Genomic DNA, 128,181 nt, shown 5'->3' with positions numbered 1-128,181 from the left:
GGCTCCGTATAGCTGCAGGTTCTACTCCTCCAGGAGCCCAAACCTGCGCTTCTCTGTGTCTCAAAGTCAACAAGACCCAGATTCCAGGCAGGCGTGAGGGCAGCGGAGGGCCTGGAAACCAGACGGGCGGGGCAGCGAGAAGGCGACCAAGCTGGTGCGCCCACCAGCGCGCATGTGCTAGACCAGGGCTCGGTGCGGGGATCGACTCTCTCTTCTGATCCTGCAAGGGGAGGAGTGGGCGAGCGAATGGTTGAGAGAGGGCAGGGGGGAGCACCCAACGCCCCGGCCGCCTACTCGTTCCCTCGCTGCATTTCAGCCGTGGACGCATCTCCCTCTGCTCGGAGCTTCCCCAGGGGCCGGCCAGGCAGAGGGAAGCCAGCTGCCTCTGCCTGCACGCGCCCTTCTCCCGGCCCCTTTCTAGAAACCGGGGAGCCAGGCCACGCCCCCTGCCCCCTTTTGAGCCTCCTCTGACCTCGGGACTAGCCTTCACCTGCTGAGAGCAGGTGGGCCCTGCGCCCCTCTCCCTGCCCATCTGCCTCTCCCCTGCCTGTCTCCACTCTGGGAGACACAATTAGCCCCTTAGCTGAGTCAGGCTCTGAGTTCTGCATAGTTTTGACTTGCCCACACGCAGTTTAGGATATTTCTTTTTTTAATTAATTTTAATTTTTATTTATTTTTTAAATGGAATCACCGTGAGCGACAGTTACAAAGCTTTCACGTTTGAGTTTCAGTCATGCAATGATCAAACACCCATCCCTCCACCAGTGTGCATTTTCCACCACCAATGTTCCCAGTATCTCTCCCCTCAACTCCGTCCCACCCTTCCCCCTGCCTCTATGGCAGACACTTTCCCTCTTACTCTCTCTACTTATGGGTATTATGGCTTGCAATACAGATAGCGAGGTTTAGGATATTTCCAAATGGTATATAAGGTGAGGGGCAGTTTTGTTTTCTAGAAGCGTCTGCCTGACTTGGTGTGACGTTGACCTTACACACAGTGCCTCTTGAGGCTCTTCCCTTTCCGCTCTTCCCTTTCCCTTCTTTACAAGCTTCGGAAGCGTGGGAAAATAGGCTTGATGTCTCATTTCCTTCGCTACCAGGGAGTGGGTGGCCTCTCTAGAGGGTGCTAGTGTGTGGTAGTGTGTGTGTGGGGGCTCAGCACTTGCCACTGGAGCTTTCTCCCAGGCTCCTCCCTTCCAAAAGCCATCAAGGGGCTGGAGAGGTAGCACAGGGCTCTACACACGTGCCTCGCATCCTGCTGACCCTGGTTCAAATCCCTAGCGCCACGGTTCCCTGAGCCACCAGGGGGCGTTCTTCTTTATTTTTTTTCAAACTGAATCACCATGAGATGTTACAAAGTTGCTCATGGTCCAGTTTCAGTCATACAGTGTTCCAACACCCATCCTTCCACCTGTGCACTTTTCCCACCACTAATGGCCCCAGTTTCCTCTCTGCCACCCCTCCTCCACCCTCCTCTATGGCAGGCACTTTCCTCCTCCTCCTCCTCTCTCTCCTCTCTCTCTCTCTCTCTCTCTCTCTCTCTCTCTCTCTCTCTCTCTCTCGTTTTCCTCTCTCTCTCTCATTTTCCTCTCTCTCCCTCTCTCTCTTCCTTTCTCTACCCTCTTTTGGACATTATGGTTTATAGTAGAGGTATCGAGAGATTAGAATGTTTGCTCCTTTACCTATTTTCAGCAGGCAGTTCTTATCCAGGGTGATCATTTCCAGCTATCTTTGTCCTGGTGGTCCCTTCTCTACCACCAGGGGGCGTTCTTGAGCACAGAGCTAGGAATAGCCCCTGAGCACTGCTGGGTGTGACACTGAAAGGAGCACAAACCTGATGGTTGTGGAAGTCCCCAGGCCCGCTGTGAGCCCCTCCCCCCATACCCAGGAGCACAGGGGAAGGTCTGGGCTTGTGGGGCTGCAGTTTCCACCTCACCTGACGTGGGCTGGGGTCAGAACACTGGTGCGTTCCTCTGTGCAGTCTGTAGTCAAGAGCTTCTTCCTCCGGGAGGGGGAAGGGATGGGGGCCGATGCACAATTCCTCCCCCTCTGCCCCCGGCGCTGCCTGTTGCAGGGTGAACAGTCTATTCTGACAGTCCCATCGAATCCCTAATGTGCTGAGCCCCCAGGAGGGTCTCAGGGCACGTGACCGGAATCCGCAGATGCTAAGCTATGAATTCGAATCTCCTGCAGTCCAGCTTCCTCTTACACTGAGTCTCCCGGAGTCAGGCTGACCCTGCCCCCGACCCCGCCTCTGCACCTATACTGGGGTCCAGGGTCTGCTGTATCCCCAGCCCGTAAGTGTGGGGAGGAAGCTCTTGGGAGCAGAGGGAGACAGCAGTTGGGGTGCATCTGGGTCAGAGCTGTGCTTCCTAATCTCCCTTGCTGAGAGCAGAGGGTTCCCTTAGAATAAACACGGTTTCTTGAGTCATGGGATGTCCCCCCACCCCAAAGTAGCTCTTTCTAAGAGATGACGAGCTTAAAGCTGCTGGTGGTTGATTTTCTCTGTTGAAAAACAAGAGCCTCTTCCTCATAGACAGACCTGCCCAGATCCCCTCCCCCCAAACCAGTGGGGCCCAACCCAGGGGGTTGCTTCGTGCCCAGGGACATGTGGTGATGTCTAAGGTCCTTCCGTTGTCATTGCTGTGTGGGGAGGGGACGGCAGGCACCAGAGTCAGTGAATGGAGGGACCCGGGCTGCTGCTGCTACATCCCCTCCAAGACCGGGGCAGCCCCTCAGGGCAAAGCACGACACTGGGGCTGCGGACCCCCATGGTGCCCACCATGAGACGCCGGGTCTGGTGCCAAGGATGGAGGAAGCCCCCAGGGGAAATGTGATGTGACCCCGATCATACATGTTCAATGTACACAGGACATGGAACAGGCTCTGAGGCTGGGGATCATGTTCCTGAGGTGGACACTGAGTCCGGGGTTCCAGAGCAGGGTCTGGGGGGCTTCCTCCCAGGGCTAGAATAGCAAGCATGACCCAGAGCCTCACGCCTTGGAGAGCTTCTGGTGGGGACCAGAAGTCGGAGGTGCTGAGTCGCAGCTAATGAGAGCTGCAAGAGAATTCAGAGGCCAGAGGTCAGGCTGCCAGGGCCATGGTGGGAGAGACTGTCCAGCGGCCACTGGCAACTCTTGGGCAGGCCCAGTTGATTCCTGTCCACACAGCTCCCTTCTAGCCCTCTACAGCCATGATGAGGGTCCTACGGACCCATGGCCAGGGAGGCCCAATGAGGCAGGGACTAACCAGCAGCTTATGGGGGCAGCATGTGGGACGCCCCACAGGAGGGTCCGGGAAACACCAGTTTCCTCTGCATCTGGGTACAGACAAATACTGGGGTGTCTCTGGGGCCGGCCCCTGATTCTGCTGAGAGACTGAGTGTGCGCAGGAGGGAGCATGTCATCGGGGATGGAGAAGTCGGGTCCCTCCACAGGGTCACGAGAGCAAGAGCAAAGTGCCACATGCAGTGTCCCAGCGGGCGATGGCAGAGGCTCATCAAGGAGCACCTGGGTCATCCACCGCCCATCCACCCACCTACCTGTCTACCCCAGCCTCAGCCATCCATCCATCTATCCTCCCCACCTACCCACCCCACTCACCTGTCCATTCTGTCCATCCATCCACCTACCCATCCATTCCCCACCCACACATGCACCCAGCCACTTGCCCCCCAACTACCCACCCCCACCCATCCACTCACCAACCTGCCAACCCCACCCACTTGTCTGTTGGATATCATTGGTTTGTCCTTTCTCCCCTTGCCACTAGGAGCTTAGGTTTATCAGTCACACCCATCAAAGTGCTCCCGAGTCACTCCCATTCCTTTGTTTATCTGTAACCACTTCTACCAGTTTATCTGCTCTTCCTCTAATCAAACTCTGTTAATTGGTAAGGTCAGAACTTCCTAGGACACTGAATATTATAACATTGCCTTTCTTTCCTCTTTATGCCTTTTGAATAATTTACTTTAAAGCTATGTCTGTTTTGTATAGACACAAGAAGACAATATTATGTTTTTATAACTTGGGAATTAATTGGCCTCGAATATTATTCCCTCCCGGGCATCTGCTTTCTCCACTTAAGACTCAGTTGCCCTCAGTTCCTAGCACCCCAAAGTAGGGTCCCCGACGTGGGACGGGAAGGATCCAGGGCAAGCGGTGAGTTGTGTGCTACCCTGGCATCGAGATGGGCCTGGCCAAAGTGCCTAATGCTTAACTATAAGTTAAGAGCTTGATCATAGACAAATGCTGTCATGATCCAATAGTAATTATGAGACTGGGACCCTGCCAGGGATAGGAAAAACTGATCTGGCCTGAGCACTGTAGTCTGAGATTGAGATGGCCCCAGGAGAGCAATTCTATAAGCTTTAATGCATCTCTTATTGTGTCCATACAAAATAATTAATATTATGAATTCTTATATGTTTGCTGGCTGAGGAGAAGAAAAACACATTCATGGGACTCCGCCCTTGGTGGATCCTCCTGCTGAAAGAGATTTAAGTCCTAGGAGAAGCATCCCCTGAGGGAAAGGAGCCTTACCCTATTGCTGACCACACCTATGTGTATGCCCCAACCCCCTCATGCTGTGGAGATTTAACTAGGCTGTAAGAGTGGGTTGGGGGCCAGATCCACGGGGGCCAGAGCCACAGATCGAGAGAAAGACCGAGAGCCGGTTGAGAGGCAGAGAGAGAGAGAATGAAGTAGGATGGGGGAGGAAGAAGCAGAAGGAGAATCAGAGGAGAATGGAGATGGACATGAAATAAACCGATCGAGCAACCAGTTTGGCCTCCGTCCGTTCCTTCGCCTGCCTCACCGCCCGCACTCTTCTTTTTATTTTTGTGTTTTACACACTTGTCCATCCATCCACCTACTAGTCCACTTAGCCCACACATGCATCCACCCACCTGCCCACCCACCTAGCCCCACCCATCTACCCACCTTCCTGCCCATCTGACCCGCACATCCATCCACCTTCCCACCCGTCCATCCTCCCCACACACCATCCACCTACCTAGCCTCACTGTCCACCCACCTCACCCTGTAAAAAACTAAGGCTCGCCGAGGGCGCGAGCACTCTCGGGCTCTCTGGGCGGCTCTGTCTCACCGCCCCCGTTCGGTGCCCGGGAACCGCTGTGTGTGCCGTTGGTCGAGGGCAGGCGACGGAAGGAAGAAGGCCAGACTGGTTGCTCGATCAGTTTATTTCATTCTCTCTCCCTGCTTCTCTCCCAGCTCTCGGTCTCTCTCTGGATCTGTGGATCTGGCCCTCGTGGATCTGCCCCCGTGGATCTGGCCCCGAGGATCTGGTCCCCCAACCCACTCTTACAGCCTAGTTAAATCTCCACAGCATGAGGGGGTTGGGGCATACACATAGGTGTGGTTACCATCAATAGGGTAAGGTTCCTTTCTCTTAGGGGATGCTTCTCCTAGGACTTAAATCTCTTTCAGCAGGAGGATCCACCCAAGGGTGGAGTCCCATGAATGTGTTTCTCTTCTCCTCAGCCAGCAAACATATAAGAATTCATAATATTAATTATTTTGTATGGACAAAATAAGAGATGCATTAAAGCTTATAGAATTGCTCTCCTGGGGCCATCTCAATCCCAGACTACAGTGCTCAGGCCAGATCAGTTTTTCCTATCCCTGGCAGGGTCCCAGTCTTATAATCACTATTGGATCATGACAGCATTTGTCTATGATCAAGCTCTTAACTTATAGTTAAGCATTAGGCACTTTGGCCAGGCCCATCTCGATGCCAGGGTAGCACACAACTCACAGCTTGCCCTGGGTCCTTCTCGTCCCACATCGGGGACCCTGCTTTGGGGTGCTAGGAACTGAGGGCAACTGAGGCTTAAGTGGAGAAAGTAGATGCCCGGGAGGGAATAATATTCGAGGCCAATTAATTCCCAAGTTATAAAAACATAATATTGTCTTCTTGTGTCTATACAAAACAGACATAGCTTTGAAGTAAATTATTCAAAAGGCACAAGAAGAGGAGAAAGGCAATATTAACTTATATAATATAAATTCAGTATCCTAGGAAGGTCTGGCCTTGCAAATTAGCAGTCAGATTAAGGGAAAGCCGAGGATTAACTGTTTTGGGGAAGAGAGCATGGAGAAGTGATTATAGCTAAACAAAGGGATGGGAGAGATTCAGGAACACCTTGATGGGTGTGCCTGGGGTAAGCCTAAACTCTGGGAAAAACCGGAACAGCTACTTGTGGCAAGCAGGGAAAGGACAAAGTAATGTCATCCTACATCACCCCATCCACCTGCGATTCCACTCAGGGGCTCTCACCATCCACCCGCCCCACCCACTCATCCAACCCAGAGGGAGCTGTCTGTGGGGGGTGAAAAGCAATCACCGTCTCTGCAGCTGGTACCTGGGAACATAAACTTTTAAATTACACCCTGTTTGATCTGAAAGGGAGCAAATTCCATGAAGTAGCTAAAAAAGAAGAGCAACCGTGGGTACATCGGGCATTAATAATATAACAAAGGAGGAACTTTTCATCCGTACTTTTGGATGTTGATTTATTATTCCTCCCCTTGCCAACAGTCGAGCGGGCGGGGAGCAGCCGTCACGCACGCACACAGACCGTGCATAGTCGGGAAGCCGTTTCTCATTTGTTCCTTCTTAGAAACTGGGACACCAGGAACCCTGGAGAGAAAAACTAGGTTCGAAAACTCTGCTCCATCAAAAACAGTCTAGTTAGTCAACGCCTTGGGCAAAGTTTAGCTCCAACTGGACTTGCGGCCCCAGGAGGCCGGGCCGTTACCAGTGCAGGACGGACTCCAGGAAAATCAGCAAACGGCCAAGTCTTGTCTTAACCACCCTCAGCTGCCCGTTAGGGAGTTTGCGTTTGAAATGCGGCTTTAGATGAGCAAACTCTCAGGTCCCTCCAATCAAGACCCGGACGTGGCATTTCATCCACATTAAACCCCACAACGTGGGCCCTCTGTCCCCACACTCAGGGGTCCTGTGGGCTCAGAACCCCTCTGGGCATCCCCTCAAGAAGGCCTCTTCATCCAGAGGGTCTGCGAACTTCTGGGCATTTTCTAATGCTGCACCCTATAAGCACAGCAGAATGGACGCCCATCCTGGTGATGGGGACAGGTCCCACAGAGGGGGCAGGGAGGACCGCTCTTCGAGGGGCACGCTTTTTGAGGGGCATGGGGGATCCTGGGGGAAACATCTGTTGAACTGAAGCCAGAAATACGGAAAACAAAGTGGGAAGAAAGAGAAAGGAAGGAAAGGAAGGAAGAGAGGGGGAGGGAAGGAAGAAGGGGATGAAGGAAAGGAGGGAGGAAGGAAGAGAGGAAAGAAGGAAGGAGAGAGGAAGGAAAGAAGGGAGGGAGGGAGAGAGGAAGGAAGGAACAAGGATGGAAGAAGGGAAAGAATGAAGAGAGAGACGGAGGGAAGAGGGGATATGAAGGAGAAAGAGGGAAGGAAGAAGGAAAGGAAGAGTGAACAAAGGAAGGAAGGAATTTGGCAGGAGGTGGGGAGAATGGAGGGAAAGAAGGAAGGGAGAGAGGAAGGGGAGAGGGATATGAAGGAGAAAGAGAGGGAAGGAAGGAGGAAACGAAGAATGAGCAAAGGAAGGAAGGAAGGGAGGGAGGGCGGAAGAAGGGGGAGGATGAAGGGAGAGGAGGCAGGAGTGGGAAGGAAGGAGGCAGGGGGAGCCCGGGAGCTCACTGTCCAGGGCCCCCGCCCTAGCTGGTCGGTCCTTGGTGTTCGCGGGCGTCCGCGGAGCCAGCGGCGGCGTCGGGGGCGTAGAGGCAGTGGCGCGTGATGTAGGCGAGCACGGCGTCGGGCAGCAGGTACTTGACGCTCTGGCCCCTGCGCAGGGCCTGCCGCACCAGGGTGGCGCTGACGTCGTTGCGCACGGGCTCGGTGGCCAGGTGGATGTTGTGCTGGAAGCGCCGAAGGAGCGGCGAGCCCGAGACGTAGGCGGCCGCGTCGTGGCCCGCGCGGCCCACGCACACCAGGCCGAAGCGCTCCACGATCTCGCGCACGTGCTCCTCCTCCCAGAGCCCCGGCGTGTCGAAGGTCCTCAGCACGTCGGCGCCGCACAGTAGCTTCAGCTCGGGCACAGCTGCGGGGGGCACACGGGCGGGGCGCTGAGTCGTCTGGGCCCCTGAGAGAGCTCAGCACTCGCTCCTGAAAGCCCACCACTCCCCCCCAGGGCCGCTCTTGTCACCCACCCACTGCTCCAGGTCACCGAGTCGCCTGGAACTTGCAAAGACAAACCTGAGACGGTCCCAGGGGGGCGGTAACGCAGTCAGTGGAGCATTTGTCTAATGCCCGGTGAAGTGACAGGCAGTCCAGCGCCCGGTTCTAGCTCCCCCTAAAGCGTCTCTCCCACACCACCGCCTCCCCACATGGGTCCCTCACCAAAAGGGTCCAAGGCAGCCGTGCCCAGACTCCAGGCCCCAATGGATGGACAAATAAGCACTGGGCCTCGGGCACTGCCCCAGTTGGCACTGATGGCTGCCACAGATGGGCACTGCCATCTCTGAGTCCATTTCTTTTTTTTGCTTTTTTTTGGGGTCACACCTGGCGATGCACAGGGGTTATTCCTAGCTCTGCACTCAGGAATTACTTCTGGCGGTGCTCAGGGGACCATATGGGATGCTGGGAATTGAACCCAGGTCGGCTGCGTGCAAGGCAAACGCCCTACCCGCTGTGCTATCGCTCCAGCCCCTCTGAGTCCATTTCTGCGCCCATTCCAGCCCTCAAGCACCTGGCAGTTTTGCTAGAAGTAAAATCCGTTTTTTTAAAGGTTACAGCTTTATTTTTATTTATTGATTTATTTATTTGTTTTTTGGGTCATACCCGGTGATGCACAGGGGTTACTCCTGGCTCATGCACTCAGAAATTACTCCTGGCGGTGCTTCGGGGACCATATGGGATGCTGGGAGTCGAACTTGGGTTGGCCGCGTGCAAGGCAGACGCCCTCCCTGCTGTGCTATCGCTCCAGCCCCACTAAAGTAAAATCTTATGGAGGCTCATGGCAAAGGAACTGGTGGGAGGCTCACAGGATCGCCTCGAGGCCCCCGAGAGCCCCAGCTGGCGACCTTTACAGCTGTTTCCCATAAAACAAAGCTCTGGCAAAACTCATCCCTGAGGACCCTCTTCTGACACTTGTTCTAACGGAGTAACCTGGCCTCCCACCCTGCCACCCCATGATGCCGACTCTGGGCATTTGACACTACGCGTTTCATGGGGCTAATGTCATTGGTTCCGTGAACAACTTTCCCGAGGGAGGTGGTATTATTGTGCCCATCTTGTGGAGAGGGAAATTGAGGCACCAAGAGGCCCAGGAGGGAGGAGATGGCAGCGTCAAGTGGAGGAGTCAGGATTCATTGACGGTCATCAGGCTCCGGGAGGCTGGGCTCTGCCGCCGCCTGCTGGCAGAATCTGTCCCTGCAACATTCCCCAGGGCCTTGGAAAGGGTCCATCTGACCCCAAGTACCCAGTGCACTTGGCTGGGGGCATCTCTGAAACAAAAGTCCAGCTTCTGTTTAGTGGCCAGGGCTGGGGGCGTCTCTGGAACAAAAGTCCAGCTTCTGTTAAGCGGCAAAGGCTGGGCTGCTAGACTGTCCGGTGAAACTTTAGTCCCGGGCGCCTCCAGGGAAGGTTCTGGAAAGCTCTGGAAGTGGACCAGACATCAGCTATTGGAGGGGAGTTGCAGAGTTCCAGCCCAGAGAGGGTGGGTGCTGCTGTGTGGCAGGTGCCAACCCAGCCTTCTCTGGGCCTCAGTTTCCCCAGAGTGGAAGCTGCAGCCTTTCCCCTGCTGTGCTCATCCTCACACCTTCAGCCTCTGTAGCAATGAAAACCCTGCAGATGCTCCGGCTATTTTGACAGTGGCACGACCAGGGGATTATTCTTCTACTCTAATGAAAGGATCGTCCCACGTTTGTCAGTGCCTAAGCTCTCGGTGGCCGAGAACTAGGGGGACGAGACTCCAGTCCTGGCTCAGACGCTGGGCGTGACCTCGATGCTCCAGTGAAGTTATTAATGCGTCTATCTTGCAGGTCGAGCTAGAACTCAGAGTCTATGCATGCACAGTGCTGGGCCTGGACCAGAGTGCCGTGACCCCCTCTCCCCCACCCACCCTGCTGCCTGCCCACAGACCCACTCTCCAAAGCGCACACTTGACAATTAGGAGGTACCTCCTAAATGCCCAGCTCTGGAAATCAATAAAACGGCATTTAAAAATTACCCAGCCACTGACACTTCTCATTAAACGGGGTCGGTCCCATTGCTCAGCACGTACATATGGGCTTGACACACTCTCTGCGTTCACGAGCTTTGGTTCCCGTTTCTTATTTATTCAACCATTGTAAAACGGCACGAGAGCTGAGCCTGACCTTTCAAACAGCGGGTGGTTTTTATGTGGCCGTGTGTGTGTGTGTGTGTGTGTGTGTGTGTGTGTGTGTGTGTGTGTTTGGGCGTAGGTGGGGGGAGTTAAGGAATGTGTATTAAATTCCAGGATGGCTTGGGGGAATCCCCCTGTTCCCCCAGGTCAGGGAAGTGAGGAGGAGACCCCGCCCTCTTCCTGCCTTCTTCCATTGTATTTCCATGGGGACACTCTTGGCATACAAGGCCAGCTCTCATGTGCTGTGTGGTTCACTGCATGCCAAGAAAAGAAGGCTTGCCAAGACCCTCCCTGAACGCTGAGGGGGCATGGATCTCATCCCCCCTGCAGCACGGGCCCCGGACCCCAGACAACTCTGGGCCATGAGCTCATCAAGTGGCCCCAGGGCTCGGCCCTTTCCCAGTCACCTACAAGGCTGCTCCAAACTCGCCGACCGGGGGATTCTGCCTGTCCATGTTTAAAGGACAGGAGCCTTGGATGCCGATAAAAGGCTACACTGGACACGAGGTAGTGGTGTGTGTGGGGAGCCATGTCCTGTCTCTGAGTAGCCCGAGGCCGTGAGAGGCTGGAGCCCCAGAGACTGGCGTGGACAGAGCAGGAGGGAAGCACTGGTCAGTTACTGTCCTGGAGTGTCTGATGGCCTCAATTCTGACAGCAGGGGCGTCATGCCGAGGTTGGTGTGCCTTGGGTTTGAGTTTCCCATCTGTGGGGAGAGATGGACCCCTGGGAGCCCTCGGACCTGTTCCTTGGTGACCGGCCGGTGGCTGGGGGAGGGAGACAAAGTCCTGTGGCAGCTGTGGGTCTGGGTGACAAGAGCAGGCAAAGGACATTTGCTGTGGGTGCTGATGGCCCTGGACCTCACAGTCCACTGTGGGCCCCCCGGCTGTGACCCAGACATGCCCTCAGAAGACGCTCCAGGGTTGAGGTGGGTGCTGGTGTCTGAGGCCCTCCCCCTTCCCAGTGAATCATGAAGGTGCCCCGTGGGTCACCCAGGGACCCGAAAACAGATCAAGGGATGCGGAGAGGGACTAGCCCCAGTCCCCATCAGCCAACAGTGGGGGCATATCCTGGGGGTCAGCTGGGGCAGGCAGCTCAAGGACCTGATACCCTTCCCCCTACCCCGTGACCTTACACAGTGACCTTACACAAAGCCACCCACCTGACTCCTGGGACACCCAAGGGCTCACAGACCCCAGCAGTTACAGGCAGGTGGGCCCAGTGGGCAGAGCCTGGAAGCTGTATCCAGAGCAGGGTGGCACTTGAGGTCACAAAAGACGCGGTTCACAGGTGTCTCACAGGCTCTCCAAGACTCTTAGAAACACCGGCAAGTTGGGTCTGAGAGATGTACAGCAGGTAGGGCGTTTGCCTCGAACGCGGCTAACCTGGGTTCGACCTCCGGCATCCCTTATGGCCCCCTGAGCACTGCCAGGAGGGATTCCTGAGTGCAGAGCCAGGAGTAAGCCCTGAGCATCGCCATGTGTGGCCCCCAAACAAAACAACAAAAACCAAAATAAGATGTGTCTGCCAAGGAGGCAAGCTGGGGGGTGGGAGGAGCCTGGCGCCCCAGGTCGGGTAGGTGCTGGGACGGATCTGAAACTCTGTTATAAGAAACCTTTGTCAATCACGGTGCCCAAACAGAAGAAGGAAAAAAGGAAAAAGAATCGTCTCCAGGAACACGCACTGCCTTGTCGGAGGCCCTGGGCTGAGAAAAACGGGCTCTTGCTTGGGAAAGTCACACCAGATATTTTTTTTCCTTTTCTTATTTTGATTCCAAATTGGAAATTTGTGTCCTTAATGGAGCATATGGAAAATAATCAGCATTTAAGTAGAAAATAGCCACAGCTGCAAATCTGCTGTCTGAAATAAACAGTCAATATTTTGGTGTGTTTCTTTAGTCTTTCCTGCTTCAGACACGCAGCTGATGTTTACCCCGGAATCTTACCTCCCCAGTCCAGCGTACCCTGCATCCCCCTCACAAGCACCCTGACACCTCGTCCCCACACCTCGGGGCACCCCCTGTGTCTGCCTGGGTCTGTGCACGCATGCATGCACGCCCGGGGCCTTTCATTCTCTGCCACCACCAGAACTCTGTGCCACGCGCCTTTCGGCGGGAATCTGTGCTGAGTTCTGACCGTTTCCCAGCTGGGCTCCGAGAAGGGATTCTGCCAAGCAAAGGGCGCGGGCACGGTCGCAGCCACGCCTATGTACCGCGGCCGGCCTCCACCCCAGGGAGACTCCCTTTATCAAGGCATCCATTCAGAGAGAACCAGAGGAGGAGGACGGAGGGTTTGGACCATGAGCCAGAACGGGGAAGGGGCAGCAGGCCCAGGGGACTGTGGGGGAGAGGGGACTGTGGGGGAGAGGAGAGGGGGAGAGATGGGGGTGAGGCTCAGGGGGGACCCAGGAGGGAGCAGGGAGGAGGGACAGGACGGGGATTCTGGAGGCAGCAGAGGGTCAATGTGAGACACAAGAAGCTCAGTGAGGCCTCCCTCCTCCCAGGGCCACCTCCTTCCTCCCCAGGGCCACCCCCTCCTCCCAGGGCCATCTCCCTCCTCCCAGGGCCACCTCCTTCCTCCCCAGGGCCATCTCCCTCTTCCCAGGGCCACCTCCCTCATCCCAGAGCCACCTTCCTCCTCCCCAGGGCCACCTCCCTCCTCCAAGAGCCACCTCCCTCCTCCCCAGGGCCACATCCCTCCTCCCCAGAGCCACCTCCCTCCTCCCAGAGCCACCTCCCTCCTCCCAGGGCCACCTCCCTCCTCCCAGGGCCATCTCCCTCCTCCCAGGGCCACCTCCCTCCTCCCAGGGCCACCTCCCTCCTCCCAGGGCCATCTCCCTCCTCCTCAGGGCCATCTCCCTCCTCCCAGGGCCATCTCCCTCCTCCCAGGGCCACCTCCCTCCTCCCAGGGCCACCTCTCTCCTCCCAGGGCCATCTCCCTCCTCCTCAGGGCCACTTCTCTCCTCCCAGGGCCATCTCCCTCCTCCCCAGGGCCATCTCCCTCCTCCCAGGGCCACCTCCCTCCTCCCCAGGGCCACCTCCCTCCTCCCAGGGCCACCTCCCTCCTCCCCAGGGCCACCTCCCTCCTCCCCAGGGCCACCTCCCTCCTCCCCAGGGCCTTCTCCCTCATCCCAGGGCCTTCTCCCTCCTCCCAGGGCCATCTCCCTCCTCCCAGGGCCACCTCCCTCTTCCCCAGGGCCACCTCCCTCCTCCCAGGGCCATCTCCCTCCTCCCCAGGGCCACTTCCGTCCTCTCCAGAGCCTCTGTGCCTCCCAGGGTTTCCCTCCCTCCTTCCCTCCTTCCCTCCCTCCCTTCCTCCCTCCCCTTGACCCCCTTCCCTCAGGCCTCCCTCCCACTCCAGGGCCACGCCCTGGCTCTCACTGGCTGCCTTAGCACCCCCAGGTCACATGGTCTCTGGCCCTTTGCTCCTTTAGGCCTTCACGCCTTCCCCAGACCCCTTCTGCCCACAGCACCCCCCCATCACAGTCTGAGCCTGGGTCCCCTCAGAGCCCACCCCAGCTCACCTCGGGCCAGCCCCTCACAGCCCACCCCAGCTCAGCCTGGTGCTCCCGCTCTCAACAGTGCCTGGGGGCGCCAGGGTGTCCGCAGAACCTTCCTGCACTGATGCCGGGCTGGGACTGACTGCAGAACGGGAGCTCAGAGTGAGCAGTGCGGGTGGGGGGTGGGGGGGCGCAGAGAGGAGGCCGAGGAGAGGCCAAGGGAAGGGCGCTTGGGGAGGAAGCAGGGTCCACCTCCCCCTGCTCGATGCCCGCTCTGCCCGCTCTCAGGCACTGCTGCCGAAGCTGTGCAAACCCACCCCAGGTGGCCCACCACACCCAAAGCTGGGCGAGCCCCCACCCCGCCCATGCCCCCAGCCCCTTCACCCCCCCGCAGTCTGTGACCTCTGCATGGAACCTTCGGGGCACTCATGACCGGTCCAAGTCCTTGGGTGGGGGGGACACGCCAGAGGCCCCCATGCCTTCGCGTGTGTTCATTATAAAGGGGTCTCAGGGCGAAGAGGACGGACAGCAGCCCTGGGCCCCCGCCTGGCTGGATCCGCTATGGAGGCAGGGACCCCTCCGGGGAAGGGGCCAGGCGGCTGGTCTCCCCGAGGCACTCCTGGCCCCTGTGATGGGGAAACGGGGTCCACCGGGAAACCGGCGGGGGTCAGGGAGTCCCCGCTGAGGCTGCTCACTTCCTACCCACTCCTGTTCCCGGCATGAGGGGTCTCTGCACGGTCGGACCCTGGTCCTGGGGTGCTGTGGGAGAAGGAACGTTTGGCGCTTGGAAATCAGAGCCGACAGGCTCCGTGGAGAGACGGTGGATGGAGCTGCCTTTGCCCGCGGTGACGGGGCTTCCACCCCTGGCACCACAGACGGCCTCTGAGCCTTGCCAGGGGTGACCCCCGCCCTGACAACAGGGAATTCACACGGAGATGCCTCACGCCCACCGGAAGGCCCCTTGACAGCAGGAATCCCCCTTCTCTGGCACCATCCGGTGACTCTGCTCTCGGCCCTGGTCTCTGCTCTACCCCTACCCCCGCCCCCCACCCCCCCAGCCAGCTGAGCCTGTCCCCAGAGCTTCCCGGGCCCCCGAGAAGCCCAGCCCCAATCCGGCTTGTCCCTGTGTAACCCACTTGTAATCCGGGTCACGAGCACCCGCGTGGGGCACGTAAACCCCTTAGAGGCAGGAAATCCGCGGTGAGCCTCTGACGCCCATGGCCGGAGGCCCGGCCCTCGCCTTTCCCAGTGGACCCGGGAGAAACTTGCAGACTCCGAGCCCGGCCCAGAGGGCGGGGACACCCCGTTCATTCACCCTCCCCTCCCGCGGCCTCGGGCTCGGCACCCACCTGCGGCGGGAGGGGACGGAGCCTCACCAAGGTCTGGGCCTTCGGTCGGGGACAGAGACGCGAGCAGCTTGCGGTGGTGATGCCTGTGTTGTAAAATAGGGGCTGAGGGTGCCTCTGTAGCCCCCAGTGCTTCAGCCCCCCAGGGCCGCCCGGGAGACCAAGGGCCTGGGCTGGGGGCTCAGCGGCCAGTTCTCAACCTGCAACCACAAGGCATGATGCAGGGCCCAGGCCGAGAAGCTGCTCCCCCTCCCCGCCACAGTCAGATCAGGGATGACAGGTCCCGCCGGCCCCTGCCTTTGGGAGCCTCAGGCCAAGGGGCACCAGCTGGTTTGTCCTCCCTCTGCGCCCGCTCACGCCGCCCCTCACCACTGCGGTGATGACTGTTGCTGCGGCTACTTGCAGAGCTGGGGATGGAACACAGGTATGAAGGTGACGGCTGTGTCACACCCCAGCCCTGCCATGGGGGGCTTTCTCGGTAATGGCTTCCGTGACTCACCTACATTCTAGCTGCCTAAAGGATACCGACAGTGAACGTTTTACTTTGGCCCAGCATCCTATATTACAATTAGGTACCAGGTCCCTTAGATCTCTCTGTCTCTGTCTCTGATCTCTCTCTCTCTCTCTCTCTCTCTCTCTCTCTCTCTCTCTCTCTCTCTCTCTCTCTCTCTCTCTCTCTCTCTCTCTCTCTCTTCTTTTTGGGTCACACCCAGCGATGCACAGGGGTTACTCCTGGCTCTGCACTCAGGAACTACTCCTGGCGGTGCTCGGGGGACCCTATGGGATGCTGGGAATCGAACCTGGGTCTGTCGAGTGCAAGGCAAACGCCCTCCCCGCTGTGCTATCACTCCAGCCCCCTCGCTTTCATTTTTCACATTTTGTTTTTGTGGTGATGCTGGGGACTTGAACTCTGGACCTCACACTTGCGAGTTATATGTTCTACCACTGAGCTCCATTCTCGACTTCATTTTCTCATTACAAATAAAAGTTGAGTCGGGAATAAGGTCACAAGCTGCTTGGCTCCGGAGGGCCTGAGTTCCAAGCCCTGGAGTTCTTTGGGCCGGGAAGAGGGGGAGGGGAGCAGGTGCCGGCAGTGCCCGGGGCGCTCAGCACTGTGGTGGGTGGTGGGGGGGGTGGGGGCTCCCTGAACCAGGACCGTGTCTCCCCCAGTAGAACACACCCATGCATCTGGGACGCCTTGCATTCAAGCCTCAGCGGTGAACAACAAAAGGCTTTAATTCCATTTAATTCAAAACCCAAACCTCGTTTCTAAAGTTGGGAGGGGGACTGGCTTTTACTACAGTGGATACGCGAGTTGTCACAGAGCAAGGGACCCCAGTCCAACGCAGAGCTCAGATGCTTAAGAGCAATTGCGGCCATAAACTCAACAAAAATTAAAAAAAAAAAAACCCATAAGAGCTGAGTTTGCTCTATCAGGCGATTCTCAACCTTCGCCACACAAAATCAATCATTCGGAAACCTTCCTAAGAGGAGGTGACAGAAAGGTTTGTGTCGCGCCTCACAAGCCCCCAGACAAATCCTAAGCTCGGCGTGTCTGTACCTGCGCAGGCCCAGAGCACTTCCCCGCGGCTCAAACGGCCAGGCCGAGACCCCTGGCTCGAAGAGACGCCGCACTCATCATCAGCCGCAGTCACATTCCTGGCAAATGGGGCTGTGGCCTCCACCGAATGGCCCGGAAGAATCACTGGGGACTCAGGGCAGTCCTGATGGCCCGTATCTGGGCTGAAGCTCAGGCTTTAGAAGCTCCCTCCTGGGTCCTCAATGCACAACCAGGGCCGAGAAACACTGAACTCAGCACAGTCCAGAAAGGAAAAGAAGGGTCTAGGCGGGGGAGGGTTACCGGGCCCGGGGCTGCATCTGCACTGAGAGCCGAGGTCAGTCCTTATGGCCTGTGAGTGACCTGGAGGCTCTGGGATCAGGCTGGGGGCCAGGGAGGAGATTATCGCGTGCTGAAGCGCCTCCCCGAAGCCGGGGGTCTGTGCACACCATCTCATCAGCTCAGCACCCCAGGGAAGCAGGTGCTGGCGCCCCACTTTGTTGGTGAGGGATTGGGGCTTGGTGAGCCTAAGCCTCTTCTATTCAGCCCCGTCGCTGGTGAACGTGACTCGTGCTGGGGGGGCTCCCTGGACCCCAAGGCCCAGCCACGGGGCCTGCCAGTCATCTGCTGTGTCCACTCTCTTCCCCTCCGGGAGCTGAGAGAAATGGAAGCGGCTGACTATGTTGGATGGTGTAGGTGTCAGTGTGGTTCCTGAGAGAGAGACAGACACAGACACAGACATAGAGAGAGACACACAGAGAGTGAGAGACAGAGAGGAGAGAGAGACAGAGAGACACAGACACAGACATAGAGAGAGAGACACAGAGTGAGAGACAGAAAGTGAGAGACAGAGGCAGAGAAAGAGAGAGATAGAGAGAGAGTGAGAAACAGAGAGAGACAGAGAGAGTGCGAGCGAGGGAGACAGAGAAAGACAGAGACAGAGAGTGTGAGAGAGACAAACAGAGACAGAGAGAGATAGAGAGGAGACAGAGAGACAGAGAGAGACAGAAAGAGAGAGGGGCAGGGAAAGAGAATGTCCTGTGATCTCACGTTTCTCCCCTAAAAGCGCTGCTGAGGTAACTTGCTGTCAAGGTGCTGCTGGCTGGTTCTCTCACAGAAGCCGTGCCGTGATCACTGGGGTGTGGAGACCAAACTTTCACAAAAAGGTAAATGTTAAGCTATTATATGTGTGCGTATACACAGCGGGACACTACTTGGCTCTCGGAAAAGATGAAATCATGCCAGCTGCCTCCATGTGGCTGGAGCTGGAGGGGCCCAGGCTGAGTGAAGCCGGCTGGAAGGAGAGACAGACACAGTTACCTCTTACAGGGGGGTACTAGGAAGCACCACCAGGGAGCAGAAACCGCCAGGCCCAAAGCAACAGAACACGAGAACGCGTCTACGTCAGTGACACAGTGGCGGTGAGGGGCCCTGAGACACTCAGGTGGGGGCGGGCGTTGGAACATTCGCATGCCTGAAAACCTATCACGGACAGTATTGTCCATCATGTGACTGATATAAGAAAAATAAAGACAATTTAGACATTTTTAAAAAAAGTAAAAATCTTTTTCTTTTTGGGTCACACCCGGCAATGCACAGGGGTTCTCCTGGCTCTGCACTCAGGAATTACTCCTGGCGTGCTTAGGGGACCATATAGGATGCTGGGAATCGAATCCGGGTCTGTTGAGTGTAGGGTAAAGTGCTACCCCCTGTGCTATTGCTCCAGCCCCAACCGACTGGCTGGTCTTTTGTTGTCTCTGCTGACGGGGCCGGGTCCTCCACATGCGTGGCTTGTGCTCCGTCCCACGTCTCCTCCCGGCCCTCTCTCCAGGGAAGATGCACATCTTTATTTTTACTAGATAAGAGAACATATTTTTGCTTCTGAGCCACAGCGGTCAGCTCTCAGGACTTACTCCTGGCTGTGCCCTTCAGGATCAGTCCTGGGGGTGCTCAGGGGCCCCTGTGTGGTGCTGGGGCTGGAACCTGGCTCAGCCACACGCGAGGCCAGCCGCCTCCCATGCCCTGGACAATCCCTCTGGCCGCTGCAGGTGAAACAACTGAAGACCCAAACTTGCCTGGACCGGCCTGACAATTATTACCCCCCGCCTCTTGTCCCTCCGGCCTGTGTTCCCTGGGCATCTCAGTTCCAAGCTCAGGACACAGCCCCCAGCCTGCCTCCTTGCTGTCTCCCGGATTCCTGCTTCTCTCCAGTGATGCACCCCAGGCCGGGGGCCCTGTGGAATGAGCCGCTCACCCATGCTGGGGGCCGTGGCAGTTCTGGAGGAAAAACATCCTGACCCGAGGCCCTATTCTGAGATTTCCAGCCTCCCTTTACCAGCTTCTGCCTGAAGCTGGGGGGTCCAGAACCCCAGACTCCTGCAGTTAGAAAAGCCGCCTTCTGAGGCTAGGGAGATGGTACAGTGGGCAGGACACTTGCCCCAGGGTAACCCCTGGCACCCCCATACGGTCCCCTGAACATCGCCAGGAGTGATCCCTGAGCACCGATGCATTTGCCCCTAAAACAAAGCAAGCAAAGGACAGAAAAGCTGCCTTCTGAGGCCACTGCAGCCCAGGACGGGGGCAGCCCACGTCCCGTCTCTCCTGCTTCTGGCCCTGGACACAGCAGCTTGTCCCCACAGCCCCATCTTTCCCCGGCGCCAGTCACCTTCCCTGTCTGCAAGCACGAGGCAGAGCCACCAGCAACTCGTCTGGGCACTCCCATTGGGTACCCCCTACCAACACCCCGATGCAGGGGTGGGCGAGGAGCCCTAGGACCTCCCGGAGGATGAGGGAAAGTGCTGGTCATCCCGGCTAAGAGCAGAAGACACTGGCACTGCCCCCCAAGCGGGCCTGGTGGAAACACCCCACCCCTGCCCCACACTGCCCCCCACACCACCTCCCTGCTCTGTAAGCATCTTCCGCAGGCCCTGTTCAGTGCACCAGCCAGGAGCCTCCCGTACCTGAGCACCTTCACCGTCTCCATCCACTGCGCCTGCTCACTCTCCCAGGGGTCCACTCGGATCCAGTCGGATGTCTGCAGGGCGAGCTGGACCATGGCCACCCGGTGGTGGGCGGCCACCAGATCTTTCTTGCCGTAGAGGTCATTGACGGGCGAGATGATCCCCCGGGTCACCTGGTACCTGCCTGGCAAGAGAGAGCAGTGGTGTTGGCAGCGACCCGGGCAGGGGCCAAATGCCCTGTCGTGTCCTGGGTCCAGGCTGCCCCTGACCTGTTCTGAGCAAGTCAGCTCCCTCCAGCTTCTCCTAGAATCTTCTAGTGTGTGTTCACAAAGGGCAGCAGGGCTCTATCTCTCCCGCTGCCCACATTCGGTAGTCTCACACCGCTTCCCCCACCCCAGGGAGGCTGATGGAGATGGGCAGGCGAAGGAAGGAACGAGTGCCAGGCTGCTCGGTATCAGCTGCAGTTTATTCCGATCTCTGTTTCCCTTGCAGTTTATTCCAATCTCTGTTTCCCTTCTGCTTCTGTCTCCCCCCTCCCCGATCTTCTCACTCTCACTTCTGACTTTGTCTATTACTTCTGACTCTGACCCTTACTTCTGACTCTGACTCTCACTTGCCTTGTGCTCTTTCTTTCCCCTGCTCTGGCTCTGATGACTCCCTGGTTCTCTTTCGCCTTGTGCTCTGCTTCTGTGTCTCTCCCCCCCACCCCCGCTTCTCCTACAGTCTTAGTTTATACAGCAATCACACAGGGTGGTAACACAAAGGTGGGTCGAACATTAACAAATCACTCCTCAAGGACAAAATCTCATCTAAGGAGATTACTCCAGATTACTAGGAGATCTGCTCAAGAGGGTGGGATCCAAACAAGGGTATGTCCCTTTCTTCCTTCCTCAGCTAGTAATCCATTTAAATAGTTGTAGTAAATCTACTTCAAATATTTCTAGCAATGTCATTCTGTATGAGCACAGTAAGAGATATAAACTTAAAATTTGGTTCTTCCTGAGGACATCTCACTATACATTCCAGACCACAGTCCTCAGGCAGATTAGTCTTTCTAATCCCAGCAGGGTCCTAGTCTCGTAGTTACCTTTGGATCATGACAGTGTTTGTCCATGATTATGCCCTCAACTTATAGTTGAGTTTTGTGGCACTTTGGCCTGACCCATTACGATGCCAGGTAGCTCACAGCTTGCCCTGGGTCCTTTCAGTCCCTCGTCTGGACTCTGCTTTTGGGGTGCTAGGAACTAAGGGCAACTGAGTCAAGAAAGCAGATGCCCAGGAGTAAATATTATTCAGATTCAATCAACTCCCAAATTACAAGAGCATAATATTAACTGTCTTCCTGTGTCCATACAGAAAGGACATTGCTTTAAGGTGAACTATGCAAAAGAGAGAAAAGCAATATTTAACTTACAATACAAGTTCAATGTCCTAGAAGGATCTGATCTTATAAACTAACAGAATATGATTAGGGAAAAGGTGGTTAACTGGTTGGGAAGGAGGGTGCAGAGAAGAGTTTACAGATAAACAAAGGAATGGAAGGAGGGTGCAGAGAAGAGTTTATAGATAAACAAAGGAATGGGACTGACTTGGGAGCACTGTGATGGGTGTAACCAGGTAAACCTAAGTTCTCTGCGGCAAGGCTGAAAGGACAAACCCTCTGTTACCCTACATTCTAGAGCACAGAGTAGTGTTGCTGCCAAGAGCGAGACTGTGAGGGCCGGGTCGGGCAGGGGGTGATGGCAAATGTAATTGAGGCAAAGGTGGCAAATGAGGCAAAGTGACCAATATGGTAATGTGGCAAGTAGTACCAGTGGCATGTGGCAACTGAGGTCAGAAGATGCTCCTGAGTTCAAACAGGAGGTTGGCAGCTGAGGAGGAAGGGATGGGACATGGTCTGAGCTGGTTGGTGGGCAACAGGAGGAGGTGGCACTGGCCCGCCTCTGGCTTTACAGGAATGCACCGCCAAGCCAACAGAACCAGCCTGGGTGGTACCGAGTGACAGGCAGGGGCTGGCCTATGAGGTTAGAGGTTCAGTGAAGAGCTCTCGTTTGAGCTCCAGTGACGCTGGGGGCCTGTGGAGGACCTTCGTGGGAAGAAGAGGAGCAGGACTCAATTTTTTTATCTCTCTCTTTTTTTTATTACTTATTTAAAAAGGCCTTGGTGGCAGGAATATAGTGTAAAAATCATTGGAAAAACTAAAAGGCATTGATACATATTCACATATACACTTTGTACATAAATTACATTTCCTTTAGTCTTTCTGGGTGAGGTCATGGTTCAGCTGGCGGTCAGTAGTTCAGGGTCCCCAGCAGCTACACGTGGAGGCCAGCACAGTCCACCATGGACATGGGCCACTGCACGAGTGAGAGCTGGTTGGCGGAGGCCACAGACTCTGGGCTGGAGGAAGAGGAGGAAGATGAGGACGAGGAGGAGGAGGAGGAGGAGGAGGAGGAGGAGGAGGAGACGGAGTTCCTTTCCGAGGCTCTCTTCCGCTTGCGTCTGGGGACGCTGCCGTCTTTGGCTGGCACCTTGGCATCGCTGCAGATTTCTGCAAAGGGCTGGAGCTGGTTGGCGACGACCATCCGCACGTGCTCCTGGGCTATCAGGATCTTCTCCAGCCGGTGGATGTCGTATGTGTTGGGATTCCGGAAGGGGATGTCGTCGGGCAGGCCCGTGACCACCACGGCATCTGGGCTGTCCCGGATGAGTTTGTAGGGGACTAGCATGGGCCGGTTCAGGCCCAGGGCCTCACCGTATTTCTTGCTAAAGAGCTCTTTCACCTGCTCCCGGAGAATCACCTTCTTCCCCAGCCTGTGGGCGTTGTCTTCATCAGGCTTGGGGACGCGTCCCTGGAAAGGTCTGGTCACAGTGAACTTGATTTTGTCCGCCACGGCCAGGATCCGCTCCAGGTTTAGGGAACCGAAGGTGCAGGGTTTCTGGAAGGCAATGCCAGGGGGCAGCCCCTCGACGAGCACCGAGCCAGGGTTGCTCTTGATCCACTTGTAGGGCACCTGCACCGGGTACTTAATGCCCAGCGCCTCCCCATATTTCTTATTGAACAGGTCCTGCACCTGCTCCCGCAGCATGTTGGTGACGTCGATGCGCGAGAGCCGGGTGTTGTCACTCTCTTGGCAGCCCTGTCTCTTCAGGCTCTCGTCGGCCAGGGGGTCCCCAGGACCCCGCTCTTGGCTGTGCAGGCCCGGCTCCTTCACGCCCTCTGTCAGCAGCTCGGGTCGCTTGATGACGAAGCGGATGCTGTCACTGGCCTTCAGGATCTTGCGGAGCTGGGCGATGCCAAAGCAGTTGGGTGGGCGCAGAGCGATGCCCTTAGGCAGCCCCACCACGAACAGCTCCTCCGGGTGCATCAGGAACTTGGAGTAGGGCACCTGGACGGGCTCCGAGATGCCCAGGGCCCTGGCGTATCTCGTGTGAAACAGCAGCTCCACCTGCTTCCGCAGCGGCCGGATCAGGTCCCCGTGGCTGACCTCCATGGGCGTCTCCTCGGGGTGCGGGTGCTCACTGCTGGGGCCTTGGTCTGCAAGCATCTCCATCCCGTAGCTGGAATCTTCCGAGGGCAAGAGGAAGAGGCCGGTCGCTGAGTCGGTCATTTCCTCAGAGGTCGGTGAAAGGTCTGGCATGGTCACCTGAATGATATCCAAGTCCTCCGGCTCGATCTTGATGGCTCTCGGCACGCCCAGCTCCCCAGAGGTTCCTGGCCCACGGTCCTCGTCTAATTGAGCAGCCCCGGCTGTGTCCAGGCCGGCAGCACGCGAGGCCTCGGCGGGGGTGTCCTCGGGCGGGCTGGGGTCTTTGGTAAACTCGTTCCCTGTGACAATTCGCTCATCAAACATCCTCTTGACGATGAAGCGGATGCCGTGCCGCTCCTCCAGGATCCGCTTGAGCTTGGGGACCCCGTAGGTGCAGGGACGCTTGAAGGGGATGTCGTCGGGGATGCCCACGACCTCCACGGCCTCGGGGTCACAGGCGATCTTCTGGTAGGGCACCGGCACCATGTGGCCCAGGCCCAGGGCCGCCCCGTATCTGCTGTTGAACAGGATCTGCACGCACTCCCGCAGGGTGTTGATGTCCTCCGTGTCCTTGATGAAGGCGTCCCACTGCTCTGACTCGTCATGGACGATGGAGAAGAGGGTCCGTGTGGACGTGTGGACATTCTGAATGAGAGGCCCAGTGGGCCCGGGAGGCTTCTGTCCACAGCAATCGGGGAAGTCCTGGGGGCCAGGGGCCCTGGACTCAGGCCCCGAGTGGCCCAGGCCCAGGTCGCCAGGGTTGAGGGGCCCGGGGGGCGCCTCCTGCTTCAGCTCTTGGGTGGGGAGGCTGGGTGGCGCCGAGCTATGCAGGAAGCTGGCCATCGAGGTGGTGGCGGTGGGGGGCAGCTCCGGGGGAGAACCCTTGGGGCCGGGGCCATGCAGACTGCAGTCCCGAGAGCCCTTGCTGGCCAGGGCGGCCCTGTTCAGCTCCACCGAGGCCTCTGAGTCCCGCCCACCGTCGTCTGGTGGCCTCTTGAGCGTGAAGCGAATTTGGTGGCTGTGCTCCAGGATGGCCTTGAGCGCCTTGGGGTCGTACTTGGCCGGCCGGCGGAAGGCCAGGCCCTCGGGCAGCCCCTGCACGGCCAGCAGCCCCGGCTCCCGCAGCAGCCGCTCGTACGGCAGCGGCACCACGTCCTCCCGGCCCAGCACGTCGCTGTAAAGAACGTCGAACACCGCTCCCACCAGTTTCCGCAGCAGAGACACGTCCGAGCCGCGCGCCAGCGAGGCCCGCGCCACGCTCCGGCTGCCACCCTCGGCCCGCAAGACCTTCTTGGGGTGCTCTGCCTCCGGTTCCGGTTCCTTCCGGGGAGGTCCTCTGCAGAACCCGAGGAACTCCGACTGCAGCTCCTTGTGCGCGTTCAGAAACATCCGCCCCTTCTCGGAGCCCACCACGCAGGCGCTCTCGTGCACGGCCACCACGCAGGCCACCTCTGCGTTCAGCCTGGACAGCGCGGAGCACACGGAGTCCAGGGCAGACACCAGGCTGGCGATGATCTCGTCTTTGCGGGTGAAGGCGGGAGCCCAGCGGTCCGGCCCGCAGCCTTTGGCGGGGATGGGCCCGTCGCAGCACTTCATGGTCACCTGATTTAAATTTAGGGCAGCAGAGTCCACAGGTGTAAAAAATTACAAAGGAGCATGCGCGCGGGGGCGGGGGGGAGGGTCAGGGTGATGTGATGTATGTTGTGTTGTTCGAAGGCTCTTGGGGCAGTTCTCTTGAGTGCGCCCCGCTCACATTCAGTGCTCTCGAGCCGCTCTGTATGGACCGGATTGGTATGGCTCCTCCTTGTGCTCTGCTTCTGTGTGTGCCGCTGTGCTCTCTTCTGTCTGTCTCTCTGTCTCTTTCTCTGTCTTTGTAGTCTCTCCTCTGATCTCTTCCGACCCCTCTCTGTCTCTGCTTCTGCGTCTTCTCTCTTGCTTCTGTCTTCTCTGCTGTCTCTTCTCTGCTGTTTCTTCTCCTGTGTCTTCTCCCCGCTTCTGTGTCTTCTCCTTGCTTCTGTCTTACCTCTGACACGTCTGGCTTCTGCTGTGTCTTCTTCTGTACGTGTCCTGCTGCCTCTGTCTGTGTCCTGCTGCCTCTTCTTCTGTCTCTGCTGTCTCCGTCTCTTCCCCCACAGTCTTAGTTTATATAGCAATTACATAGGGTGGTGACACAAAGGTGGGTTGAACATTAACAAGTCAACAAAGAGGGGTAAGATCACTCCTCCAGGAGATTAATAAAATCTCATCTAAGGAGATTACTCCAGATTAGTAGGAGATCCAATCAAAGGTGGGGTCCAAACAAGGGTGTGGCAGGGTGTGTCCCTTTCTTCCTTCCTCAGCTAGTAATCCACTTAAACAGTTGTAGTAAATCTACTTCAAATATTTCTAGCAATGTCATTCTGTATGAGCACAGTAAGAGATGTATCAAACTTAAAGTTTGGTTCTTCCTGAGGGCATCTCACTATAATTTCTAGACCACAGTCCTCAGGTCAGGTTAGTCTTCCTGAGCCCAGCAGGGTCCTAGTCTCATTGTTACTTTTGGATCATGACAGCATTTGTCTATGACCATGCTCTCAACTTATAGTTGAGTATTGTGGCGCTTTGGCCTGGCCCATTTTGATGCCAGGGTAGGTAGCTCACAGCTTGCCCTGGGTCCTTTCAGTCCCTCGTCGGGACCCTGCTTTTGGGGTGCTAGGAACTAAGGGCGACTGAGTCAAGAAAGCAGGTGCCCAGGAGTAAATATTATTGGAGTCAATCAACTCCTAAGTTACAAAGCAGAATATTAACTGTCTTCCTGTGTCCATACAGAAAGGACATTGCTTTAAGGTAAACTGAGTTCCCCGTGGCAAGGCTAAAAGGACAAACCCAATGTTATCCTACACACAGGGACATACTCAGGGACTCCCAGGCAGCCTGGGGCCAACACCTCTGCCCTGGGGACAGGAAGTCCAGGTGAGGGTCTGTCCAGAGACCGAGGGTCTCCCTCTCACTGCCCCCTTCCCTGTCTGAGCCCCCAGCTACTGAGTCATCCCCAGAAAGGTCTGGACGGCCCCCAGGCTCCAGACTCAAATAGAATCAGGCGAAGGCAGGAGACTCCAGACCCGGGCTCCTTCCAGCATAGACCTAATCCGTTTGGGGGGGTGGTGGTCCTGGTGGCTGGTCAGGCCATCTGGGCTCCCAGGACCCTCTGGGCCTGGGCGTCCCCCAAGCAGAGTGGGGAGGGGTGAACTGACATTGGGTTTTCCGGAGAAGCCGAATGCTGCGGAGAACTGGGTTCCGACCTGGTGGGCCGCTGCGTCCAACCCCATACTCCCTCGGATACCCCTCGGATACCCCCAGCCCCCTTTTCTTTCTGAGCTTCTCTGGCCATTTCCCAGTTTGCACCCAACTGACCTTCAGGAATGCTCAGGATGCTGGATCTCACAGGCAGAACCAGTAACGGAGCCGAAGTGGGCACAGCAGGGAGGCACTGCCCTCGCACCCGGCACCTGGGCTCAATCCCCGGCACCCCTCATGGTCCCCCGAGCCCACCAGGAGGCACAGAGCCAGGAGTAAGCCCTGAGAGCGGCCAGCAGTGGCCACACCCAAAACTATAAACAAATAAAAGGATCTGGAGAGAAAAGTCCAGCAGAGAGGGCGTTTGCCCTTCACGCAGCCAACCCGGGTTCAATGCAGGACCTAATTTTAATGCATGTTGCATGTTCTTTATATGAAGACCTCTTTCGACATCACTCATAGGAGCTTCACCATTGTGTGGATCAACATTTCAGTTTTGGTGGGGCTCGAGAGAGAGAGTACAGTGGTAAGGTGTTGTTTTCTCTGTGGCTGGCCCTGGGTTCGCTCTCTGGCACCCCAGGTAATCCCCTGAGACCACCAGGAGCGATCCCTGCATGCAGAGCCAGGGTTAAGCCCTGAGCACCACCAGGTGTGGCCCCCAAACCAACCAAACAAACACGAACCACATCTTTTTCCCTTTTTGTGCATGACATGAGCATCATAATTGTCTCTCTGGATGGTCAGCCATTTCAGTGGCAATAACCAGAAGGCCCCTTGGTCCCCTGTGTGCAATGCTGCCCTCCCAGGCTTCATGTCTATCTGCATACAGGCCTGTTTCTGTCCTTTCTCCCTGCCCAGGCTCCCTTAGCCTGCCCATGGCCTCGGCATAGTCCAGTCCAGTCATACACCTTGCTCTATGCTTTACCCAATCCTCCCATCTCTCCTTCAATGGCATCTTGAAGATTCACGACTTTTTGCCTTTTTCATTTCAATTTTAGAAACATCCTAAGGAGTTCCACAAAAATACAGTACTACCCAGCCCCCAGTTCAAAGTCTACTGGCAGTGAGAGTGGAATTGAGTCTGAGTTTGAAGTTACAGAGGGTGGACCCTAACACTCTACTGCACCAAACCTTCCAATCGACAAGCACGGTACTTCTTTCGGTTCATTTAAGCTTTTATGTCTGTAAATGCAATTTCACAATTTTTCTTGAAAAGCACTTTTACATCCTTTGTAAGATTTATTTCTGGATACTTGTTCTATTTGGATGCCACTAAAAAAATACTTATTTTTTATTTCTTGTTGATATGTAGAAATATAATTTAGGTATCTTGTGTGTTATCTGGTAATCTTGCTTATCTCTCTCTCTCTTTCTCTCTCTCCCCTCTTTCTCTGTCTCTCTCTGTTTTCATACTCAGCTGTCAATAGGGCTTACTCTTGGTGGAGCTCAGGGAAATAAAGGCAGTGTCAGGGATAGACCCTGGGTCAGCCACACACAAGGACATCCTTATCCTGTGCTGCTCCTAGCAATCTCTTCTTAATTTTAACAGCTTAGCTGCCAGTTCTTCTGTCTCTAAAAACAGTGCCATTTGAATACACTGACGGTTTGCTTCTCCATGTCCAAGCCTTATGATTTTTTCCAAGCCTTCTATTTTGTTCAGGCAGCTGAGGCATGATTGTGTCAACAGTCGTGCTGGTCTTATCAAAAGAAAAGCTTTTTGGTTTCAGTATGACACATGATGACTATGCAAGTTTCCCGTAGATAACCTCCTTCCCTCGAGGTGGGAACAATGTCATGCATACAGTAGGCCCCATTTTGATTTTTCCCTCTATCTGGCTACACAGTAGACCTGCCTGGCTGTACCTCTTGGAATAAGACTGGGCTGAGTACTTGTGAGTGGGATGTGAGTGGACGTGATGTTTGCCCCGTTCAGACTTGTTTTGCTCCTGGCTCCTTCACAGTGAGTCTGAAAAGTACAATGAAGACAGAGATGGGGCTTACTGGAACCTTTCTCCCATTTGCACCCCTAGGCATGGCTTGGGAAGAAATTTACCTGTAGATCTCCTGAACCTACCCGGGATTTATCAGTGTGGGGTAAACTTTATTTAACAAGTTAAGCACCTGGAACCCGGGGATTTACTCCTGTAGCCTCGCTTGGTCTCTCCTGACTAATATGTCACTTCAAGAGACATTTCCAGCCAGTCCCAGTTTAAGATCTTCTGTCATTATACCAGAAACTTTTTTCTTTCGTGACTCTTGAAATGATTGTGTAATTTCCCCCCCTTCAGTCTGTTAACACAGTGAATTGTAGTGATTAATTTTCTCATCGTCAGGATTACATTTGAGATAAACTCAATTTGGCCAAGACAGAGTATCCTTTTAATGTACTGATGAATTCACTTTGGTAATTTTTCTAGGCAGTGAAGAGATCTATAATTTTCTTTTAGTGTCCTAATCAGGTTTTGGTATCAAGATTATGCTGGCCTCTTAAAAGATGCTGGGGACGTTCCATCTTCTTGCGTGCTCTAAGTGTACGTGGGTAAGATTAAAATGACCTTCTATCCCCCCTTAAAGCATCTGGTAAAACTCACCAGTGAACTTACAGAGGCTGAATTTTAATTAGCCTGACTTTTTTTTTATTACTGATTTAACTTCTGTAATAGATACAAAAAACGCTTCAGAATTTTAATTTTGTTGTTACAATTTTTGGCAACTTCCATGTGTCTAGGCCTTTGCTTATTATATCTAAGTGTTGAAATGCATTCACCTGTTATCATGATGCCCCCTCATTTGTTCGGTGCCAATGCCCCTGTCTTGGTTTCCTTTGCCTTGTTCACAGGGCTTGGGTGTCCTTTTCCCTTACTCAGCCTTACTAGAGGTTCCTCGTTCTATTGGTCTTTTCAATGGACCAACTTTCGGCTGCATTGATCTTCACTACTGAATGCTTATTTTTCATTCCATCCGCTGCTCTTATTTTTATTAATTATATCCCCCTACTTTCCTGCTGTTGTTTTGCTACTCTTGTGATAAATGCTTAGCTAACTAATTTGCTGTGCATCTTATTTTCGAATACACACTTTGTCTTATTTTCCCATACCAGGGACCCGCAGTCTGTCTTCTTCCTGAAGGTGCACGTGACTATACAAATCTTCTCTAATCATGTCTCAACTTATCACACAAGCCTTTCTACACAGTGTTTTCATGATCATTAAGTTCAAAATCGTTCCTAATTTCTATTCCTCTGTCTCTCTTTTGATCCATGAGCTATTTAGAAGCATTTCCCAAGATTACCAAACATATTGAGACTTTTGGGTTATCTTTCTGTTATTTATTTCTAGTTTGGTGGCACTGTAGTCAGAGTACACAGTCTGTATTGATTTTAATCACTGAAATGTGTGGATACCTGCTCTATGACTCGGGATACAGTCATTTTTTTTTTGCAAATGTTCCATGTGCGTTTAAAAAGAATGTGCATTCTATGATTGCTGGGTTCAATGTTTTGCTCATCTAGTCAAGACAGAGGGCACTGCCCCTTGCCTGGACATCATTCAGGGTCAGACCTCCTTTTTCACACACCCGCGTGACAATGCCACCTACGATACTTCATTTACTCGGGGGAAGTGGGCAGGAAAAGATAAGCATGATTAGAAATTGATCCATAAGGAAGGGGGGGAAAAGGCTTAGAATCCCAAGATTCTGAAGATTACAAGACCACACTTCATTTTGGAGGGGGAACTGTTTCCACCACTTATGGAAATGGTGACTCTCACACTCTAGAAAGAAAAGTCAGTTCTATTTCTGCACATCTGCTCACTGGGCTCCTTCTCTTTACGGAGAAGCAGAGAATCCAGAGGAGGACCAACTCCCGTGAGCTGCTGACGCCCCAACCAACGCAAGCACATCTGATCTTCCTGCTGGTTTCTGTCTTCTGGGAGGACATGGGGCTGGGGGGAGCTGGGGGTCACTCTGAGTAGCTCATAGGGGCATCTTGGATCTCCACCGTCACCTGGAATGACTTAACTAGACAGGACTGAAGGTCCTGGGAGAAACCAATGTTTTGTCAAAACATCTTTGAAAAGAGTCTCTAACAGAAACCAGGGGAAATAAACACCCCCCTTTTCCAAAGAGTTCAAGCCTCTGCCTCCCTACCCACTCCCTGTGCTAGCTCTTCCCAGACCCTCTCTTCTCCTCCTGGGCTGTGGGTACTTCCCTATGGCACCCACTGCTCCCGGCACCTGGACATGGACGATCCATCCATCCCTTTGCCTTTGGCTGTCCCATGAGAATTATGGAGCCATCGGGATAGAACCTGTTTCTCTCAATCCAGGTCACACGTCTGCACGTTGCTTACCGTGAGATGATGCCATCCTTCCTTTGGCCTGCCCCAGCCACCCATGGATACATCTCACAGAGGGGCTCGGGTTTCTCACTGATCTCTACGCCCCCCCCCTCCGCAAACCTTAAGCAACAAATAAGCAACAAAACAATAAAGACGGAAGGAAATCAGAGCCAGAGAGACAGGACAGTGTGTAGAGAGAGTTTACCTTGCACACAACCAACTGGGGTCCCATCCCCAGCACCCCATATGGTTCCCCGAGCTTTTGAGGTATGAGCCCTAAGTGCAGAGCCAGGCAGGAGTCAGCCCTGAGCACCGTCAGGTATGCACCCCTCCAAAGAAACCCCAAAATAAATCAACAAAATAAAAACGGAAGGAAATTGCCAAGAGAGAGGGAATGGGAAAGAAGGCAATGGATGGGGAAAGTCAACAGAAATGGGGATGCAGGAGAGCTGAGGAGCAAGGAACAGAGCGAGTGGAGGCCGGCTGAACCCTCTGAGGATGGTCCTCACTGCTCCCCCCATTGGGCCAGTGACTGGTGCAGCCACAGGAAGCAGCTACCTGCCTCCAACCAGGACGGATGGAAGGGCTCCTTAGAACCCCAGCCCGGCCTCTGGGCAGGCCCTCTGGCTCCCTCTCCTGGGGAATCGCTAGTTCGCAGCTCATTCCTGGAGCTATCCGGAGCTTCTGCACATGCCAAGACGCCCCCACCCCACCGTCTCCCAAGAAATAATCTGGGCCCAAATTCCCCATGTTTCAAGTTTGTCTTAAGTATTTTACTGACTGAAACATAGGAGTAGGAAGTCCCGGGGCTGGGGTGATAGTACATCAGGAGGGTGTTTGCCTTGCACGTGGCCAGCCCAGGTTCGATCCCCAAAACCCCATATGGTCCCCCAAGGACCTCGAAGAGCAACCCTTGAACACAGCCAGGAGTGGGCCCTGAGCACCACTGAATGTGGTCCCCAAACCCAACCCAAACAAACAGAAGCCAGAAGTCCAGTGGAATGTTTTTCTTTAAATATTTCAGTGGCGGGCCCGTTTCCCTGTATTGACTAAGTGAACCCTTAACAATGCCCTCCCCCGGCCTCCCACCCATACATTATCTTTCCACTCAGACTTCATGTTCCACTGGCAGTAAGGGCTCAGCATCATCCTCACTGGCTCACGTTCTTCAAACAGGACTGTTGTAGCTGGGGAGCAGGGCTCAATCCCCGGCATTGCATCACACACACACACACACACACACACACACACACACACCTGCGCACACACACATCTGCACACAGGAAAATCAGGTTTAAATTAAATTAAATGAGCACAGCGGGTAGGGCGTTTGCCTTGCACATGGCTGACCCAGGTTTGATTCCTCCGTTCCTCTTGGAGAGCAAGCTACTGAGAGTATCCCACCCGCACGGCAGAGCCTGGCAAGCTCCCCGTGGCGTATTCGATATGCCAAAAACAATAACAACAAGTCTCACATGGAGATGTTACTGGTGCCCGATCGAGTGAATCAATGAACAAAGGGGCAGGACGACAGTGCTACAGTAAATTAATTTGGGGGAGGGGCACTCTGCAGTGCTCAGGGCTATTCCTGGCTCTGGGTTCAGGAGTGACCCCTAGCTGTGCTCAGGGGACACTGCACTGTGCTGGGTCTTGAATTGGGGTCAGCAGAAAGCAAGGCGGGAGTCTTAGTCCTTGTACCCTCCTGGCTCCAGTTTGGTTTTTTTTTTTTAAATTTTTTATTTTATAAGTAGTTCACAATATTTGATTACATTTAATATTCAAACACAAATCCCACCACCTTTACACCTTCCCACCACCATGTTTGGGATATTTCCATCCCAAGCCCCAAGCCCTGTCCCAAAGCACAACCAAAATAATATATTTTGTATTGTTTGTTATGAAAAACTGCTGAAAATGCTACAAAAAAAGTATCCATAGAGGAAACAGTCTGAAGAGTGTTCTACTTTGGCAGGGGCCACTAAGACCTTCTTTAGGATATCACTAACATGTTGTGAAAGGTTGAGTGATGTGAACTTTCATATATATCTGAAAAAAATGCATCTATATGGACTGGAGTGTTAGCACAGCAGGTAGGGCATTTGCCTTGCATGCGGCCGACCTGGGTTCGATTCCTCCATCTCTCTTGGAGAGCCTGGCAAGCTACCTAGAGTATCCCGCCCACACAGCAGAGCCTGGCAAGATACCTGTGGCATATTCGATATGCCAAAAACAGTAACAAGTCTCACAATGGAGACATTACCGCTGCCTACTTGAGCAAATTGATGAATAACAGGACGACAGTGCAGTGCAGTGCTACATATATACATATACATATATATATATATATATATTTCCCTCATGATTGGTGGCCTACTATTTGAACCCCATCAAATGTGGTGTGGTCCTCTTGGAGAATGGGTAGGGAGTGTCTTATGAGCGGTCCAGGAATAGGTTCACCCGTGTGTGAGGCTCGGCCTGAGCATCTGGGGAGTGGCCTTGAGCATGGCAGCAGTTGGGTGGTGGAGGTTTTCGGCTGCTGGGGCTTCAGGCTCCAGTTTTAACAGCTGGAAGAGCGCGGTGAGCCTGCAGTCTTCTCAGAGAAACGCGGGGCACTCTTCCCAGACGAAAGAAAGATAATGTCCCATTGGCATTTTCACTTAGAACAGGGGCTGAGCCACGGGCCTTGGTGCCTTCTCATGCCTGGTCCCGTTTCCCCTTGGGACGGGCAGCCCTCTCTCTCTCTCTCTCTCTCTCTCTCTCTCTCTCTCTCTCTCTCTCTCTCTCATTCTCTCTCTGGGGGAATGGAGGCATTTTTCCTGATGTAGTCCAACAACCGGCTGTTTCATTACGTTATCTTACACCCATGGTATCTTGTATCTACTGTACTGCAGGGGGTTTGTCCTGAACCTGTGATCCCTTACGGAATCTATTAGTTCTAAGAGCTTTTGAAAAGCTACTCGGGGATTTTTCTAGGGATATGGCAGCGTCCCCTGCAAATAGTGAACACAGACTTCCCTTTCTCCATAACTCCATCTCTTATTTTTGACCGCTGCCTTTGGAAGATAATAGTGTTGAGTGAGCATTCTTTTCCATTTCCTTGCTTCGTGGGAATGGCGCTGAAGTGTTATGCCATTATGTGGCACGCTTGCTAAGTACCCTTCCCATTCTAATTTACTAAGAGCTTTAAAAAACCCCTGAGTAGGTGTTGGACTTTATTGAATGACTTTTAAGTGTGTATTGAGGTGATGATTTAGGTTTCATAAAAATATATCGTCTCGGTAATGTGCTATATTAATAGATATCCTTATGTTATACTGTCCTTGGATACCGGGATTAATGCTACCTGAGCAGGTTGAATCAACCTTTTATTAGCAATTTGACAACCTACTACTTTATGTGGGTCTTTTGCATCCAAGATGATATTGTTAAACACTAACTCTAATATGGTACAATATCCTTAGCCAATTTGCTTTGCTCTAGAAAATGGCTCTGGTAGATGGAATTACTGGTCCCACTTCTTCCTTGTGCCGTGACAGCAGGCGCCCAGCGCCCTGCTATTTGTCTCTCGACAGCAGGAACTGCCCCAGACCCCAGCTGTGGACGTGTCCCAGAAGGCTGGCATTGGCCATCTGGGACAACAGCAGACTGAACAGGAGCAGGAAGGTCACACAAGGCAGCGGCCCTCCAAGGAGAGGAGACAGGCTCACCGCTGTGCCTTTGACTTGCTAAAATGAAACCTCCTGGACTCATGAGAAATCCGAGGCCCCACCAAAGGCTTGTGGCCTGGGGTGGCATGGGGTGGGTACCTGCTGATGGATCTCCTTCCACTCCGGACCAGAGGGTGAGCAGCAGAGGGGCAGGTGATGGGCCGCCTTTCCTTAGAGGGTGCGTCCAGCACTCTGCAGGCTCTTCTTGTCACTGCCCACTTGCTCTTGCAGCTGTCTGGGCACTTGTGACAGCGTCCCCCCTGGGGTAGAGGTGATGCTGTGGGCTCCCAAGGCTTGGCACAAGAACCCTGCTGGGAAAATGCCACCGGATGCTCTGGGGCCCCCAGCTGCTGGGCCGTGGGGAGAGTGACCCCTAAAGAATGGCCCCCTGGACCCGGGATGCTCAAGGTGAACCTTCCCTCTGCCATCCCACTGGCATGCAGCTCCAGTGGCCCGGCAGGTGAGTGAGGAACCGCCAGAGGGGTCCTTCCCCGCCACTCCAGTCTCAGACACATCCTGCCGACACCACCTGGGCAGACACATGCCAGCCCCGAACCTCAGATCAACCATAGACAACTGGCAGCCCCGGTGAGGGCTGGTCTGTGAGGCCGTAGGAAGAGCTGGGAGAGAAATGACCATTCCAGAAGGGGACGCTGCCCCCCATGGCTACGGGGCCAGGAAGGGGCGGGCCTGGCATGCAGTGTCGGTGTGGGACTGGCCAGTGCAGTGGTGCTGTGCCACGTTTCTCACCATCCCTCGTGGGGTCCCAGTTCAGGAGGTGAGGCTAGACGGCAGAGGGCCGAGAGCACCGCGGGTAGCACCCCTCTGTCCATGTGGAGCCCACCCCGCTACAGGCTTTTCTGGGGTGGGGCTGAGATTCTGTGGCCCCCTTGCAGGACTGAATGAATGAGACCTCCCCTCTACGACCTACCTCCTCGATGTCAGGGTACAGGAGCTTAAGAGGCTGTTCGCCTGGCCTCCCCGAGCAAGCAGCAGGGCTTAGCAGCGTTCCCACATGGGAACTGGTCTCCACCAGCAGGCAAGAACTCCAGCTCCTGGGAGCCCCAGGTCTGTGTCCTGGCACTGCTTGGTCCCCAGAGCACAGAGCTGGGAGCAACCCCTGAGCACTGCCAAGAGTAACCAACCCCTCCCCCAAGCCCCCAAACAAAACAAGTGAGAGCGTGTTCTGGCAATGCTAAGCGTTGGCCGCCCTTTAGCCCAGATGGGCTCAGGGTTTGCCTCCTCCTGGGGCTGACTCCAGCCGGGGGCTTCTGTGGGACCCCCTCTGGGTAGGAACGGTCCAGGCCTCTGGCTTCTGGGGCCCTTGTGTCTAGTTTCTTCTTTCTGTGGTTGTGCTGACTGAAAAGCAGCCTGGGAAACAAGTGAAAATATATATATATATATATATATATATATATACATATATATACACACATATATGGACTGGAGGGATAGCACAGCGGGTAGGGCATTTGCCTTGCACGTGGCCGATCCAGGTTTGATTCTTCCCTCAGTCCCTCTCGGAGAGCCCAGCAAGTTACCAAGAGTATCTCGCCCGCACGGCAGGGCATGGCAAGCTACCCGTGGCATATTCGATATGCCAAAAACAGTAACAAGTCTCACGATGGAGACATTACTGGTGCCCACTCGAGCAAATCAATGAACAGCGGGATGATAGTGACAGTGCTATTGTCTGTCCTTCCAGCAGCAGTGGGGAGTGAACTCAGGGCCTCACGTGTGAAAGGCAGGCGCCTTACCCATGAGCCACATCCCCAGTCCTACACCCTCAGTGGTGGTGCTGCTGTTATAGGAATATTACCCAGCAGTGCTCATGGAGCCTGGATGCCAGGGATCAAACTCAGAGGCTCACGCATGCCAGGCACATGATTTACCTGCATTGGGAGCCTTATCCCCAGCCTCAATATCTTTTTCTTTCTCTAAGCTCATATTGGGTGGTGGTGAGGGGCTATTCCCGGTTCCATGGTGGGGTGGAGGGAACACGAGCCATGCTAGGGCCTGAACTTGTGTGCAAGGTGAGGGTCTTAGCCCCGGGGCTGTCTCTCTGGAATGTCCGAAGCAACTGTCAGACGTGATGCTAAGGGCTGAGCCAACAAGGCCAAGCCGCCTTTGGCGGGAGAGACGGCCAGCAGGGGAGCGAGGAGGGGGGTGGGGGGAGGCCAGGCCTCACCTGGAAAGGTCTGCTCGGCTTTCCAGAGGGCTCACTGTAATTAAACTCGGCAGGCTCCGTGCTGAGTCTGAGATCAGGGTCTGGCTGAGGCTGTTTGGAGGGCTGGCAGGGGCGGGAGGGTGGAGGGTGGGGGGCTCATTTTGGCCCCCTTTTGATTCTCCTTGTCAGATTTCCAGCTGATTAAACAAGTTTTGCTTTCCTGTTTATTGGTTTCTCCAGCCAGACGGCTCTGAGCACTCACGTACTGCTCTGCGGCCAGGAGCAGGCGGCCGGGTCCTCGTCTGGATGGTGGGAGCCGGGCGCGGGACCCCGGGGGAGAGTCGGGGCGCTCTGCTCTGTACCCACGGGGCTGGCGGGGCCTCCCCCCGATGGCTGCATCTCTCTCCCCGGCTCCATAGCAGCCTTGGGCGCTGGGTCACGAGGCTTCTCTTCTGCCTGGCTGGCACTGGCACCTCCTGCCCACCGGCTGGTGCGCTCATCTTTCTCTCCAGAATGTTCTGCTCTCTCCAAGTGCAAAGGTCCTCAGTGCCAGGTGAGGTACATGACACAGCAGCAACCTTTCCTCCCATCCACTTCAACACTGGTTGTGTTTGTTCTCGGTGATGTGTGTTGGTCACACTGGTGTGAGATGATCTCTCAGTGTCGTTTCGATTTGCCCGATGACAGTTGATGTGGAGCATTTTTTCATAGACTTTCTGGCCACCTGTATGCCCTCTCTGAGAACATTTCTATTCATTATCTGCCAACCCCACCCCGCCAACCCCAGTTTGGGGATATAGTTTTTTTTTTTTAATCTAGTAAAGTTCTACCAGTGCTTTATAAATCTTGGACATAAACCCTTTATCAGATGAATGCTGGAAAAATATTCTCCCCCAGTCTGTGTGGTGTATTTTATTCTCTGGTTATTGTTTGCAGACGTTTCTTAGTTTGGCATAGTTCCATTTGTTTATCTTTGCTTCTGTTTGCTTGGCCAATGGCACCAAATCATTGAAGCTCTCTGGATCCAATGTCACAAAGTCTTCTAGCAAACTTTTCCTCAATATAACTATGATGCAGAGGCCTTTAGTCCATTTTAATTTGATTTTGGTGCATGGTGTTAGAAAGAGTCTGAATTCACTTTTTAGAATGTAACCAAACAATAACAGTTGTTGAAGAGGCTTTTCTGACTCCACTTCATACTTTTTACTTCTTTATTGAAGATTAACTGTCCATATATGTGAGAATCTGCCTCTGGACCCTCAATTTTATTCAATTGTCTGGAGAGTCTGACCTTATTCCAGTAACACACTGTTTTTGCTCAAAAAAATTTAAGAACTGGGCTTCCATAAGACCCAGCAATTGTACCCTTGGCATCTGCCCCAAGGGCCCAAAAATTGATCAGAAAAGACATTTACAGACCTTGGTTCATTGCTGCACTAGTCAAAATGGCTCCAACCTGGAAACAACCCATGTCGAAGAAAAGATGACTGGATAAAGAAACTGGTGCATATACACAATGGAAGAGTACTCAGCTATAAGGGAAGAGGAAATCCTGCAAAATGCACTGCTCCATGAATGGATCTGGAGAGTGTTATGCTGAGTGAGGTTACAAGGAGGGAGATAGGCATGGAATAATCTGTCCTATGTGGGACATAAAGAAATGAAGAAGGGAAATCACAAATGCGCAAAGACAACAAAAACTGAGACGTGTTTTTCAGTAGGAAGCTTGCCACGGGGAGGGATAGGCTAAGTGTGTGTGTGGGGGGGACACAGGGACAATGGTGGGGGGAAGTGGGCACTGTGATGCTGTAATGTTCCATGCACGAAACTCAACCACTGACACACATAAGTCAAAGGCTGACACCAATCTGTACCACCAGTGGCTCACACTTGACTGTGGTTTGATTAACACAAATTGTAGGGTCCGCACCAACACATTAACCCCAAATGGTTAAGGATAAAGTATTTGCCTCATCGATTTTTTACACTAAATGCTTGCTTTCAGAATTTCCCACTCTCCCACTCTCCAGAAAAAACTTTTTTTTTCTTTTTTGGGTCACACCCAGCGATGCTCAGCGGTTACTCCTGACTCTGCACTCAGGAATCACTCCTGGCAGTGCTCAGGGGACCGTATGGTATGCTGGGACTTGAACCCGGGTTGGCTGCGTGCAAGGCAAATGCCCTCCCCACTGTGCTATCACTCCAGCCCCAGGAAATCCTTCTTGTGGAAGACACAAGAGTCAGGGATGGGGCAGGGCTGTGCCTGACTGTGCCCCAGACCCCTCCCACCCTATCGCCTGGATCACATGTGCTCACAGAGGAAACAGACAACACAGGGGCAAACGCATCTCTGAGCTCTCAGAAGCATCTGGACTGACCCTGAGCTCTGGCACTCTCACGACCAGCACCACGTTGCTTCCCCTTCAGGCTGGAGGGAGCACACCGATTCATCCTCTGGGCAGCGAGGCAGTGCAGCAGCCCCCTGGACTCTGTATAGAGGCAGTGGGAGCCTGGCCACTGTATCTACATCACACGGGTGCATTTCTGGGGAAGCCGGGGAGACAACACAAGGTGGCCAGCGGGGGTGGGGGACGGGGCGAGGCGCAGGGGGAAGCCGGGAGACGCTCTGAGTCATGCAGGCAGATTTTCTGGAATGAATTGAATAGAACATTTAAACTGAGTCATGTAGAAGGCAGAGGGCAGAAGGCAGCCTAAGAAAGTGAAGAATTGTCAATCAAATCAATTCTGTCGGCTCTGACTGTGCCGCAAAGAGACTTTTTTAAAAAGGAAAAAAATTAAAAAAAAAGCTCTGCAGAACAGCTGAGAGCTTGATGGTTGCTTGATTGTGCACTAATATCCAGGCCCATTTCTCGATACATTTTCAATTTACCTTCATGGTAATTTACGCTCCAGGAAACTGTCCGAGATCAGCTAAGGGGTTCAATAAAATAGGTCATGGAGTTAAATGCTATGGTAAAACACAGGGCTTAATTTTATGGATAAAACTTAAACTGCTTAGCGGTCTTTTTTTTTTTTTTTAAACATTCTTCGTGTTAAGACTAACAATTACTCAGGGAAGGGGGCAGGATCAGTGTAGGAACCAGAAAGCCAGTTCCTAACTCTTAAGCACGAGAGTGGGGCTGAGGACTTTGACCTTGACCATTGTCAGACATGGCACTAGGGGTTGTGGTTACTAGCCTGCGAGCCCATATACTAGCCCACCCCTCGGACCACACAGCTCTGCAAATTCCTGTGGGAATAAGCAGTCTGCAGTGGGAAATTTCCACATGGGGAGACAAAAGGAAGAGAATATTGGTGTGTATGTGTGTGTGTGTGTGTGTGTGTGTGTGTGTGTGTGTGTGTGTGTGTGTAAGAGTGTTTGGGCCATACTTGGTGGTGTTCAGAGTTTATTTTTGACTCTGTGCTCAGGGATCACTCCTGGGGGTGCTCAAAGGACCATGTTTGGTGCCAGGGGTAGAACTGGGGTTGACTGTATGCAAGACAAGAACCTTCACGCCTGTCTTCTCTCTCCAGCCCCAGGGACAGAGCTGTTACTGTTGTAAGTGAAGAATAATAGTTTTATTCAAAGAAATAAACCTAGAGAAATGTGTGTGAGGAGAGAAAGCGAGTCTGGGGGAGGGAGGGGAGAGAGAGAAGTGAGACAAGGGAGGGAAAGAGAGGCAGAGGAGGGGAGGAGGGAGGGAGAGAGAGAAATACACATGGTCCAGAGGGAAACAAGGGTTTCTCCAGAGTGGAAAAAGGCAGGGTGGCTTTTGGAAGAAGATGCTCTATAATTTTCCCAAAGTATCTTGGTTTGCTTGTTCTCTGTGTACATATAAGTCAACCTGGGCGCGGTCAGGGGGAACTCTGGCCTTATCCCGACCTTTAGATTCCCCTGCAGCATCTCCCTTTGGGGGAGCTTCCCTCTCCTCATCTCCATCTCCAAGGAGCTCTGGATTTGCATCTCAAAGGGATGTGGCTGGGGATGGTGTCTAAGCAGTGAGGGATTTCTCACCCTGAAGCCTGCAGTGACGTCACTGTAATAAATGCATGTTCCAGGGCAGGAAGCTGGCTCAGGGACAGAGAATGTGTCTTGCATGTCGAGAGCCTGGGTTTGGTCCCCAGCTCTGTCAAACAAAAATGTGTGTCCCGCCTGTGTTTACACCTGCTCTCTGCCATGGTGCCGACGACATCTGTCCTGGGTGCCATCCTAGTTTCACAGACTTCCGTTTTCCCATCACCCCAGCTGATTCTCACATACTAGGGGGATCCAGGGTCCTCAGAGCCCACATGAGCCCTCTCAGCTTCCCAAGATTGTGTTACTCACCCAGCACCAGGCTTTAAAGTAAACAACGACTACTTTTTAAAAAATAATCACCAAATTACCAATTTTATGAGAATGAAATAAAAGATAAAGTCAATTATATCTCAGCCAAAAAAAAAATATTGCCTAGTGAAAAAAAGGATATGGGTTTCCTAGGTCGTAAATGTTTTATTGAGTCTAATGCAATTTCATTTTTGAAGTTTGTTTCTAATAATACTCTTAATTTACATGTCTAATGTATTCATGGGTCAATTCTGATTATGTAAATTGTAGATGATCTTCTCCATTGGCAATATTACACATAATTTGGAGCTGCAAGAAAAACGAATCTAATGCTAACTAACCGTTCTCCCCCCCTGCATTAAAAAATTAGTCCCTCCGTGGGAACATTTCTGCAAAAGTTTTGGTGTCCTTTTCATTTCCAGTGTTTGCTTAGATTAGTGTTTTTCTGGTGGTGCTGTATTATGGGTAATAGGCACCTACCAGCATCCCTCAAGAAAAAAGCTTCAGGAGCTGGAGAGATAGCACAGCGGGTAGGGCGTTTGCCTTGCACGCGGCCGACCCGGGTTCAAATCCCAGCATCCCATATGGTCCCCTGAGCACGGCCAGGGGTGGTTCCTGAGTGCAGAGCCAGGAGTAACCCCTGTGCATCGCCAGGTGTGGCCCAAAAAGCAAAAAAAAAAAAAAAAAGCAAAAAAAAAAGAAAAAGGCTTCAGTGATAAAGTGAGGCTGGGAAGTACAGGGCTGGGGAGGGTGCAGAGAGGAGCAGAGCAAAACACCTTCTCCTGCAGCCTATAGAGCCTCTGAGCACTGCGAAGGGGTGGCTGTGCCCAAGACTTTGGGGACAGAAGTTCAGAGTTTCAGCCTTTGTGGAACCTTCTGCCAAATGAGTGTTGGGGGGACCCATATTGTGAAATACTCAGACACCTCCAGCAGTGAGTTATTTCAGAGGTGCTGGTGGAGCGATGGTATAGAGGGGAAGACACTTGCTTTGCACACTAACTCCACATAAGGTCCCTGGAGCTTACACCAGGAGAGCCAGGAGCACTTCTTGATGTGGCCCTCCCCCCCATAATTATTTAGGGAGACCAGGCTGCCGTCACTCAGAGGCACTGCCACCAGGTCTAGGAACGTGTATTATAGCTTGTGGGGTCTTTGAGATCACCTGTTGGGGGTGGGGAGCTTCAAACACATAACCTCCCTCCTTGATATCAGCAGTGATCTAACTTATGGGGATCCCCCTCTACTTGTGTATCACTGACACTGCCACCACCATGGAATCATGATCAGTACCAAGAATGGCCAATGGTATGATCCCCATCCCACCACACCAAGCGCACAGCCACCACCTGGCACTTATGAGTAAGGCTATTGCCATCACCCTCCCAATACCATCCACTGCGACCATATCAAGACCGACTAGCACCTCTGCCCTTCTTGCCCTCTGGTCCCCTGCTACCCACAGTGAAACCAGAGCAATCAGCCCCCCATCACTTTAGCTGCTAGAATGACTGGCAGAGTCACCACCACTCCTGACCACCACCCTGGATGGGAGATGGCCGAATGTCATTTCTCCAGGTCACTCCAAAGGCTGGAAGGATAGATGCATTGTACATGTTTCTCTCTGGTGCGCATGGCTTCCCCAGAATTATCACATAGAAAACCAAACATGGCACCGCAGCAAAATCTTGGCACCTAAGATGAAGGGTTCGAATAGCATCTCTAATCCCAGGCAGGGGGACCCCCTCAGTTATCTCCGGGACAGAAGGAAAAAATATTCCAAGGGGCCTGGATGATGGCTCAGACGGGCCAGAGCATATGCTGGGCAAGCAGGAGGCCAGCTTCCATCCCTACCACCGCTCTGTTTCCTGAATATTCCCAGGAGTGGCACCCAGATGGAAACAAACAAACAAAATCATTATACAAAGCTTCCTAGTCCTCCTATCCGACGGGAAGTTAAATCACCCCCTGCTTTCAGAAATGTGGAAACTGGTCTTCAGCGAGCAGCAGTGGTCACGTGGCAACCGTGGGACACGCTTTCAAACCAGCAGGGAATGCTGCTGCTACTCTTGGGAACCAGCCAGGTGTGTGTGGGGGGAGTAACGGCAGAAAATACTTAACTTTGCCAGTCCCCTCTCCCTCACCCCTCTCCTCCCCTCCTCTGCTTTCTTGTCTTCTCTTATTTGGGGGCACATCCTGCTATGCTCAGGGTTTACTCCTGCCTCTGCACTCAGGGATCACTGCTGGCGATGCTCTGGGGACCATGAGATGCTGGGGATTGCACTCGGGTCAGCTGCATGCAAGGCAAGTGCCTTCTTCCCTGCTATACTATCTCTATTCTCCAAGTTACATTTTATGTGTGCACTGTATATTGGACTGCTACTCTACTGAGTACCAGCAAAGTGCTGGCAACTGTGCGAAAGGCTTTACAAATACTATCTCTCATATCCTCACGGCTGCATGAAAGACATGTAAGAAGGAAGTAAGGTCGGAAGGGGCCATGGTGGGAAAAAGATTGAGAAACATTGATTTAGATTAGGATTTCAACGGGGAGTCACAGCAGAAAATACTTAACTTACTCAGCTTTATGCTCCAGTCCCCTCTATTTTTGGGTTCTTTTGTGATTTTACTGTAACTTATGGCTCTGAAATAATCAAATTGTAAGTTATATTACAAAAACAACATAGGATTTTGTATGATCATTCACTCCACACCTGGTAATGGTGGCATCTTCTTGAACTGGGAACAATGATCCAAAGAACATTGACATCAACAGTATTCACCAATGGGCATATCTGACTCTTCACGTCAACATTACCAACCAATGAGAAGACCCGCTTCTTCACAACAAAACTATCCCACCAATGGGGAGACTTGACTCTTCAATCAATACTATCCACCAATTGGGAGGCCTGACTCTTTTCTCTTTTTTCTTTCTTTTTTTTTTTTTTTTGGTGTGGGGGACACACCTGGCTGTGCTTTGGATTTAGTATGCACTCTATACTCAAGGATCAATACAGTTTGGGCTCAGAAAACCATATAGGGTGTTGGGGATTGAGCCCCGGTAGGCTGCAAGCAAGACAAGCACTCTGCCTGCTGTACCATCACTCTGGCTCAGACCTGCCTCTTCCATCTCCTACTGTTCCACAAGGACCTTTTCCTGATCTAGGGTTCAATTCGGATGCCACATAGCATACAGGTCCTGCCTGTCCTCTAACTGGGACAGTTACCCAATTCTTGGTGCTGGGTCAGGTCAGGACTCCTACTGCCAGCTACTTGGCAGTAGCTCCGCTGTTGGATGTGCATGCTCTCCTGTTAGACTGAGCTTATGTCCCTAACCTGAGAACTGATGCGGTGCCCTTTTCTGAGCATTGGGGGGTAACTTGGGAGGATTCATCCACCCGGATGCTGGACTTGCCCATCTGAAGCTTGGATACTTCCTTGAGGAGGTATTGGCCAGATATCTTGGCTGTGAAGTTATTAATTCCTCCCTGTGTGATGGTAATGAACATTTATCTTTGTGGGAAAGTGCTCTGAGACTGCAGAGATCCTACTTACCACCACGCTCTTGCCCACTAATTTTAGCATCAGTTGATAATTCTGGTAATCGCAGAATCATTACTACGATGCTTGCCAAAGACGGATTCTCTACCTCCAACATTCCTCCTATAGTATTTATTCATTAGCGTTCTACTTTCGGGAAGAACTAGCTTCTGTCCTGCATTTTGTTAATCGTTCAATTATTTATTAATAGCAACAGAGCCTTGCTTTGTCCCATGGGGGCATAATCCATTATCGTTATTTACTTTGTTCTGTAAATAATTGCAAATTTGCCCAATCCATTAGGTTGGTTGGGGTATTTCTGGCATCCTTCCATCACTGATGAAATGCTTCCTTTCTGTCCTGGCGTCATGCCCTGTCCAGGCTGGTCTTGTATTGTCCCTGCCACAGTTCTGATATTGATCACTTCTCCACAGGGTCCCAGGTTTCTTTACCGGAGAACAGCAATGAGGAATGTCAGTCTGTACTTATTGCTATTGGGGTCATGTGGTTCCTAGGCCCCTCTTAGAGGTGAGAATGGAGGGGAGTCCCATGTGTATGCATCTACATTTACAATAAACACCACGAATTCACAGCCCAATTCCGACCAACAAGCGTTCAGTCTAGCCTCCCCGCCTTCCCTTATTTATAACTGTTCTTCAAACAGCGAGGCCCCAGGCTCCGCTGTCCACAGTGATTTACTCCTGGGCTTGATCACAGTATTTATGGAGGCGTTCCAAAGCCTGCTCACCTGTGCTCTGCAGGAAAACACCTCTGCTTACGCTAGAACGGTGTTCACTCTGCACGTCCTTTCATCCTTATCCTCTGGACCGGGCTGCTCTCCAAAGGGCCGGGATGGGTTCTTTTTCTCTCCTAATGCCTCCACCCATTCTGGAGTCATTTGTAAGAGTGACACCCTGTTGGTATTTTGTCTTGGGCTCTTCTCACAGCCTGGTTGACTTCAAGCAGTTATTTCATTTTTGGGGCGTGTCATCCCATGCCCCTAGAAGTCAGACTTGTAAAAAAAAAAAAGGAGGTTCCCTCTGAGTAGAGTCCCCTGTCCTAGCTTCTCCTCTTGTCCCATTTCCTCATTCTTTCCATCATGTTCCTATCCATCCCTGGAAACTACCACTTTCATTCATTTTTTTGGGAAAAAAATCTATCCTTAAATGGCTTTGTCCTCTTCAGATTTATTTTCCCTTCTGACAATCAATAACTCATACATCTCCCCCAGGACCAACTGTCTCTGGACAGGCTTATCATCAGAAATGTTCACACGGATGCATATGATCAACTGGTTGGAGTTTGTGCCCTCTGTGCTGCAGGGATGCTTTCCTGTTTTATCTCCCACTGGACTGGGCTTCTCACTGTTTTGTGCAAGCATCTTCCTCTGCTCTGCTGGGCAAAGGAGCCTGACTTGGGTATCAAATGCTGCATGAGTCTTTGCTTCCCACTTGGAAGATGCAGGAGGATGCAGGTCCTGATGTATGAAATGCTGGGGCTGTCACTTGGACAGTGGCAAGTTGGGACTGAGGGGTACCATAACAGCAGTTTGCAGAGACAAGCAGGTATACTTGGGAGAGGGGGTCTCCTGGGGCAAAGATGACCCGAGCACAAATTTTGCATTCTAAGAAGTGGGGGATGTTTACCTTTTGCTCCTGCAAAAATGGGCCACCTGTTGAGGCTTCAGTTTCCTTTTACCTGCAAGAGGGAGATATGCATGTATGCCCATCCCTGGAGTTCTTGAGAATGGTGGGACAGTATGTGAAGACCACTGGCACCAGAGGATTGCTATGGTGAAAGGCCCACAGGCCACCCTTTCTTCCTGACATCAATGAAACATGCTTTTGCTTTCTTTATTTAGTTTTCAGTTTTTATTATTTAGTTTGGCTTTAAGGGTTACACCATGATGTTCAGGGTATACTTCTGACTCTGTACTCAGGAATTACTGCTGGCAACTCTTGGGGGATGGACCATACGGGATGGTGGGTCGACTGCATGCAAGGCAAATGCTCTGCTCACTGTACTATCACTCCGGCCTATAGTTTTTCATTTTTTTAATTACACTTTTTATTGGTTGTTTGGCTATACCTGGTGGTGCTCAGGGCTACATGCTCCTGGCTCTGGGCTCAGTGATCACTCCTGGTGTGGGTCAGGGGACCATATCGGGTGCCAGGAATAGAATCTGGATCTTCCACATGCAAGGCAAGCACCCTACCCACTGTACTAGTTCTCTGGCCCAAACTAAAGTTTTTTTTAATTTTTAAGTAATGGTGAACATAGATGCAATTGAAAGAAACAGTACACAGAAATCCTGTGGGCCTTTTACCCAGTGTGCCCCACTGCTATCATCTGGAGCTCTCTGATACAACAATGTCACAACTGCGACAACTGTGCCATAGAGAGAATCCGCACAAGTAACTCAGATCATACCTTTTCTTTGGCCACACATTCAATCAAGTGTGCACACTCTTTGTTGCATAAAACTCTACTGTGTGTGTAGATTTCACATCCCCACCACCTCATCCAAGCCTGCACCTGGTCTCTCACCCCTAAGCACCCTCCTGTCCTGGAACGACCATATCCGCTTTTTCCTGTTGTTCCCCCTAGTCCCTTTGCCAACCTCACACAACAACTAGTCTGTTCTCACAGGTAGACAACTGGCCTTTCAAGAATGTTATTATCCTGGGGTTGGAGCAATAAAACAGCGGGGAGGGAGCTTGCCTTGCATGCAGCCAACCCAGGTTCAATCCTCGGCATCCCATATGGTCCCCGAGCACAGCCAGGAGTAATTCCTGAGTGCAGAGCCAGGACAAATCCCTGAGCATCACTGAGTGTGGCCCAAAAACAAACAAACAAAATGATATCCACATGGAATCATCCACACTGGAATATTTTAGGGTTTCTTTCTTCCCTTTCTACTCTGCATTGCTCTCTGGAGAGGCGTCACAATTGTGGAGTGTCCCCTTTGCTTATCTTACTGGCCGGATGCTTCTGTAGTGAGGCTGTACTACAGTTTTACCCCCTCAGCCCAGAAGGACTCCTGGGTTGTTCCTGGGTCTCAGCTATTATTAACAGAGGCATGGTGAACATCTGTGCACAGGTTTCTGTGTGCCCACAAGTTTCCATCTCCCTGGGGCTTCTGCTGCTTGTGGGGCCGTTGCTTGCTTAATTGTACAACCAAAAAAATTACATCCCTGACGGGCCCTCCTGCAGTTAGGGCTGGTCCACGTTCTCTGCCACAGAGTGTCGTTATCCATTATTTAGCCATCTGGAGAGCGGTAGAGAAACACCTTTCCTGACTTCCCAGCTGCCTTTCCCCTAAGGGCCAGTGTCATGAAATATCCTTTTTTGTGACCTTGTTCACATCGATGAAATGTCTCCAGTAAAACTGCTAAAGTAAAATGCCCCTTGGTGTCTTTTGCACCTTGTTAAATCGGACTCTGCATTCTTATTTGGCCCCCTCCTCGTATTCCAGAAACGTGGGTCCCGTGTTGGCTCTGTGCCTCTCATGACGCGTCAGACAGAGTCACACTAATTGGGCAGAGAATCCAACAGAGACACGGCAGCCTGGTTCTGGTCGGGGGTGGGGATGAGAGGAAGGAGAAGAGGCGGGCAGAGGCAGGGCAGGGGGCACTGCACTCTCCGGGCACCTGAGTGCCAGGCCCTATCTTCTCACGTACCGACGAGCCGGTGGAACTATCTGGGCTCTTTCTGCTCCTTCCCCACTCCACAGGGAGTAGAGGGGGGTTAGGCGAACCGTGACCGTGGGTGGGTGCCGGGTAACTGGAGAGCAGGATCCCTGCAGTGAGGGCAGGGGCTGACGGAGACTGGAGCAAGGGGGCAGGACCCAAGCAAGGACCTCAGACGACAGTTCCCTCAGGGGGTTGTGTTGCTGGTCCTGCGGTGGCCACTGTTAAGGGAGGTCTGAGCGCTGGAACCAAGGCAGCCCCCACCCCGGCCCCTTGCAGCAACTGATTTTTTCATGCCTCAGATTGAGCTAGACAAGGAGGAATCAGAACGAGGTGATCCTAGAAGCACCCCCCCCGCCCCCGCCCGCCACCTCCTCCACCTTTGCAAAGAATTTGAAAAGGAATGCTTGCATGGCTTCCCAGCCCAGAAGCTTCTCATGATTGGGGGGTGGGGGGAAAATTATTGGAGTTTAAAACAACCGCTCGGGGAATTCAACATGCTTACCTCCAGCTCTCTTAGAAACATTTTTCTCCCCATCACATTCGAAACGTGGAAGGGAATGGTTTTTCAGACTGGCCTAGAGAATTGCCCATGAATACAGATTACACCCATTCTATTTGATGAATAAACATCCGCGTGAGCCCTAGATTAAAGTAACATGCTGAGCTTATATAATATTAACTCTCGCTCTCGTATCTCTTAAAGTGCAAAAGACCCAGCACTTGGTCTTGTTGCTGCCCTAAGTAAAATTATTAGTTTCACCTCCCACCCCTTATCTCAGACCCCTACCGCAATCCCTTATCACGAGGCACCGAATTCTCTCTTTGTTCACTGGGCAACAGAGAATCAAAAGACCAATTCCAGAGACAGGCACAGTGAGGGGAGGCCATCTGGGCGTGCCGCAGAGCCGTCCACCCAGCAAAGCCAGTGGCCGGGTAAGAGTGATGGTGACAAATAAGCCTCCGAGTTTAAAATGCAAGTGGCTGTGAGGGAACCAGGAGCCATAAACACCTTTCCCCTCCCCAAGGCTGTCCAAAGGGGAAGAGGAGCAGGCTTTTGGCTGGGCCGTTATCTTTACGAGGCAATTTAATCCGAGATGCCACAAACAGGTGGGGGGCGGGAGCCGTTCGGAAATAACATCATAAAGTATCAAGAAAGGGCGAAAGGAGCCCAGAGAAACTGTGATCTTCTCTTTCCATGCATAGAGATGAGAGTATTACGTGACACTGCCCGGCCGTGTCCAGAGGAACGGGCGCTGCGGTGAGCCGGCTCTGGGCGGGGGCGAGAGGTGAAACGGGGGTCGGCCTCTGGGCTGCTGCTCCGTTCCCTCGCTTCTGTGTCTGACAGAGCACCCTGCACGGTGCAGAGGTGTTACTCCGACACTGCAATGGAGAGACCCAGAGGGGTGGTGCAGATGTCTCACAGTCTTGCGCTGGAGACGGGATCGGACACCCGGGAGACTGTCCCCCAAGGTTAAAGGGAGGACAGCGTGTGCCCTACCCGCCTGGCAACTCTGCTATCTTTCCTTTGGGGCATCCAAGGAGAAATGGAAGGAGGATCCTGGGACCCAGGAGTAAGCAAGTCAGAGGCAAGTGTGTGGGGTCTGGCTACTGGGGGTCTGCTGGGACAGGCACGGTCTCACAGGAGCTCTCAGTGGGGTCCCTCCCCACTTCCTGAGCCTGCCAGTCTCTCTGGCCACCAGAAAGTCCTCCTCCAGCTCAGTGCTGGCATTTCAGAAGTGCTTTCCCCAAGAGCCACCACCTTGCTCGGACATCACCACACAGGCCCCCATGATACATCCCAGCATGGTCCTCCCTCGGGAACTTACGTGTGCCCCCTGATTTCAAGTGAACCCCAGCTCCACGTGATGGCGCCAGAAGCTGGGGTGGAGGGAGGTCACCAAGGCAGTCACATGCAAGAAAACGGGAGGGTGAGGCCGTCCCCAGCGGGACTCGGGCTCTTAGAGAGTCATGTGCTCCACTGAGTGCAGACCCAAGGACCCGGTGAAATCTGTGACCCGGAAGAGAACTACTCCAGAGGGCCCAAGCTGTAGCCACATCTTTTCCTTCCAGACTTGCTCCTTCTGCTGTGCCTCAGGCACTGCCCCACAGTGTCCCCAGATGAGGGGGGACACTACGGGGATCACATCTGTGACTGTGCTATCTCTGAACCTTGAACAGACCCAGGCCTGATACCCAGCAAAGTCCCCAACAGGGTCCCCAACATGGAATCCAACAGGGTCCCCAACAGGGTCCTCAGCACTGTTTTCAGCATGGAACCCAACATGGAACCCAAGAAAGTCCCCAGCATAGACCCCAACATGGTCCCCAACATGGAGCCCAATGCAGTTCCTAACATAGACCCCAACACAGTTCCCATCATGGTCCCCAACATGGAACCTAACATGGCACCTAACTTGGAACCCAACACAGTCCCCAAATGGTCCACAACATGGTCCCCAGCAAGGTTCCCAACATGGAACCCACCATGGAATCCAACACTGTCCCCAATATAGACCCCAACACGGTCCCCAACATGGAATCCAACAAAGTCCCTAACACAGACCCCAACACAGTCCCCAACATAGACCCCAACATGGAACCCACCATGGAACCCAACACGGTCCCCAATATAGACCCCAACATGGAACCCAACATGGAACCCAACACAGCCCCCAACATAAACCCAAACTGGGCCTCCAACACTGTCCCAAGCATGGAACCCAACATGAAACCCAACACAGACCCCAACCCGGTCCCCGACGTAGACCTCAATATGGTCCCTAACACAGTTTCCCGGATGGTCCCCTGCATGATGCCCACACGGTCCTCAACACAGATTCAATACTGTCCCTCATGTTGTCCACCATGGTCTGCACAGATGGGGACATGTGCCAAGTGAGGGATGGCAGCCTTGTGGGGTGGCCACATTCTGGGCAGCCCAATTGGTGAGTCCCTCTAGGCCCCATCTCTCCCAGGTGGCCTGAGCTAGGTGCTCCTGGCATGTTCCTGCTACGGTGTGGCCCACCATGAAGAAGCGGTGGTCATTAACTAAGATAAGAGGGGCTGAGCCGTTCTCAGATGAATTAGCGTCCACCGAACTGACAGGAAGTTTGATTTTTAAAAACAGCAATCGGCAGGGACTGTTGTCAAAACAGGGCAACGCCCAAGCTCCACCGACTAGTAACAACAAGCTAGCCCGAGAACAGCAAACAAGATTCCGCCTCCACAGGAAGGATGCGGCAGCGTGTTGGGAAAACAACCACTCACAGCTGGGACTGGAGCCAAGACACTCAGAGCAAGGCGGGCTCCAGCCCCCGTCCCGTCAAGAGCGATGGCGTTGTGTCCACTGCCATGGGTTCCTCGTGTGTTGGGCTGAATCCCGTCTGTCCGAAACCAGCACCAGGAATAACACCCCGCCTGGCTCCCACCCCTCAAATGAACGCTGAAAATAGCAGGAAAGAAACAAACCCCTGCCTGCCCACCTCAGAGATTTGTCCACCGAACCTCTGACAACCTTCCCTGTGAGACCCCTGAGCGCACTGGGCAAGGATGAAGCGATGAAATACTTCCAAACACAGACCCACAGATACCAGTCCGCGTCTTGGTCCCACGCATTCTTTCAAGTAAAGAAAAAAGTAAAGGAAGTCAAGGAGTAGAGCCCCAAACGGCAGCTTCGACATTTTCCCTTTGAGGACCTGCGACTTTGTCAGGATATTCACAACAAAAATCTGCAGACGTGCATTTCTATTCATCTGCTGCCTCATTTCCTCCCAGCAGAAGGGGCCTGTCATTGTGGGAGCAGAGACAGTTACAAGTTTTGATACACGGTGGTGTCTCTTGCCAGTTTTTGAGAGGTTGTTGCCATTTCAGGAAGAAGAAGAAGAAAAAAAATGGAGGGGGAGAACTATTAATTTTCATTTAAAAGCACTAAACAAATTGCTCTAGCTCGTTTAATCCAATTTATATGCATGCACGATTTAATTAAAAGTGTGAGTTGCTTTTAGTGAAAATACACCCCACAGAAGGGAGATTCTGTTTTCTTCATGGGAAAAAAAGAGTCAGCGGTGGGGGCCAGATTTTCAGCCAGCCCAAGTCTTGGGCTGACTCTGGTGGACAGAAAAGGCATCATTTAAACATTTGTCCCCAGGAGGATGACGGGTTGGGCCAAGCCTGGGGTACAGGGCTGCTGGCTGAGGAGGTCCCAACTGTGGAGAGGAGAGAAATTTTCCCCTCCCCTCCCTCGTGCTAGTCCTTTCTGCAGGGAGGGTCCCCCGAAATCGTCAGCCTCCTTCCTCTCTGTGCCCGGGGCAGGACACAGCTCTGCCTTCGCCACCTTGGACAAATGCCCTCTCGGGACTGGGCCTGATGGAGTCTTCCATGGCCCTGCCGGTCACCAACTCCACCCGCTAGTGGGAGTCGGCTGTCCTTTCCACCGGGGGACCTAGTCTTTGCCACCCTGTGCCTCTCATCACCTCCACATGCAATCCTTCTGGGCAGGTGACACTGTTTCACCACCTTTATCTCCAGCCAAGGTGCCTGGCCTGGGGTAGGTGCAGCAGTGTCCGTGGACTGTTGGCAGGGCGATGACTCAGAGCGGGCCATTCACGGACCGTGGCAAAAGAAGCTTTTCCTGGACTTTCAACAGTGACCGAGTCCTTTCCAGGCAAGAGTGACAAGAATAAAGGACAGAGGAGAAAGAGGACCCTCAGGCCATTTGCATCCAAGTGCTACCCCCATGCCCCACAAATACCCCCAAAGGAAAGAAAGGGCACCCAGTGGACATGCCTGATGCATCTGTGATGAGCTGAAGATGCAATCTGGCTGCAGTGACCTTTGGGGACCGGGAAGCCTTGGGGGGCAATGTCATGGATTTTCCTCGGGGCTAAAGGTGGCTACAAATCCCCCCAACAGCTGATCTCCTGCACTGGGGACAGTCACCGTCTGGGAGGTAGCATGTTCTCAAAGCAGGGGACAGACCCGTGTGAACCAGCCCCAAAACACAGACCACCACCACGGAGCCAAGCACTCAGGGTCAAGGGTCAGTGGCAACTTCCGTCAAGTCAGTATTCCCTGCCTGAAGAGAACATGATGCCCCATGATGTTCTAAGATAGACGGGGGAGTGGGGGCACTGCATCTACCCTGCCTTCACCCTACACTGTCACTGTCACTGTCATCCCGTTGTTCATCAATTTGCTCAAGCGGGCACCAGTAACGTCTCCATTGTGAGACTTGTTGTTACTGTTTTTGGCATATCGAATACGCCACCAGACTCTGAAAAATTTTCTTCTCCCTACACACTTGCCTTTGAATAAAAATCACATTTCAGAAAGTGAAAAGGCTGGGTGAAGGAAGGGTCTATGCATGCTTGCTTGCTTTGTTTTGAAAGATACTTTTCTTCCTCACACAATAGCAGTGATTGGCCTTAGACATTCAAACAAGAATTCTTTAAAACTCTCATATCCAGATAGACTTCAGCTCTCGCCGACTCTCACGAACACGCTTTTGGAGTGGATTGGCTTCAGTTAGGATTCAAATGAGGTCCTTATGCTGTATTTGGTCTCTAAACGATCTGCAAAATGAATTAGTTTTCAATTCTTTTTCCTTGTTTAGTAATTTTTATTTATTTATTTATTTATTGCTTTTTGGGTCACACCCAGTGATGTACAGGGGTTAACTCTTGGCTCTGCACTCAGGAATAACTACTGGCGGTGCTTGGGGGACTATGTGGGATGCTGGGAATCAAACCCGGGTCAGCCGCATGCAAGGCAAATGCCCTACATGCTGTGCTATCGCTCCAGCCCCAGTAATATTTAACTGTGTGTTTTGTTCATGTACAGATGCATGTCCCTATTGTAGAAGCTCCTCCCCACAGTGATCAGGGAACCATGTAGTGCCAGAGACTAAACTCCGGGCCCCACACATGTAAGACATGTTCTCCACCACTTGAGTTACATCCTGCCATTTTGTTAGAGAAATGGGTCCTATCGCATCTACAGGATTTTACGCATGGTGGAAGCAACCTTTCACCAAAAGACAACTGACATGGGATAAAGCAGTTGTATCTTAGGGATGTGTTGTGACTTGATGAAATGCTCTCCCTTGCCCTTCTTTCTTACTGGGATGCCTGGGTACGGACACATACTGGTTGTGCTGGCTCGAGCTCGCGCCTACTTATTTAGCTGTATCCTCACGCACTTATTCACCGGGGCTCGCACACTTTGGCTGCAGTGCCCACACACGCAACCTCTTCAGGTGGGGGGCATCACTCATCTGGCCACGGTGCCTCGACATCTATAGTTATAGCTCTTGCAATGGAGATAGCAGGGCTGCTGGCACCGGGGGCATGTGGGGGGCACTGGGGATTCCATTTGAATCCTCAAACTTGCCAAGCAGGAGCCGCTGGCCACTGAGCTATCCCTAGACCCCCTCGCTAAACTCGGCCATTTGTATACACCACGGACTTCGACACCATAATCAGAGATGACGAATATATCCATGTTGGATATTTCCTTCTGCCACTTTACAATCCTCCCCTCTTGGGAAAACGGTCCTGCCCTGGCCACTGAGTGCTAATCTGCTTGCTCTCACTTTAGCTTGCAACTTCTTGAATTTTGTATCATTGGCATATATATTATAAACACATTTAAATATCTGGCTTTCTTTCTTTTCAAAACTTACTTTTGAGATGTAGCTACATTGTTGGTTCATACTCTTGTTTTGGATGTTGGGTACTAATCTACTGAGTGGACACATAGATCGCAAGTGAGGTATCTGCCACATTGGCTTTTATTTCCTGGGGTTAAATACCTAGAATGGGCAGCTGAACTCATATGACAGGTAAACAGGTGACTGCCACGCTGTTTGCTGCAGCCATTTAAACACCCATATTCCCACCAGCAGTGGATGAGTGCCTGTGTCTTACCCACATTTGGGATGGTCAGATTTTTTAAAAGTCCCAGCTTGTCCTAGGAGGAAATCTCACTACCTTCTTTCTCTGCATTGACCATGTGCCATGAAGCATCTTTCTCTGCTTATTTGCCACTCATGTATCTTCTATATGATGGCACGAAAGTATCTGCTTGATGAGGTGACAAGTCACCTCAAATACCTTGCCTATTTTATTAGATTATTAAATATACATGGAATAGTAAAGCCCTTATATATTAAAACATTCAAGCCCTTTATTAGATGAATTCCTTGAAAGTATTTTCTTCCTGTCTGTGTCTTGTCCTTTTACTCCCTTAACAGTATCTTTTGGAGAGCTGAAGATTTCATTTTGATACAGTCATACTTATTTTCATTCCCCCCCCCTTGGTATTTTGGATTGTGCTTTTAGTGTCTAAGAAATCTTTACATAACTTAAGGTCACAGGAATTTTTTCCCGAGACTTCTTCAGCAAATGCTATCATTTGAGGCATAAAGCCTTGTTTTCTCCTGGTGTCTTTATCTGACTTTGGTGACTTTGGTAAGGAGGCGAAGCTGTCCTCCTGGGATGAGATAAGAAGTATTTTCCCTCTTCAAATTTCGGGAACAGCCTGAGAAGGGTTGCGATTGGTTCTTGAAGTGTTTGGTAGGATCCACTGATGAAATCATCAGGTCTCTGGGCTCTCTGCATCAAGAAATTTATGGCAATTGCTTCACTCACCCTTACTTCTTACAGACCTACTCAGACTTCCTTCCAAACGTAGTGTGGGAGGTTATGTGTTTCCCGGAATCTGTGCATTGCATCCTGGTTGTCCAATCCGATGGCACACTCTGATTCATCCAACTCTCGCACAGGCCTTGTCACTGCTGAGAACCAGCTGTACTGGTTCCCCCCTTTCTTTTCTGATTTTGGTCATTTGAGAATTCTGTTTCTCTTAGTTTTTCTAGCAAAAGACTTGTCAATTTTATTGATTTCTTGAGAACTGATTTTTATTACTGTGCTGCTAGGGACTGCATCCAACAGGGCTGTGAGCCCCGCTCTACGGTTTGCATGATGCTGGGATCTAACTCTTGGCCTTATCTTTGCTAGACAAATATCATTCCACCGAGCCATGCCCCTGAGCCCTCAAAGGACCAGATATTGATTTTTATTAATTTTCTCATTTGTGTTTTTCTGTTCTTGATTTCATTATCTCTGTTCTAATCTTTTTATCCTCTTTCTTCTGCCTGCTGTGGGTTTAGATTTTTTGTTGTTGCTCAGGTGATTATAGTAGGCTGCTGATTTAAGATCTTTCTGGTGGTGTGTGTGTGTGTGTGTGTGTGTGTGTGTGTGTGCATGTGTAAATGTGTGAAAATGTAAGTTTTCTCCTTTGTGTTGGATGTCATCCCTAAGTTTTGGTGCATTGTGTTTTTGTTTCCATTTACAAGTATGTTCTAATTTCCCTTGTGATTCCCCTCCCCCTTCGAAAGAGTGTTTTTTAATCTTCACAATTTTGTGGATTTTTCAGTATTTCTTCTGCTTGACTAATAAGTTTTTTCTGCTGTCGCTAGTTAAGATACTTTTTATGAAATTCATCTTTTAAAATCTACTAAGCCTCAATTTTTGATCTGAGAGTATACCCTGGAAATGTCCCTTGTGTACTTGAAAAGAGTGTATACACTTCTGATGTTAGGTAGTTTCAGATTAAGTCTAATACATCTAGCTAATGTATTGTTTAAATTTCTTTTCTTAATTATGTCTGATTATTTTTTTAAGTAAAGTATGTATGTTTCCATTACTATTTTAGGAACTTTTCTTCCATTCATTGTTTATTTTTCCTAATTTATTTATTATTTATTTATGGTTTGGGGGCCACACTTGGTGGTGTTCAGGGCTTACTCCTGGCTCTGTGCTCAGAGGGATCACTCCTGGAAGGAGCTTGGGGGATATGTGGTACTGGGATTGAGCCCAGGGTGGATGTGTGCCAGTAAGCCCCTACCTGCTATACGAACTCTCTAACCCGAACTGTTCTTTTTACCACATGCATTTTAATTATCATTGTGTAAACATTTATAATTATTATATTTTACATGTTGAATCTTTAATTTGCAAGGACCCACTCTGTAGCTGAGACACAGCTCTCTTTGGTTGCCATTTGCTTGAAAAATCTTTTCACATCCTTTAAAACTCAATCTGTTTCAGTATTTGGGTCTAACTTGAGAGTCTTGCAGAGAGCACATAAGTGGGTCACATGTCTTAATCCATTTTGTTGATCTGTTTTTTAATTGGAAATTTTAATCCATTTACATTTGAAGTAATTACTAATAAGGAGGCAGAGCCATACTTCTGCCATGCTACTTGTTTTCTGTTAGTCCAACAGCTTTTTCGCCCCTAATTTTCTGAATTATTGTTCTCTTTTGGGTCTGGTTCATTTCTTTAAATATTAAAATGTTTAGATTCCTTTTTAATTCCCTTCTGTGCATATGCGATAGCTATTTTCTTTTTGGTTACTGTGGGGACCACATTTAATAATAAAAGCTGTAGGACTGTAATTTGAATTCATACTTACTTAATTTCAATGACACACAAAATGCTCCTTTACAACTCCATCCCCCATTGCTTTCAGTTGAGGATATGACAAAATTCCATTTTCATACACTGTGTGCCCCAAACATAAACTAAGTACTCTCTAAACACATTAGTCGCCTAAATTTTGTAGAAAACAATATTTTCAGTAACAAACCAAAGCCACAATAACACTCGCTTTTACAGTACATATTTCTTTAGATGTCTCTTAAATTGCATAGGGAAAAAAAGACACAGTGACAAACCACTGTTCTGATAATATTAGCCTTTATCGATGTCCATACACAGCGCTTCTGAGATCATTATTTCTTCATGCAGGCTTGAGTTTCTGTCTCATGTCTTTTCATTACCTTAGAGGAGTCCCTTGATCATTTCTTGCAGGGAAGGTTTAGTAGAAACAAAATCCCTCAATTTTAATTTATCTAGGAATGTGTCTAACTTTCTCCCTCACTTTTTTCCAGGACACTTTTTATTTTCTTTCAGCACGTTGAATTCATCAATCCACTGTATTCTGGCTGCCACATTTTCTAAAGAGAAATCTGCTGGAAATCCTTTTTTTGAGGGGGTGGGACTCGGGGGAATGGGAGGGTTTTTCTATGTGGTGTCTCACATCTCTCTTGATGCTTTCAATGTTCTTTTGGGCTTTCCCTTCTGAAAATTTGGTTGGTTCTCAGTGTGGTTTTCTTGGGTTCCTGGAATTCAGTGTGCCTCATAGAAGACATGGTCTTCAAATCCGGAAAGTTTGGGGCTGCTATTTCTTTAAGCTTTCTGCAAGATCTTTCTTTCTCCTTCCTTCCTTCCTTCCTTCCTTCCTTCCTTCCTTCCTTCCTTCCTTCCTTCCTTCCTTCCTTCCTTCCTTCCTTCCTTCCTTCCTTCCTTCCTCCCTCCCTCCCTCCCTCCCTCCCTCCCTCCCTCCCTCTTTCTTTCTTTCTTTCTTTCTTTCTTTCTTTCTTTCTTTCTTTCTTTCTTTCTTTCTTTCTTTCTTTCTTTCTTTCTTTCTTTCTTTCTTTCTTTCTTTCTTTCTTTCTTTCTTTCTCTCTTTCTCTCTTCTCTCTCTTTCTCTCTTTCTCTCTTTCTCTCTCTCTCTCTCTCTCTCTCTCTCTTCCCCTCTTCCCCTCTTCCCCTCTTTCTTTTTCTTTCTTTCTTTCTTTCTTTCTTTCTTTCTTTCTTTCTTTCTTTCTTTCTTTCTTTCTTTCTTTCTTTCTTTCTTTCTTTCTTTCTTTCTTTCTTTCTTTCTTTCTTTCCTTTCTTTTTTTCTTTCTTTCTTATTGACTTACCGTGAGGTACAGTTTTAAAGCTTTCATGTTTGAGTTTCAATTATACAATGATCAAACACACCCCCAACCAGTGCACATTTTTTTTTTCTTTTTGGATCACACCCGGCGATGCACAGGGGTTACTCTTGGCTCTGCACTCAGGAATTACTCCTGGCGGTGCCAGGGGACCATATGGGATGCTGGGAATCGAACCTGGGTCGGCCGCATGCAAGGCAAACACCCTACCTGCTGTGCTATTGCTCCAGCCCCTCCACCAGTGCGCATTTTCCACCACCAATGTCCCCAGTATCTCCACCCCTGCCCCCCATCCCAACCATCCCCCTGCCTCCATGGCAGACAATTTCCCTGTTTCTCTCTCTCTACTTTGGGCATTATGGTTTGCAATACAGATACTGAGAGGCCATCATGTTTGGTCCTTTATTTACTTCTAGCACACATCTCCCATTCTGAACAATCTCTCCAACTATCATTGCCTTAGTGATCCCTTCTCTATCCCAGCTGCCTTGTCCCCCACCTCATGAGGCAGGCAGGTTTCCAAGTGTGGAGCAATCTTCCAGCCCTGGCCCTTGTCTCTAATGTCCTTGGGTGTTAGTGTCATATTCACTGTATCACTGTCATCCTGTTGTTTGTCGATTCACTCGAGCAGGCACCAGTAACATCTCTGTTACAGTCAGCCCAGAGATTTTAGCAGCCTCTCCTTACTCTTCTTTCTCCTTACTCGACTGGAGGCTCTTTCAGGGTCAGGAGAATGAGACCTATCGTTACTGTTTTTGGCATATTGAATACACCACGAGTAGCTTGCCAGGCTCTGCTGTGTGAGCAGGATACTCTCGGTAGCTTGCTGGTCTCTCCAAAAGGTATGTATATATCTGTTACTGTGTTTGGGATATAAATATGCCACAGGGAGCTTGCCAGGCTCTCCTGAGTGGACAGTAGACTTTCTGTAGCTTGTCAGGTTCTCCAAGAGGGAGAACTAGGCTATTAGATGTTGCTTGGCAACATCTATCATACTTTGGTTCCTCTGCCGGTTCCTTCATGCGTGAGGCTCGTCCGAATGTGTGGAGAGTGGCCTTGAGTATGGCTGTGGTTGGGTTCCGCAGGTCTTCAACTGTCGAGGCTCTGCTTGGGGTGGGGAGGGAAATGCAACCCGTCCCCTCCAAGGAGCCCTGGTGGAGACAGGCAGGCACAGGGGCAAGAGACTGCGTTGTTCTCTTCCGGGAGCTTGATTTGAGTCTTTGAATGTTGGCCGTTGATGGGATTACATGGGCTGGGGGCAGTTTCTGGGTGTGACTTCCTAGCTACTGGAAAATGGGGGATCTGGGTGGAAGAGGCCCAGTCCCAATCTGAGCAGCCTTGGAGATCTCATATTATGGAGTCTCATATTATTTTATTTTATATTCCGCAAATAAGTGCAGTCCTTGTATGTCTGTCCCTCTCTTTCTGAATCTTTTCACTTGACATGATACTCTCCACGTCCATCCACTTATAAACAAATTTAATAACTTCATCTTTCCTAACAAGTACATAGTATTCCATCGTGTAGATATACTGAAGTTTCTTTAACCAGTCATGTGTTCTTAGGTACTTGGGTTGTTTCCAGATTCTTGCTATTGTGAACAGTTCTGCAATGAATATACAGGTGCAGATGTCATTTCTATGATGCTTTTTTGCACCCCTGGGATATATTCCCAGAAGTGGTATTGCTGAGTCATATGGGAGCTCAATATCTAGTTTTTAAGGAATGCCCACATTGTTTTCCAAAAAGGCTGGACCAGTCGGCATTCCCACCAACAATCTGCATGATCTTTTTTTTTCTTTATTTATTTTTAATTAGTGAATCACCGTGAGGGTACAGTTACAGATTACTCATTTTTGTGCTCATGTTTCCCTCATGCAAAGTTCGAGAACCCATCCCTTCACCAGTGCCCATTCTCCACCACCAGTAAACCCAGCATCCCTCCTATCCTCCCCAATCCCATCTCCCCCCACCCAACCCCGCCACTGTGGCAGGGTATTCCCTTTTGTTCTCTCTCTCTAATTAGGTGTTATGGTTTGCAATAAAGGTGTTGAGTGGCCACTGTGTTCAATCTCTAGTTTACATTCAGCCCGCATCACCCTTCCCTCGCATGGCCTCCGACCGCATTATACTTGGTGATCCCTTCTCTGAGTTGCCCTCTCCCCAGAATGTGAGGCCAGCCTCCAAGCCATGGAGTCAGCCTCCTGGTACTTATTTCTACTATTCTTGGGTGTTAGTCTCCTACTCTGTTATTCTATATTCCACAGATGAGTGCAATCTTTCTATGTCTGTCTCTCTCTTTCTGACTCATTTCACTCAGCATGAAACTTTCCAATCTGCATGATCTTTTATTTCATTTCTTGGTACCCTCAAATGCCTACATTGGCCTTGGAGGTGATGTCCTTTTGATTCTATCCACTGTTGTATAATCTTTTTTCCCTTTAGATTCCCAGATTTGATAATTTCAGTGGTCTCATCTGCAAGTCTGCAGATTTTTTTCCCAGCATGCTCTAGTCTGCTTTTCAATCCCTCTATAAGTTACTCTGGTTCAGGTATCATATGTTTTAGCTCGAAAACTTCCTTTTGATTCTGTTTAGGTTCCCCGTTATTGGCATTTACTTGGTATTCATCCATCATTTCCTTGACGGTCTCCACATCTTCCTTTCATTCTCTGAGTATTATAAACCGTCACGCTAAAGTCTTCGTATAGTACATGCACCATCAGATATTTTTTCATGGAGAGTTTCTGCTGATTTTCACTGCCTGCCCTGTGACTAGTTATTGCTTTGTGTATCTTTGTGTTTCTTGTGATTTTTGTCATTACTGTTGAAAACTGTATCTTTGAATGTACTGATAATTGTGAGAATGGTTTTAATTGGTGGGTGGAGGGCTGTATTTATCTTTTCAATTATGTTTGCTTCCCAACCGGTATAGCCCAAGGTGTAAGCTTAATGTTCTCTCTAGTATTTACTCCAGAAGCTTCTCCCTGGACACATGTGTCCATGTTCTGATTTCCCCATCTGTGCAGTTGTTTTATTTTAATTAATTAATTAATTTTTCTGTTCAGCCATTTCATATAGAAGGAGGACACAAATCCTCCCTCTTCAGATCATGGCGATTTACTTTATCCCATTAGCATTGTGCAGCTATTTTAAATAGCCAAATCTCTGCATCCCAGTATGGGAAAAGGAGAGAAATAAGAAGACGCTATAAAGGACACCGGACTTTTCCTTCCCTGGGAGTCACATCATTCTGGAGGGCTGATGGGTATCTTACAACAGTGGAGTGGGTGCATGCATGGCTGCCTGCCTCTCCAGTTTCACCTTTGTAACCAGAGGCATAAACCAAATCCAAGCACAGATCACAAATATTCAGAGGATGGAACCCTTTTGGACACCCTACCCACCCGATGACCACAATCTGTGTGCAAGCAGCTAGAACAGGCATCACAGTTACCTTGGGTGGGTGACAGACCCCTGCTACTGTGCTGAGTTAAACCTGCCTAACCTTGACCAAGCCTAACCTGCAACCTCTCAGAAAACTTCAGCGTTCCACTCCAGTTAGGCTGGATGGGGAGGCAGATTCTTGAGGTTTCTTCCTCTGCCATCTTCCCAGAATCCTCTTCGAAATGTGTTAAAACTACTGAGAACTAGTTACATTTCTTTAATAGCTCTAACACTATTTAGGTCATATCTTCTTTTTGAAAAAAAAAAATCTAATCTCAGTTTTGGTAGTGTCTCTTTTGATGAATTTGTCTACTTCATGTAAATTACCAAATTCCAATTCATTTCAAGTTGTTTAGAATATTTCCTTATCTTCTTAAGATCAGTGGAATTGTCACGCTTTCTCATTACTATAATGGCAATTTGTGGTTTTCCTCTTTTACTTTGAAGGCCTGAGCATATGGCTAGAGGCTTACCAATTTTATTGATTCTCTCAAAGTAACAGCTATTGGTTTAATTGATTATCTCTATATTACTTCTATTTTAGATTTCATTGATCTCTGCTCTGCTCTTCACTATTTTCTTATATTTTGTGTTTCATTTGTATCTTTTTATATCTAATTTCATAAGGTAGAAGCTGAGTCTTTGTGATATTTTTTACTATTATGCTTAATGCTATAAAATTCCCCCTAAATGCCTGTTTTAGTAATATCTCAAAATTTTAGTAACATTCTGTTTCCATTTGCATTCTGTTCAAAATACTTCCTAATTTCCACTTTGATTTCTTTTGTAACCTCTGGGTTTTTAGAAGTATGTGATTTCATTTCCAAGGTGGAGGAATCTTCCGGAGGTCTTTCTGTTATTAATTTCTAATTTAACTCCAAAGTGGTAAGACAATACATTTTTTCATGGACTCAATTCTCTTACATTTATCCTTCTTTAAGGACTAGAACATGATCTACCTTGGTAAATGTTCTCTGTGCCTCTGAAAGGAAAGTGTATTAGGCAGATATTTGTTTAAGTACCCTATTAAAGTCAAGGATCAGATTGGGGATAGCGCTGTGCAATCCTTACGTATTATTAATAATCTCCCGTGTACTTATTCTACCAATAAGGAACAAACAGAAATAACCATCTGTAGTTGTACATTTGTCCATTTCTCTTTGCCACTTGCTTGTGCTTCTAGTTTATTTTAAAATTCTATTTTTTTCTTTTTTTTATTTTTTAATTAGTGAGTCAGAGTGAGGGTAACATTTCGTGCATGTTTTTCCCTCATGCAGTGTTCGGGAGCCCATCCCTCCACCAGTGTCCATTCTCCACCACCAATGAACCCAGTATCCCTCCCACCCATCCCCCCCCACCCCACCCCGCCTCTGTGGCAGGGCATTCCAATTTGTTTTCTCTCTCTCCTTTTGGGTGTTGTGGTCTGCAATAGGGGTATTGAGTGGCCATCATGTTCGGTCACTAGTCCACTTTCAGTGCTCATTTCCCTAACCACGTGGGATCTCCGCTTACAATTTACTTGGTGTTCGTTCCCTTCTCCATTTGGTATGACTTTCCCCCAGCATGTGAGGCCAAGTTCCAAGCTATGGAGTCAACCTCCTGGTATTGCATACTACTATTCTTGGGTAATAGTTTAAAATTCTATTTTTAAATATTAAAGCTTTTAAACAAAAGGTCTGGTACTATTTCACTTAAAGAACTGACCTCTTTATGAGATGATCTTCTTTATCCCCGGCAGTATATTCCCTCTGAGATCTATCTTCTCAGACATTCTAATAGAATGCTCGGCTATCTATTTATTAGTGTCATTAGGGAACAATTCTTCATTACTTTTACTTTTTACCTATATGTATCTTTGTATTTGTCTCTTATAAGCACCTTACAGTCATAGTTGGGTCTTAACCATTTTATCTGTTTTGATATTGTTTTCCTTTCACTAGGAGTTTTTTTCTCAGTACTATTTTTATTTTCTTCTTTTGGTTTACTACTATTTCTAGTAGTAATTTCAGAAAAGTTGAATCTTTTTTCTCTTCCAAAACTTACAATGATTATTTTTTTCTTTTCTTTTTTCTTTTTTTCTTTTTGCTTTTTGGGTCATACCTGGTGATGCTCAGGGGTTACTCCTGGCTCTGCACTCAGGAATCACTCCTGGCAGTGCTCAGGGGACCATATGGGATGCTGGAAATTGAACCCGGGTTGGCTGTGTGCAAGGCAAATGCCCTACCTGCTGTGCTATCACTCCAGCCCCTTGCAATGATTATTTTAACATTACATGTTAGAGTTAAAAATACATTTACTTTTCTAATTTGGTCAAATATATTTTACCACTATTTTAAAATATTTTAAATTAAATAAAGTTATTTAAAGTACTAAATTATAAAAACACATACATTCATTTGAACGAATTTATATTCATAAGTGAGGTGCAGTTAAAAAACTAATTAAAATGTTAAATCTTATTACATGTCATGAAACATTTGATTCATCATGCAAATTCAACAACCGACAGTTTATATTCTATTCAAGGGCACATATTTCCTGATCATGGCAAAATAGTTTCTAAATGCATACTCTCACTTTCTGTACTTGCTACAGTCTTTTAAAAGTGTTTTGTAGATTGCAAAACACGTGTGGATCAGTGCTGTTCTTGTTAGGAGGTTTTTTTTTTTTTAATGAATCACCATGAGATACAGTTACAGACTTAAAAACTTTCGTGATTACGTTTCAGTCATACAACGATTAAGTACCCATCCCCCCACCAGTGCCCATTCTCCACCACCAATGTTCCCAGTATAACCTGCTGCCACCCCTCCTATTCCCCCCTGCCTCCCTGGCAGGCACATACCCTCTTTCTCTCTTCTCTCTCTCCTTTCAGATGTTATGGTTTGCAATACAGGTACTAAGTGGCCATCAAGTTTGGTCCATAGTCTACTTTCAGCACACATCTCCCATCCTGAGTGAGCCCTCCAAGCATCAGTTACTTGGTGGTCCCTTCTCTATCTCAGCTGCCTTTTGCCCCCCAGCATGTGAGGCCAGCTGTCAAGCCATGGAGCGATCCTTCTGGCCCTTACTAGGAGTTCTTAGACTACACATAATAGGATTATTGATGTGATTAGGTTTAAGTCTATGATGTTGTTAACTGCTTTCTATTTGTATCATCTATTCTTTCTAGAAATTATTCTTTTGGGTTAACTGAGAATACTCAGGTTCCATTTTATTTATTTTATTTATTTTGCATGTCAATTAACTCTATTAGATATTTTTATTAAAGAGGTTATAGAAAGCTTTACAATATATTTATATCTATGATTTATACATTTTTTAAGTGATAACATACCATTATATTACTTTGTGTATAGTGTAAGAAACTTAAAATAGTATTCTATTTCTCCTTTCCTAGCCTGGAACTGTCATATATTTCATTCTCTGTCATAAATCCCACATGTTGTTATTTTTTATTTAAGTAGTCTACTAACTTTTTAAAAGAAATTTAAATCACAAGAAGAAAATCCCCACAATTTCCCACCAGGTTATCAGAATGCTCTGCGTTCCTTTGTTAGATCCATATTTCCATCTGGTATCATTTTCCTTCTGCCTGAACCACTCGCAGAAACAAGCTTTGCTGCTGGTAATTCTTCCAGGTTTTGTGTATCTGAGAGTGTCATTATCTTGCCATTTGCTTTGAAAAATATTTTCACTGGCTATGAAATAGCGACAGATTCCCAGGTTGGTGATTTTTTTTTCTTTCAGAACTATCACGATGTTGTTTCTGATTGCTGAACCTGCTGTCGTGTGCGGTTGTGTTTCTGTGTCTGCCTCAGAGATTTCCTCGTGACTATTGGTTCTGGGCAATGGGACTGTCATAGAACTTGGTGCATTTTGCCTCATGTTTTTTGTGCTTGGGATTTGCTGAGATACTTTGTTTGCTGAACTACTTGGTGAAAACTCTGTTTTCAGCAAGTTTGGGGAAAAATTCAGCATTAAATTTTTTCAGATATCAATAAATAAATAAATAAGTTTTTCAGATATCTCTTCCTATTATTTTCTGCATTTTCTTCCTCCTAGAATGCCAGTTACAACTATAGCATACAATTCTTTATGTAATCCACATGTTACTGAAAAACATCTTTTCTCTTAGAAAATAGTTTCTGTTTTTGTGCTTCTTTTCTTTATTCATCATGTGTAGGGACTTGAACCCAGGGCTCCACATTCAACAAACATGCCTTTTACAACTAAGTTACATTCCTGACCCTGCACTTTTTTTTTTTAAAAAAGATGGTTTCTACTATTGTATCTTTAAGTTCACTTAAAATTTCTTCTTCAGAATCTAATGTGTTGCTATTTTTTACTTTGCCAGATATGTGGCTTGGGTTATTATTATATTTTGCTTTTGTATCCTCAATTTTAGAAGATATGCCACGTGGGTTTAAATACTGTTTTTTGTTGTTAACTCTAACATAAGTTAGAGTTGATGCTCTGGCCCGAATGGCCTCTCCAAGGGACTTAACATTCATTTCAGCACTACTAAGACAGGAGAACATTGGTCTCTATTACCTGTAAATTTTGAATTTTGTCCTCTCATTGAATATGGTCAATCTTTACCCTCTGCCAATTTCTTAGGCTGAAAATATTCACTCCGGTGAGTCACTGCTCTGGAGCACGGCAGCAAGCCCAGAGCCAGCTGCGGTGACTGTGATGTGTGTGCAGCAGCAGGACAGTGCTCCTGGTGCGAATCAAGCATCTCCCCACCTGCGTCTGTCATCACACCTGCGTCTGTTGTGTGCCCATCTGCATTTCCACTGCTCATTAGTGACGACGAGGCTCTTTTGCCGAGTTTATATCTCTGCTTCGTTGCTTTGCCTTTCACTGACCATATTTAACTAGTTTGTTTTTTGTACTCCTTTGTAACAGCGAATGTTTTACTGAAGACTTCCAACTTTCAAATGATAAACTTATATTTTATAAGACCAATCGAAGGCCTTTAAGATAAATTAGACTTTGGACGCAAATTCTTTGCAGAAAGCATTTATATATTACGGTGATAACTTTTTGTATATTGAAAATAAATAGAGGGCTGGAGAGATGGTGAAATAGACTGAAGACACACAGGAGGCCGGGTGTGACCCTCGGTACCTCCATATGCATCTCCCAGCTCAGCTCACCTGAGTGGGGACGCAGCCCTTCCGGGCTCTGGAAAGGTACAAGTCAGGACGGAACCCTGGGTTCTTGAGTCACATTAACAGGCTCTGCTCCGCCAGGCCTCTGAGGGTCCCCCTGGGCTCAGGGATAGATGTGAAGGCCTGAGAGTCCAGGGAGAGCACCAGGTCCAGCCCCCTGCGTGCTGCAGGCTCGCTCAGGATCTTCTATGGCTGCAGGAGCCCCGCCCCCTCCTCACCTGGGAGACGGCCTACAAGATGCTCCTACCAGCCCCTCCCTGCCGATTTCCTCTGGCTCCATCCCCAAGGGTCCCAGGTGGGCTGCCCCAAGTAGAACGGGAGCTTCTCCCCTCACCCCAGCTCTTGCAACGTGGCCACCGGCCCGATCAGGAGACAAGCGTGGAGCAGATGAGTGACTGGAGCCCACCAATCCGAGTCCTTGCTCTGACTCCATCTCACCATCTATGGTCCTGGCCCTCAGGGGACCATATGGGATGCTGGGAATTGAACCTGGGTCGGCAGCGTGCAAGGCAAATGCCCTACCCACTGTGCTATCACTCCAGCCCCGGTCCCGGCCTTCTTGAGACAGAGGAAAGACCCTTCTGGTTTCTGGGACTCACGAGGATTCCCGTGGCACAAATAAACATGGCATCCTGCCCTGCTGTGCCACGTTCAAGGCCAGGACGACCCCCTCCCCCCACCACCGGTGCACAGGCGTCAGGCGTGCCTCCCCCAGAAGGGGTGACGTCACCAGCTGCCAGAGTGCCGGTCACCCTGAAAGCCCCACCCCCCTTCCCAGGAAATCCGTGTCACGTCCAGGGCAGGCCCAGTACTGGTTCCTGGTCCACACTTGGGTGGCTCCTCATTGAGCATTTGCTTCCTAGTATCTTAGGGTGGACCTCCAAACCAAACCAATAATAGAAACTGACTCCGAAGCAAAAAACACGCTCTCAAAGGCACACATGTTTGAACACTACAAGAATACAAATTACATATAGAAATACCTGACATATAGAAATATATTGTAAATATTTTCATCTCTCTTTGACCACCACAGATAAATAAATGCCTTATGTTCTTTTGAAACAATCCGGCGGGTTCTTAATGCCATTTTGCTTTCTTAATAATGAAATGGGAAGCCAGGGAGAGGAAGCAGTCCCAGATTTGGTATTTTCGGCTGATTAAATATTTCGAGCAGCGTCCTGCCATCTGTATTGGAAGTGCTCTGCATACAGGACCGCGAGTTTGCAATCGTCTAAGATCTTTTCGGAGGGGGAAATGTCAGAGTCCTATTCTAGGATGTTTGCTTGTCCTCTGAGGAGCAGCGGCAGCTCTGAAAGGAACAGGGTCCCCACTTCCCCAGCTGTGGGGGGGGGGGGCTTCCTGAGGGTGCTAGGCTGGGTGTCTGAACAGAGATGTAGGCCTAGAAAGTGACCGGAGGTTCTAGCATTAGTGGGAGCAGAGGTGGTGCATGGGGTCAAATGGACCCCAGGAGCATTCAACTCAGTGGCCAGAGACGAGACTTGTCCATCCCTGCTGCAGAGGTCAGCTCTAGAAACGCACCCCGCCCCCCCCCCCCCGGCCCTCACTGCCAGCCCCTGCTGTGCTGTGCAGAGCAGCTCCACTGAGTGCCCAGCGGCCCCTGCTGACCTGTCTGGTGCAGGTGGTCCCTGGCCACCTCGAACAAGCGCAGGTGCATGTGGGTGATGGGGTTGAAGGAGCCGCAGGCCAGGAGCACCACGGGGACTCGGTTCTTCATCTCGTCAGGCCCGTCCACAGCTGTCACAGCGGCCACTCTGTTCTCCTGGGGACGGAATCTCACGTCAGGGTGTGGGTCACAGGGCAGCTTTCCCGGTCAGTGGCCTGCAGTCACACCCAGGGCACCGCATCTCTCCTCCCCAGAAAGACTGGGGAGGATGCAACATCAGGACCAGCACCCAGGAGGTCTAGCTATGGACGCGCCAGGACTGAGCAGGGGGCCAGTACAGGTGTCAGGCGTGCCTTCCTCCGCAGGAGTGACGTCACCGGCTGCCAGAGTGCCGGTCACCCTGACAGGACCACCTTCCCAGGAGATCCGTGTCCACGTCCAACTGGTTCCTGGTCCACACTCAGGGTGGCTCCTCATTGAGCATCTGAATCCTAGTGCGCCCCCTGGTGGACGCGAGGATGCTGGGGGGGGGGGAGTGGAGGAACCGGTCCTCACCTTACTTCCGGCCACCTATAGGAAAAACCGATGGACACCCAGCATCCTCCGGGGTCGGGCTCGGGACCTTAATTAATCCCTTTGGGCAAGAGCCAGTCCCGGAGCCTGGGCGGAGGCCGGTTTAGATTAACTGGAGAGGCCCGGCTGGCCAGAGGGAGGAGAGGGAGTACCAAAGCAGCGCTCCACCCACAGACTGGACAGAAAGGTAGGGGGAGGGGCTCATGCGACCTTCCACGCATGCGTCCTACATGCGGGAAGTGACCAGTGGCCGTGTCCCCAAGAGCCTTCTGGATGGGGCTCGAGGCACGGCCACCACCTTGGGAACCGGAGGAAGCTGGAGAGCGAGGTTACGATCTGTTTGGGCCAGGGGAGATGCGGGCGCCGGACAGGATGCGGGGGACGCCGGACCAGCAGGGCCACCATGGGCACATGACCGACTGGGTACACACCCAGAGACCGTGGAGGGCGCATGGAGCACAGGGCGGGGGGACAGGATGGCATCGTTAGGGCGCTGGGGACTCGGGAGATTGCATCAGGAAGCTGGGGTGACTGTCCCCAGGGCCCCGCAGCTGGGCCACAGTCAAGCTGTCCCGGATGCCCAGCGATGGCCTTTCCTGCAAGCTACATCGCACTCCAGTCACCAGGAAATGTGGTGCCAGGCAACGCCACCTCATTGACTACATCTCAGCTACGCCTGCTGCCCCAAGGCCCCTTAGTCACAGACCAGGATGGAGACACGGACGGGCAGGGGGAGAAGAGGAATCAGCTCATCCCTGCTCGGGGACCAGGCGTAAGTCTTAGCACCGGGACCAGGTATGCGGGGACCACGTGTGTGTCTTTGCTCGGGAGCCAGCAGTGCGGGAACCAGGTGTGCGGGGACCACGCATGCGTCTTAGCGCGCGAGGCGATGCACCTTCCCGCCACGCGGATGGGGCTGCAAACTACACCATGTATTACGGGCTAAGCCACGCCGACTGGCGATGGCTTCTGCAGACAGACGCCTCCTCATCTTAAAGAAAGCAGGAGCTTCAGGGTGGTGTGGTGGAGGGGCCTGGGGGTGGAAAACAGGGTTCAGGGGCCCTGGGCTTCGCTTGCTCCTGCACAAGCCCCTCACCTTCTCCGGGGCGGTCTGCCTTCAGGGAACTCTGGGCACTTTGCCTTTTGCAATTTGGGTCAGGCTCGCCCACTGTTGCTATGGGCACCCAGGGCTGCCGTGCGCCAAGCAGAGCGAGCCGCGTTTGTGGGAGCAAAGGGTGCTCAGCCTGCTGCCCTCCTGGAGGCAACGGACATGCTAATTAAGCGCGCCTCCTAATTATGAGGCTCCCCAGCCGGTGATGGTGGGCAGCCTGGCAGCCGCAGTTTTGAGAACTTTCAAAAGATTGGAAGGAGCCCCGGGAAAGGAAGGAGGCTTTCCGTGACCCTGCACGCAGGAATTGGGGCTGGTTTCCAAGGCTGCGGGAGGGGGACACGAGTAAGAGCCACTGGGCTCAGTGCGACAGACCCGAGTGCGCTGTGCACCTCCGCTTGCCTCAGATGCGCTTGTTTGGACACTAGAGTGAAGAGCCCATGAATGTCGAGCCTCAAGGAGCCACACAGGGGCTGGGGATAGTCACACTGCCCTCCAGCCCGTCGCCAAAAATCTGGGTACTAACCACTTAGAATCTAGAAGGGAGTGGGAGACGGCAGGAGGAGGCATCTAAAAAATTATTAGCGCCTTTATTCTTTCTCATATTCAAATGAGATGGCACCCAACACCTTACATCTACAAGTCCCCGTTTAGCTAAAAAAAGGTTCTTCCTTCCTCCCTCCCTCCCTCCCTCCCTCCCTCCCTTCCTTCCTTCCTTCCTTCCTTCCTTCCTTCCTTCCTTCCTTCCTTCCTTCCTTCCTTCCTTCCTTCCTTCCTTCCTTCCTTCCTTCCTTCCCCCTCCTCCTCCTTTTTCTTTCTTCTTCTCCTCCTCCTTCCTCCTCCTCCTCCTCCTCTTCCTCCTCCCTTCCTCCTTCCTTCTTCCCGCCATCTTCCTTCTTCCTTCCCCCTCCCCCTCCTCCTCCTCCTCCTTCCTCCTTTCTCTTTCCTTCCTTCTCCTCCTCTTTCTCCTTCTTTTTCCACAGCTTGCAGTGCTCAGGACTTACTCCTGTCTCTGTGTTCAAGAATCACTCCTGGAAAGGCTCAGGGGACCATATGGGGTGCCCAGGATAGAACCTGGGTCATACATGTGCAAGGGAAGTGCCCTCTCTGTCCATTGTACTATCTCTCCAGCCCTGGTGCCACGATTTTTTTTCCCCCAGTGGTCCATATTCAAAGGCTGTGGAACATACACCCACTTGCTCAGACCAGCTTTGGCTACCTGTTTGGTCTGGGGTCTAGCTCAGCCTTAACAACTCAGCTCTAAGTATCACTTGCCCCTGAAATGGATTTCCAATGTCTGAGTTGCTACCGGAAAGCAGGAATGGGAGGTTGAATGCCATTTGGGTAGAAGGAGCACCTGGTGATGGTGATGAAGAAGAAACGTGCTCCCAGTTGCAGCCAGTAGGCCGCATCGAAGGCAGAAGCCTGGATCTTGGGTCTTGGATCTTGTGAGAGGTGTGCAAAGGACAAGATAACTGGGTGGACTGCAGAGGCATGTGGGTAAAGAAACCCAGACTCGAAGCCAGAGTACAGGGCTTAGAGCGTTTGCCTTGCATGCGGCCAACCCTGAGATGGTCCCTGAGCACTTCCAGGAATGATCCCTGAGTACAGAGCCAGGAGTTAGCATTTATGGGTGTGGCCCCCTACTCCCCAAAAGAAGAAGAAGAAGAAGAAGAAAAGAACCCAGGCTCAGTCTGCAAGCTTGCAACCTCGCAGTAAGAGCAAACCCAGCGTGCTTATCACCTTCCTTCTTCTGGACAGACGAGCTCGTCTTCAGCTGGGAAAATGCTCATTTCCCAGTCCTCGAGGCCATGTGACTGAGGCTTGGCCTGTGAGCTATGAACAGAAGTGCTGGATGATGCTTCCAGGAATTCTCTGAAAGTCTGTTCTCCCTGATTTCACTCCTGCTCTCCACATCTGAGCTTCTAACACTGTGGATTGTGACACCCATGTGGGTAAATGATTGTGGAGGGTTGCAAAAAAGTGGGCAACACTAAAAGTTTTCTGAATCCACACCAACCAAAAGTTAAATCAAGAATAAAATGTGTAATGAAACCAAGGAGTTGCTCTCCCTCTTGGCTTTCTCAGGTGAAAAAAGGGTTCACTAGTGTTTTTCCACTTAGGATGCACTGGGCTAGTCTATGATGGCTGGACTAAGGCAGCTATATTGGACCATGAGGAAGAGAACTAACTTGAGGTTTCGGAGATAATAAGTGAAGAGAAAGTGGGATCCTGATACCCCTGAAGCTGTCATCCTAGCCTTGGGCATCCCACCTCTCCTAATCTGGGGAGATCTAATCTTCTAAGCTACCAGTCTTCTACTTTTCCTGTGAAATGCAGTTCAGCCGGACTGTAAGCGAAGTGCTACCTAGTGAATGTTTATTGAATTAGCATGAAAACAAATGAAAAAGTAGGCCCACTTTTAGAAGTTTCTATTACCCAGTCAAACTGATTGTATATGCAGAAACTCAAATGGATATTGTTTGAAGGGGGAAATACACCTGAGGAAAAAAAAATCTACCGTAACTTGATTTTTTATATGAATTTTTCATGGAAGGAAAAATCCTTACTCAGGACTCCGGGAGGCGAAGACGTGTGGCAGCGACTCTGCTTTTTTCGACAGAACCCCGACTCTGTCCTCTCTCCTTCCCCCAACACAGGCTCATTATGGTGTGCCGACGATCTCGGCTTTGAGTGGGCATTTGCCATATGGCGTGGCCGTTTAGCGGTTTCCTGGTACTTGACAGAAACGAAGCACCATCATTTCGCAAGGAGCTTGCATTCCTAGATGGGTCTTTTCCAAATAACAGCTGTGTCTCAAAATTGAGTTACTCCATTTGCCATTTGTGGACATGATAGTCAGACATTTACAAGTGAGCAGAACCTCAAATCACTTGGGCTCTTTCCAGGCTTCTGAGTTTATGAAGTTTTGCAGCAATATTATGAGTTTGCAGCTGTCGGCGAGTTCAAGCCAACGTCCCCGAGCCACCAGGTCCCGCAGGCAGCAGCGGCCTGCTCAGCAGTAGCCCATGAGGAGTGGCCACGAGCTCACGAGAGAAAGATCCTGAGGGAGAAAAATGAGCGTCGCCGCTAAGCCCGTGCACAAATCCTTCCTCATGCTTCCCCCTCACTCCCGGGGATGACACTCAAGTCTGTAGTGCCCATCTTGACCCTGCTTATGAGCCCCAGTGGCCCTTAGATGACCCATTCCTGGCTCTCCTTCTCATACAAATTCATGTCTATCAATCCATATGAACCTCCCTTGAGAGAAACTTTGGATTCAGAATCAGTTCCTCCCCTGAGCTTATCGGTCAGCATGGGCAGGTGAGATGCATTAACAAACAGGTCCTCCCCAACCCTACCCCTCATCATAGTGGCTTAAGACAATAAAGCCTTATTTCCTATTTAGTATACTTCTTTTTCACACCAGAGGTGGTTTTGCTCAGTGTCACATTTCCTTCTATCCAGGTTGCGCACAGATAGGGCAGTCACCACCTAAACACAATCAATGCAGCCAAAAAAAAAAAAAAAGGGCTCCGGGGTTCCTGACAGGAAACCATGGAGTGGTCTCAAAGAATCACAGGCTGCTTCCACGGACCGACTTGAGCAAGGTGAAAAAGAGAATCTGACTCTGTTCCTGGGATCATGGCAGAGCCAGCCGGCTGACCTGAGCCTCGTGGGTCATCCCCAGGGGTCCTCGGGGAAATGGGGATCATACGCATGCTTCCCCAGAAAACCCAGACCCATCTACTGAAACTGGACAACAAATAGTAATTTCTTCTTCTTATTCTTGGTTATTCATATGAATTTATTAGGGAAATATATTTCAATTCAATTTAAAACAAAAATTGGACCACACTTCTTGATGGTTCTCAGAGACTACAGTCAACATGCTTGGGGTTTGCTTCTGGCAGTACTCAGGAACTGGGTCTCCATCATTATATATATTATATAACATATATAATATATAATTGGTCTTTATCAATAATATATATATATACTCTGATGGCTTATGAATCTTCCGTTATATGTACAATCACTAAAACATTAACACATGATCCTCCATCTTCAAATGGATAAATTAAGATACAGTGACAACGAATAATATGTAAACTATAGGAATTTTGTATTTATTCTTTATAATGTTTAAAAAAGAAAGCACGGAAGCCGGGAAGGTAGCACAGTGGGTAGGGTGCTTGCCTTGCATGCTGCCAACCCAAGGTTCTATTCCCGACACCTCATGTCGTTCCCCTGAACAGTAATTTCCTAAGCATCAAGGTTTTGCCTGCAAATCTCTCATACATTTTCAAGAGCCCGCAAGTTCAGGAATAAATCCACTGCCCTTTCAGAGAGCAGTGCTGAATCCCACGGGTATATCTTCTCCCAAGGGGCCTCTTAGGGGCAGCCTTTAGTCCTGGCCCTCTGCAGGAAGGGACAGCTGGACTTGTCCTGCACCTGGGTGGCTCTTTCTGGACCTGAGTCCATGCTCTGCCACAGCCTGGGGACCCGAGTGTGCCTGACATGCCAGCCCCATCACCTCCGTGTCTCTGCTCTTGCTGGTCTCTACCCAGAATGCCCTTCCCAGCCCGTCATACTTGGCTCGCGGGAACTCATCAGAGAACAGACCTGCCAGACATGGTGTCTTCATCCAGAAAATCAAACGAGGTTGTTGGAGATTAGGCGAATAGATGTTTCAATAGATGTTTCTCCAAGGAAGATACAGAAACGGCCAAACCAGCACATGGAAAGATGCTCGACGTCACCAAGTTGGGAAATGCAAATCAAAACTGCCACAGGCACCACCTCATGCCCAGGGAGATGATTTTTATTTTTGAAGCAGGAAAATAATAACAGACATACTGATGAGGAGGTAGAGCAAGTGGAAGCCTGGTAAACTGTTTGTTGGTGGGAACAGTAGAGCCGCTAGAGAAGTGAGTGTGGCAGTTCCTCACAAGATTAAAAATAGCATTACCATATGATCCATCAATTCCACTTCTGAGGATAGGTCCAAAAGAACTGAAAGTGGCAACACGAAATGATATTTATATACCCGTGTTCACAGCAGAATTATTCACAGTAGCCAAAAGGTGGAAACAACCCAAATGTCCATAGACAGATGAGTGGATAAACAAAATGTTTCATTCATATGTGTGTGTTCATGTATTTATACACATAAATACACACACATATAACATACAATGGGATATCAGTATTTCAAAGGAGGGGAGCTCAAACATAGGCTATTTGGATGAGACTTCAGAACAGGATGATACATGAAACAAGTCAGACGAACAAGTACACAACCCTTGTAGGATTCTCTATTTCACGCTGGCCCATAGTAATCAAATATATAGAGACAGAGCAGTGGATGCTGGGGCCCAGGGGGTGAAGGGATGGAGCATTACTGCCTAGTGGGTTCAGTTCTTGTTTTGCAAGTGAGTGTATTGGAGGTAATTACACAACAGTAAGATCACACTTAACACCACTGAACTGTGGCATAAAAGATGGCTAGACACCAAGTTTCGTTATGTGCATTTTACACCATCAACTAAAAGCAGGTTTCCTTTGTCACGCTCCCTCCCATCCCATTCTGCAGTCTCTCCCTGATTCCTGTTTCCTGTTTCACCTGGATTGTTTTGAGACCTACCCAGTCATTTACACCCACAGAGCCAGAAACCACAGGGCCCTGACGAAATAATTCCTAAGCCCAGTCATCCCAAGGACTGTTGGAGCGTGTGAACCCGTAACACAGCCCCAACTTTTGTTTTTTAACATTGAGCCAGTTGGATTTGGAGTTCTGTCACTTGCAAACAAAATAAATCTATTTGAGAACAAACGGGATCTGAAATATCAGAAGACTAAGGGGGAAAAAAAGAAGCTAAAGGTTTCTAGGAAATAAGAAAGGAAACATTACAGACAAAGGGATGAGGGTGAGACTGGCATCTAAGCTCTCATTTGCAGCATTAGGTGCAAAATGACAAAGCATAAGCCTGCACCTTTGGAGAGAAGATAATGCTTTTTGGGCTCTGTTTGTTTTTAGGCCTCACCTGGTGATGCTCAGGGCTTACTCCTGGCTCTGTACTCTGAGATCACTCCTGGCAGTGCTCAGGGGACCAGATGGGCTGCTGGATATTTAAACACGGGTCAGGTTGGCTGCATGCAAGGCAAGTGCCTAACTTCTACACTATTGCTCCAGACCCAAGAAAACATTTTTAATTTGGAATTCCCTAGATGACCAGAATTGGAGTTAAGTATAGGGAAAGAATGAATATATTTTCATATGTGCATAGATTGCAAGTTCACCCCGAAAGCATTCTTAGAGCTTCTTAAGAAGCTCTTCAAGTGTTGTTTCCAGCAAAACAAGGAAGAAAACCAAGAAAGTAGAAGACAAGGGACCCAACTTAGGATGCCAAAGCTAGGATGGGACTGCTACGGCCCAGGGCAGAAAAGGTGGGCCTCAAAAAAAAAAAGAATTCTCAATTCTGGAGAAGCTGGGTACACTGGGACTAAGGTAAAAGGATTTCTGTCTCATCTTTAAAAAAAAAAAGTCCAAGTAAAACAAAATGATTCGAGCTGTTGCACTGTCACACTGTCTTCCCGTTGCTCATTGATTTGTTCAAGCAGGCACCAGTAATGTCTCCATTGTGAGACTTGTTACTGTTTTTGGCATATTGAATACGCCACAGGTAGCTTGTCAGGCTTTGCCGTGCAGGCGAGATACTCTCGGTAGCTTGCTGGGCTCTCCGAGAGGGATGGAGGAATCGAACCCAGGTCAGCTGTGTGCAAGGCAAATGCCTTACCCTTTGTGCTATCGCTCCAGTCCAAAACAAAAAGATTATCTGAACAAAATTAGGATATGATACAATAATACACTTGCGGGGGTGTTGGGTATTGGAGTCATACCCAGCAGTGCTCAGGGAACTATATGTGGTTTCAGGAATCAAACCAGTGTTGGTTACATGCAAGTACCTTAACCCCTGGACTATGTCTCCAGACCCTAAGAGAACAAGAATTCCCCATACTCTCTCTCTACTTTTGGAGGCAGTGGGAGGGTGGGAAAATTGGGGGTATACTGGGTATATTGGTGGTGGGGAATGTGCACTGGTGGAGGGATGGGTGTTTGATTATTGTGTGACTGTAACTCAGAAATGAAAGCTTGTAACTATATCTCACAGTGAATCAATAAAATTTTTAAAAAAGAGAGAGAATAAGAATTTTATTTGTCTTTGATACTAGAATTTTTTTTTGTCTAGGACTACTTGGCCTTGAGTGAACATTTTACATAAAGATTTATTTCCTATTTAACAATGTTCACCTTTTTTAGAATCCATCTTGAAAAATCGGCACAGCAGGCTTGATTGTGTTTGCAGATAGGATGATGATGGTAACACCATTGGCTATGAAAGACTATTACTCCTGGAAAAAATGCAAAGAGGACTGGGGAAAGAAGGATGAGAAACACCAATGATTTCTTACTTCCTGGAGAGTCTAGATAATGATTAAAGTTTCTGAACAAGATCAAGATTGGATGGCAAGAAGCAAGAAAATATAAGGGGGGCCATAAACTTCTGTCCCATCAAATGAAGCTGAAGGCAGTAGGCTAGAGAAAACAGGACAGCACTGAGGTCATCAAGATCCAATGATCCTTTGAGATCCAGCATTCTTAGAAGAAGCATTCCATCCAACACCAGGGTTCAGTCTACCCTCAAAGTGGCATAAGGGCTGCTGTAGCTCCTGCCATTCTATCTGTGATCCAAGGAATGCAGTGTCTGGAACCATGCATGACCTGCGCCAAAAGGAAACGTTGGGAAGTGGAATTATTGTGAAGGCACCCTGCTGCTTCCAGCAAAGCTAAGCTTGCTTGTGAGAAAGAAGGGAAGGATCACTGGGAGGACTCTCCCCCCTATGGATCAGGAGACGGGAGTCCATTCCTGGAGCTGAAAGGTCACCAATGAGCGAGCAGAGAGGAGCAGAGCCATCAAATGTGAGAGGAGGCAGAGGGGTAGGTGCAGACGCTAAGTTCTGACTTAAGTCAGTCTTCTATAATGGAACTCTGACTATCTGCTCAAGCTGGACTCTGAACCCTGCAAATAACTGTAGAAGACGAGAGAGGCTAGGTGGGGAGGGAGGCAAGGGGCAAGGGATGAGCCCTCCGCTGCAGCCGAATGCTCAGTGCTCGAGCTGTTCTCATGACAGAGCAAAGCGACAAAGCCCAATCACAGTCAGAGTTTCCTTTTTTTTATTTTTTTCTTTTTGGGTCACACCCAGCGATGCACAGGGGTTACTCCTGGCTTTGCACTCAGGAATTACTCCTGGCAGTTCTGGGGGGACCATATGGAATGCTGGGACTCGAACCCGGGTCGGCAGCGTGCAAAGCAAATGCCCGACCCACTGTGCTATCGCTCCAGCCCCCAGAGTTTTCTTTAGGTCACGTCCTTCCACTCATCTGCTCTCCGAAACTGGAGCCATCCACATTCAAGGCCCCTTGTGAGGTGAGGGACCAGCACACACCCCACTTCCTCTGAACCAGAACGAGCAGGTCTGCCTGTACCCACCCTCCACCCCAGCCCAGCCCCCAGTCAGCATCTCCCCATGCCCAGCCCAGGGCTAGGAGTGAGGTTGTGAGAGATGGGGGTGGGGGGTAGGGGGGAGGAGGGGGGCGGGGCGGTGTGTGCCCCTTCTCTCCCTTCTCCGCCCGCTCGCACTGCCAGCCTAGTGTCTCTGTAATATATGAACAGGCGGCGGCTGAAGGGAGTTCTGCTGAAATCGGCAGCCGTTTGGGCCATTTTGGACTAAATCCTAGAATGCACGCGATAATGCTGAGCAGTGCAGTTTAATTTATGAGCAGGCGGGCCGCTGCGACAGGGGGAAATGGCAGGGGAAGACATTAGCATTCACACAGCAGGGCAAGGCCGAGTCCCGAGGGGCCGGCCGGAGTGCAGACGGCCGAGGCGCCGGGATCTGGGGGCTCAGGCCGCCCACCGCCGGGGGCGCATGTGTTTCCCACTGCTGTGGTCTTGGTTTGGAGGTGCTCAGGGTCTCTTCCTGGCTCAGTGCTCAGCGGTTACTCTTGGAAATGCTGGGGCACCCAGTGGTACCAGGGGATGACACATGAATGTGCTCCAGCCCTTTTAAAAAATATTTTATTTAGTTGGTTATTTGGCTTTTGGGGTCATGCTAGCAATGCTCAGGGGATACTCCTGACTCTGCACTCAGGAATTACTTCTGGCAGTGCTCGGGGGACCATATGGGATGCTTGGGATCGAACCTTGGTCAGATACGTGCAAGGCAAACGCCCTCCCTGCTGAACTATGGATCTGGCCTCCCCAGCTCTGCCCCTCCCCTTTTTTTTAAGGCAGAACAGCTGAATTCATGCAGGTCCTCAAAGAGGCAACAGTGAAGACTTCAGCAGTGACAGTCCTGGGTCCCCGAGAGCCACACTGGGCCCTCTGACCTGCAACACTCTTTTCTCTCTCCTGCCCCCAGATGAGTTGTCTTCTTGAATTCAACTCCCTGGTGGGCCTGAGTTCAAGTATAAAACTCACTTGGGAGCAAGAGAGACAGTGCAGCAGGTACACACTTGCCTGGCATGTGTCTGATGCAGGTTTAATCCCTGGCACCCCTTCCAGGTCCCCCCCCCCCCACAAAGCACTGCCAGGAGTGATCCCTGAGCACAGAGCCAGAAGTCAGTCCCACAACACTGCCAGGTGTGGCCCCCAAACCGAAGCAAACTAAAAACCAAACCAACAAAATTTCATCTGACTCTCAACACAAACACCTGAAGGGACATGCGTGAAGGGGGTGGGGCAGAGTGTGAGGCCACAGACGGGGCTACGTAGATGTGCATTTTCAGAGAAACACAGCTAATTACTAATAACCACGGCCAGATGCCTGCTGTCGGGTGTTACAAGGCGATTCTCCGAAGGTTTAACTGTAATAGAGAAAAATTAGAGACCCAAGTGCCTACCGACAGGGGGGGTGGTTAGATCCCATAGAATCCGCTGCAGCGATTAAAATGTCATCTATGTCTACATATCACAACATGGGAAATCATAAATGAGCAGATGATGGGTTGATGAGAGCAACTGCAGATGGGATCCCGGCAACTCTCGCATTGGGGTAAAACAAAGCAACTGATGTTGCAATACGCAGACGCGGTCTACAGCACAGGCCTTCTACACGAGCATAAATCCACGGTCGGGCTGCATTGACAGGAGTCATTGCCTCTAAGGAGAGGGAGAGAGGCTGGCGGAGGGCAGGAGGTGTAGACAGATGGGGCCTTCTTACCCAACACTAAGGTGTTGGTCACCTAAGTGTGGCCCCTTCTACAGGTTTTAGGAAAAATCAGAAAGAAGGCAACACACAGGCAAGGAGAAACTTCTAGCTGAATGGTGACACCCCTGAGCACTGGCCGGAGGATGGTGCCCGGGGTGGCCTTCAAGATGGCCTGTGACCTCCTGCTATGGAAGCTCGTTCTATGACCGAGTATCATCCTTTCCTCCTACTCACTTCTGGACTGAAAGGGAAAGATCTAGAATAGTGTTTCTCAAAATTCTTTTGGACCTTGAGCCCCTCTAGACCTTGCTTCCTTCCTGTAATACTCCCTGTCCTACCGGCTGGCTCCCTAAGTCTCATGTCTTGGGCCTCCCCTTATATACTTTTCACTTGCGGTCCCCTTGGAACATCCTGGAACATCCTGAGGGACGCTGGTCTAAAACCCAGAATGGCAAGGGCTGGAGTGATAGCACAGCAGGTAGGGCGTTTGCCTTGCACTCAACCGACCCAGGTTCGATTCCCAGCATCCCATATGGTCCCCTGAGCACCGACAGGGATAATTCCTGAGTGCAGAGCCAGGAGTAACCCCTGTGCAGAGCCAGGTGTGACCCAAAAAGAAAAAAAAAACCCAAAATGGCCAGGTCGAGTTGCAGCTGGGCAGGGCCCACTGGTGGTGCCTGGTGCACTCTGGGGGTCTCCCTGAGCCTCTGGGTCCCCGAGGGGATTCAATGGCATCTCAGGTGGCTATCCAGGTAGGAGGAAGAGCCTTGGAAAGCAGAAATCCCAATCTAATAAATGGGAGTACCCCCCAAAATTACAGAGAGTCGGGCAGTGTGTATGGAGAAGACGAGGAAGGATGAGCAACACGCCAGGTCAGGAAGAACTGGGTACTGACCATCTGCGGGCACTGCCCACGTTCCACCCTCCTTTCCCCTGCTGACCCCTAGTAACGTGCCGGCTCCCCCTTTGCAGGGAAGTAAATTGGGGCTCAGAGAAGCGAGCCCGTTAGTCCTGGGGACCTGTCCAGGAGCAGTGAGCCGGTTCCGAGCAGGCTGCAGGTCAGGCGGTCAGAGGTCGTGAGAGCCATGCTCCCTGGGGTGAGGGTTCGGGGGCCTGCATTCAGCAGAAGCACAGTAGAGCAAAGCAGGGAAATCAAAGCCCAAACAGGTTCGCTGTGACCCTGCGAGGGAAAGCGAGCAGCCTCTGCTGGAAGGAGAGGCATAACAGAGCCGGTTTGTTGGGCTGGGGATCTGCCAAACTCCATGCCGCCTTCCCGCCCCAGGACCCAGAACAGGAGCTGGGGAGAGAGCACAGCATGCAGGGCAACTGCCTTGCACGAGGCTGACCCTGGTTCAACCTCCGTCATTGTGTAGGGTCCCCCGTAGCTCTCCACGAGGGATCCCTGAGACAGGGCCAGCATGAAACGCTTGTCCCCAGTGGACTGTGGTCATGCAGAGGTGACTGTACTGTAGGTCGTGTCTGCGTATTGTATCATGTATTAAACACTATGTAGTCATAAATACCAAAATAAATAGATAGATCAATAAATAAATAAAATAACCCCCGAACTAAATCAACCCAGCAGCCCAGGCAAGAGAAGAAGAAAAAAAAAATAACTGCCCTTGATACTGTCAACCAACGATCAATCAGTGAGTTAAAACCGAAAACCTGTCATCAAGATGCACCAGAGCAGTGAGTGGAGAGCGCGCGAGGAACCGCATCCACAGGGCCGAGCGGGCTCAGGGTTCGTGCCACGCCCCGCACGGCCCTGTGGCACTGAAGCAGTGAAGACCAAATGCCAACAGCAGCCAGGGGGATAAAGAGCAAAATGCCGCGAGTTCCGGTTGGCAGCTCGGCGCTTTATGAACGTGACCTTCTTGGTGTTCCTGGCCACGGGACCGGCGGTTTCATTAAAAAACAAAAACCCATCTGCTGGGAGCAGACGGCCCCGGGGCCTGGGAAGGGGTGTCTGGAAGGAAATTCCGACGCACAGAGCCTGCCCGCGTGGCAGCATGGAATCACGCAAAAGGGCAAGAGAGGGAGTGAGAAAGGAACGTAGAAGCCAAAAAAAACAAGACAAAAAAAAAAACAACAAAAACCAAAAAAGCAGGAAACTGTGGCCTCAGGGAGGGAAAGGGTTGAGCATCTCTGGGCCCTCAGGCTGCAGGTGACAGCCTGATTCCTCCCGCTCCCGTGTGCCTCAACCTTTCCAGCCTCCCCTCTCCCTGAGGCCACTTTCCGACCCATTTGTCCAGAGGCCCCTGCCGGCATCAGCCTGCCCAAACCCGCCTTCCCACGGGGTCACTACTGGCCCCGGGCTTAGGCTTGTGAGTGACCACCCTGGGCCTGCCCTCTCGACCCGGGCACCCACAGGCGACCCCCCCTGCTCTGTGTCTGGGACGGGCCTGCCTGGTAGAACCCGCTGCCCCTGGACACGGAGGGGCTGTGAAGTGACAGAGGCGCCAACGTGGCCACCTTGACCCCAGCTTTGCTTGACACTCCTGACCAGAAGCCCTTCCCCGCTCCCTCACCCTGAGCACTTCTCTCCATCCCTGTTCACCTCCCCACCGCCCCTGCCCAGGCTTCCATAAGCCAAAAGCATGGCCATCCATTGGCCATCGGCCTGCAGAGGGCCAGGCAGGACTCCAGTTCAGTCCCCTGCCCCTGCCCAGGGCGCCCCCTGGCCCGGGCTCTGGGACTGCCCTCCTCTGACCCCCGGAGCCAGCGGGCCCTGGCCTCCCACACATCCCTTGCTTGACCACAGGTCCTGCGTCCACCTCTGCTGCTGCCTCTCCTTCCTTCCTGTTGCCCTCTGCACTCCTGGGGATGGGGGGCAGGACAAGGCGGGAGGGGGCTGCGGGGGCCTGTGTCTCAGCTCTGCTGCTCCCAGCAGTGAGTCCTCGGCCCCCCGGACACCTCCCGCTGGCCTTTGCACACTGCCCAAACAAAGGTGCACTTGGAGTAAGCGCGCAGACAGCAGGAGGCGAGCTGCGGCAGGACTGGCTTGAGGGCAGACGCTTCCGGTCACCCAGTGGTCAGCGGTGCCCCCCAACCTGGCCACCCCCTGAGAGGCGCCCAGCAGACGCGGACGGCTGCTGTCTTGTTTTCCACCCTGTCTCCACCGCCACTATCTTCACCTTCTCTCATCGGCATCTGGTTGGGTGTGGGGGGGAACGTTTCCCCCCCTGAAATGAACCCCTCTGGCCGGCAGCTCGGCAGCTCGGTGAGGCAGGAACGCGGAGGGGGGTTGGGGGGGGCAGAGGCCCTGCAGCGACCTGCCTCTCCCCTGTCACCTCTGCTGCAAGGGCCAGTGAGCCCACGGTCTCCGGGAACTCTGCAGGCTGTGAAGACGCCTGCGCTGCCCTGTGCTGGACTCAGCCGGATCATGCCGGCTGCACAGCTTTGCACCCTGACCCCGGCGACAACTCAGAACAGGAGGCCCAGAGCAGAGACTCAAAAACACTGGTTCCGACTGGCCTCGGTGACAGACCAAGGCGGGGGGGAGGGGAGGGGTGTGTGTGTGTGTGTGTGTGTGTGTGTGTGTGTGAGGTACACCCCTTCCCTCTTCAGTTCCTCTCTGGCTCTGGCGGGGGGAGGTGTGTGTGTGTGTGTGTGTGTGTGTGTGTGTGTGTGTGTGTGTGTGTGTGAGGTACATCCCCTCCCTCTTCAGTTCCTCTCTGGCCCTGGGGCCCCAGAAGCCTCCAGGGCACTGAGCACACCCGGAGGGCACACGAGCATAGCCCTGGGACCAAAGACAGCCCAAGCAGAGTGATACTCCAGCAGGGAGGATGCTTGCCTTGCACACAGCCTTCCCACGTTTGATCCCTGGCATCCCATATGGTCCCCCGAGCATTACACCAGGATGCTACTCCTGAGTGCAGAGCCAGGAGAAACCCGTGAGCATCTCTAGGTATGACCCAAAGAGCAATAAATAAACACCTACATAAATAAACAAATAAGATCCCCACTGTGTGAGTCTGGGGCAATTCCCTTGGTGCAGCCACCACCCTCTCCCCACCCCTGCCCGCCTTGGCAGAGAAACAGGAGCTCACCTTCAACCGGGCAGCTGGCGCCTGTACCGGCCTCAGAGCCGTGCGGAGGCGGGAGATGGCAGCTGGCAGTTGGGCCCACGCTGGGCACGCAGGGAGGGCTGATACTGGCTCACGGAGCAAGGGGGATCTCGCGGGGACAAGTGGGGACACATGTGCTACCTGTGCTCGAGTGCCCTGTGCATGCGACTGGCCCCCTTTCCCCCTCCCTCTGGCTGCCAGCGTCCGTGTGCCCTTGAGAGCCTGCACGAGTGGCGCAGAAGCAGGAGCTGCTGGACCCCGGGGCTGGGTGTGCCCAGAGCCCACGGCAGTTGAGTAGAACCATCCATCGGGCCAGTCGGGCCTTTGACTGGCCCTTGAGAGTTGGGCTTGTCCACCTCCTGAGGACCACCACACGCACTGGGCACAGAGGCTATCCAGGTCCCACATGACCCTGGGTCACACGAGATGTTCACTTAACCAATGGCAGCCGTGGGCTATCTGCCGTTACAGTCAGACTTGAGGCTGGCAGGAGACCCCTGACTGCCATTAACACCCACTTCGTCCACCAAACAGCCCATATCATCCACCGAGGTCCCGCAGAGTGCCAGGGCAGACAGAGAGGGGACGGGTCCCCCATTTGTGGGGGGTGGGGTACGGAAGCAGAGGACGCCTATGGGCCCCGAGGGTGTGAGGAGGGGCCCATCCCAGGCAGGCAACGGGATGTGGGTCTGAAAATGATCCTGGCACCAAAGTGATAGTACAGTGGGCAGGGCACTTGACTTGCACACGATTGACCCAAGTTCATTTCCTCATACCCCATAGGATCCCTCAAGCCCAGGAGTGATCCTTGAGCAAAGAGCTGGGAGTAAGCCATTAGTACTGCTGGGTGTGGCCCTCCAAAACAAAACCAAATTTTACATATATATATACGAAGATATGACCCCAATTACATTATATATGATATATGATATATGTGACATATATGACATGATACTAATATGTACATATTTGATCATATATACATATACACAGGCACGCATATAGATAAACATGTGCATATATGTATATAAACATACATGCATATATGTATATATACATACATGTATATATGGACATATATGTATACATGAGATTCTGGAGGCAATCAAAGGTGTTTGGAATTCTGAAGCATGAGTAAGAGTCAGAAAGGCCCAGGAGTTAGGAGGCGGAAATGGCATTTGCCAAGCCTGGAATGTGGGAGGCCCAGGGGCTTGGTAAGGCTGTACGAGGTCACAGAGCAGCCAAAGCAGAGCATAGTGGGGGAGGGATAACAAGGGTCCCCCGGACCAGGGGGTCATGCGCCCCGTGTGCTTGGGTTGACAAGACGGAAGTTGAGGGTGATGGTTGGTGAGTTGCTGAGGGGAGCCACCAATCCTCCAGGAATGGCCGGCAACAGCTGGGTGCCTGGGCCCTGGGCAGCACTCAGAGACTTTCCTGCAGTCGCTGACCCTTAAGCAGTGATGCTATGGACGTCTCATCAGCAGGCAGGTCCACACCGATGCCCTGGGCCTGGCCCTCCCTTCCGCACGGCCCCCCTCCTCTCTCTCTCTCTCTCTCTCTCTCTCTCTCTCTCTCTCTCTCTCTCTCTCTCTGGCCACTGCTGCTCTCAATTGCATTCTAATTCTGAGAAGTGATAAACATATGCTTGTGTTTCCATTTACAAGTTTTTTATTATCAGCCCGGCGTTGTGGCTGCAAATTACCCATTTTCTATTATAATTATTTTTACTTCTCTCGACGAGGAACGGAGAGCCGCCCTCCGAAAATTACTAACCGGCCGGACCCCTCAGAGGGAGGGGAGGATGTAAATACGGCTGCGTCTTTTGCCCACGGCAACATCAGAGTGAGCGCCTGCAAAAATGAAAAGCAAGCGGTGGGCTGTGTTCTACCAGGACGTCTGGAACGGTGCCCGAGCACGCCGCCGCTAGACCCGCCGAAAACCCAGACTGCGGTGGGCGGCCAGGGCTCGGAGGTAGGCCTGCTGGTGTGCGGGCTCTCGGGAGGGGCTCCCAAAAACTCCACTGCTCCCTGTGGCCAGCAGGTGCCCCGAGCTCTGACTTTTTTTTTTTTTTTTGCTTCCAATAGGGAATTTGGGCCGGTGGGTAATGGAGTAAGGTTGGGTCACACGCATCTGTGCTCAGACCTTACTCTTGGCTCTATGCTCGGGGCTCAGAGGACAATATGGGGTGCCAGGGATCAAATTGGGTCAGCTGCAAGCAAGGCAATGACTTGCCCCTGCACTATTGCTCCAGTCCCCGAAGCAGGGATTTTAAAAGCTGGAATTGTCACCAACTCAGATGCATCCAAGCCAGTGGGAGTTCTACCTGATTAAGGCCCAGGTCTGGCTGTCTTTGTGCTGGGTTTGGGTGGGGGGTGGCAGGAGGGTGGTTGCTGGCGGGGATCGGATGGAGGAAAGAGCCTTGGGAGGAAAGGAGAGGTGGCGAAGTCAGGTCAGATCTGCAGGGAGGAGGATGCTAGCGTGCAGAGCTGCAGACCTGTTGGTGGCTCGATGTCCCCTTGGATTGGCACAGAACCTGGAGCGCCAGAATGGCATGTGGAGGAGGAGTCTGACTTTCTGGCAGGGAAGGTGCCGCTGGCACCTCTGTTTCCAGAACGCAGCTCCTGGGCGCTGAGCTGTTTTATTCTTGGGTTGGATCCAAGCTCTTATAGCTCCCATACGACGACGGTGCCTAGTCGTGATGCAAGGTCCCTGCTCCCTAGCGACCACTCTCCCCCACTCCCAACACACACACACACACACACACACACACACACACACACACACACACACACACTGGGGGTTAGGGGGACAAAGAGAGCAACCACTCAATGTGCAAAGTGCCATTTGTCGTCAAAGCGGCACAGTCTGGGAATCTTGGAGCCATGGAAGTTGCCACACTTGCCCCGCGCCTACACGCCAACAACATGCATGGGTCAGAACCCCCGTCACAGCCAGATATAGCAATGGATGGCCTAGAGTTGCTTCCAGCCCTTGCCTTTACAAGGGCTTTTGCCATCAACATTCACCATGTTGATCCTCCAAGTGGGCAACACTGCCCCCTGGGGGTGGGTTCTGGAATGGCCCCGGGAGCCTGTGGGCTTCAGTGGAAGTTGAGCCTTTTATCCCCGACCAAGTGCAGAGGCCTTGGGCCTGACCATGTGTCCTGAGAACAGGACTGAGTCCTTGGTTCAGGCCACACAATGGAGCCTTGGGAAAGTGCCGCAGGGAGGGAAGTGAGACCTTGAGTCCTTGTGTCTGTTTTGGCACAGAATTGGCATTGTCCTGCTTGCCCTACACAAGAGACCATTCCCCAAGACAAGGGGGGTGGGGGCTTGAGAGGACAGGCATTGGGACAGGCTCTCCTAAGAGCTGCCCCTGGCCAGAGGTGAACCCAGAGAAACAGGGGAGGCAGAAATTGGCATTTCTGAGAGTGTGCAGAGCTATGCGGGTGCCCTGTGTGTGTGTGTGTGTGTGTGTGTGTGTGTGTGTGTGTGTGTGTGTGTTGGGGGCGGGGCTTAGGCTGTCCCCATCGCTGAGAGCAGAGCAGCAGGACTGCAGCTGAGACAGCGCGAGGCCCGTTAGGAGGCGATCCTGAGCCAGGGCGAGTGGAATGAGAGACAACGCAGCAGCAAGAACATCCTGGTCCTCCTCCAGGGCTGCTCTCCCCCGGGACCCAGAGACCCCGGAGGGATGGAGCAGGGGCTCCACAGGTGGCGAAGAGAGGGCAGAAGCCATGAACCATGACAGGCACCAGGGGCCCAGGCCTCAGAGTGGGCAGGACAGAGCAGGGAGGAGCCCCCGGTGCCCGGCGGGGCCGGCAGGAGCCTCGGGGCCACTTCCTGTTCCCTTGCTGAGAGAAGGCAGATTTCTAGGGCTGGCATGGGGGGCACAGAGTGATTCTCTGCAAAAGGGCCAGCAGGGCTCAATCAGAGGAGTGTGGGGGCCCCTTGCCCTGTCCGTGCCTGGCACTGCAGCTCCCGCGATGTTAGCTTGAAACTGCAAATGCCGGCAAAGGAGTCTTCTCGTTGGGCCCCTTGACAGGGCACAGAGGCCCAGGGCACGTCAATGGCACAGTGCCAGGCAGCCCAGAGCCAGCACCACGGGTGTGACCGGGGTGAGGGTACTGACCCCGCCAGCCTCGGGCTTCCTGGGGACCATGCTCTCTGGAGGCACTCTCCCCTCAGGGAAAAGGATGGGGTCACTACTCAGTCCTACAGGGATGTCCTGGGCCAGGAGTCAGCTGTGCAATGGCTGTGTTGGGGCGGGTGCTCTGAGGGGCATCACACACAACCACGTCCTGGAGGGTGCATTGGGGTAGTGCTGTTCAATAACGTGCAACTGACACAGACCGACTCGTCCCTGCCAAGGCTCACTGGGGATTCTTGGGGAACCCCCCAGCAGGACAAAGGCAGGGCAGGAATGACAAGGGGGGCCCAGTCCAAGAAAGACATGGGCCGTCCACCTGGCTCAGCTGCCCTCCTTCAGGATCCCATGCCCTGCTAACCCCCCTCCACTCACCCCTCCATGCCTGCAGCCCCCCTGGCTTTAGCAAGACCCTTTGCGGTGGTAGGTGCTGGAGGGCTCAGATCTGGGAAGAATTTGCTTCACTTATGTCAAACCCCCATGCCCTCTTATGAACAGTTGTCAGACATACACCGAGTTGAAAGAATTTGCAAACAAATGCCAGGCCATCTCCCACTCGGATCCCACCACCAATGTTCTACTGTGTTTATTTTGTCAATATCTATTCCGGGGCCCACTTGTCACTCCAGCTTCTTTCTTCGCTGCTGTCCAAAGTAAGCTGGGAGCGGTCGGGCATTTCCCCTGCACCCTCCTGCCCGTCCGAGTTCCTTTAGCATCAGTTTAGTGCTCCTGTTCCTTTTCTGGCCCCTTGGTGAAATGCCTGAGGCTGGAGGGCACCCTTGAGTGAAGTTTGAGACACGCACGCAGCCAGACAATGACACACCACTCTCAAGACACAGAATATCCCATCACCCCCATAGATGCCCAAGGCCCCTTTCCGTCCTCTCTTCCAATCGCTGCTCTGAATGTCTCTGCTGTGGACTCGCTCGGACCCTTTTTGAGCTTCAGACACCACATTCTGTACCTTTCATGCACTCATCTGGAGGCTCATAGGAAAGAAAGGAGCTTTAGTTGAAGGGTCACTCCGTACTTAGCTAACCAGGAACTGTCCTCTCAGTGAGAAGTGACGGTCTATAGTGCACAGAGAATCATACAAGGTGTGTGTCTGGCTTTCACGCAGCCTCATGTCCAGAGAGTCCTACAGTCTCAAGTGGATACCATCCCTTTTCCTAGCTGAGTACTATTCCACTCTTGAGCTACACCGTGGTTGATCCTCTCATGGGTGTTGAAAGATCCTTTGTCGTGCGATCAAGATCATTACCTACGGGAGGTGAATCTGCAGGAAGCCATCCGTGCCTGCATCTGCCTATCCTGCTTATGGGGGTGAGAGGGTGGGGGGAGATTAGGCATCTACAGAGTTTCCTTCTCCCTCTCAGAGGATGGGTCTGGAATATTCCACTAGCTCACAAGGAGAGGGCAGTTCTGAGCATGAGCCTTGAGGTGTGAGGGGGTGCCAGATGATACCCTGCCTGGATGCCTGCACTTGTGTTCACAGGAACATCCCGTCACAACCTGTGAAACCAGTTTCCCCTGTGAAAAGGAGATATAGAGTTTGCTCCGAAGATAAATTTATCTAACTGAAAAAAATAATAATCCTTTACAGGAAAATGCTGAGCAATTGTCCAAGGGGGGCAAAAATTAGGAAAAGGTCCCAAGATAAGTGTGCAGATGAGGGGCGTGGAATGTGTCCAGAGAAGAGGGCGGCCTGAACACATGTGGGACCCCCCCCAATTTAAGACTCCTACACTGAGTCCCTCATCCAGAGTCTCTCATGTGATCGAATGAGGGGTACCCCAGCATCTCTGGTTTAATTCAGTGAATTAACTCCAATTAGTTCTAATGTGCAGATGGGATGAAAAGAATGCTTTAGACCCTAGTGTCTCGTCCTGGTAAGTTTAAATGTTTGTTTTAGCGGCAGAACAGATAGTACAGGAACTGAATCACTTGCTCTGCTCATAGCTAACCCTGGTTCTACCCCCAGCACCACACAGGGTTCCCCTGAGCACCACCAGGAGTGAGCCCTGAGCACAGAGGCAGGATTAAGCCCTGAGCACCACCAGGTATGACCCCCCCAAACCAAATTGTCTTAAAATAAATGTATGGTTTGTTCTCAGGAAACATTGAATTTCCATTCCGATTTCATCTACCTCTATATCCAGGATCACAGAAACATTTCTCAGTCAAGAAATGCTCATGAGTAGAAGAAACGTACGAAGCCCTGGTGGAGGGGGCTGGAGTGACAGCACGGCGGGGAGGGCACTTGCCTTGCACATGGCCAACCTGGCTCGATACCCGGCATCCCATCTGGTCCCCCGAGCACCACCAGGAGTAATTCCTGAGAGCAGAGCCAGGAGTAAGCCCTGAGCATCGCCGGGTGTGGCCACAGAATGAAACAGAAGCCCTGGTTTAGATCAGTGATTTTCAATCTTTTCATACCCACGGGCGTGTCAAGTCAGACCAGCCACAGGAAACCACTGGCCGAGACCAGTGGGGTTTGCCCATCGTGGCTCCAGGCCTGGTGATACTGCCATTGTCTGGGCACGTGTGAGACACGCAATGCTGCGCGCCCATCTTCCTGCACCAGAAACGGGACACAGCCATCAGAGTCTCTCCAGTCGGGTGCAGCCAACTCCCAGCACATCCTCCACCTCTCCAGCCCAGGAGCAAAGGCGGTCAAGGTCACCATCCGTTGGTCCAGCACTCAGGCCAAGCCCTTCTCCTCCCTTCCCGGATAGAGAGGGTGGGTGGAGGCCAGCTGGTGAGCAGCCGCTGGCCAAGGATCAAAGTGACAAAACTTTAAGGTTCTACGGCATCTCTGCCTGCATGCATCCGCAGAGCCGCCGACCGGCCCCCGGAAAATCCCGTGTTGGCTCTCCTTTCATTTCCCCCCTGATTTTTGATTATCGTTGACCTCCTTCCACTCCATTACCCTTGTTAATTGAGAATTGACTCCACGGTTGCAATGAATGTTTCCCCCCACGAACACGGTGGCGCCTGATCCATCTCCAAGACCCTCGTGCCTCAGAAGCCAGGGCAGCGGCGGCGGCGGCAGAAATATTGATCGGACACAATTCATTTCCCCCAGAATTTATGAAATTATCACGCAGAGGTCACCGGTTACGTGATCATCTGTCCAAAAGGCCCCGAGGACAGGAAGGAGTTGGAGCTGAAGGTAAGGCTGCGTTTGGCGAAGCCAGGAAGAGGCTCAACCCGCTCAGGCTGCCGTGATGTCCCAGTTGAGAGGTGCTCAACACCCTTTCATGGCTTGGCAAAGGCCTCAGGACTAGGGAGGAGTAAAGTGAAAAAACAAACTCTCAGGCTCTCAGAGGGCTGTTGCTCCTCGCCGAGGGCTGTTTGGACAAGACAGCACGAAAAGAGGGAGCGATCCAGCAGGCTGCTGATCCCGGGCGAAGCTGGCAAAAGGAAGGTGTGTGGAAAATCCCAAAGGGGATGGAGTTTTCCCAAGAAGCTGCTGCACAATGGAAAGCGAATTATCAAATGCTTCCTTTTCAGCAGGTCCGACTTTAGGGGGGAGACACGCCAAACAGTAATAGTGAGTTTTGTTGAAATACTGAATGTAATCAAAGTGAAAGTAAAGTGAAATTTATCAGTTACACAGGCGGGGGGGGGGGTGCTAGGGGTGGGGTGGGGGAGCTAGGGGTATGGGGGGATGGGGTGCAGCTGTACTGTGATTCTTGGTGCTGGAATATGTGCACTGGTGAAGAGATGGGTGTTCGAGCATTGTATAACTGAGACTTAAACCTGAACACTTTGTAACTTTCCACATGGTGACTCAATAAAAAAATTAAAAAAAAGAAAGAAGAAGCTGCTGCAGATGCTACTGAGGTAGATGATGAATTCCTTGGAAGTTGCAGGTTTGATGCTTGACCAGACATGATGGTTCAGGTTTCGGACCCTGATGAGCTGAGGGACAATGAATGCCAACAGAAGGCCAAGTCATAGGCCAGAGCCAGGACAATCACTGGCCACGCTGCCCCTTGGTTGCTGGACTCAAGACCAACCCGAACAGCTTGGCAAAGGCAGTGGCAGCAGAACTGGGCTTGAGATGGTCTACTCTGAGGCTCAGCCTATAACTCCCCTCTCCCTCCGCCCCCCCCCCCCCCCACTCACTCACTGATTTGATTTGTGGTCATTGATTTGTGAGGTCTTTGGAGGACAGGATTGTGTCTCAGCAGCCTAACAGTGAGGCCCTCCTAAGCTCTCAGCAGCTGACTTTAAAATATGTGTTTTCTTATCATAAAATAATTTGCCACCGAAAAGCAGAGGAAACCGTCTAATGGACTGCCATGAGCGATTGCTACCAAGTTCCATGTATACTCCCTGGAAGTATTCTCAAGTCCTTTATAAACACCCTGGCAGAGCCGGGGATGCTCTGTGAAATGGATTTGTGCGCAGTCACCCACGCGCCCGTCGGAGTGGACGGTAATCACCGAAACCCCTGCACAATCTCCAGGGCCAGGCCAAATGCCGGAGTGTGTCTTCTGGAGACTTGAAACATCCGCAAGGCTGTAATTCCCGAGAGGCTGCAGGGGCGGTCCTGTCCTCAGATGGGTCCCGCCCAGGGGAGGCCTTAGCAGAGGGGCCGGGGGGGACTCAGGGCCATCTCGGGGGGACCTCGCACCCCCAGGTCCACTGCAGCCCAACCCAGAACCTCCAGGGCCACTGAGCCCTCTCCTGTCCCAGGGCGACCAGGTCTGTCTCGGGGGCTGAGTCTGGGACCAACGGTTTGTCCTGACTGTGGCTGCTGACCTCTCGGCACCTGCTTGCCCTGCAGGAGGGGGAGTAGGGATCCCCGTGGGGGTCCCAGCATGGCCTCGAGGCTCAGCACAGGGACTGAGCTATGTGACAGGGGTGGCCGGAGTCACGGTGAGGCGCAAGGGTGAGGGATGCCCGGACAGGGGCAGGGAGAGGCTCCAGGGGACCGGCAGGCTGGGCTGCAGGAAGCAGGCTGGGGACAGCCCTCACCCAGCTCTGCTCGGTTCCTGTCCAAGGGGCTGCCAGAAGGGCTGCAGCGTGGAAGATGGACAGGGGCTGCCCACTGAGCCACTGGGGTCTCTACTGCCTCCTACAGGCCAATTGTGGAAACGCAGGTTCCTGACGTCCAGTGTGGAAGCAAACTGAAGGCTTTTGGGGCCCTCGGGTCGGGCGCTGTGAAGAGGCCAACGTGTTTGCGTGTACAGGCCCAAATGCACTGTCCCGTGGACGAGCCTTCCACAGAGCTGGGCAGGCCAATAAACATGGCAACTGTATGCCACGAGGGTACTGAGGGTGCCACTGTGGGCCCAGTGCTGCAGAGCTAGTCCTGGGCTGAGGCCCTTGCCTGGTATGCTCCCACCCAGGTTTAAACCCAGCACCCCATGTGGACCCCGAGTCTTGCCAGGAGTGATCCCTAAGCACAGAGACAGGAGTCAGCCCCAAGCACAGACACAGGAGTCAGTCCAGAGCACAGAGATAGGAGTCAGCCCAGAGCACAGAGACAAGAGTCAGCTCCGAGCACAGAGACAGGAGTCAGCCCCGAGCACAGAGACAAGAGTCAGCCCTGAGCACAGAGACAAGAGTCAGCCCCAAGCACAGACACAGGAGTCAGTCCAGAGCACAGAGATAGGAGTCAGCCCAGAGCACAGAGACAAGAGTCAGCTCCGAGCACAGAGACAGGAGTCAGCCCCGAGCACAGAGACAAGAGTCAGCCCTGAGCACAGAGACAAGAGTCAGCCCTGAGCACAGAGACAGGAGTCGGCCCCAAGCACAGACACAGGAGTCAGTCCTGAGCACAATCAGATGTAACCCCAAAACCAACCAACCAAAAAAAAAAAAGAATCCAAATGCCATGCGGAGGAGCCAGCTGGTATGACAAACATACCCAGCCTGGAGGGGCAGCAATGGACGCCCTGAACACTGGTGACCAGATGTTACTGAATGAGAGCCCTGGGTTCAAGGCACCTGCCGGAATCAGGAGACAAGAGCCAGAGGATGGTTTTCTGCTACGGGCTTTGAGTTGTGGCTTTGTCTGGGCCACCGTCTTACACTTGGTTTTCTGTGCTGGAAGTGTCCTAAGCTTTAGAACAGTTCACCTGTGGCCTGCCCAGGAGCTAACAGAACTGGGGCCAGAGGGGCAGGTAAGTGCTCGGTGCTGAAAGCAGGAAGAGCCTGAAAGGGAAAGATACAGCAGGGAAGGTGTTTGCCTTGCACAAGGCTGTCCCAGGTCAACACCACCTATGGTCCCCTGAGCACAGAGCCAGGAGCAAGCCCTGAGCACTGTTGGATGTGGCCCAAACACAAGAAAAGTGAAAAGAAAAAGGAATTTGGAATTGGGGCTGGTGGTTAATCTACCGGCGTGTGGGAAATGGTCTTGCATATCCCAGAAGCAATCTCCCACCTCCAGGGACCCAGACACTTCCCATGTGGAGGGTGGCCCACAGTGGGCAGAGCTTCATCCTGGGAACTTCGGTCTCTTAAGAAACAAGTCGGGGCTGGAGCGATAGCACAGCGGGTAGGGTGCTTGCCTTGCACGCGGCTGACCCGGGTTTGATTCCCAGCATCCCATATGGTCCCCAGAGCACCGCCAGGAGTAATTCCTGAGTGCAGTGCCTGTGCATTGCAGGGTATGACTCAAAAAGGAAAGAAAGAAAAAAAGAAAGAAAGAAAGAAAGAAAGAAAGAGAGAGAGAAAGAAAGAAAGAAAGAAAGAGAGAGAGAGAGAAAGAAAGAAAGAAAGAAAGAAAGAAAGAAAGAAAGAAAGAAAGAAAGAAAGAGAGAGAGAGAGAGAGAGAAAGAAAGAAAGAAAGTGGGGCCAGAGCGATAGCACAGCAGGTAGGGCGTTTGCCTTGCACGCAGCTGACCCGGGTTCGATCCCCGGCATCCCATATGGTCCCCCAAGCACCGCCAGGAGTAGTTCCTGAGTGCAAAGCCAGGAGTAACCCCTGAGCATTGCTGGGTGTGACCCAAAAAGCAAAAAAAAAAAGAAAGAAAGAAAGAAAGGAAGGAAGGAAGGAAGGAAGGAAGGAAGGAAGGAAGGAAGGAAGGAAGGAAGGAAGGAAGAAAGAAAGAAAGAAAGAAAGAAAGAAAGAAAGAAAGAAAGAAAGAAAGAAAGAAGGAAAGAAGTCACTTGGGCACGTGGGGCAGGGGGGGTTGCATATGTGTCCCCAGGACAAAGCACGTGGCAGCCAGTGTCCACCCTGTGCGCCTTAAAGGGAAATGGCCTCGTTTCTCCAAAACACACAGGAGTCTTGAACCCTTTCTATATGATCTCTGAGACGCCCGTCCCTCAGAGCTTTTGCACTTTAGCCCCAAACGCAGCTGCACTGGCTGCCCAGTGAAGCATCATTTCCGAGGGTGAGTCCTTTAGCTGGAGTGGCAAATGTCCCCAGAGACTTGCTAATACTAAACACATGGAAAGAGTCTGTAGAATCAGCAGTATGGCCCCCAGTTTCTGCCATCATTCCTCCTCTGTGCCTTGGGGGGAAAAAAGAAAACAAACAAGCAAATAAAAATGGATGGGGACCCATAAAACTATAGAGTGAATTAAGTTGAAATGTCAGCATACTGTAGGCCTCAATTGCTAATAGATGTTTTGATGAAGAGCTTCCTAAATCTTTAATTGGAGACGGAGCTGTTCCACGTAAAGGCAGCGGCTCCAGCCCATTTATCACGGCTCCCGAAGCTATCTCACAACAGAAGTTCTGTCCCCTGCTCTCCAGGCTCGGGATGGGAACCCTGTATTTCAGAATCCTGTATCTAAAAATCCTGTATTGGAAGATCCCGTAGTAAAATCAGGACCACACAGATCTACTCAGAGGCTGGTGCAAAGGAGCTGAGCCGTCTGCTTTCCATGAATGTTTTTTTCTTTTAGGATCATGTTTATGTGAAGGAAAGAGAGAGCGGGTAGGCGTGAGCCACAGCAGAGGGAGAGAAACTGTCCCATTTCCCCGGTACTGCTTTACAGGGTTGTGTCATTTCCCCTTTCTGCCAGTTTAATGTGGGGATTCTGTCCCGAGCCACCAAGGAAAAAAAAAAAATATATATATATATATGGTTCTATTTCACTGATTCAAAGTTTCCCTGCCTTGCTTTTTCCTCCAGCTTTGATGGCTGGTTAATATTTAACATGGTCCTCAGTTGTCCACGCCTGGGTCTCGGCACAGCACAGGAATATGGACAGGGCTGTTTTCCATTCAGTACCCTGGTGGCAGTGGTGAAGCTGAAGACTGTCACAGCATCACTGCTCAGCCCTGAGTACTCAGGCCTCCCCACCTGAGATGCAGGCTTTATTCCCACATGGCTGCTTCTGCATCCCTCTGCCCTGCTGCTCCACCAGAAGTCACTAGAAATTTCCAGAAACTCCTGGAGTTAACTGGCCTTGTCCCACCACACACACACCTAAGGAGCTCCATCAACGACCGGGTGACAACGAGCTGTATACACTCGCCCCTCTAGACCCTTATGAAGCTAACTCTGGGTTGGTGGTCTACACCAACTTCCGGGGATCCCAGCACCTTTCAACTCAGTGGTCCACACCGGCGAATTGCTAGATGGCAATCTTCCCAGGCTCATTTCCCCATCTATTGCAAGTGCGCCTAAAGGCACAGGCACGGTCTCCAAACTTGGGCCAAGTGAATGAGTCTCAGCCCAGGCTGAGTCATGTGCCCTTAAACTGTAACGAGTGAGAGGACCATTACTCAACTTCAGTCCATTCAGGAATTTTTAAAAAGTTCTAGAGGAACTGACATAGGACCCCAGATTGGTATTCAGAGGCATTGCGGGCCCCTCTGAGACACCCCTGGCACGTGTCACGACTTCTCTAGGGCTGGGCTCTCTGGTCACTGGACCTCCTATTCCTGTCCTTATTCACAGGGGTTAGACCCAGCGTGTTGGTGGTGATGAGAAGCTGGTGCCAGGGATCAAACTCGGGGCCCTGCAGACACGAGGCATGTTCCCCACCCCTCGAGCCACCTCGAGAGCTGCCCATCTGGTGTTTGTGTTCGCAAGGAAGCCATCGACCAGGCCTTCATCACGGGCCCAGGCCCGTGCTCTGCCACAGGCCCTGTCCACGCGTCCCCCATTCCAATGAGGGCTGCAACTTTGGAATGAAGGTCCCGTCATTTTTTTTTTAATCTTTTTTTTTCTTTTTGGGTCACACCCGGCGATGCACAGGGGTTACTCCTGGCTCTGCACTCAGGAATTACTCCTGGCGGTGCTCAGAGGGTCATATGGCGTGTGCAAGGCAAACGCCCTACCCGCTGTGCTATTGCTCCTGCCCCAGGTCCTGTCACTTTTCAATGGCAGGCCCTGATCAGCGGCAGTGCAGGGATACCCTCTTCCTGTATCTCCAGCAGCCCTGTGCTTGACTGTGATGACTGTCGCAGGGCCAGGGGACACCGGCTCACTCCCCACAGCCCCTAGATGAAACAACTGACCAGAGCCACATCATGACAGGAATGACCCTCAGCACCGTACAAGTGACCCAGAAGGCCGGGCTAGAGGACTGACAAAGCACAGACTTCGAGGTGCTGAGTTCAGCGTGTGTGCTGTAGACACCTATTTCTGATGATGCGGAGAAATGGTCAGAGGCAGTGAAATGTTGCCTGGTTTTCTGGTCCATCTGCCACCGTGTCCTGCGTCTGGGGAGTGGAGTCCACCGCCATCGAGGAAGACAGCGGATGCCGGACGCGGAGAGATTTATGGCCTTCGTTGCCGAGGTGTTCTGTGTGATTGTGGGGTTTGTGTTGCCTTTTACGGAAGAGGCTCCTTGAGTGGTTCTTGAGAAACTGGTTTTAAGGCTGTGAAGTTCTTAAGCTGCTGCTTGTCTGGGAAATTCTGTATCATTCCTTCGAGTTGGAATGATAATCTATCTGGATATCGTGTTCCTGGTGAAGCCTTCGTTTCATTCAGCCTTTAACACTCCATCCCCCCATTCTTCTCCTGCCGTAGACTGTCATCTGACACATCTGCCATGAGTTTAATGGAATTTCCTTCATGAGTTCCTTCTTTGCTCTTGCTGCTTGCAGTATTCTGTCTCTGTCTTTAGCTTTTGTCATTTTGATCATGTCATTTTCTTTTCTTTTATAATTTGGATTTTTTTCCGGGCCTCTTGGATATGGGTGCATGTACTCTTTAACTCTGATTAGATATTTTCTTTTGGTTTCTTGAACTATTGCTTTTCCATGGGTTTCTCCTTCATGTTCTTTAGAGACTCTGATGATTTTTTTCTCTTGAACTCATCCCTTAGTCCTCTGCTTTGCTGTACAATTTTTTCAGTCTTTCTCGAATATTCTGTTGGTTTTATAGCACTTTCCTGCATCCCAACATGGAGTTCACTATTTTTTCCCCTCAGCTCCTGTCACAGTGTGCACCTCCTATGGACAGGATTATTCTAGAAGCACTTCTATTCTCCCTGGGGCAAAGCCATGTGCTTACTGTCCTCTTCACATACCCCAGGGCCATAGCTCGGAGACTGAGCCACCCCCGATTCTGCACCACACAGAGGGGCTTTCTCTCTTTGCTCAGGAGAAGCCAGCAGCTCAACTCCTGGAATTAAACCTCTGCTTGATATGGGGGTAAGATCTAAGCTGTATTTTTGCCAACATCTCTGGCTAAATAAGCATAAGAACCTGTTAGGAGTCCTCAGGTGTGAAGAGACTCTTTCCTGGGATGAACCGGGCTGTGTCTTTTTCAAACAGCCTCTTAGAGCTGGAGAAGCAGTACAGGGGGTGAGCACTGGTTCTGCAGCAGCTGCAGCAGCTGTGTTCAAATTCCCAACACCACACACAGTTCCCTGAGCACGGCCAGGGGTCACTCCTGAGCACGGAGCCAGGACTAGTCCTAAACACTGCCAGTTGTGACCCCTCCCAATCCCCAAATCTAAAGAAATAGTACAGCAGGCAAGGTGCTTTGCTTCTAGATGGCTGACCCAGGTTCGCTCCCTGGCACCCCATGTGATCCCCTGAGCCCCACCAGGAGTGATACCTGAGCACCGAGCCAGGAGCAGTCTCTGAACACAACTGGCTATGACCTCTCAAAGGCAAACCAACCAACTATGACAGTTTCCCTGCTGTCTGTGGAATGGGATGGTTTGAAGGCTGGAGTAAGGCCCATTTCTGGGGGACAGTGTGGGGACAGCATGGCGTTGGTCCACTCAACCTGCACCTGACTGACCTAGCTGTGGACTCAATGATCAGCGTGGCTCTGGGTTACAGGTGAGAACATCCAAGCAGACTCTCAGCCAAGGGTGTGCGGGTGTCACCAGGAGAAAACCTGCACGCACTCAGGGAACTCAGCCCGGGAGGGCCCTAGTGTCCAGTCCACCGAGTTCAAACTAGGGGAGCTGCGTGATGCAGAGACAGCAGGCGTGAAGGGGGATGTGCAAACTCGAGAAGGTGAAATCCCAGGAGCTTCCGCACTGGTCTGGGTGAAAACACAGATCTCAAAGCCTGAGCACAGGTTTTTCCTCAGTGCACACTCTTTGGGAGGTTACCCTGGCAGCATTAAGCACTGTTAACCTGAACACATTTTTTTTTTAAAAAATGCAATCCTACAGTCTTCAAAGTTCTAGAAAAGAAATGAATCTCGGCCTCCAATTTACACGTTTGGGCCTGCTCCTGCTCACGCGGGTACCGACTGTATTTCTCCATTGGTCCCACCTTCCTGGCAGCTCAGCCAGCTTATAATGTGACACTGAGTATTTATGTGCTTCATTCTGTCTTGCTTCAGAATCCATCTCAGGCATCTGGGCACCGCATAGTGGATAGAGATGGTACCTTCCTTGCTCTGGGTTCTGATTCCCAGGACCCTACATGGAAGGAAGAAATGGGGGGAGGCAGAGGGAGCCAGGCTCTGAGATGGGGACCAGCTACCTTTGGTCTCAAGGTGATGGAAGGAGCTTGTCAAGGGCAGAGCAGGTATCTCCAGGGCTTCTGGAGAGGGGCCGCCTGGCAGAGGTGCCTTGTGCAACCCTGGCAAGACAGGCACCATTCAGAAAGGCTCCCCTTATTGGCTGGGGCTTCTCCGCAGCTGCTCCAGGATCCGGGTCAGGGGACAGTGCTGGCCAGAGCAGGGGCAGCAGAGGAAGCCCAGAGATGGCATATTCCTGGGCAGAAAGAGCAGACAGCTATGCCCTGTTCTAAGCCCAGCATATGGCGCCTGTGATTTCCCCAGAGCTGGTTTCCCTGGAGTCACACCAGACACAGAACATCCTTCCCAACACCTCGGTCGGGGCTGCAGGTCCATTGTGAGTGAGAGAAGGTGGCCAGGCACTCACGAGACTCCAGTGGTTTGGTAAACGCCATCAGAACTGCCTGGATAAGCCCGGGGGCCCACTATCTATCAGCCATTCTACAAAATGGGATTTGTCTGCTCTTACTTGACTTGTGACAAATGAACACGGAAAGACAGTGGTCAGAACGAGCCACTTTATTTCAGAGCTTCGACAGCCCAAAGTGGCCACACATACATGCATGCAAGATTTATCTTGATGATGGAGGACCTGAAGTGGAAAGGCACATCAATTAGAATTTTGCCATCAATTAGAATTTCCCCTTCTTTTAAGATTTCACACAGTCAAGTACTTAAAGTAATGAATGGAAAGCATGCAAAGCTGCCTTCCTCGCACCCTGACTCTGGCCGGTGTCTGCAGAGAGTCCATGTCTGGGTGGGACAGCGCTCAGGCTCCAGCCCACACCCTCCTCCCTTCTCTCCTCCCGTGGAAAGAACTGGAGGGTCAGTAACGGCTGACTCAGGGCTGAGCACCGCACTCGATGTGCTGACAGGTGCTTAAAACTCACAGGACAACAGCCCGAATTAGATAGAACAACGCTCTTTTAGTAGATGCGAAAACTCAGTCTTTGTGGTGTTGCTGGGTTTCTCTGCAAGGTCACGGGGGCACTTTGATGGGACTCTGGCCCTGGGGTGTTCACTGCTCGCTGCTGAATGAAAGCGCCAGCATAGCAAGTGAGCATTCAAAGAGCAGGTCTCTTCCCCCATCTGCAGATTTCTTTTTGTTGTTGTTTCATTTGGGGCGGGGTGGGGGGGTACTCCCAGTGGTGCTCAGGGCTCACTCCTGGCTCTGCTCAGGAACCACTCCTGGTGGTACTCAGGGGACCACAGGTAACATAACCTACCGACTTACTATATCTCCAACTTCTACATCTCCCCCCCCATTTTTTTTTAAATGAAGGCACTATGACTTACAAAGTTATCCGTGATTGAGTCTCAGGCATCTAATGTTCCAAAAGCAATCCCACCGTCAGTGTCAGCTTCCCTCCGCCAACTGTCCGTTTCCCTCACTCCCCAGTCTGTCTCTATGACAGGCAGGCTTTTAAAAATTATTTTAATTTTAGGCACTGTGTTTTGAAACACTGTTACTGACAGGGCTTCATGCATAAGTCATTCCAGCTCCACTATCTCTGTGTCCCCCGTGGCCACCCCCTGCCCCCCACAACCACCTTGAGTGTTTCTTTGAAGACCACTTCAACACTTGGCCCTGCAGTCCAATGTGCATTTATTCTGGGCTCAGTGCTCTGGGGTCCAGGCTTCTCTGAACTAGACTCCACACCTCCCAGACCCTAGAAGGGACCCAAACGTGATCCGTTTGCATCTCCTGTAAGTTTGCTGACCCCAGACTTAGCTGGACTTTTTCTCAGCCTAAGTATCTTTTCAGAGATCCCCTGACTCCCGGGGCCTCCTGCCAGTATGGGGGCCCAGAGTCCTTTATCAGGCAGAGAACACCCTTCCCAGCCAGGGCCGAGGCTTCCTGGCACAACCACTGCCCAGATAACCCCTGCCCCCTGCTATCACCCTGTGCAGAGCCTCAGAGCTGCCACTCACCCTGCCTCCCTCTGCCTGCCTGGTTTTACCACTTTTGTTTGTCTGTTGTGTTAGGGGGGCTATGCCAGGAGGTGCTTAGGGCACCATCCTGGTTCTGCATACAGCCTGGAGGTCACTCCTGGCAGGGCTTGGGAGACCACATACGGAGCTCAGGCCTAGGTTGGCTGTGTGCAAGGCAGGTACCCAACCCACTGGGCTGTCTTTCTGGCCCTGCTTTTGCCCATTCTTGCCCAGAATACGGCCCTAATAGCTATAGGGGCCGCAGTGACAGCGGTGACCTCCAACATGTCAGCACTACAGAGACACGGACGCAGAGAACATCTTCATGAATGCCAACATTCATTCATAACAATTATTGCATTAATAATGCTACATGAATCATGCTACCATTCATTCATTCATTCATTCACCACAGGGTCGTGCCTCACCTGACACAGCATTAAGCCTCCATAAACAGACCCAAAGAGCCCACCCGGCTCAGTCACAGACCTGGAGCTGGGAAGAGACAGATGTCAAGCCCGGCCAGGCTGCCCCAGCTCCAGTTTGCTTTCCCCCAGGAGCTGCCCCTTCCTGGGGCAGGAATGGAGGGAGTGGTACAAGCCCTCCCACTTGCCCTGTCTTGGCAGTGTCCTTCCACTAACATCTGTCCACGCATTTCTCACCACTGGCCCCGAGCTGTGCCAGGCTGCCCTCTCAGTGGGGTCCTGCCACCACTCTCTGGCCTCCCAGCTCCTCGCCACAGAGTCAATCCCAAGTCTGTAACCAACGGGGACACTGGAGCAAAGAAGGAATTGGAGCCACCGTGGAAGTCAATGAAACATACCGAGTGGGGCCAAGGAGAGAGCTCAGGGACCAGGGGTACTGCCGGCATGCGCAAGGCTCGGAGTTTGATCCCCAGACTCTGCCCCACCACGCACTGCTGGGTATAGCCCGAAGGCCCTCCAGCATGTCCAAAGTCACCCCCAGCACCACTGGACCTGAGTAGACTGCGTCTCTGGACTGAGCATTGAACTGTCTGGCGCGGTTGGCTGAGTATCACCAGGAATAGGTACCTTGAGTTGTGTGTGTGTGTGTGTGTGTGTGTGTGTGTGTGTGTGTGTAGGGGGAACATAAGTAAAACACAGAATAGCTGACAGCCCAAAGCCTGGCCCTAACTCCCTGGGCTTTCAGATCTGAGGGGTCCTCTGTGTGTGTGTGTGTGTGTGTGTGTGTGTGTGTGTGTGTGTGTGTGTGTGTGTGTGTGTATGGAGGTGGTGGTCACGGCTGCCATCCCTGGATAGGTTTAGGGGGTGACATCGCTGGTGAAAGGGGAATCTGAATCTTAGGCTGGGACACTTAGGTTCCGGGTGCCTGTGGCACTTAGAGCAAACCTTCTGGAACTGGGTCACACCTGGCCCAAAGAAGGGGGCTTCTGGGTGATACCTCCTTCATCTGGGCTTCCGAATGCCCAGCCAGTGGGGCTGGAATGGCTTGTTGGCGTCCCCTGAACTGGGAAGGCAGGGCCTATCTTTGGGAAATCTTGTGGGAAATTTGCAAGCCAGGGGCGAGTGGGCGGCAGCTCAATGCTTGGGGAAGGAATGAGCCAAGCAGCCGTGAGCTGGGCGGTGGGCTGTGGGAGATTCTGCTAGACCAGAAACTCCGTGCAGGCTGCTGGGGGAGAGGGCGTGAATTTGCTGGGGGGGGGGGGGGACGCCAGGTGAGTTTGCTCAGAGGCTCGTCTTTAGTCCAGATCACCAGCGGGCTCCAGAAAAATCTTCACCTTTGATCCACTTACTGCTCATTGGCAATATGACTGAGTACTGACACTCAAAGTGGCAACTGTCGGGGTGGGCGGCGGAGTGGGGGGGGGGGGGTCGCTGTCTGTCCCTTTTCACAGAGGAGGACGTTGAGGACCTTGCTCTCCCAGATTCTCTCCCAGATTCTCGTGCCTGCTGCCTGCCTGCGCATGACCCACCCGTTCCTCCGAGCGAGCTTCATTCAGTAGCGGCTGGAATTCCCGGGTTAAATGCTCGCCCTGCGCTTCGCAGCGCCACCTCTCCGAGCAGCTTTAACTCGGACACTGAGCGCCTGCAGATGGGCTAGTGGGGCTCGTGCATTATTTTGCCTTGTGCGCCCCCAGGGAAAGTGGGGCGAGAGACGCTCCACGCTCCTTTGCCCGTGCCAGCTGGGTAAGCATTTGCCAGACACTTTTCCTCTGCACCTGTTGCGCGCGCGGTGGGGTCCCTGACGCACGCTGCCGGGACCTCAGCGGCGCTCCAGGCCCTCCGAGGCGCTCTGGGCTCCTCCCGGCCGGCCTGGGCACGCAGCCGCCACCTGTTGCCCCGGGTACCCGGCTCTCAGCGGGCACCCGAGAGGGCACCGGCGCCCAGGTAGCGCTTACCTGCGCGTGGCGGGACTCCGCGGAGGCAGACACTCAGCGAGCCGCGGGGGCACTGCGGAAGCGCGGGACAGGCCGCGCCCGAACCCAGCAGACCGGACGGGGTCGGTGCCAGGGCCCGGGACACTCGGCCTAGGGCGCAGGGCCCGCGGGCCCCGCCCACTCGGGGCGTTGCCGATATTTGCCCCACCCCAAGTGGGCGGGGCCACGGACAGCAGCCGCACGCGCGCCTCTTCAAGGGGGCGGGCCCGCTTGGAAGCCTCAAGCCCCACCTCTTTGCCTTAAGCCCCGCCCCTGCCCCGCCCCCGTCAGCTCCGACCCGCCGCTCCGGAAGGCTTTTGGCTTGACTCTTGGCTGGTGCACCGGTTTGCGCTAGCGGCGGGTGCGGGGGGGAGGCTGTGTTTTGCAGTATTTCTTACTTCGGTATAATTTTACTTTCTTTTTAAAGTGGTAGAAGTTTTTAAAAGTACACCACGGCGCATCAGCACTTTATGCAAAAATAATCTGCCTGTTCCTACTAGAAACTACGCTCCTTCTTGCTCCGCACACACAGTTCTTCCCTCTAGTGCCGGTGGTCACCCCCGCGTCGCTAAAAAAAACAAGCTTACATAGCGATTTCTTGATTTATCTATTGACTTCCTGCCATGTTAGATGAGGATTTACTCTCTCCCTGTGCCCCTGCGTCCCTTCTCGTGACAAATTTATACCTCTGTTCTCAAATTCTGCCCTGGTGAGCTCTGAGCTCTCAAACCAGGAGTGGACGAAGGTTTCCTGGGATCTGAGGCTTATACAGGGAGGGTGGGGAAGAGAAAGGGCTGTTTCCAAAAGCCCCACAGAATTAAGGCTTGCAAGAGAGCATTCATGTAGGAAGAGAAAAGTAATCAACAAAACCCTGCATTGGATTCTGGTCCCACTCACCCCAAATCTTCCGTGTACTTTCCTGAATCTGCCTCCCAAGGTGATCTGACTTCATCTCTCCATCCAGAAGCTCCCCAACCCTCCCAAGGCCCAAGCTTTGAGGAATCCAGGACATCGGGATTTTCAGTTTCTGCCTATAGTAATCCCTAAGGCAGTGGATGGAAATGTGTGGAGAGGTATCAAGGTGCTATCAAGGTTTTGTGATGGCTGTACTTCATCACCAGTGGTTCTTGGTACTGGTGACTCATTCTTATAGTGCTATGTGCAGTCACACCAAGCTCTCTCCAGGCCCCTGACCACCACCAGATCTTTACAGTGCTTACATGAGTTGGTCCCCGCTAGCTCTCAAGAAGCCCTGTACTTGTTCCTCATGTGTAAGCATAAGTGAATCCAGGCAAGAAGCTGCCCAAGTGCTCTCTCTCTGGCACCCTTCTCTCCCCTGAAATGCAGTTCATCCCCTCCCTCTCTGCCTTTCTTCTTTCTTCCCCTCTTTTCTGCTTTCCCTCCTTTGTCCAACTCCTTTAAAGTAGAGACTTAGGCCATGGAATATGCTTTTACAAGGTGACCTTGAGCAAAGTCACCTGACCTGTCCAGGCCTTTCTTCCCTTCTCTGAAATTGGAGGGAATAATTTCCGTCTGTCGGGGGAGGATTCGGTGGCTGTAGATGAATAAGTGAGGGAGGATATCTTTGTGCAAAAGGATAATGATCTCTTATGAGGAGCTTTATGTTCTCGATTTTAAAACTTCATTTTAGAAAAATGAAATATTGGTCAGATTTATCATTCTTTTAAAAATTGCTTTTAGTGGGGCTGGAGCGATAGCATACTGGGTAGGGCGTTTGCCTTGCACATGGTCGACCCAGGTTCAATTCCCAGCATCCCATATGGTCCCCCCGAGCACCACCAGGAGTAATTCCTGAGTGCATGAGCCGGGAGTAACCCCTGTGCAATGCCGGGTGTGACCCAAAAAGAAAAAAAAATTGCTTTTAGCGTTTCTTAAAAGAAAGACAGTTCATTTCAATTCTGAGATTAATTTTTTAAAATCCCCCCAACCCCAACCCAAAGAGAATTATCCTTGTCTGTTTCCCGGACTGATAATGCAGTTTGTGTAGCGTGCTGGTGACTTGGGTTGGATTAAAATTGAGGGGTAAATCATTCTGAGCTCAGGCTCTGACTGAAGAGAGTAGAGGGAGGCAACATCAAGCTAAACCACACAGGCCACTGGCTCTTTCTTGGGATAGTGCAGCTAAGACTTGATCTAGGAAGAAGCCTGGCTTGCAGGGCACCAGCAGTGCCTCCTAGTGGTGGGAGGTCAGTACCTCACACACTAGTCAGGTCATCCAGCCTGGGTTGAGAAATCCAGGCCTGGGTTGAGAAATCCATTTTCAGGGTGCAATGAGTCCCATATATATTAGCTTTGAGGACATACCAGGCAGTGCTCAGGGCTTAGCCCTGGCTCTGCACTCAGGAATCACTCCTGGCGGGCTGGGGGACCATAGACCATAGGGAAGCTGGGGGATACAACCCAGGTCAGCCAAGTGCAAAGCAAGCACCTAACTTGCTGTTCTATCACTTCGGCCCCAAATCCCCAGTATTTTTAAAAGGAGGACAATTTCAAATTTCAACAGCTGTCTTGTCCTTTGCTTGAGGATACATAGGACTCTGCGCCCACAGAGACCATGGGAATCACACATTTGGGCCCTTCCTCATTGGTGAGCTTTGTTTCTCCTAACACCCATCTGTCTGTCTTTATGCTCACTGCCTCAGGAAGAAAGGAAGAGTCAATGCTGAGAATGGTTCAGGGTGGGTTCTGCAGAAGCACACCCCGAGAGTGGTTTTTTTTTTTTTTTGTGAGCTGCAAGAGAACAGGGGCAGGTGAGAGGAAGGAATCAGGGAAGGAAAGGCAGGCAGGTAGTGGATGTATTTGTTTAAGAATTCCAACTGGCCACACAAGGGGAGGACATGAAGTGGAGACCCATATGCATGCAGTCCCCAAAGAACAAAACATAAGAACTGGGAAATGGATCTTCAGAAGATGCTTTTCAGAAAACAGAAATTAATCTCCCGATTTAGGAATATGCATCAAGAATCTTATTCCATACTCAATCCGATGAACTTCCTCCTGAACTCTTGATTCTCTTCGAATTCCATGCCCATAAATACCAACCACTGCACCCTCCACGGACTCATTTGTAGCTTGCCAAAGCATGCAGTTCCTGAGACTTGCCGTTCCTCTGCTATTCCCAAATAAACAAATTCTTGCTTATTTGAGCTCACCTCCATGTTTCCTTCTTATTTAGCTTGACAGATCCTTAAGCCAGACACCATAATGGGTGATGGGAGCCTGACTTTTGGGAAAACTCTAGAAAGCAGCATAAAGAGCAGGCCTCTGAGTTACCTTCCCCAAGGAAAGGCTTGGTGACAGGACTGGAATGTCAAAAGGGAAAACGGAAACTACCCAATTAGCTAGGTTTTGAACATCTTCACAAACTTTCCCTAGGCATAAAAATGTGATGACCAAATGAGCTCAAACAAGAACACTTTCTTTCAGACACTGGTGTTCTGATGAGGTTTCTGGGGGAAGCATCTGGGACAGTCATTGGTATGCAGACAGGGACTGTCACCAACCCAGGTCTACTGGCATGTCCTGGGGATATTCTGGCTTGGGGACCCATTATGAAAGGACTAGGATTGAATCCATCTCTCTGCCTGTGGGTCAAGCCCTAACCTGGACTCACTGAGAATATCAAATTTCAGTGGAGTGAAAAGAAAAGGTGAAAAAGAAGGGAGTGGGCCAGAGAGACAGCACAGTGGTGAAGGCACTACCTTACACACACTGGGCTGGGCTCCAGACCTGGTACTGCCAGGAGTGGTCCCTGAACTATGCCTGATGAGGCCAGTCCCCATGGTCCCCAACATACACGCACAAGAGAAAAGGAAGTGGAGATGGTAGACTTTCACAATGATAAAATAGGTAGACATTTGAAAGGGTGCAAGTACTTCAGAGGGGGACTTCTTTTCAAGCAATGGGTAGATGAAGCCAACAGAAATCTCTCTTAGGTCATTGTTGACACAGCTCCCCTAGAAGGTCACCATTTGGTTAACCTACCTCTGATAGCCATTCTGATTATTGGACTGAAGAAAGCTTCTTAAATCATAAAAATAGTTCCCAACACACCCATCTCAGAAGCCCTCAGTGACTTTAGCAACAAGTAGGCTAAAACCTTGGATCATTGACTCTCCTCTCCTCTGGCTCCTTGCCTTCTGTGTGAGCCTGTATCAAAGAGCTCTTGAATCGCTAATCTCACTGATTGCAACAAACTGGACTCCTTCACAAGTAACTTGGTGAATCCACAATCTTATCTAATAGACTGATCTATCAAAAAAAAAAAGAACTCCCCTAGTATTACATTAGGACATATTTTTGCTTAGTATTTGTCTCCCTAGTTTGAGTGACATTATTTAGAAAGAGTGACATCATCATCTATTTTGTTCTCATTAGACTTCAGGTTTAAAGCAGTGCCTGACACTTGGTAAGTTTAGTCAGTAAACGTTTATGGAATGAATGCAGGCATGGAGCAAATGAAAAATATAAACCAAATAAGTATAGGAAGAGTTCAAAAGAATCCTTGGCCTAGGAAGGGAAAAAAATCAAATAAAAGGTTGTTAAGATACACCATATAAGTTGATTTGTAATTACAGGTGAGTTTGAGACCGAGAACTTTGGCTCTTTTATATTTGACCCGAGGTCTGTGTTAAATATTTAAGAAAAGGTTAGCTTGAAAGGCTACATACTCATTTGAAAGTAGTAAAAAGAAAAAGGCTCCGCTCGTTCTTTAAATAATTCACAATAGTGTTCTGTGACTTCTCTTGGCATTTGGGGCCCAACACGGTGGCCGCTAACCTGCAGATAGAGGCCTTGATCAAATATTTAAGATCTCTTATTTTCATTTACTGCATATCTTCCATTCCTGCTTCCCACTTAAAAAAATTTCAGCCCATTCTATAGCCTCACGCAATTTACACACTAACATTAATAGAAATGTTTCATGGATTATTAAATGCTGCTACGCAATGAGCTCTTGCTAGAATGTAAGGCCAAGCTGGGGCCACTTTGCTGTTCTAACAAAGTAATTTTCCCCACAGACTATAAATTTACAGAGACCTTTGCCCTGTGTTTTCTAAGGCAGATATACCTGCTCTTAGCCACACAAGTGGCTTCCAAACTGAAAACAAAGACTCCCTGAGACACATTTTGTGATGTGCAGTTAAGACCTCTTCAAAGCAAGAACCAGGGCTGGAGAGATAGTACAGTGTGTAGGGTGCTTGCTTTGCATGTGCCCAACCTGGATTCAATCCCTAGATCCCATATGGTTCTCTGAGCCTCACCCTGAGTGATCCCCGAGCACTGAACCAGGAGTAAGCCCTGAGCTGAAAAAAGCAAGAACCGAGACTGGGGGGATAATATAGCATGTAGAGCAGCATTTGCCTTGCATGGAGCCAATCTGAGTTCGGAGCCAAGATCCAATATTGTAGATGAATCCCATGAACCTGCCACATGTGATCCCTGAGTGTAGAGACAGGAGTAATCCCTGAGCATCCCCGCTACGGCCCCAAACCAAAATAATACATAAATAAAAGGAAGAACCACTGAAAACAGAAATTTAAAAGTGATCCCTGTAAAGGATGGCAAGAAAACACTGAACCATGCCTGGGTCTCCTGAGAGCACTGACCCTGAGGGTTCCCCGGGAGAGTGGGGTTCATCGTCCATGGCAACGTTCCCCCACCTGATCCTGATCCCCTTTTGAGCTCATTCCCTTTCTGGGCCCTCGTGATCCTGCTGGTTGAATTCAGACTCTCAGCCCTACCACCCTTGTTTTGTACGATTGTCACTTGTGACCCCCTTGAAACATCCTGAGGACTCACTGCGGGCCCCGGGCCCTAGCTGAGCCATGGTGTAAGGAATGTGCGGGGCCCAGCACCCTGCACTATAAACTCTCTTTCCTAATGGAGCACGTGTCCTCAAGCCTGCGGCGAACATGCTAATCCAGGCTTTGATGTCCATCTGGACCGCTCCATCAAAGGAGGCTTCTGAAGGAGGCCGGAGACCCAGAACATCACTCACAGGAAAAGCACTTCGCAAATAACCCTCATCTTCCATCAGGAGCGAGAACCTGGAGAAGCAAGATGCTTTTCTCAAGATTTTACACAGTTGGCCAGAGATGGGGCCAGAGAACTTTTGGGGTTTCCTTTGTTTGGGGCTGGGGTGTGGCCTGTACTAAGCCATAGAATCAGCCCCTGCTGATAAGAAAGAAACTTATGGATGGGGCTGAGGCTTCTACAAACAGGCAATTGGGCTGTGAAAGGGACAGTTGGGATCAGCTAGAACAGAGATTCCCATCCTGATCTGGCCTCTTGGCCCCTAAAATGGTTTTATTCAGCACTTTCCTGGAAGTCTATCTCCTTTCCGTAAACAAAGAGGAAGTGCCCCATTGTACCCCCATCATCCCAGTGCCCCCTCCCCCCTTGTGGGGACAGGTGGTAGCGTCTGCTTTGGGAAATGCTGACCTGGACCAGGATGGCTGGAGTCTGTCCAGAGGGCAGCTCGCTGTGGACTTGCATGCAACCCAGGGCAGAGAGGGCCGAGAGGCCCAGGGCTGACGTTCCCAGTCTCCCGCTCCTGCTCTCTGGGCAGTGAGTCTTCTCTGGGGGTGGGTCTGAGCTTGCATCTCCCTTGCTGCAGCGCTGAGTGCCCTGGCTGGTTGGTAGTCCCCTAACTCCTGAGATGCCCTGTGTCCCAGCAGGTCTCTGCAGGGCTGGTGCTCTGATTCTGGCAGTGGGGCCGAGGATGGGAAGAGAGCAGTGTTGGCAGGGACTGAAAACTCACTTCTGTCTCCGACCCTCTGAAATGAAGCTGGAACAGAACCCCTGAGGCCTCTGAGGTGGGGTGTGTGTGTGTGTGTGTGTGTGTGAGTGTGTGTGTGTGTGTGTGGTAGGGACCACACCGGCTATGCTCAGGCCTTATTCCTTGCTCTGCTCTCAGGGATAATTCCTGGCAGGGCTCTAGAGATTGTATGGGGTGTCAGGGATGGAACTTGGGTCAGCTGCATGCAAGGCAAGTTAACTTTCCCATTTTACTATCCCTCGGACCCAATTTCTGTGTTCTTTTCGTTTGGGAGTTGGGTGGGAGGGACATATCCATTGGTGCTCAAGCCTTACTCTGGGCTCTGTGCTCAGAGGTCATTCCTGGTTGGCGCAGAGGGCCCACGTGGGGTGCTGGGGATCGAAACCCAGGTCAGCTGCATGCAAGGCAAGTGCCCTACTTGCTGTACTTATGGCTCCATCCCAGCATCCTTGCCTCAAAGGTCCAGCTGCGAGTCCTGTCTCTGTCCTGTCTCCCCTCCCCTGCCCAGCCCTGCGAGCATCTTGCCACAACCGCTTGCTTTGACTCCACGAGCAGGGGAGGGATGACTGAGTCATGAATGAGTGAGAGCGAGATGGATGGTTGCAATGAAAGAGAGCGAGAGGAACAGAACAGCCAGGGCTGAAGCGCAAATCCAATCAAGGCACTTCCGAACTAGCCACGGAGTCACTTAGGGATGAGAGGCCCGTGTTCAGCCCCGGGGAGGCTCTGAGAAATCACTTGCTTTGTCCAGCACACAGGAGCAGCGCTGCCCAATCCTCCAGTGGCCGAGGACATTCTTCAGCCCCAGTCTGCGGCTTTGCATTTAAGTCCAGGGCTCGCCAGGAAGGCGACTGTGCTTTGTGGGCATGACGAGAGGTGTAAGCTCTCAGACCCCCAACAGACCTGGCATGCACCACCCCGAGCCCGCCTCTGTCTTTTGCATGGTCTCCAAGAGATCCCCAAGTCTGTGGGGTGGTGGCAGGGAAGGGCCCAGTTGGTGAACTCTGGAGAAGAGGACAGTGATCTGAAAGGTGCCCATGCTGGACCCTAGTCCCTTAGAGTCAGGCTCCAGCTGACCTGCCTCCAGGGCCACTTTGGGGGATGCAACATGATAGCTGGCATGGCTGGTAGAGGATTAGGTTCTCCCGATGGAAGTCTCTGCGCTTGGACCTGTGTCACAGTCAGCTGAGGCGAAGCTCAAGCACGGCCCCCTCGCCGGTCGGTGGCTGTGATGAGCCAAGATCTATTCCCTGCCCACACCAAGAGCCCATCCCTGCGGTCAGCCCACGCTCTGCTCCCCTTGTGTTGGGACACGGGATACTACCTGGTGGCAGAGGGGGACAGACAGACCCCGGACCTCAGCTGCGGAAGCGGCACGCTCTTTCCAGCCAGGTTTTGAAAACCTCCTAAGTCCTCTCGCTGCATCGAGGTTTCTCCGGTGGCAGTTGGGTGGTGACGGGAGAAAGTGGGCACCCCTGGTCCTCTGGAAGGCTGGGTCCTGAGCTGTGCTGGACAAAGCACGGGTGTTTCCCAGGTGGAGTTCACTGGGGCAGTTTGGATGAATGTTTGGGGGGCAGAGGGGGGAACCTGTGGGGGCAAAGAGGTGGAGCCCTGGCTGAGGGCACGAGGCTGCTTTGGTGACCACCTCAGTGCGGGCAGCCTTGAGCACATTGTTTGGCCTTTTTGGACCTCCACATGGGTGTCGGAGGCGGGGGGGGGGGGGTTGTCCAGGGATGAAGACCGAGGTGATCTCAAACTCATTGAGGGCAGGGAGTCCGCTCCCATTGAGCGTCTATTATGATAAAACTGTTCATGCCTGGCCTGGGATGATTTGGAACATTCAGAGAAATAGGAAGAAATAAATAACACTAAAGCATTGCTTGCCACACCGAGACAGCTAGTGTGAAAACGTTGGCATATTTCCTTCAAAAGATGAAAGCGGGCTATTTTTTACAGCTGCAGCTGTTTCTGCCTTTGGGGGAAGGACAGGGCAGGCATCTGCGGGGAGGAGACCTGAATGGACTTATTAGGCTCCTTGGCTCCCCCTGGACACTTGGGAGGAGGGGGGGAAGTGTTGAAAGAAAAGTTTTCTGGGTTCTCAGCCTATTAATAAAATGATATTAATTTTGGTCTGCAGTTGAAAGGGGAGAGGAGGAGAGGAAAGAAGTTTGTGGTTTGTGGTTCTAGGTACTGGGAAAGAGAGGCTGAAAACTGAGTATGAGAGCCCGGTGAAATAGTAGAAGGAGAGAGGAGAGAGAGAGAGACAGAGAGAGAGAGGGAGGGAGAGAGGGAGGAAGAGAGAGAAAGGGAGTGGGGAGGGAGGGGGAGAGAGAGGGAGGGAGGGGAGAGAGAGGGAGGGAGGGGAGAGAGAGGGAGGGAGGGGAGAGAGAGGGAGGGAGGGAGGGGGGAGGGAGGAAGAGAGAGAAAGGGAGGGGGAGGGAGGGAGGGAGGAAGAGGGAGGGGGAGAGAAAAAGGGAGGGAGGGGGAAGAGAGTGGGAGGGAGGAGGGAGAGAAAGGGAGGAAGGGAGGGAGGGAGAGAGTGGGAGGGAGGAAGGAAGGGAGGGAGGGAGGGAGAGGGAGAATGGGCTGCAGAAGGTGACACAGGACACAGTGGGACTCCAGGGAGGTAAAGGGACATAAAGAGACCCACGCATGCCCACACGGGCTGAGAACCAGCTTCCAAGTGGCAGAAGCCTCCTGGGAGCAAGAAGCCAGCCTCTGCCCAGCGCCCGCTGCCCAGGGCACCTTGGCTAGAAGCGGTATTGGCTCTCAGCATTTTCCTGCCCTCTGTGGCAGCCTCTGCCCCCCATCCAGGGGGGTGTAGGCCGGGGTGGGGGGCTGTCCTGAGATAGACATAGGGGTTTGGGGAGCAGGAGGGGCCTTGAGTCTATGCTGGGACCCAGGCTCAAGCCCGCTTTGGATGACGGGCTGTGGGACCGGCCCTGGGGAACGAAACACCCTTCACTCCAGGCGGGACCGAACGGGCTCCTGCACCTCTGCTTGAGTTCTCATCTGCCTCAAGAGTCTGATGCCTGATTAGTGTTTGAGAGCAAGGAGCGTCCGACAGCCCCGAAGGGAGCTAACCTTAGAACATCCACAGGGCTCTCCTGCTCTCTCCCCTAACCATTAAAGCCTCAAGATTCTAACGCACCAGGGCCAGAGTGATAGTACAGTGGGTAGGGCGTTTGCCTTGCATGCAACCAAGCCAGGTTCAATCCCTGGTATCCCATATGGTCCCCCAAGCACTGCCAGGAGTAATTCCTGAGTGCAGAGTCAGGAGTAACCCAAAAAGGTGTGACCCAAAAAGAAAAAAACACACACACCCCTTCCAAATGGGCCAGCAGCAGCATGCAAGGGCATCTGCTTTGTAAATGCCCCATGTTCGCCCACTCCACCCTCCCAACGGCTGCTCCTGTGCTTTGTGCTCTGATGGTCGCATGGCTGTTTCAGGGAGGGGCGACCCACTCCCAGGGGCTGAGCGGTGGCCGTTGGTCGGGCCCCTGCTGCCCAGAGGGGAGCCAGAGCGAAGAAGCTTCCAGAGAGCGTGCACAATTCTGTTATTTGCCATTGTGTCTAATGAAAAGCTGAAATTGGAGCCTATGAGCGCAACATGTAGGCAGCACCATAATTAGCCCTTTGGAAGGTGAAGGAGCCACTTTAAAATAAAAGAAAATAGCTTTACTCCCACAAAGAGACGGCTGCAATTTTCCAGCTAATGCGGAACCTGCAGAAATTCTGTAATTATGTCCCCTAGGTCTTCCCGTCCTGGTAATTTCTTCTTTTCTTTCTCTTTTCCTTCCTTCCTCCTTTTTTTCTCTTTCTTTCTTTTTTTTTTACTCCTAAGTAAATTCCCTTTGCTCCAAAGAATGCTCAGTAATATTATTTGCAAACAGAAGGGGAAAAAGAAAACCTCTTACCCTTACGATGAATGCATTTTATTTTAAGAAGGGGAGGGGAAAAAAGACTGAAAGATGATCTTTCCCCCTATCTATAGCGCTGGGCTGTTTCAAGTCTGGCCATCTCTCTGCTGCTGAGACTTGATCTCCCTTTCTGGGAGGACAAGAGCTCTGGATAAAGGAGTGGGAGTGGGGGGCACAGTGGATGAACAGCAGGTGTTGGGCTTATCACTTCACCTGTTGTGCCTCAGTTTCTTCACATGTGCATCCACATCCCGACCTCACAGACCCAAGCCAGTGCTTTCTGGAGCACCGTCTCCCCAACCCCAACCACTGTGTCCTCTCTGGGGCCATAGGATGCATGATTATGAGCCCACAGAGGGGGCTCAAGTGACAAGGACAATGATGTGGAGGCAGGTGAAGGTGAAGGAGACCTCCGGCCCCAGGAATCTAGAAAATAGGCGGCATGTCAATCTTTGGACTTTCTCAAAGCCATATTTGGATGAGTTTGGCGCCAGCCTGTGGGATTGGGGTGGGGGCAGGGGTGCTGGTGTTCGGTTTTACACTGGGGGCAGACTGGGCCCAGGAGGTTCACCCCACCCCACTCCCTTCTGAAGGGGCAGAGCCCACAGGCGCATTGTCCCTGACACCACTGTCACAGCACCTTTGTTCTGCCCCCGTCCCCCACATCCTCAGGTCCTCACTTTCCCGCCCACCAGGGGCCTTTGGCTGGCCTAGTGCTCACAAGCATGGTTTCCTGGCTGACCAGGCAGCCCCAAGCCCTGGCCCCTCCTCAGCCCCCAAGTCCCAGCTAAGTGACTTGCATTAAGGACCTGAATATTCTTGAGCTCCAAATGCAACTCCGACCCCCCGCCCCCCCCACGCCAGGGGTCTGGACACTCAGGAGAGTGTTTGCGAAGCAAGTGCGGGCCAAGGGGGGCATCTCTGGAAATCCCCCTTGGGAAGTGCAGCGAGGCTGAGCAATGTCCCCTGGTCCCCCCAGGAACCAGAGTGCAAGGCTTCAGCACTCGGGCAATCTCCATCCAGAGGGGGCGAAGGACACGCTTTATTCCGCCAACTTCCACGCACCTCCTGGTTGGAGCAGCTCTGGGGATGTCGCAGCCCGGGCTGAGGAGGCCTGGAATGACAATGTTTGCAGGAGCTCAGGAGCCGGTGCAGAGGCTTAAGCTGCAATCGGATTCCTCCCTGATTAGCTCTGTTGCAGGTCTAATCAGAGAGGTGCTGGCCCTCAGCTCCGCTGGGCGGCAGAGGGAGGGCTGGGGGCGCGGGGAGGGGGGGCTAGGGGGGATAGGGAAGGGACAGTGGCTGGTCTGTGATGACAAATTCACCACAGATCACTCGCCAACAAATTCTGCTTTTGGGGAACACTAAAAATTGACTGAGGTGTCAATTTCCGGCCCCAGCCTGGGAGTCTGCGCCCCGATCTGGGGAGAGAGATCTTCGTGTCACTGTCAGAGCTGGGAGACAGGTGTGTGGGGGAGGTCATCTGGGCTGGGCTGCAGATCTGTGTGTGTGTGTATGTGTGTGTGTGTGTGTGTGTGTGTGTGTGTGTATACACTCCCCTTTTTTTTCCATATCCTTTTCTCCTTCACTCTTTACTTCCAGAAGAAACGGCATCTTAGCTGAGCTTTAAGCCCACGGGGTAGTCTTTAGAAGGGCCTGGACAGGGGTTTAGCAGACAGACAGACAATCTGTGGACGCACAGCTGGGCCTGGGTGGAGGGGGGAGGTGCAGCAGGCCCAGGAGAGAAGGCCTGGGGATGGGGGGCCCGGATCCTGCCACTGAGCGGTGCCGTCAGCATGGCCCAGTCCCTCCTGCTTGCCGCCCCACGTCTTGTCTCCTCAACCAGACTTCTCCTGCCCCGCACCCCGTGTGTGTTCTTCCCCCCAAGTGTGAGGACCTGGAGGGGCAGGAGGCCAGGCAGAGCTGCACCCGGTCCTCTCAGAACCGTCCGGTGCCACGTTCCTTAAAACGCATCATAGAGAACGGAAGCAGAGAAGTGTGGTGTCTCACAGTGGGCCCCGGGGCCCAGGCTCCCTGTTGGGGTCTGAGCTGGGAGGGGACCCCCTCTGTGTTGGTCCTGGAGGCTGGAGCAGGTGGCAGGAAGTGTGTCCCATACCCCTGGACTGAAGCCCTTGCCTTAGGGGGCAGCCGGCCCACCTCACTCCTTTGTTTCTAGCCTCTGCCTAGAACATGAGGTCTTGAAGGGACAGACAGGGGGCGCTGTCCCCAGCAGGTGCAGTGGGCCTTGCTGGTGGGAGCCAGGGGCTAGTTGTGTGTGCTTCTCTTCCCTCTCTGTTACACACACACACACACACACACACACACACACACACACACACACACACACACACACACCATATCCTGCCATGTGGGGGTGGAGAGGCTCTCCTAGGAAGGGGGTGCTCTTCTCACAGGTACTTAGAGACAACGGCCGCTTGGCCAGGGGTGTGGGGGCTGGCCTGCCGTCTGTGAAGAACCCATCTCCTTTGCCCTGCCTCCCTGGCAGGGATGTAGATGTGGGACCGAGTCAGGTCATACCTTGAGGCTTTGAATTTCCCTTCCTCTAGCCATTCTGTTGGGCTCACACACACTTGAGCTCTGTGGTGCGGCCTAAGGGGAGTAGGAACTGTCTGCTCCTGCTAAGAGACTGTGTCCACTCACTCCTAATCACCTCATCCGCCCCCGGAACCTTCACCCCCACGTCTAACTCTTCAGTGTGCCCACAGATGCGTTTGCATTAACTGATGTGTTGGAGGGAGAAGTTTTGGCAAATGTTCCCAAAATATCCTCCAAGAAATTTCCTCCCCACTGGAATCTCCTCTCCCTGCAAGCTCTCCTCTCCCACCCGTGCGACAGACACCACCGCACACCCGGGGCTCCTGGGAGGCTACATGAGGTTACCCCATCTCTCCCTCATTAAACGCACACCACTGGGCACACGGCCCCAACGTACCAAAGCTCTGTCCAAAGCTGTGCATGCTCCAAACCTCCAAACCTCCATCGCCCACCACTGCTTGCTCGAAGCATGAATACCCACTGCCCACTCGGGAGTGGAGGTCAGGAGGTGGGGTGTGTCCTGCAGGGGACTCTGGGAGAAGGAGTTTCCACTGCCAGATTCACTGTTCAAGGGGCCGATTGGCAATGTCCTTCCCCCAAACCCATTCGGGCCACCATTGTCCCATTGTTCCTACTACTGGTCCGATTCCATGGTGGGTGGGGAAGATTATGTTCTCCACTCAGGTTTTATTTTATATTTATCCTGTGTTCACCATTGAGCATGGATTTGAGCCCAGTACAATGCTCATAAAGGATATGGTGACAGAGAAAAATAAATGCTTTCATGTGACTGAAAATAACATGTTGCATTCTTTTTTTTTAAAAAAAATTATTTTAATTAAAGAACTGTGGCTTACAGTTAATGATACTTGAGTTGTAGGCATATAATATCTCAACACCCATCCCACCACCAGTGTCAACTTCCCTCCTCCAGTGTTCTGGTATTCCCTCCCCACCCCACCCCCTATCCCCATCCCATCCCTGCTGTCAACGTGACAGGCACATTGCAAGGTTTCAGTGGTCGCAGCTTAGATCTCATGTTTTCAGTTTTGCTGAGTCTGTTTTGGATATATGGTACAACACTCACCCCTTGGGAAACGGTGTGGAGAATCCTCAGTAAACTTAAAACTGAACTGCCACAGGACCCAGCAATTCCACTCTGGGCCATCTACTCCCAGCACATAAAAACATGTTGCCTTCTTACTCCACAAAGGCGATTCACTGTGATCTTCCTGGGATGTCACTTGGCCACCAGATGGCCTGGGTTCAAGCCCAGTTCCTCAGTGGCTATTGTGCCCTGGAGCAAATAGTTCATCTCTCCAAGGCTCAGTTTCCTACCAGTAACTTGGAGATAAATACTCGCGCGCTTGTTGTGCTTAAATGAGCTAATAGATGCCAACACTTGGAACAGAGCCTGCATCTTAGGAAGCACTAGGCAAGTTTAAGTTGTTAGCATAATTGAAAAGATTAGGGGCTCGTTCTCCACATGGCCTTTACTGGAGGAGAACAAAACAGTAGATTCTGTTTATTCGTGAGACTTGGATTTCTGGGCAATGATTTCCAGGATATTTTAGCAATTTTGCTGATGAGTGGATAAAAAGAATTGATTCACAGACCAAACTTGTGCGATCTTGACTCAGGTACAGATTCGATTAGGCCCCTGGCTTAAACCTTAAGCCCTGGATGCCCCAGGAAATATGAGGAGGGCTCAGCCCCTGGCCCCTCGCTAAATTTGCATACCTGCATTCCAGTCAACAAAATGAAAGAAGCAAAGCTACAAGGAAGGCAGAAAAAGTGAGAGGTAATTTTCTCTCCCTGGAAGACTCAGAGGAATAGCATGCTTTCATAATGTAAGAAATTTAGTCTTCCATGAATTGAGGATAACAACTGAAATGAAAACAATAGATCTCACACGCCCAACTGCTGGAAATTTCACTGCAAACTGAAGTTGCAACCAGAAAGCAGTCAATTGGGGCAACTGGAATTTTGGAAGAAATGGTTAGTTTTGTGGAATAGTATACTAGCTGCTGGAACCTGTGTCCAACTTTTACAATAGACACAAAGAGATATTTCTTCTGTATTTCAATTTTTTCCTCATTCTAGAATACTGTTTCACGATGGCACAGAGACAGCTTGACCTTCCCCTGTGTGTGGCTACTCATCTGAAAATGGAATTGGAGCGACAGTATAGCGGGCAGGCCTCTTGCCTTACACACAGCTGACCAGGGTTCTATCCCCAGACCCCATAGGACTCCCTTGTGAGGGTGAAACTGATGCCATGACAAGCTGCAGCCAACATTAAGTCTCAACGAGGCCTCAGTTTCTGTTTCCCTAAAGCAGGACTTGCAGCTTCTGGTAAACTCCCAGTTGAGTAATTTGCCGAGATAAGGAATTGGGCAGTTGGGTCTGGCTGGTCATGAGGGGGTCACTGTACCCTCCTTAGAAACCGTTACTAACCATTGTCTAATTTGTCTAATTGCTGACCACTGTTGTAATAGGGCCAGTGCTAAAAATAGAACAGCATATAAATCACTTCTTAACTCTGAACCCTATATAAAGCGTTCGTATTTGGAGTCAGGGTCCTTATCAAGACTCCATTGCATTGGATGAGACTTGGACCCTAGCTCAGGCTAGCGCTGGCTCGGGCTAGTAACAAAGTTCCTTTGCTTTTGCATTGTCATGTATGGACTGGGGCTCTCTGCGATTAGGGATCTAAAATTTCAGCACAACACCCTGAGCCCACGAGGAGTGATTCCTGAGTGCAGAGCAGGGAGTAAGCTCTGAGCACTGCTGGGCTCAAAAACCAAAGGAGAAAGAAATAACTAAGATCTTTTTCATGGGTAAGAACAGTTTTGGAATAAATTCTTCTCCTCCCCCTGCGAATCATTCAGACCAAGCCAAACCTGCTCATCGTCGGACCCTGGGCATCAAATCGGCACTTCCCAGGAGAACCCTGTGCCGAGTTCTTGCCCGATTTGTATGGTTCAGGTTTCAAAATCCAAACTAAGAAGCACAAGGCCAAAGTTCTCTAAGAAGGACTGGGGTTTTTTCCTTTCTGCCACGGGGATGTCAAGACATGCCTGTGCTAATCCCTGCTTCCCTGGCCAACACATGCCGGCTCGGTTTCCAACTGGGTAGTTCTAGGGCCTTAATGGGCTGTTAGGGCGTTCATTTTTGTTAATTTTGCCACCGACAGTATCGCCACTGCTTTCAGCAGCCTGCAGACTGTGATTTGTTACTTCTCATTAGAAGGGAAAAGGTGTAGTCCCACACTCCGTGGCTCCCATAAATCACAGTTTCAGGTGGCTTTTGCATGCTAGCGCGTCTCTGAGCATGGGGCCTGACATGAATAATCCTAAGGCTGTGGCTCTGTGTCGGCGGCTGCTCCCTGAGCACTTCTACCTCCCATCTGTGATTCACCCAACACTGTGCGCAGGCACAGACAAAGGTGAATTAGTTCCAGACAAAAATGCATCAATGCTCTATTGAATAGTCAATTATTAAACACATAATGGAATCTGTGGTTAGCAAGGCATGCTGAGGATGTGCCATGTTTGCACAATTTCTAACAGGAAAGGAAGGCTGGTTTGTTGCCTTGGAAAAATGAAACGATTCAGTGGTATTTCAGGTGCACGTGGAGACACACATCTTTTCTTAGAGGCCAGTCTGCGTGTTCTGACCCGTATTCACAATTCCTTCCACTGTGCCTACTTATCCATTAATTAGACCTTCCAGCACCCAACTTTCCATGATGCCATGGGCAGCAATTCCCAAGGGATGAAGAGGAGAGGACAGTCCAAAGTAATGCACTGTCCAGCAGTCTTGATATTGGGAGTTATTTGGGTCTTTGTTCAACTCATTGGGCTGGAGCAATAGCACAGTGGGTAGGGCGTTTGCCTTGCACGCAGCTGACCTGTGTTCGATTCCTCTGTTCCTCTCAGAGAGCCTGACAAGCTACCTAGAGTTTCCCACCACATGGAAGAGCCTGGCAACTTACCTGTGGCATAGTTGATAGGCCAAAAACATAAAAAGTCTCACAATGGAGATGTTACTGGTGCCCGCTCGAGCAAATCGATGAACAATGGGATGACAGTGATACAGTGCTAGTCAACTCAAAGGTGACTATAGCTGTGCATATGTGAACCCAAACGCACAGGACTTTCGCCAAACCACTTGTCGTTCTACCCTGTATGCTCAGGCTCAAATACTTCAACGGCGACAAAGCACATCTAAGAAGCCTGCGCTCCCCTTCCAGGGGCTGTCTTGGCCATTCTGAGATGCCTGAGTTTGTTTAGTCCTTTTAATTCAGAGCAGCTCTGGTGGCCCAAGCTGAACAATTAAGGAGATTAAGGAGGAGACCTGGCCCAGGTGCTTCCTCGTGTGTGTGTGTGTGTGTGTGTGTGTGTGTGTGTTGGGGAGTCCTATTCTTATTTAGTTATTTATTTGCTTTTTGGGTCATACCCTGCGATGCACAGGGGTCACTCCTGGCTCTGCACTCAGGAATTACCATTGGCGGTGCTCAGGGGACCATATGGGATGCTGGGAATCAGGAATTACCACTGGCGGTGCTCAGGGGACCATATGGGATGCCGGGTCGGCCGTGTGCAAGGCAAACGCCCTACCTGCTGTGCTATCACTCCAGCCCTCTTATTTATTTTTATTGAATCATCATGAGATGTACAGTTACAAAGTTGTTCCTGATTGGGTTTCAGTCATACAATGTTTCAACACCCGTCCATTCACCAGTGTACATTTCCCAGCACCAAGGACCCCAGTTTCTTTCATGCCACCCCCACCTCCACCTTTGTGGCAGGCACATTCCTTCTCTCTCTCTCTCTCTCTCTCTCTGGGGGGCTCTGTATGTCATTTTGGAATGCCTCCATCCTTGCGCCTGGTCTTTTCCATGTTACTGGTGTTAGAGTGAACTAGAGCCATCGGAGTCTTATTTAACTCTGCAGCTATGGAGCTCTTTTGCTTTCCAAGAACTTGATTGAAAATGATACATACATGATTCCGTATGTATCATTTCACTCCTCTCCTTCAACATCTTTCTGAGGAGTGAAGGGCCACTTCCTCCCCACACAACATAGTTGGAAAACCAGGTTCCACAGATCCTAGTGTCACTTTTCTGCCCTAGAGGCATAACCAACCCATCTTGTGATCTGATGACACAGTGAAATCAGGGTGACCACAGAGGGATGTGGCCCCATAGTCACTTTCCTTCATTTCTCCCACCACCTGTCAAGGCCGCCCCACGTTGTCTTTCTCTACCACCTGTGTGGAGCTTTTCCGGTGCCTCCTGCCACCCAGTAAATCTTGCAGAGCCCCAGGAATGCAATTTAACACTGTAGCAATAACTCTATTACCTCCCCTGCATACACAATGAAAGCATCCTAGGTAGTATTGGAGGCAGAGAGTCTATCCTTCCTTGAAATTCCCAGAAGTTTATACCACTTTTGAAAATATGTTGGAACTGTCAAAGAGATTTGGTATTTAAAATTGTGAAATACAAATCACAGCTTTGTTTGGTAGGAAACGATAAAAATCGCAATTTTCGAGACAAAAGAAGAAATAAAAATGGAGACTGAGTTAAACAAGGTAGTTTGCACACATACATTTACTCCGATTCCCTCCAGAGATGCCACTAAAACAGTGGAGGGAAAAAAAAAGAAGCAAAAGTGGCATAAATCTGCCAAAACAAGGAGAACAGGAGCCCAGCTGACAACGCGTGAGAGAGCTCAACATACCTAGGACGAGGAATGTGCTGGTGGTCATGGCAGAGTCGTGTTTGTAGTGGGGGGGCCCAGGTCTACCTGACTTCGTTTGGTAGGAAACTCTGAAATGGTTCTGAGTGATTCCCTCTGAGACCCAAGGGCTCAGATCCCCCAACAGGGAGGGACTCAAGGTCTGTGGACAGGACCCTGCTCTGTGTCAGGAGCTGGTGGGGCCCAGAGCCTTCTCGTGGGGATGACTATGGAGAAACTCTTCTAGGGAAGCTCTGAACTCAGGACATCAACCCAACCTGAGAGAGGCGGAGTATGGCATCGAGCACAGAGGTATCCAGTGAGAGTTGACCAAATTGGCAGCTGCTCCTCTCCGCCCCTCCCACAAGATCATGGACTGCCCAGTTCATCATCCCCCTGTTGAAACCAGGAAAAGGAGTGAAGAACAGGGAATTAAAAAGAGAAAGGTGGATGGTGGATTAAAACACACACACAAACACACACACACACACACACACACATGGACACATGGACACTCAGAAAGATAAAGATAGATTCATTCTACAAGGTATAAATTGAATAGGAGGTCCAGAAAGACAGAAAACATGGGTGGGAGAAAATCACCAATGATGAAATAAAAGTCCATTTCCCAGACCTGAAGGACTTGGGCATTAGAGAAAAAGGTCTGTCACAGGCCCCACCTGATTGGCGAGAAATGAGCCCAACCAAGGCCAAAGAACCAGGGAGGGAGCCAATACCCTAAGATGTTTCACAGTGAACGGGGAGGCAAGAAGCGAGCCGGTGTTGAGACAGACAGAGACAGGGCATCAGACGTCTCGACAGGCAATCCAGGCTGCTGGCAGCTAAGGGGCACACTTTCAAAATCTGTCGGGCAAGTATTTTCCAGCCCAGAAGTCTCTGCAAGATCAAATTGTCAAGGATAAAGCAGCAAACTTGCAGGGACCCAATTTTTGGAGGGGTATGCTTCAATATGAAGGTGCCGAAAGGAAAATAAAAAGACACCATCAAATCACTGAACAAAAATCATGGGGTGAAGATGGCAGAGAAGCCACCAGGAGAAAGGGGAGAGGGGAAGGAGATTTTCAAGCTGGTGCCAAGGGTTCTCTGAGCAGCAGCTCCAGGGTGCAAGCTTGTAGGCTGGGCAGGAGGGTGGGGAGAGCCCAGGCAGTTATATCAGGAAAAAACACCCGAACTCAGAGATTATTGCATCTGTTTGACTCTAATGAGAACCGTGGTACACCAGGATCGATATTTAGCACAACTTAGTGATCGGTGCCCAGAAAAACAAGCAAATGAAAGGGAAGGCTTTTTCAGCATTAGTGGAAATGAAAATGCATAAGAAAATAAGTGCAATTATAATGCACTATTTGTCTCAGTCATGAACACGATTTATATGATTCTCGAACTGCACATGCTCAACTAATTCCTCGCCAAAATGTGATGAGATTGTATTGGGAAGAGAACAGGAAGGGGAAGGCAGGGAGAGAGACAGGAGAGAGGATGAGGGCTCATTCCATACCTACTCCAGTAGACATGAAAGGATTCTGTCTAAAACACATCAGGGCTCTGCTTCCAGTGTCTCTCTTAACCAATGAAGATGCATGCTGGGAAGAACAGCCGAGAGTTGGGACCTCCTTCCCTCCCTCCCTCCTTCCCTCCCTCCTTCCCTCCCTCCCTCCCTCCCTCCCTTCCTTCCTTCCTTCCTTCCTTCCTTCCTTCCTTCCTTCCTTCCTTCCTTCCTTCCTTCCTTCCTCCCTCCCTTCCTTCACTTCCCTCCCTTCCTCCCTCCCTCCTTCCTCCCTTCCTCCCTTCCTTCCTTCCTTCCTTCCTTCCTTCCTTCCTTCCTTCCTCCTTCCTTCCTTCCTTCCTCCCTCCCTCCCTCCCTCCTCCCTCCCTCCCTCCCTCCCTCCCTTCCTTCCTTCCTCCCTCCCTTCCTTCCTTCCTTCCTTCCTTCCTTCCTTCCTTCCTTCCTTCCTTCCTTCCTTCCTTCCTTCCTTCCTTCCTTCCTTCCTTCCTTTCCTTCCCTCCTTTCCTTTCTTCCTCCCTCCCTCTCTCCCTCCCTCTCTTCCTCCCTCCCTCCCTCCTTCCCTCCCTCCCTCCTTCCTTCCTTCCTTCCTTCCTTCCTTCCTTCCTTCCTTCCTTCCTTCCTTCCTTCCTTCCTTCCTTCCTTCCTTCCTTCTTCCTTCCTTCCTTCCTTCCTTCCTTCCTTCCTATTTCATCCTTTATTTCTTTTCTCCTTGTTTTTAGCAACACCTGGCAGTGCTCAGCCCTTACTCCTGGTTCTGCATTCAGGAGTCACCTCTTGGCAGAGCTCTGGGAATCATATGTGGTGCCAGGATCAGGCCCAGGATCTCTGAGTGCGAGACAAATGCCTTATCCACTGTACTATCTCCTTCTCCCAAGTTGGAATATTTTTTCATCCGAGTAACAGAACTTGGGTACCAGGGTGAGTGAGGAGGTCCAATAGGGGTAAATCTGAGTTTCGGGGCTCCTGGAGTTTGTGTAAATTCTGAACTGTCTTGGGAAAAAGATTTACAAGTATAGAAGTAGAAGCAAAGAAGTGAGCTATGCAGAGTAGAGCTCTGATGACCAAGCCTTGAGGTTTGGGGGCCACCACCACTGAAATCAGGTACTAATGTGTGTTCTGATAAACGTCACTGAGCATAGTTTATTGCTCAGTGCTGGGCCTGTGTGTTATTTGATAAGCCCTGAAGAAAAAAAGAAGAGCAACGAGCACGCGGCAAGAACCACACTGCTGATGTAGCTTGAGTGGCATCCTTTCTGCTTGGCCCCGGGTTCAGTCAGTATAGGTGTAGCTACCGATGTAGTTGCCTCTGCCCTGTTGGTCCCCCAGCTCCTTCCTCTTCCTTCGGGAGAGGATCCAAGTGATTCTTCTTTCTTTCTTTTTTGTTTGTTTTGGGTCACACCCGGCAATGCACAGGGGTTACTCCTGGCTCATGCACTTAGGAATTACCCCTGGTGGTGCTCGGGGGACCATATGGGATGCTGGAATCAAACCCAGGTCGGCCGTGTGCAAGGCAAACGCCCTACCCGCTGTGCTATCACTCCAGCCCCTCCAAGTGATTCTTCTCAGGAAGCCAGTGCCCCTCAACCTCACGGCTGGGGACCCAGCACCCGATGTCAGCAATTCGGCTCCCTCTTCTCTCAGCTGTGCACCCAGATCCCTTTGTGCAGGGCTCAGGGACCCAAGGGCTTGCCTTTACCCTGAAACCCAGCCAGCCTCTCCCCTTCTCTGGGAAGCTTCCTGGGTCCTACAGTCTTGGCTCGATGTGTTTGAGGTTTCTTTCCTATTTTTTGGTGCAGTATACCTTTCTCCCGGAAGGGAGCATAAATTAAGGTTCCCATAACCATGCCACTGGACTCTGCGCAAGAGACTGTTTC

General features: G+C 51.4%; 2 protein-coding genes and 1 non-coding gene across 10 annotated transcripts; all 3 read right to left on the bottom strand.

Moving 5' to 3' along the window:
• Positions 1 to 6,527: 6,527 nt before the first annotated feature.
• Positions 6,528 to 105,881, bottom strand: NMNAT3 (nicotinamide nucleotide adenylyltransferase 3). Of its 8 annotated transcripts, XM_055127419.1 has the most exons (7): positions 105,740 to 105,881; positions 87,152 to 87,228; positions 69,355 to 69,508; positions 19,741 to 19,924; positions 15,226 to 15,308; positions 7,696 to 8,095; positions 6,528 to 6,660 (listed from the first exon to the last, which is right to left on the bottom strand). In XM_055127419.1, the coding sequence occupies exons 3-6, from the start codon at positions 69,461 to 69,463 to the stop codon at positions 7,713 to 7,715; spliced, it is 759 nt and encodes a 252-aa protein (XP_054983394.1). In that variant the 5' UTR covers positions 69,464 to 69,508; positions 87,152 to 87,228; positions 105,740 to 105,881; the 3' UTR covers positions 6,528 to 6,660; positions 7,696 to 7,712. The 8 variants fall into 8 exon arrangements, with proteins under 8 accessions (XP_054983394.1, XP_054983395.1, XP_054983388.1 ...); XM_055127420.1 differs by lacking the exon at positions 15,226 to 15,308; XM_055127418.1 differs by lacking the exon at positions 6,528 to 6,660 and having other exon boundaries at positions 7,572 to 8,095.
• Positions 22,032 to 24,866, bottom strand: LOC101550216 (general transcription factor II-I repeat domain-containing protein 1-like). The gene is given in 1 exon segment (XM_012936157.2): positions 22,032 to 24,866. A coding segment is annotated over 1 exon segment (2,835 nt).
• On the bottom strand, positions 62,156 to 62,289 carry LOC129403052 (small nucleolar RNA SNORA29). Its single transcript, XR_008629042.1, has one exon. It is a non-coding gene; the product is annotated as a small nucleolar RNA SNORA29 (small nucleolar RNA).
• Positions 105,882 to 128,181: the final 22,300 nt, after the last annotated feature.

The sequence above is a fragment of the Sorex araneus genome, chromosome 2 (genome assembly GCF_027595985.1).
Source record: "Sorex araneus isolate mSorAra2 chromosome 2, mSorAra2.pri, whole genome shotgun sequence".
Taxonomy (NCBI): domain Eukaryota; kingdom Metazoa; phylum Chordata; class Mammalia; order Eulipotyphla; family Soricidae; genus Sorex; species Sorex araneus.
This window is presented reverse-complemented; position numbering and strand designations above follow the sequence as displayed.

Bases quoted from the DNA above. Each gene is read 5' to 3' on its own strand.
- NMNAT3 (XM_055127413.1), bottom strand. From the start codon at position 69,463: ATGAAGAACCGAGTCCCCGTGGTGCTCCTGGCCTGCGGCTCCTTCAAC. The intron at 19,925-69,354 runs GTCAGCAGGGGC...CTCTCTTGCCAG, and splicing joins GGACCACCTGCACCAGACAG to GCAGGTACCAGGTGACCCGG. The intron at 8,096-19,740 runs GTACGGGAGGCT...TGCCCCCCGCAG, and splicing joins GAGACGGTGAAGGTGCTCAG to CTGTGCCCGAGCTGAAGCTA.